The sequence below is a fragment of the Hyperoodon ampullatus genome, assembly GCF_949752795.1.
Source record: "Hyperoodon ampullatus genome assembly, chromosome: 17".
Lineage (NCBI taxonomy): Eukaryota > Metazoa > Chordata > Mammalia > Artiodactyla > Ziphiidae > Hyperoodon > Hyperoodon ampullatus.
The window spans coordinates 17318383-17429208 of record NC_136930.1 but is presented as its reverse complement, the minus strand read 5'-3'; the positions used below and the strand labels follow the sequence as shown (position 1 = coordinate 17429208).

The 110826-nt window shown below is 37.6% G+C and overlaps 2 protein-coding genes across 5 annotated transcripts; both read left to right on the top strand.

Moving 5' to 3' along the window:
* Window positions 1-5695: 5695 nt before the first annotated feature.
* ELOC (elongin C) lies at window positions 5696-22676 on the top strand. Of its 4 annotated transcripts, XM_079722812.1 has the most exons (5): window positions 5819-5887; window positions 12000-12017; window positions 15216-15269; window positions 17190-17333; window positions 22442-22676. In XM_079722812.1, the coding sequence occupies exons 3-5, from the start codon at window positions 15266-15268 to the stop codon at window positions 22630-22632; spliced, it is 339 nt and encodes a 112-aa protein (XP_079578938.1). In that variant the 5' UTR covers window positions 5819-5887; window positions 12000-12017; window positions 15216-15265; the 3' UTR covers window positions 22633-22676. The 4 variants fall into 4 exon arrangements, with proteins under 4 accessions (XP_079578940.1, XP_079578939.1, XP_079578941.1 ...); XM_079722814.1 differs by lacking the exons at window positions 5819-5887; window positions 12000-12017 and adding an exon at window positions 5696-5713; XM_079722813.1 differs by lacking the exon at window positions 12000-12017 and having other exon boundaries at window positions 5785-5887.
* A 17555-nt stretch (window positions 22677-40231) lies between these two features.
* On the top strand, window positions 40232-109477 carry UBE2W (ubiquitin conjugating enzyme E2 W; the record flags this gene model as incomplete). Its single annotated transcript, XM_079722134.1, is given in 7 exon segments — window positions 40232-40300; window positions 40302-40334; window positions 79142-79233; window positions 87655-87757; window positions 97308-97463; window positions 100704-100779; window positions 109365-109477. Coding segments are annotated over 7 exon segments (642 nt in total).
* Window positions 109478-110826: the final 1349 nt, after the last annotated feature.

The window sequence follows — 110826 nt, the reverse complement described above, 5'->3', positions numbered from 1 at the left end:
GTTTGAACAAAAATGAATAGTAATTTAATCCAACCAATAGGTTGGTAGAAAATGAGTGGAACTCGTTCATATAATGTTGATACTTGTCAAATTTGTCTTCGGAAATCACTCTCATCCGTTTACACAATCGTTCATTATTTGTTAAAGAGATCTTGAGCGCCTCGCTAACTGCCAGGACTAAGTTGGAAGCAGAGGATACAAAGACACTGAATAAAATTGGAAATCCACAATGCTTACATAGTGAGGGAAACACCTAAAAATAAGCTAAAATATAATGCTGAAATATAATTGAAATATACCAATTTACAAAATGCTGCAGAGGCCCCAGAGACAGAATGGTTAATTTGGCCTCTGAATGTCCAATTCAGGTTCAGCTGAGTATTGAAGGATGAGCATCCAACTAGTAAAGGACGCTTTTGTTTGCTGTTTCGGAACCATGTTTTTCACTCAATATGGTACTGGCAGGCTTCCCGGGTGGCGCAGTGGTTGAGAGTCTGCCTACTAGTGTAGGGGACACAAGTTCGAGCCCTGGTCCAGGAAGATTCTACATGCCGCCAAGCAACTAAGCCCGTGCGCCACAACTACTGAGCCTGTGCTCCAGAGCCCGCAAGCCACAACTACTGAGCCCGCGTGCCACAACTACTGAAGCCTGCGTGCCTAGAGCCCGTGCTCTGCAACAAGAGGAGCCACCACAGTGAGAACCCCGTGCACCGCAACCAATAGTAGTTGCTCACAGCAACTAGAGAAAGCCCACACAAAGCAATGAAGAACCAGTGCAGCCAAAAATAAAATAAATTTGTAAAATAAAATAAAATAAATATATATATATATGTTATTGGCATAGGAGAGGAACAAACTAATAGTCGAAAATAGTATCACCTTCGCAACTCCAAATCCTATCTACTTTTTTCTGGGTATCCAGAAGGATAAAATTATACTATTTCTTTATGGATAATTTCACTTTCTTTCTTTCTTTTGTTTGCTTATTGAAGTATAGTTGATTTACAATGTTGTGCTAATTTCTGCACATTATATATTATAGCAAAGTGACTCAGTTACACATATATGTATACACGTTCTTTTGTCATATCCTTTTCCATTATGGTTTATCCCAGGAGATTGGATATAGTTCCCTGTGCTATACAGTAGGACCTTGTTGTTTATCCATTCTAAGTGTAATAGTTTGCATCTCCCAACCCCAAACTCCCAGTCCATCCCTCCCCCTCCCTCTGCCCCTTGGCAACCACACCTGTTCTCTGTGAGTCTGTTTCTGTTTTGTAGATAGATAAAAATTTGCCATATTTTACATTGCACATGTAAGTGGTATCATATGTCTTTTTCTGACTCATTCGCTTAGTATGATAATCTCTAGTTGCATCCATGTTGCCGCAAATGGCATTATTTCGTTCTTTTTTATGGCTGAGTAATATTTCACTATATATATATATATATATATATATACACACACACACACACACACACATATATACACACACACACACATATATATATAGATACCACATCTTCTTTTTTTTTTTTTTTCTTTTTTTTTCTTTTTTTTTCTTTTTTTTTTTTTTTTTTTCACATCTTCTTTATCCATTCATCTGTCGATGGACATTTAGATTGTTTCCATGTCTTTGCTATTGTAACTTCCCTTTTTTAAAGTTATCTTCCACTTACCTTTCAAAAACTCTTGTTTTAGTGTAATTCATATTACAAACAATATCAATTAGCCATTATTGTACTGATATGTATGTAAATTTTTCTGTTCATACAGTGTTTTTCTTTAATAGCTTTAAAAAGATAAACTGAGGCATGCTAAAATTTTTGAGTTTATTAGAGCAAAAATTTATTCAAATCGGACAGTACCAAATCTGGAAGTGGTCAGGAGCACTCCACTGACAGGAGCTAGGGGCAAGGTTTTTATGGAGAAGATGCACATGCAAAGCAAGGAAATTATTTGATTGGTTACAGCTTATGCCACACTGTGAGGCATGTAGGATCTTAGTTCCGTGACCAGGGATCTAACCCATGCCCCCTGCAGTGGAAGCGTGGAGTATTAACCACTAGACCGCCAGGGAAGTCCCTGCTTATAGCTTATGCTGTTGCATTATTTGAGAAAATCTAGTTGGCTGTTTGTGATTGGTTGAAATACCTTGAGGTATTTATAAGAATTGAATCTGGCTTAGCTTTTGGGTTGCTCACTAAACTACCAAGGCATCAGAGCCATCTCAGTCTAACGGCCTCTTTGTATGATTACTTCAACAATACATTGAGGGACTTCCCTGGTGGTGCAGTGGTTAAGAATCTGCCTGTCAATGCAGGGGACACGGGTTTCGAGCCCAGGTCCGGGAAGATCCCACATGCCGCGGAGTAACTGAGCCCGTGCGCCACAACTACTGAGCCTGTGCTCTAGAGCCCGCGAGCTACAACTACTGAGCCCGCACGTCTACAGCCCCTACTCCACAACAAGAGAAGCCACCACAGTGAGAAGCCCGCGCACCGCAACGAACAGTAGCCCCCGATCTCAGTAACTAGAGAAAGCCCGCACAGCAACAAAGACCCAATGCAGTCAAAAATTAATTAAATAATTAATTTAAAAAATTATATATATATATATATATATATCGAGAGAACCTGAATTTTTATCTTCTGTTAAGCTTAGTTTCTTCCTACAGAAACTGTAAGCAAATGGAAATAATAATATTTGGTCTACTCAAGGTTTCTAAGTAGCTAAAATGAGATGATATTCTGAAAATTCTGTGCTATAGAATTATATGAAATTGTCAGTCATGGTTAACAAGATTTCCCAATTCTTGGGCTTCCCTGGTGGCACAGTGGTTGAGAATCTGCCTGCTAATGCAGGGGACACGGGTTCGAGCCCTGGTCTGGGAGGATCCCACATGCCGCAGAGCAACTAGTGAGCCACAACTACTGAGCCTGCGCGTCTGGAGCCTATGCTCCACCACAAGAGAGGCTGCGATAGTGAGAGGCCCACGCACCGTGATGAAGAGTGGCCCCCACTCGCCACAACTAGAGAAAGCCCTCGCACAGAAACGAAGACCCAACACAGCAAAAATAAATTAATTAATTAATTAACTCCTACCCCAACATCTTAAAAAAAAAAAGATTTCCCAATTCTAGTAGTTTAGAGACAATTTTTGAATATATACTACTTGAGTGGGATTTTAGAATGATACTAAGGCTGTTTACAAAATAATCTTTGATTCCCCATTCATGTCATCTGAGAGGGTCCCTTTAAAGATGGAGGGTGATGGAAAAATTGAAAATGGCTATCACTTGTAGAATGTATGACCACCATTACTGTATGTATTTTTTGTTTGTGTTTTGGCTGTCTGTCCTCCCCATCCACCAGCCCCCTTCCCCTCCTTTAACATGAGCTAAAGGGCAGAATGGTGTGATGGAAAAAAGAAAAGAAAAATTGTGGTAAAGCTAGTATTTTCATAAGGACCCTAAATGCTTCTTTATACATTACTAGTTTCGAAAATAAACTACGAGAATCTTTGGGGAAAAGAATTTGTCAACAGATTATCAAGATCTTTTAAAATGTTCATATTCTAAAGAAATAGAAACATGGTCAAAGATTTCTGCAGATACTGAACACGGTATTACATGAGGTGATTTAAAAATGGAAATATGGTCAATGTCCAACATTTAAGGAAATACTTAAGTGAGTCATGGTACATTTAGACAATGTAAGTATATACTGACATTAAAAATGATGCTTGTTGAGATTTTGGTTACAGAAGTGTGGGTTATTGAGGTTTGTTAAGTTGGAAAATAAATAGTGTAAAGAACCCTAAAGTTAGCCCTAAATCTGGCATTAGCTGGCCTCAGGATCCTCACCTGGAAAATTCTATCATTCTCTAGGCAACTAACAGAGCGACCCTTATAGAAAGTGATAATGCAATGAGGAAAAGGGAAAGTATTGGAGAAAACAACACTTCTGAAGTAGAGGAGGAAAAGTCTAATGGAAAATGGGCCCACATCCTCCTCTTCCCACCCCATTGCCTCTCCTCCCCACCAAATTCTACTCTGAGCTATTATAACCAAAAAACTTTAATAATTTTTGCAAAGGCTTTGAAAAATTAACCCAGGACGATCTGTCCGGTATTGCTTTTGCAACACCTTTTATCTGCCAAATGAACTAAAAAAGTCTTGCAGGCAAAAGTCACTAATTAGGTCAACAAACTTTGGATCGCCTGTATCTGTTTTCCTTTTGCGGACATCGTTACACAACAGTCGGAGTTGAGCAACTTGCAATGGTGAGAGTCTTGGCCCTACATTCCTTTCATGCCACAGTCCGGTAAACAGAGGGTGAACTTTATTTAGCTGTTTCACCCTTCCTGGAAGGGTGCCTAAATTTCACCAAGGGAAAGCGATAAAGACGGCTCTGATTTACGATAGTTCGACTTACAATTTCTTGACTATACGATGGTGCCAAAGCTATACGCCTTCGGTAGAAACCATACACAATTTGAAATTTTAATCTTTTCCTGGGCTACCAATATGCAGTATGAAACTCTCTCCCCGGTGTTGAAGCTCCTAATCAGCCACCCAAACAGGAGGATAAACAACCAATACACTTATACAACCATTGTGTTTTTCACTTTCAGTACAAGTAATCAATAAATTACGTAAGATAATCAACACTTTAGTATAAAATAAGCTTTCTATTGGACGATTTCTGCCCAACTGCAGGATAATGTAAGCATTCTGAGCACATTCTAAGATAAGCTAGGCTAAGTTATGTTAGGTCTATTAAATGCATTTTCGACTTACGACATTTTCAAATTCCACTGGGCTTATCAGGACATAACCCCATCTTACGTGGAGGTAAGATTTGTAAAAATGATAGGTGGATGGGGGGTGGGGGGAAGCGCGCGCGGGAGAGACCAGGAAAAGAGGGGAGAGACCAGGAGAGAGGGGAGAGGAAGGAGAGGCAAAGGGGGCGTGGAGTGACAAAGATGGTGTCAGAACTGAGTACTGGTGGCAGGGCTTTCGGTGAGTGATTTCAGAACCCAGAAGCTGAGCAACCCTGTGGCTGGGAGGGGGCAGGAGGTGGGGGAAAGGCCTCAGAGTGGGTGTGGGGGGCGTGGTTAGTTTTCAGTAAACACTGAAAGGTACCGGGAAGAGAGGAAATGAGGCCAGCGATTTCGCGAGCTGTTGGGATGCTCTTCAACAAGCTCTGCAACTTTTCACAAAAGACAAGCTGCTTCATAAAGAGCACGATCTTGTTAGCATAGCAACCGCACTCCCACTATCCAATCTTTCCTCTGCAGATAGTCTCCGACCTCTACGCGTACCCCCAAACGAGCGGCAGGAACAACCTCCAAAATTCCAAGGTTCTTAACATTCAGCGTGAGAAACTACAAGTCCCAGGTTGCAGTGCTGCCTCAACCAAACACGACAGTACCCGTCAGAGAAACTACAAATCCCAGGATGCAATGCTGCCTCGGACCCCACCCATCACCCCAGCCCCCCAGCACCTCTTTGAGGATGCTGTCCCCGCGGAAATCAGATCAGGATCGGCGCTGCATGCTGGGAGTCAAAAGACCCAGAATAGGATTGGTTGAGACTTTCCAGGGACGACCATCCTCTTAGGCTTGGCCTGTGGGAGAAGGGAGGGAGCGCTGCGCACTTCCTGTAGACGCCGGCGGGCGACGGACTCAGCGAGTCCCCGCCTCACTAGGTACTAATCTCCCGCGCGTAGAAAGCGTCGGTGACCCAGCGGAAGTGATTCCTCCAACTGCCCCGGAACCCACGGCGGCAGGCAGCTGGGGGTGGGGGGGCGGCCCTGGTGTAGGGGCTGTGGCGGTGCGCGTGGACCCGGTGCGGGTGGCTGCGGTTGCTGCGGGGCTGACGAGTGAGTCTCGGGCTGGGGTGGGAACGGAGCTCCGGGCCAGCGTGGGGGACGGGGGAGGCTCCTAGTGGGGGCGCGCTCGCCATCCCACTTCCCACCCCTTCCCATTTGGGCGGGGAAGGAACGGAAGCTCTTAACCTTCCCTGGCCTCTTCGGCTCCTGGTTTGGGGGAGGGGAGAGGAGGGCGGCGGGACCTTTTCTGGCGCCGCTCGGTGGGCTTGGAAAAGGGTGGAAGGAGGGGCGGCGGCCGGCGAGACTGGGCCTCCTCGGGGTTAAACGCGGGCAGGGTGGAGTTAGGAGCATGGCAGCCCTGTCTCTTTCCCTTTTTGCTTTCCCCGGGTGCACTCAGATTCGTTCTTTTCTTGGGGTCAGTCCTTAGTCATAGAAGAGGGCCTTCGCTCTTTCCAGTTGCGGGACCCCGAGAAGTTTACCAACTTGTTGGGTGATCTCTGCCCGACTTGGTGTTTTGGGGCTGCCGTGCATCTGCCTCCCAGTCTCATCTGAAAGGAGGTATCTAGTGTCGAGTACAGTGGCCATTAAGTTTCTCTTATGGAACCTCTTTAATACAGCTATGGAGTTCGAGTTATTAGTGCGAGCATTCCTACTCTGCATCGCCTTCAGTGTGGAAAACAACCGCAATCCTTTAGCGTTTTAAAACCTCATTTTCAAACTGCCCGATTTGCTTTCTGATCCCCAACTAGTTTCCTTTTTTGTTTAGTGGACTAAAATGATACGTCTCGGATCTCGTTTACATTATAATTGTGGTATAATTCATGATGTTGAAATATCACGGTTCACACGTGGATTCATTCATTTTGGAGAAACAGTGGCAAGGAGACAACTATGGTCCTTGTCATCGTGGGTATTAAGTGCTTATTGCCAGTGATGATTTTGGCTTCATACTTAATTTTTAAATGGCTGTCCTTTTTTTTCTTAAGTGTGAGATTTATCTAATAACTACCATTCCAAAAAATATATATGTATATAAATTTATTTCAAATGGAAGATACTAGTTTCATTACATTATGGTAATTCTGTAATATAGTCAGTAGTTTGTAGTCAGAAGTTATAGTCAGTTCTATATATCAAGTCCCAAAGTAATATTTATATCTTATAAATTGCTTGTTTGGGTTTTTCGGGTAGATTTTTTTCAGTACTAGAAAATAATCTGGAATATCTTTGTATTTACACTGGTATGTGTTAATGCATTTCAGCTAACCTGTCCTAAATGTTTACTGTTCCGTTATTAAATAAGATCAGAAAAAGCTCACCCAGTGATGCTCAAAATTTCAAGCCTTGGTGATTAAGAAAACAGTAGTGCCGTTCACTCAACTCTTTATTGAGCATCTTTTATATGCTAAGCACTACATGAGGCCTGCCCTCACCGAGCTTGAGGAAAGAGGCTATACATTAAGTAAGCAAATACAGTTTCAGGTGGTGATAAATGTGAAGAGGCTATAGCTAGATGAGAGTTAGATTAAGTTAGAGTGACTAGGGTGTGGTGTCTGATTTTGAAAGGGAAGTGATCAAGGAAAACCTACTTCTCTGAGTAGTTAATGCTTTGCCTGGAGACTAAAATAATAAAGATCTGAAGGAAGAGTTTTTCAGAGAACAGTAACTGTAAATGCATAGACCTTAAGGGAGGAATGAACTTGACCTATTAAATACTAGGAAGGCCAATGTGGTTGGACGCTAATGAAGGAAGAGTGATGGGAGATGAGATCATAGTGGTTAGCAAGGAGTAAATAAGATGGAACTTTACAGTCCTTGTTCTGTACGTAATGAGAAGCCATTAGAGGATTTTGTGCAGGGGAGTGATACCTGGCTTATGCTTTTGATGACTGATGGCTGAGTGGCAAACTGACAGAGTGGGAGGGAAGTGGAAAAACCAGCTCCTAAGGAGGCTGGTAGTAGTTCAGTTGCCATGTGGTAGCTTGAACTAGAGATGTAGGGTTGGAAGTTAGTGAGAAGTGGTCTGATTTGGAATGTAATTTGAAGGTGGAGCCAAATGGTTCTTACCTTCGCCCCAGAACGAAAAAATATTTGAAGGAGTCACCTGTTTTGCCCGAGCATCTGGGTGAACAGTAGCACCATTTACTGGAATGAGGAAGACTGGGGCAGGTGCACTGGTTTCTGAGGAATAAAGCAGGAGTTCTGTATAGAGTGTACTGAGGTGGATGACTTTATACAGCTCAGAATGTGTGCAGTAGGCAAGTAAGATATCCACTGCTGTTGCTCGGGGGAGAAGTCAGGCTAGGGAGGTAATCTTGGAGTCGTATTTTACATGTGATATTTAAAACTATGGACCAGGGGACATCAAGTAAAGAGTATTAATGGAGAAGAGGGCAGATGGCTGGGAGCGCTCGGGTCAGAGGAGGAGCAAACAGTGACAGAAGCAGAAAGGCCAGGTGGGTGTGGCATCCATAATACTAAGGGAAGAAAATGTTTCAGAAAAGAGGGCAGAGTCAACTGTAAAACCCTAAGAGTAAGATGATGATGAAAAATTGACCCAGGGGAGACTTCCCTGGCGGTCCAGTGGTTAAGACTCCGCGCTTCCAATGCAGGGGCCCCGGGTTCGATCCCTGGCCCAGAGCTAGATCCCACATGCATGCTGCAACTAAGACCCCCGTGCAGCCAAATAAATAAATAAATATTTTTAAAATGAATAAATAAAATAATAAAAAAAATTGACCCAGTGACCAAGTAGTTGAAATTTGACAAGAGCACTTTGAATGGACTAGAGGTCTAAAAAGTCTGATCAGTATGGGTTACAGAGAAGTGTATGGTAGTGATGATGTTACAGCTTTTTTTTTTTTTTTTTTTCTGGTACGCGGGCCTCTCGCTGTTGTGGCCCCTCCCGTTGTGGAGCACAGGCTCCGGACGCGCAGGCTCAGCGGCCATGGCTCACGGGCCTCGCCGCTCCGCGGCATGTGGGATCCTCCCGGACCGGGGCACGAACCCATGTCCCCTGCATCGGCAGGCAGACTCTCAACCACTGCGCCACCAGGGAAGCCCCAGCATTTTGATATGTTGAATTTGGCAGGACAAAGTCCTTGGATCACTGTGCTTAGGTGGAAAGGTTGGCCTTGCATAGGAAGGATGATTTTTACTCAACTTTTGAAACAGGAAGTATATGGTATATAGATACAGGTAGGATGAAGGTGGAAAGATAAGGCAGTTGAAGTGATTTGTTTCTGTTTTGTTGGTGAAATAAGTGAAGTTGTCAGGGTAGGGAGGAGAGGTAGTTGGAGGTTTAGGAAATGCCGTGAATTTTCTCAGAGTAGGAAAGCCAGTTGACTAGGTAGGAGGATCAGTACGACACCAAGTATCTGTTTAAAGTGTGTGGCCATAAATTTAAAATTGAGACCAGTCACAATGGTTGTGACTTTTCTTCAGCCAATTCAGTCTTTGGTTGAGGCCTGAGCTCGGTGGAGAATCCGGTTTGGCCAGGGTTGGGATTGGGGTGGATAGCTACATCAGAGGAGAGGGCAGGGAGTTAAGGGTGTAAGGGCTGCGAGGCACGCATGGTGCCAGTCTTCATGAACTCTTCACAGTGGGATGAAGCAAGGTCAGGGTTGGGTTCATATTTGTTTACTTTCAGCCCATCATTTAAAGGTTCTTTTTAATTATTTTATAGTGTGTAGAATCTATAATTAGGTACACACTGTATAGTGAAGTACTTGTTCATACTTTTTAGACCAAAACAAAGGAGTTTGGAGATCATTGTCTAAGAGGGAGATTAGGTAGGTTACAGGGTAAGGCAGACAAGACAGCCTCAGTGGGAACACACAACACTCTAGGGCTCTTGAGTTGTGTGCTGTGTGGGAGTGACTCTTGCTTAATAAAGATGGGAAATTGGGAGTTATGGGCAGTTTGTTGTAGAGGGAGGGTGAATTTCACATGGGTTCAATCATGAAATGGTAGAGCTGGAAGGGACTTTAGTCACAGTTGAGTCCAATTTCCTCATTTGGGAGATGAAGAAACAGAAGTCTTATCATTTAACCTATCTGGGTCTCAACATAGAAATGCGCAGAGTAGAAATTCAAATATGGACTTCTAACGACACTGAGTTACTTTGCCAAAAGTATTAAAACTGCCTACACAAGAGTTAAGTACTACAGGAGCATTGTTATAAGTTGAATAAGCCAGAATGAGAATTTTATCTCATCCTGAGATACATAAATTCAGCGACACTCTAAACACATTCTAGGCAAGATATTCTGATGTCTTGTTACAAACGGGAATTCTGTAACTTCTGTCAATTTGTATTAATGGCCGAAGCCGCTCTTCTTGCCTCTTCAAATAGGCCTAAACATTAGATAATTTTTGGTTAATGTAATTTACTTTGTTTTCCAAATTAATCATATTCTTACATATTGTTAAGAACAAATCATCAGGCTGACTGACCATTGTTTCCTTCATGAGTGGCTTAGTTCCACATACTTGTTTCTTTTTAAAAATCAGTTTTAAATCATAGTTTTCTAGTTATTTGTACTTTCAAACACGTATTTTTATGATTTTTTTTAAATTGAAGTATAATTGACCCACAGCACTACGTTAGTTCCAGGTGCACAGCATAGTGATTCTATATTTCTATACATTACAAAATGATCACCACAGTAAGTCTAGTGCCATCTGTCACTGTACAAAGATATTACAGTATTATTGACTATATTCCCCATGCTGTAGATTTCATCCCCATGACTCATGACCCGTAACTGGCAGTTTTTACCTCTTAATCTCCCTTGCCTACTTCACTCATTCCCCCACCCCCTCCCCCGTGGCAGTCACTGGTTGGTTCTCCTGTATCTGTGAGTCTGTGGTTCTATTTTGTTGTGTTTGTTCATTCATTTTGGTTTTTAGATTCCACATATAACTGAAATCATGCAGTTTTTGTCTTTCACTGTCTGACTTATTTCACTTAGTATAATACCCATGTTGTCACAAATCGCAAGATTTCATTCTTTTTTATGGCTGAGTAATATTCCATTATATGAGTAATCTTGTAGTGTGTATGTGTGTGTGTATCATGTCTTTATCCATTCATCTATCGATGGGCACTTAGGTTGCTTCCATATCTTGACTATTGTAAATAATGCTACAGTGAATGTAGGGGTGTATGTATCTTTTTGAATTAGTGTTCTTATTGTCTTTAGAAAAGATACACAGAAGTGGAATGCTGGATCTATGGTAGTGCTTCCATGCTGTTTTCCATAGTGGCTGCACCAACTTAACAGTCCCACCAGCACTGCGTGAGGGTTCCCTTTTCTCCACATCCTTGCCAAAAATGATGATACCCATTCTGACAGGTCTGAGGTGGCATCTCGTTGTGGTTTCAGTTTGCATTTCCCTGGTGATTAATGATGTTGAGTATCTTTTCATGTATTTGTTGGCTGTCTGTGTGTTGTGTGTCTTCTTTGGGAAAATGTCTATTTAGGTCCTCTGCTCATTTTCTAATTGGGGTTGTTTGGGGTTTTTCTGATGTTGAGTTGTATGAGTTCTTTATGTATTTCGGGTATTAACCCCTTATCAGACAGATTGTTTGCAAACATCTTCTCCCATTCAGTAGGTGGCATTTTAATTATGTTGATGGTTTTGTTTGCTGCGCAAAAGTTTTTTACTTAGTTTGATGTAGTCCCATTTGTTCATCTTTGCTTTTGTTTCCCTTGCCTGAGGAAGCATATCCCAAGAAATACTGCTAAGACCAATGTCAGAGAACGCACTATGTTTTCTTCTAGGAGTTTTACGATTTCAAGTCTTACATTTAAGTATGTGAGTTTATTTTTGTATATAGTATGAGACAGTAGTTCAGTTTGATTCTTTTGCAGTAGCTGTCCAGTTTTCCCAACACCATTTATTGAAGAGGCTGTCTTTTTCCCACTGAATGTTCTTGGCTCTTTTGTCATAGACGAATTGATCATATAAGTGTGGGCTTATTTTTGGGCTCTCTGTTCTGTTCCATTGATCTATGTGACTGTTTTTTACATACTGTCTTGATTACTGTAGCTTGTAGTAGTGATTTGAAATCAGGGAGCATGGTGCCTTCAGCTCTGTTCTTCTTTCTCAAAATTGTTTTGGCTATTCAGGGTTATTTTTATATTTTTTTTCCCAGCAGAAAACATGAGGCTAATAGGTGAGAAACCCCTTATTTTACTTAAATGACATCAAACTGTACCTATCATTCTAATCTGCTTTTTAAAAAATTAAGTTTATCTTGGTATTTCCATGTTATTATATACATAGGTTTAACTTATTCCTTTTCACTGCCCGATAATATTTCAAATATTTCAAAAATATACTATTTTTGTTTAGTATCACCCATTTCCCCTTCCCTCCAAAACTTGGTTCTTAGCAAGTTTTAATGTTTTAGTTTTCTTATTACCATTGGGATCAAACATTTTTATACAGGTCTATGAGCTATTTGTATTTTTTCTTCTGCTATTTTTCTAGAGTTCAGTGGGGTTTTTTTAATCTGTTAAAAATTAATTAATTTTAAAACCAGATTTTAAAACAACCAAATTAAATTAATTTGGTTCTTTAATCTGTAGTGTGTTTTTGTGAGTGATGTCAGTTAGACATCTAACCTTATTTTTTCCAGGTAAATAACCAATGTAAAAAAGCAAAAAGATACAAGGAATAGATTTGCAGCTGTTGCTCTCATCTACTTAGCTAATCCAAGCAAGTCAGCTGAAAAACTATTAGAACTAATAAGAGAGTTTGTGAAGATCATGGAATACAAGCTCAACTTACTGAAGGTTTTCTTTAAAACACCAGCAATAACCTTTCAGAAAGTATAGTCGAGAAAACAGATCCCATTCATAATGGGAACTGTAAAGTACCTAAAAGTAGACCTAACAAGAAATGTGAAATAATAAAATGTGGACTTGCCCAACTCTTTAGCACAAACATGTTTATCACACTATTGTAATTAAAACAGTGGGGATATTGGTCAGGTATAAACAGATTGATGGAACAGAATACAGTCTAGAAATCCATGTAGTAATATAGTATATGATAAGGGTAACATTTCAAATCAGAAAAGGAATGGGCCATTTAAAGATCTTTTCGGTGTTCAAAGATACTAGGATAAAAACTGATTTCAGTGTAGACCCTAGGCTCACCTAGAATTTCTAAGTATTTGTTAGATAATAAAAATCTAAAAAATAAAAAACTATAAAAAAGTAATGTTTATATATAACACTCTAAAAGCACAATGACATCAAGACTTTGTTCATGTCTTCTGCCTGGAACTATTCTCAACCCACTGTTCAACCACTTCCTCTTACCTACCTAATTCATATATACCTAATTCAGTTATAGAGTACATGTTCAGACGTTCACACTGAGATTCTGTAGCCCCAGACTTAGATTTGTGTAGGTTATTTGTGGGTTAAGTCCAAATTTAATCATATTTCAAATATTTTTAACTTCCACGTAGGAATCAATGTTTACTCTTAATTGTTAGTGTTGATTTACTCTTTCTTTGTTAGTGATGGGGAGCTCCCTCCCCCACCCAACCTTAACCCTTGTATAAATGATGGAATTGATTTACTATATTAAGAAGTCTGTAGAAAAACTGTTGCTACCCAAAGGGCTTCTAAGGTGCGACTTTTCATGGTTGCTTAGCTACTGCTAGTTAAGTAAACAATCTGGATGTTTTGCTCTGGAGATTTTCCAGAGAAAAGTTGGCACTTGAAATTCTTCTTCTTTTACCTTTTCTAGCATTTTTTCCTTTTTTTGTGTTTTAGAAGGAGTACAAAGCAGTATGAACAGAAGAAAATAATAATGACTGATAAATTTTTTAATTGCTTACTACTATGACCAAAAAATGACAGACTACTGTTTTTAAATTTTAGATAACTATCTAAGGATTTATATCAGCACCTCTCAGCAGTAGTGGGAAAGAAGTTTTAACAGGAGCCAGAATTTATTACCATGGCGGTATGGAATAATGGAAGGGAGCGTGGGCTCTAAAGCAAACCTACCCAGGTTTAAATTCTCATGTTGCCACTTAAGCTGTAGAAGCCTTGAGCAGGTGGCAGCCTCCTCGTGTTTTCTCATCTCTAAAATGGGAATGATAATTCCCCTGTGGAAGTGTTGTTTTAAAATAAGACAATGTATGCAAGGCATTTAATGCCATGTTTACACTCATTAGGCCCTCATATGGTTGGTAAAAACGTTACATTGCCCCTGCTGCCTTTCTCTCACATTAGACATGGTACTTTAAATACCTCCCTCCATGCTTGGGGAGTGTTCTAGACTAACATTTAATTTCCCCCCCCACCCCGACTCTGTCAACACCTAGAGCAAATCATTCAGCCTCTCTATACATCAATGATGTTTTTTAAGGTGAGGGATTACATAGGTTTATTGGTCAGGAATTACTTAGAGAACAGGATAATTAGGATACACTGTTTTCCTGATAATGACATAAAAAATAATATTCGGATAAAAAAATCCTCCTTTGAAGAAATGCTGTTAAAATACAAATTACTGAAAACATGAGCTCTTTTCCTTTGGTAGTCATTTCTTTCACGAAATTTAAGAGTTCTCAAAAATTAAATTTTTTTTAACACTTCATTGTTAAATCTCAGAACTTTGGTAGCCTCTGTGCGGAAGAGATGGAACAGTAAAATGTATTATAGACGTGCACACTTACATAAGAAGAGGGCAAGCCTTACCTTTTTTATTCACATGAAAGCTACTTCACGTCCTTGGATTTATCATGTTGTCATTCATTTAGCAGATACTTGCTTTAATGTTTACCAGTATCTAGCAGATACAGTATACAAAGATGATTTAAGGCCAAGGGTGTCTCCTTCAAGTTCAGTTCAGCTCTTAAGGAACAACATATGTTTTTTGTTTTTGGTTTTTTTTGCGGTACGCAGGCCTCTCACTGCTGTGGCCTCTCTCGTCCCGGAGCACAGGCTCTGGACGCGCAGGCCCAGTGGCCATGGCTCACGGGCCCAGCCGCTCCGCGGCACACGGGATCCCCCCAGACTGGGGCACGAACCCGCGCCCCCTGCATTGGCAGGCGGACCCCCAACCACTGTGCCACCAGGGAAGCCCAACATACGTATTTTTAAACTGTTGTCCAAATAGTTACCTTAAAAAGGCGGGGGGGGAAAATCTGTATTTAGACTTTACTGTCCTGGGGGTGATCATCTTCTCTCAGATGTTCAGAAACTTGATACTGTTCTGTATTGTGGTGGCTGGGAAACTTACATAGCAGAGAGAGTCCTTACACTTGTAACACCAAGGACGTATTAAAAAATGACGGGAAAACATGTTATTCTGGCATTAATCTCAATACAGCATTGTTATATTTCAGGAAACTACTAAAGTTCCTGTGGACTCAAAGTAGAATTTCATAAGAACATAATGGGTAAGTTATATAAAAGTCATTTTGTAGTTCAATTAGTTGAAGCGTTCTTCTCAAAATAGGCCTTTGAAGTCAATGAATGCAAGTAAGAAAGTAGAGGAGACTGAAATTAGTTGTTTAAATCAGCAGCTTATGTTTATTATATATTTCTGAAAAGCAGATCAGTAACATTATTATGCCAAATTTAATTTGTGATTGCTAGTTATTGTACCTTAGGAAATTAGAAACTCTCCCAACAGACATAGAAAGTGGTTTCTCTTGCCAAAAAAAAAAAAAATACTGGAAGTATAAATTTAAATAATTGATAATTTTTATTTTTGTTCTTAGAGGTTGGCAAAAACTGCTAAAAATCTGTACTCTTGAATAGTCTATAATTAGAAGTTACATGCATCTTTATGAGTCCCCCAGCTTTTTATTATGAAAAATTGCAAGAATAATACACTATAGCCTTCACTAGTTAATGTTTTGTCATATTTGCTTTTCCTGCGTGTATACCTATGTATGTGTTTATATACCCACATATACACACAAAAACACACAGAAGCTTTTTTTTCTGTTCTGTTTATTTAGTTGTACATGTAATACTCCACACCTAAATGCTTAAGCATGCATCTCCTAATTCAGTCCATATTCAGGATTTCAGTTTTTTCAATAGTGTTCTTTACAGTGGGTTTATTATTTTTAAATCCAGGGTCCAATCAAGGATTACTTGTTGCATTAATTTCTCTCTTTTGTCTTCTTTAAACAGTTCCCTACTTTTGGGATTGGGTGAGGAGTGAGGTCTTTCATGACTCATTTAAATTTAGATTTGTCTGAGTATTTCGTCCTGCTTAGATTCAGGTTAAACATATTTGGCAGCGGTAGTACATAAGTGATTTTGATATTTATGAATCTCAGTTTTAGGGATTTCTAAATTAATAACAAATGAATGAGTAAATGGATGTTTGTAACTGAACAGTACTTCAGCTTCATCCTCTGCACTTCTCGCCGCTAAGTCTTCCTAAGTTTTTAGAATAAGCCTTAAGGTATTTTCTTTCAGATATTGGTACTATAAAAATTAAAATTCTCTCAGCACAAAATTGTAAAGTTATACGTGTGAGAAAAGATCTTAAAGGGTTGTATAAAAATATGTACTCCCTCAGAAAGTTACGCTGAGCCAACTCCTGTGGCCGAAGCCAGCATGGTGGCATTGAAGATAGCTGGTAGCCACCCCACCTCTACTCTGAATTTTTAAAATTGATTATTTGTCTGTAGTCATTATTTCAGTATTCATGCAATAATTTAAACTGGGCAGTAAAATGTTTTGATCATTTTTTTATGGATCAAGAGTAAAATGCTGAGTAAAGAAGGCCCTAAATTTTAGAATACGGGGCTTGTCAGAAGTTGCGCTCACATGGCATATGAACATTTATTCATAAACACACTATGCATCTTACTTTAAAAATGAGTATTTCAGGTCATAGAATTAAAGTTTTACTATTTGAACATTTTCTTTTAGTCTTCAAATTTGAATGGGCTGCTGTGTTCACAAATTGTTACTACTTCCATGAAAAATACTGGTAAATTTTCATCTAAAGTAAACATCCTTGGGAGTTCCCTGGTGGTCCAGTGGTTAGGACTTGGCGCTTTCTCTGCCGTGGCCCATTTTCAATCCCTGGTCGGGGAACTAACATCCCAGAAGCCATGTGGCCAAAAATTCAAAATAAAAATAAAGTAAACATCCTTGAATGTAAAGTTTATTCTGATATTGGAAAATATTTAGAGAATAATAAAATAAGGAGTTAAAAACTTTAAAATCTTGGTGGCTGTTACTCTCCAGAAATGCTTCTGCTCTGAGTTATTCAGATACTAACCTTGGTAAACCTGTTTATTTTTAATAACTTTTGTGATTCAAAAATTATTTTACTCCATACTTTACTTTAGATGGAGAAGAGAAAACCTATGGTGGCTGTGAGGGCCCTGACGCCATGTATGTCAAATTGATATCTTCGGATGGTCATGAATTTATTGTAAAAAGAGAACATGCGCTAACATCAGGAACAATAAAAGCCATGTTGAGTGGCCCAGGTAGGTACATTTCTTTATTTCCTCTTAATATATCCTCACTTTTTTAATGTTTGATGAATGTGTTTTTAAGTTGAATTAAATGACTCATAACATTAAAAGAAAGACAGTAACTGTTCTAACATTAATTACTGCATGGTTATGTTGCATTGGGAAAAAAGTGGCTTCTGCTATTTCCTGTTTTCAGTTATTTACCATAGTTTCAATAAAACCTAATTGATTATTTTGTAATAGGAAGGATCATTTCCCTATGTTTCCACGGTCAGTTCACTACAGAAGGACTCTGGTGATTTGTGCTCCTGGTTACATGTAAAGTTTACCTATAGAAGTTATTGCTTCCCACATATCTACTGTTCCCATTTTACCTCAAGAAAATTTTTCTTAAGGGTTGGAATTTCTGGAGCATGGGGTAATTCTGTGTTTAACTCTTGGAGGAAATGCTGAACTGTCTGCACACTGGCTGAACCATTTTACGTTCCTGCCAGCCATGTATGAGGGTTCCAGTTTCTCCACATCCTCTCTGACATTTTTTATTTTCCTTTTTTCTGGTTCTAGCCATCCTAGTGGGTGTGAAGTGGTATCTCATTGTAATTCTGATTAGCAATTCCCTAATGACTGATGAAATTGAATATATCTTCATGTGCTTGCTGGTCATTTGTATATTTTCTTTTGACGAATATCTATTCAATTTTGTTGCCCATTTTTTAATTGACTTGTCTTTTTGTTGTTGCGTTTAAGAGTTCTTTATAAATTCTGGACACTTTATAAGTTCTTTATAAATTCTGAACTTTATAAAGAGTTCTTTATAAATTCTTTATACCTTATGAGATAAATGATTTGCAAATATTTTCTTCATTCTGTAGGCTGTTTTTTCTTGGTAGTATCTTTTGATTCACAGAAGTTTTTTATTTTGATGAAGTCCAATTTATTTTCCCTTTTGTTGTTTCTGATTTTTGGAGTCCTGTCTAAAAATCCATTGCCAAATTCAATGTTATGAAGACTTACCTTATGTTTTCTTACAAGAGTTGTGTTTTAAGCACTTACATTTAGGTTCTTGATTTTAAGTTAATTTTTGCATATAGTGTGAATCAGCTTCATTCTTTTGCATGTGGACATCCCATTACTATTTGTCAGAGAGACCATACTGAATGGTCTTGGCATACCTGTTGATAATCAGTTGACCATAGATATGTACGTTTATTTTTGGGCTCTGGATTCTTTTCCATTGATCTATGTATCTGTCATTATACCAGTATCACACTATTTTGATTTCTGTAGCTTTGTAGTAAGTTTTGAAATTGGGAAGTGTGAGGCCCCCAACTTTGTTTTTCTTTTTCAAAATTGTTTTGGCTATTTTGGATCCTTTGCAATCCCTTTTCTATATTTTTTACTATGGAGATTTTAGAACATACACAGACTTGGAGAGAATAGCATAACACACCTTCCTGTACCCTAGCTTCAACTGGCTTCAATAGTTGTCAACATTTTGCCAGTTTTGTTTTGTCTATTATCCTAACTTTTTTTTTTTTTTTTTTTTGCGGTACGTGGACCTCTCACTGTCGTGGCCTCTCCTGTTGCGGAGCACAGGCTCCGGATGTGCAGGCCCAGCGGCCATGGCTCACGGGCCCAGCCACTCCGTGGCATGTGGAATCCTCCCAGACCGGGGCACGAACCTGTGTCCCCTGCATCGGCAGGTGGACTCTCAACCACTGCGCCACCAGGGAAGCCCAATCCTAACTTTTTTTAAGAGTATTTCAAGCAAATTTCTGACATTAGGTTATTTCACTTGCAAAATCTATGATAGTCCCCCTGCAACCTCCCCCCTGCTTTTTTTTTCAGACTATCAGTTTTACTAGAAACAAAGTTATTTGTATAATGTCCACATCCAGGTTATACTAAATCATGTTTCATCTTGTAAATTCATAATTAGAATTCTAGAGCCTTGAACAGAATCCAGTTTATCTTTCTAGCAAGAGTACTTTATAGGTGGAACTCTTGTAGTCCTATTGTATCACGTGTTTTAGCAATGTCAAGACTGATTAGTGGGTTCCAGAGTTATCAAGCTGATTTGTCCATGAGCAATTCCCCAGTCAGACTTTCATATAATATTTAGTTTTAGCATTCACTGTGATTATTGCTGAGATTTACTTCATTTGGAATTATAAAACAGAGATTTTCTAATTCTGTAATTTCTTCTGCATTTATTAGTTAGAACTCTCCTATAAAGAAGAACTATTTGGTTACCCTGAAATATAGTCTGTATGGGAAAGAAAAGATAAATGCTTGATTTTTTTTTCCCCTTTACATGTAATTTTTCAGAGTAAAGAATTGGTTCTCCAGCATCCTCCAACAGTAAAGAGTGTTTGTTTTGTTTGGTTTTTTTTTTTTGCATATATAGTTTTTATTGGATATTTTTCAGTCAGGTGCAGTCATTCTTACTGATGCTCAAATGGCTCCGTTTTTATGCCAGAAGGAGCACATCAGGTTGCCTCCTGCGTCCTTTTGACGCAGCTTTATTAGTCTTGAATAGCTATACTACTTTCTGTAATAAAGTTTCTCAGGTTCATTTTGTACATTATTCCTCAATCCTAAAAACAGCCATTCGTTAAAGAGCCCTGGGGTTTGGGGAGGTGGGTTTTTTTCGGTTTGTTTTTTAGTAGAAAATGGTACTTAGATACCCCACTGTGGGTGCTAGCAGTACTCATTGCTCCTGGGTTGAAGTGCTTTTAGACTTTCCTACTGGACAGAACTAAGATGTACTTTAGGGGAAAAATCCCGATGCCAACAAAATTTTAACTAAAAATTGAGATGAAAGGATTTTTAAAAAGCCTGATCTCCTTTAATTTAAAAACAAGACTTTTATCTTTGAAGCTTCAAACTTTCAGCACCAAACTAATGTTTGCATGAAAAGGAATGAAGTACTGATGCATGCTACAAGGTGGATGCACCTTCAAAACATTATGCTAAGTGAAAGAAGCCAGACACACATTGTTGTATAATTCCATTTGTATGCAATATCCAGAATAGATAAATCCATAGAGACAGAAAGTAGAGGGGAGTTCCCTGGTGGTCTAGTGATTAAGGATTCGGTGCTTTCACCGCTGTGGCCTGGGTTCCATTCCTGGTCAGGGAACTGAGATCCTGCGAGCTGCGCAGTGTGGCAAAAAAAAACCCAAAAACATAGAGAAAGAAAGTAGATTGGTGTTTTCCAGAGGCTGCGGTGTGGGTTTTATTTGGGGTGGCGAAAATGTTTTGGAACCAGATGGATGGGATGGTTGCTCAGCATTGTGAATGTACACTGAATTATACATCTTAAGTTGGTGACTTTTATATGAATTTTTTATTATTATTATTAATTTTTATTGGAGCACAGTTGCTTCACAATGTTGTGTTAGTTTCCTGCTGTACAGCAAAAGTCAGTCAGTCATACGTATACATATATCCACTCTTTTTTAGTTTCCTTCCCATTTAGGTCACCACAGATCATTGAGTAGAGTTCCCTGTGCTCTACAGTAGGTTCTCATTAGTTACCTATTTTATACATAGTAGTATATATATGTCAGTCCCAATCTCCCAATTCATTCCACCCCCTCTTTCCCACCCAGTAACCATAAGTTTGTTTTCTACATCCGTGACTCTACTTGTTTTGTAAATAAGTTCATTTGTACCGTTTTTTTTTTTTGGATTCCACATATAAGTGGTATCATCTGATATTTGTCTTTATGTGTCTGACCTCACTCAGTATGACAGTGTCTCGGTCCATCCATGTTGCTGCAAATGGCATTATTTTGTTCTTTTCTTTTGGCTGAGTAGTAGTCCAATGTATATATGTACCACATCTTCTTTATCCATTCATCTGTCAGTGGACATTTAGGTTGCTTCCATGTCTTGGCTGTTGTAAGTAGTGCTGCTGTGAACATAGGGTGCATGTATCTTTTCGAATTAGAGTTTTCGACTTTTCTGGATATACGTCCAGGAGTGGGACTGCTAGATCATATGGTAACTCTATTTTAAGCTTTTTAAGGAACCTCCATACTGTTCTCCATAATGGCTGTACCAATTTCCATTCCCACCTGTTATACGAATTTCACCTAAAGAAAACACTAATGTTTGTCTAGTGTCAAAGGCTTAATAAATGTCTATTGGTAATATTTCGTACATACATTTAAGAAAGAGAGTTCTCGTTATTGGCAAACAAAAATTTACCTCATTGCTGTGAATTATCTGCTGAATCCTTCTTTCCTTTCTCCACATCCCATCCTACCCCCAACCAATAGACAATTACTAGAAAATTTTAAAAATACTACATTCTCAGAAAGTACATTTTTCTGCCTTTTATATTCAGTGCACAGTGCTAGTGCTAGACTGCCAAGAAAATATTTTATCCCAGTAGTAAAGAAATCATATAGGTAAAGAAATTCTGAGAGATCACTAAAAACAGTTTATGAACTGTTATTAAACAAAGGGAGGAAGTAGCTTATGAGAGCTCATTAACATGACCATATTTTTTAAAACTAAAGGGGAAAACAATGGATTTACTTTCTTGAAAAGATTCTTTAAGGGTAGTGTTTTCACTTATCATTTATATTTACATGACAACATAGCACAGAGCTCCTGCTGGTCTATAAATACTTAATTCCCTAGACTGAATCTTTTTAATAAAGCTTTTTTTTATGTTTCTACTCAGAAATCTACATATTTCATTTGATGCTAGTTGGGTTTATCCTTTTTGCATTATATTAGTTTTGCTAGGGCTGCCATAACAAAGTACCATTGACTGGATGATTTAAACAAATTTACTTACTCACAATTCTGGAGGGTGGAAATTAGAGATCAAGGTGTTGGCAGAGTTGGTTTCTTCTGAGGTCTCTCTCCTTGCCTTGTAGATGACTGTCTTCTTCCTGTGTCTTCACATTGTTGTCTTACCTCTGTGTGTCTGCAGCCTCATCTCCTATTCTGATAGGGATGCCAGTCATATTGGATTAGGGCCTTAATTACCTATCTCCAAACATAGTCACATTCAAGTATTGGGGGTTAGGACTTAAACATATGAATTTTGGAGGAACACAGGTCAGCCCATATATCACGAACAAATTCCTTTTCTTTTCCAGGTCAATTTGCTGAGAACGAAACTAATGAAGTCAATTTTAGAGAGATCCCTTCACATGTGCTATCAAAAGTATGCATGTATTTTACCTACAAGGTTCGCTACACTAACAGCTCCACGGAGATTCCTGAATTTCCAATTGCACCTGAAATTGCACTGGAACTGCTGATGGCTGCAAACTTCCTAGATTGTTAAATAAAATAAATTATAATAAACTGTTAACTTTTTTCAGTATTTAATACCTGTAGTTCAGTTAGTAATTTTTTCATATATAGCATGTTGCCTGTGTGCAATTGAACTTTAAAGTTCGTTGCAAAGCAGATTATCTTCTGTTCTTTTGCATAGCAATCAGAGTTGAAATTTGTTTGCTACATCAACAAATTAAGGACATTTTCACAAATTGAGAAATAAAGAAATATGCCAATTCGTAGGTCGTTTTGCCTTATCCTTTGGATGTGATTTTTAAAATTAGAGCAGTGGTGATATAGTAAATGCTGAAATTTAAGCATAAATTCAACACGTTCTACAGGTAAATTATGGGGCTACATATTTTTATGTTTTTAGTGTTTTTTAAAAACCTATTCTGATCTTATAGCTGTCATTAGCATTACTAGAGTTATGCAATTGCATATAATTGCATTATAAACATGTTTATAACTTAGCCAAAATATTGATTTTTATAACTGTCAAAGACATGGGAGTTGAAATTTCTTATGTGTCTTTTGATAAACTGCAGTATTGTTTAAGTGTATCTTGTCTTTTTGTTTATTGCTACAATTTAAGAACTTTATTTAAAATCAGTTTTGGAAGATTACTAGGTACAGCTTTTGGAGCAGAGACTTTTTGAACTGTAGCCACATGGTCAACAAGTAAACTACATGACTTCAGTTTCATGTGCATTGTGCATTTTGGCCAATCCATTGACTATAAAGTTTCCTTTGCAATATTCATTCTTACATAGTCCCTTGTTGTGATTACACTTCTCATTATTTAAATATGTTTTAAAAGACTCACTATGAAGTTTTTCATCTAGATCCTAAGAGCAAGACTTCTCTGACAATTCCAGTCTTCCTCCATTCAACTGAAATGTTATAAAATAAGAAAAATGTGGAGAGATGCAGTGCAAATCTAATAATGCACTTTGATATAGTATATTAATTATCTTCTATTAATTAAAGTATGTCCCACTAGATATGATATCCATAATCTGGGTCTTCTACTGAACTCAAACTTATAGAAGAGGTCATTCAGCTTTTACACTAAGACAAAAAAAATATGAAGAACTATAATAGAGTGTCTCTGCTTAGTCATGAAAAAAGAAGCACTAGAGTTGGGTTTATTATTGTCTCTTAGTAAAACAAAGCTGTTATTATAGGGTCTATAAATTTAAGTCTTCAGCTTACTTCTTTAAGACTGGTTCAATATGGACCAGTTTTTCTGGAACCTGCAAAAACCATAAACAACCAAGATCAATAGAAGTAATTTTTCCTCTTAGAAGACCTAACATTGTTATTGAAAGCAATTAAATATAAATGTTAGTTGCATATATTTTAGTAACATCTTAAGACATACTGTTACATATTTTAGTATAGAATTATCAAGTACTAGAATTATATTCTGCTACTTGGTGACAATGACAATTATAAACCTAAGTGGTGATCTTAAAGGTCAAGGTGATAGCTAGAATACAGTTTAACTTTGACCCATTTTAGTAGGTTACTTTATATGTTAGGTCCAGAAGTTACCTTAAGTTCAAAATATTGAAATAGAACTGAAAGATTAGGAAAAACTGTATAGCTTGCGGCAAATGATACTTGCATGTTAATAAAGGCTATTGACTGAAAGGTTTGATGAACACTTGGTGTTTGATCTTTTTAGCCTTAATTTTCTCTTTTTTGAGGATGTATGAAACTATTGGCTTCAGGACATCTTGCCATATGATTGAATAGCAGGAATTTTTATTTGGTTCAGTTTAAGAGATGATTTTATATAGTATTGAGACCTTAATAGTTTTCTGACACTTGGTGATTAGTTTACTTTTTGAATTATGTGCAAATCTACCCAATACTTTTTCTGCACAGAAAATAGTACCACAAAATCCTTTGTTTTATTCAGTTAATATTTCATTTTTGTATTGTCTAGATTATTTTATGCTTTTTAGACTGCTTATCTTTCATGCAATTATTATTGGTAGATAAGTCTCCTTTTGAAGAGCTGTTAATATTGAGGAATACAATTTACTATAAGTAAATTCAGCTCATGTTAAAAGAGAAATACATTTAGAGACATCTTGCTATATATGGAGCTGTCATCTTAGCTGTGGGTCGTTTTGCTAAATTTATCAATTATTCTTTCAAAATGGTGCAGGTATTCTGAGAAATTATATAAAGTTGCTGTTAAAGATTGAAGAGTGTTTAAAGCTAGTAATTCCTATCTGTGTAGAGGAAAATTCATACAAATTAACAAAGCTTGGTGGCATTTAGACTTAGCAGTACTAAGTTGAGCTTCTGTTTAGTTATTTCTAAGTTTGGTAAAACACATAAGATCTGGAAATCAATAGATGTGGTTGATTTTATATAGTGTTTTATTTGCAATATATAAATCTCATTTAATTCCAGGCTAGTCATATTTGTGCTAAGTCTTTATATTCCTATTAGGCTATAATAAGAAACTCTTAAATATTATATCTTACACCTAATGGTTTGTTGGTTTAAACAAATATTTATTAGTCTAGAAGTATTTTGGTATATCACAGCACCAAACTAAGTTAAAAAGTATAAAATCTTGTGCTAATAAGCCAAGTTATCTTGAACAGGTGACTCGTTCTTCATTCCACTTCTAGGAAATTAAGGAGACTACACATCAATAGGGTGATATTTACCACATTTTTAAATGAACGAACAAGATTGTGTTTGTGGATATTGCTTAAATCTAAGATTGTAACATTACAGATGATCAGATTAGAAGAACTATAAATGAGAAAAAAATGCCTTTCTTGCTGCATCTTTTAAGTAACAGTCCATAAATTTCAGCTTTTGCTACTTTTGATTAAGCATTCAATATTACACAGCAGTACTAAATACATTAACTAGATTAATTTAGATACTTGTTGTTTTCTGTTGCCTGCTATATAAAGAAAATTCAATTTTAGTGATGGTCATCATTAACTTTATGATACAAAGGGAAATTTGTGTGCAGTTTTCATATCAGTATATGCAATGCCAGGTCAACCCAAAGCTCAGTTTTCATTTATGCTCTAACATAGTAATTTATCCTGAATTAGGTACATATGTATTTTATTTATTTACTCCATATTTCTTTACCTGAAAACACAAGACTTTTTTTTTAATGCCCTATAGAATATTCAGTTTCCTTTCTCCACATTCCCTTAGTTGCCCGCCAGCCCCCCTCCCCATACACACACACTGTATGTTTTTTAAACTGGGAAAATTTTAATGTTGCTTTGAGATAGAACTCATAGTCTTAACCACCATATTGTTCTATAAGTTTTGTGTTTATGTTATTATTCTAATATAGGACACAGGTGCATCAGTATTAGGTTTGTTTCCCCCTCTTTATAGTACTAGATGCTTAGCATCATTTTTAATACAAAAATGTTATATTTGGGCCTCCCTGGTGGCGCAGTGGTTGAGAGTCCGCCTGCCGATGCAGGGGATACGGGTTCGTGTCCCGGTCTGGGAGGATCCCATATGCCGCGGAGCGGCTGGGCCCGTGAGCCATGGCCGCTGAGCCTGCGCATCCGGAGCCTGTGCTCCGCAACGGGAGAGGCCACAACAGTGAGAGGCCCGCGTACCGCAAAAAAAAAAAAAAAAAAAAAAAAAAATGTTATATTTATTTAGGTATATATCTATATGCTAACACCCTTATCTGTGATAGCATCTATTGCTTCATTATTTAGAGAAGCATGTATAAGATGACAGCTTACAAGAAAAATTCAAATTTCATGTCTTTTTATTCAACCAGAATTGTCTAAAATTTTTTAATTTGAGCCACCTTTTACATCATGAAGTAAAGCTTGTGATTAATTCTGCCTATGCATACCAACTGGCCCAGATAAACTTAGGATTTTTTAAATACATCAGTAGAATTTTAACTATAGGCATATTAAATTTTGATGCAAGCTTATCAAATATATTTTCCTTTTGAATCAGTATAGTGTTATTTCTGCTCTAGAAAACTTCAAGGATCTGTGCGTCCATCTCAAGTGTAATTTTGAATTGTAAAGTACATTTTCTTCAGACCATCAAAGTTTTTGTTTTTCCGTAATTTCACTCAGCTGTTTTTGAAAATGCATGTTTCCTTAGTTTCTTACAGCCACCATTTGAATCAGCCAATATGTTCCTTTTTGATATTTGTTTTTTGTTTTAATGAGGATCCAAGTCAAAAAGTTACGGTAATCCAAGGTCACAAGCTAATTTATGGTGAGATTCTAGATCCAGGTCATAGTTAAAGTTAGAACAAACACGGTGCTTAGATTCTAGAAACACCCTATGAATGGTACATCTAGGAAAGATGTTTGTTAAGAGTACTGAAATAAATAATATACAGAATATTGAAATGGTGGAATTGGGATAGGGAGTTAATGCATGAGATGGGCTTATAAAGTAATAAATGCCTTTTAAAGTATATAACATTTCTATCCAAATGAACATCATCCTTAGTAGGGCTATTGTTGCTCAAAAATGTTTCTGGAACTGACTTCAGAGCTTATAATAAATGTTCTTTTGAATAGCCTCAGTGGTGGGAGATGCTTTTCTTTAAATGTTTTGCAACAGTCAGTGTTTTTGATCCAGACCTACTGAATAAAGATGAGTGGCCAGGCCAGGTCAGGAAGAAGATATATAATTAAAGGAATTAGAGTAGCTTTCTCATGTAGCCAGTAACCATGCCAGGAGCATGACTTGTCACAAAACCAAATTTAAGAAAGCTGCATCAGAGTTGTGATTCAAATGGGTTTTATAAAATTGCTACCTTACAGTGTAAAACATCATCTGTGTTACTTTGTTCAGAGTAGACAAGGTTTAAGCCTTGTACCTCCAGCAGTTTGGTTTCTCTGCAACATCATATTAACAGACAGTTTGGGGAACTCTCTGGCAGTCCAGTGGTTAGGGCTCGGCACTTTCACTGCCGGGCCCAAGTTCAATCCGTGGACGTGGAACTGGGATCTCGCAAGCCGGGCCGCACGTTCCCCGCCCTGCCCCGCCCCCAAAAAAGACAGTTTTTCTGTTACTGGGAAGAATATGATCTACCTGATTAAGTACGATTCCATCCTTAAATACTGAAGGAACTCTCCAATGAAAACTTATATTCCTAAAGAGCTGAGTCTATGAAGTTACTTTGGTGGAATGGCAATAGTAAAGTCATAAAAAGCCAAGAGCTAATGACACCACAATTTAAGTTATGTGATTGTTCTTAAATGCAACTATGTTTTTCTTTTCCTAATGGCAATTTTCGCCTTATCTTCTAAAAACTAGATTGTAAGAAAACAGGAATAAAGAAGGGAATTATTTCATATTTTGAGGGGGTGTTGATCTCATTCTCTCTCCCAGTCCCTAGCAGGGTGCTTTAAACATGGTATGTGGTATGTGTTCAATAAATGTTGAATCAAGCTCATTGGTGTGGAAAGGTAGTACCTCAATCATTCTACTGGATCCTTAAGTTTTATGTCTTAACTAATGTTGAAATAAAAGATTTGTCTGAACCTAACTGCAGATGTCTGCACATCATCCAGTCTGCCATTTGCAGGGAAGAATACTGAATGCGAAGGCAGGAAAGGTGGGTTCAAGATTGTTGTTGCTGAACTAGATTCTTGGTGTTCTCCCATGAAAAATAATAGCAGTCTCTGAACAAACATTTCTCCAAAGAACATATACAAATGACCAACAATACCTGAAAATTTGCCCAAGTTATGAGGCATTAGGGAAGTGCTAATCAAAACCACAATGTGATATTTCACACCCCCTAGGATAGCTATAATAAAAAAGATGGACATTAACATATTGACCAGGATGTGTAAAAATTACAACTCAACCTTGCAGGTGGAGATGTAAAATGGTGCAGCTACTGTAGAAAATAGTTTGGTGGTTCTTCAAAACGTCAAACCATGTGACCCATCATGGTATAGAGCTAGGTATATACTCAGAAGTACCCGTTGGAAGTTTTTAAACGTCAAAATAGCCACAGAGAAGAAAGTTATGATTGAAGACTACTCTTTAAAGAAAGGATAGAGTAACATTTTATGAGGTGCAGCTATCCATCCTAAGCAAATTCATAGCCTTTATTATATATGACAGAATGAGAAAACAAACTAAGCATTAAATTCAAAATGTTTGAAACAAATGCCAACAAAATCAGGATGAAAGAATTAACAAAAATAGCAAAAACAATTAGAAAATATGAATTAGTAAATTAGAAGGACATTTATAAATAGAAGAGCTGGTTCAGAACAGTAGAAAAACATGGGACGTATCAAGAGAAAAATGAGGAAGCAAAAATATATGGATGAGATAGAAAATAATACTCAACATTTGTTATGAGAAAGTTAATACCCCAAAACAGAGAAAAGTTCTTAAATTATAAGAGATTATTATTTATACCAAATTTTTAAATTGCGATTGAGTGATTTTCTAGGAAAATAGAAATTATGAAAATTAAACCAAGACAAAATCTGAATACATCAATAACCATGAAAGGAAAGTGAAGTAGTTGTCAAGATATTTCTCCCAAAGAAATGTAAGACTAGATTATTCTAGTATTTTTTAAAAATCTTCACGGAGCATGATTCACAAAGATAGCAAATTTCTAAATTCCTGTTACAAAGCTAGTATAATTCTGATATCAAATTCTGAGATAACAGACTTAAAAAAAAATCCTATAGGCCTATATCACAGGTATATAGAGACAACAATCCTAAATAAAATACTAGCAAATCAAATCCAGACTAGTCAAAGTATACTACACCATAATTAAATTGAGGTTTATTCTAAGAAAACAAGGATGGTTGAAGGTAAAATTTATTGATGTAAATTTACTGAAAGAAAAATGTAGGATCATTTCAATAGAGGTTTAAAAATAATTTGGCAAAATATCATTTCCACTCCTAATTTTAAACTAATACACTACGAATAGAATGTTTCATTTATTATTTTAAAGCAACATTAAGCTAAAGTTATCATACTTAACAAAAAACATTTATCAGAGGTGCTGTCATTGAAAATGAGGACCACTTAACAAGTGTGGGTGAGGATGTGGAGAAAAGAGAACCCTCATGCACTGTCAATGGGAATGTAAAATGATGCAGCCACTATGGAAAACAGTATGGAGGTTCTTCAAAAATTAAAAATACAACTACTGTATGATCCAGCAATTCCACTTCTGGGTATTTATCCAAAAACAAACCCAAAAACACTAACTCGAAAAGATATATGCACCACCCCCCTGTTCATTGCAGCATTATTTACAATAGCCAAGATCTGAAAACAACCTATGTCCACCAAAGAATGAATGGATAAAGAAATTGTGGTATATAAATACAATGGAATATTATTCAGCCTTTAAAAAGAAGAAAATCCTGCCATATGCAACAATATGGATTGACCTTGAGAGCATTAAGCTAACTTACATAAGTCAAAGAAAGACAAATACCATACAATCTCACTTACATGTGAAAACAAAAACCCAAGCTCACAGATACAGTAAGCAGATTGGTGGTTGCTAGAGGTGGGGGGTGAGGGGTGAGCAAAATGGGTGAAGAGGGTCAAAAGATACAAACTTCCAATTATAAAATAAGTCATGGGGATGTATGTACAGCATGGTGACTGTAGTTAGTAATATATTACACATTTGAAAGTTGCTAAGAGAGTTAATCTTAAAACTTCTCATCAGAAGGAAAAAAATTTTTCTGTGTATAGTGACAGATGTTAACTAGACTTATTGTGGTGATCATATTGCAATATATACAAATATCAAATCATTCTGTTTTACACCTGAAAATAATATGTTACATGTTAACTATACCTCAAAATAATAAAAAAAAAACATGAGAATACTTGCTATCAATACACTACTTAGCATTTCTTGGAAATATCCAGACGTTGCTGTAAATTTTTTTATGTAGGTATAAATACTGAAAAAGAAGAGACAAAAATATCTGCAGGCAATATAGAATCTCACAGGAAAATCCCCAAAGTCTCAAATGAAAAATTCTGAAATCTAAAAGAGAGAAGTAGAAAATGTAGTGGACATTTCTAGAATCTTTTCTTTTCTTTTCTTTTGGCTGCACAGCATAGAAATCCCCATCCTGGGTTTGGGAAATACCCATTATCTAAATCCAGGTGAAGGGGGCATCCCCACACCCTGCTACAGAAATCAAAAAAGAGACTTCTTGGGGACTTCCCTGGTGGCACAGTGGCTAAGACTCTGTGCTCGCAATGCAGGGAGCCCAGGTTCGATCCCTGGTCAGGGAACTAGATACCACATGCATGCCACAACTAAGAGTTTGCATGCCACAACTAAGGAGCTCATGTGCCACAACTAAGGAGCCCACCTGCTGCAACTAAGACCCAGCACAACCAAATAAATAATAAATTTTAAAAAAAGATAGAGACTTCTTCCCTGCCTCCTGACTGCCAGGGCACAGGAATATGACCAAGGAACCCTCCACATCCTTCCAATAATTGCCTTCTCTTTTCTACCTAGGCTTTCTGTTGGGAATTATAACTCCTACAGAAATTGATATTGAGGGTAGGTTACAGGCAACAAACCCTCCAGAAAATGGAGGAATCTAATTGTGATTACCTTGCCCAGGTAGGGCCAAAAGTGGTGGCAATTCCACAATATTCATAAATGGGAATCTGAAATCAAAGAGCTCAGGAAGGTTAAATAGCTATTCAAGTTATTTCTTGCCTGTTGAGGACAGGGCTTTGGATGGTTTCAGTGCACCTATGAAAGAATAAGATGGAAGACATCAAGAGTGAATGGTGTGAAACACAAAAGACCCCCGAATAGCCAAAGCAATATTGAGAAAGAAAAACAGAGCTGGAGGAATCAGGCTCCCTGACTTCGGACTATACTACAGAGCTACAGTAATCAAAACAGTATGGTACTGGCACAAAAACTGAAATATAGATCAATAGAATAGGATAGGAAGCCCAGAGATAAACCCACACACATATGGTCACCTAATCTATGACAAAAGGAGGCAAGAATATACAATGGAGAAAAGCTATACAATATACAATGGAAAAATAAGTGGTGCTGGGAAAACTGGACAGCTACATGTAAAAGAATGAAATTAGAACACTCCCTAACACCATACACAAAAATAAACTCAAAATGGGTTAAAGACCTAAATGTAAGGCCGGACACTATAAAACTCTTAGAGGAAAATATAGGCAAAATACTCCTTGACATAAATTGCAGCAAGATCTTTTTTGATCCACTTCCTAGAGTAATGAAAATAAAAACAAAAATAAACAAATGGGACCTAATTAAACTTAAAAGCTTTTGCACAGCAAAGGAAGCCATAAACAAAATGAAAAAACCCTCAGAATGGGAGAAAATATTTGCAAACAAAGCAACTGACAAGGGATTAATCTCCAAAATATACAAACAGCACATGCAGCTCAATATCAAAAAAACAAATAACCCAATCAAAAAATGGGCAGAAGACCTAAATAGACATTTTTCCAAAGAAGACATACAAATGGCCAAGAAGCACATGAAAAGCTGCTCAACATCACTAATTATTAGAGAAATGCAAATCAAAACTACAAGAGCTATCACCTCACACTGGTCAGAATGGCATCATCACAAAATCTACAAACCAATAAATGCTCGAGGGGGTGGCGAGGAAGGGAGCCCTCTTGCACTGTTGGTGGAAATGTAAATTGATACAGCCACTATGGAGAACAGTATGGAGGTTCCTTAAAAAACTAAAAATAGAACTACCATGTGACTCAGCAATCCCACTACTGGGCACATATCCAGAGAAAACCAGAATTCAAAAAGGTACATGCACCCAAATGTTCATTGCAGCACTATTCACAATAGCCAGTACATGGAAGCCACCTAAATATCCATCAACAGAGGAATGGATAAAAAAGATGTGGTACATATATACAATGGAATATTACTCAGCCATAAAAAGGAATAAAATTGGGTCATTTGTAGAGATGCGGATGGACCTAGAGACTGTCATACAGAGTGAATAAGTCAGAAAGAGAAAAACAAATATCGTATGTTAACGCATATATGTGGAATCTGAAAAAATTGGTATAGACAATCTTATTTACAAGGGAGAAATAGAGACACAGACATAGAGAACAAACGTATGGATACCAAGGGGAAGAGTGGGGGTGGGATGAATTGGGAGCTTGGGATTGAGATATATACACTATTGATAGTATGTATAAAGTAGATAACTAATGAGAACCTACCATATAGCACAGGGAGCTCTACTCAGTGCTCTGTGGTGACCTAAATGGGAAGGAAATCCCAAAACGAGGGGATATATATACATGTATAGCTGATTAACTTTGCTGTACAGTAGAAACTAACACAACATTGTAAAGCAACTGTACTCCAATAAAAATTTAAAAAAAAAGATGTATGCACCCCAATGTTCATTGCAGCACTATTAACAATAGCCAGGACATGGAAGCAACCTAAAAGTCCATCAGCAGAGGAATGGATAAAGAGGATGTGGTATATAAATACAATGGAATATTACTCAGCCACAAAAAGAACAAAATAAAGCCATTTGCAGCAACATGGATAGACCTAGAGATTGTCATACTGAGTGAAGTAAGTCAGACACAGAAAGACAAATACCATGTGATATCGCTTATATGCAGAATCTTAAAAAAAAGGGGTACAAATGAACTTATTTGCAAAACAGAAGTAGAGACACGGATGTAGAAAACAAATTTACGGTTACTGGGGATAAGGGGGAGAGGGATAAATTGAGAGACTGGGACTGACATATACACATGACTATATATAAAATAGATAACTAATAAGCTGTTGTATAGCACAGGGAACTCTACTCAATACTCTGTAATGGCCTATATGGGAAAAGAATCTAAAAAAAAAGAGTGGATATATGTATATAACTGATTCATTTTGCTGTACACCTGAAACTAACACAACATTGTAAATCAACTACACTCCAATAAAAATTAAAAAATAATTTTTAAAAATCTAATGGAAATAATTTCAGGAAAAATTAAAAACTCATCAGTTGATATTTTGTTCTGAACAAAAGCAAAATGCACCAAACTCAGTTTCTGATTTTATCTTACCACTAGCCTGTACTCCAATTATCAGTTACAATAACTAAACCCTGTTTTCAATTTTAAAAAATGAAAAAGAATTATAGCCTGAGAAGTGGAATGGTTGCTTTTCTTTTTTATTTTTTTGGCCACGCATGCGGCTTGCAGGATCTTAGTTCTCTGACCAGGGATCAAACCTGTGCCCCCTGCAGTGGAAGCATGGAATCCTAAACACTGGACCGCCAGGGAATTCCCTGGAGTGGTTGCTTTTAATGGTACTGGATGCTTAAAGAAAGAGGACAACCTCAAATCTCACAAATTTCAAGGCACAGTAGACTCCTAGGAAATTTCTAGTATTCTGTTATTTAACCACAGATAGCTTTCTGATCATTGTAAAACCAAACTTGAAGATTGATCCAATAAGCCAAATTAAAATGTCAGTTCAGTTAGTGTCTGGTGGTTATATGTCTACCATGTAAAATTTAAGATATTGATTGAGAAAAGGGTGGTAACCTAAAAAATTGAACAGGGATCATTTTGAACCCCTCATGACCCTCCTCAACCATTAAATCAACCTGCCACCATCTTTTGGTAAGAAGCAGGGACTCCCTTATACCTGGAGATACCTTCTGGGGAGAGGTAATTCTCACCTCACATGCTGTTGTTTCAGAGTAAGAATACAAATGGATCCCTGGGGACTCCCAGGATTCAGCATCAAAGTTAATGGAAGATTACTGCCAACTCCATAAAGACAAGATCACCAGGAGTTTAGATCCCTCAGGAAAAAAAGTTCAAGTCACGCTACTGGGTAAAAAACTCCAGCCAGGACGTTTACTGGCTGAAGGCAAAGGAAACAGTAATGGAAGAGGAAAATCATAAAAACCTGCTTCAACCTTACTACCCGTTGTAGAAATGACAATTACAACCTTTCCTTTATATTCTTCCCTGCTATGCCCTGTGTATATTTATATGTGTTAACTACTTTCCTTTTTTGTTTTTCCCACCACTATTTTATTTAGGTCTTTTGGAGTTTTAACTTTATAATTAGTCCTTGAGGGGATCACAAGAGAACTAGACAAGAAACTGATATTATTTAGAGAACTCAGATTTTTTTTTAATTCAGTAATTGGCAAGACAGTTGCTCCCCTTCAAGAAAAGAAGGGCTAGTGCTTATTTTTCCCAGTTTTACTGAGATATAACTAAGATGCAGCACAGTATAGGCTTATTTATCCATTCCACTGTTGATGGACATTTAGGTTGTCTCCAGTTTTGAGCTGTTACAAAAAATACTGCTATGAACTTTTTTGTACATGGTTTGTCACTAGTGCAATCTTATCTCCCTTTTTCTCATCTCCTCCAAGCCTTTGATGTCTTTTTTTTAAATATAAATTTATTTATTTATTTATTGTCTGTGTTGGATCTTCGTTGCTGCGCACTGGCTTTCCCTAGCTGTGGTGAGCGGGGGCTACTCTTCGTTGCGGTGCACGGGCTTCTCATTGCAGTGGCTTCTCTTTGTTGCGGAGTGCGGGCTCTAGGCGCGTGGGCTTCAGTAGTTGTGGCACGAGGGCTCAGTAGTTGCGACTCGCAGGCTTAATTGCTCCGCAGCATGTGGGATCTTCCTGGACCAGGGATCGAACCCGTGTCCCCTGCGCTGGCAGGCAGATTCTTAACTACTGTACCACCAGGGAAGTCCAAGCCTTTGATGCCTCTTTATCTTCACTTACCAGTTCGCTCCACAGTTCACTGCAACAAAAAGTAATCTGATGAAGAGCATTGACGTACTCCACATTGCCAATTCAGTTTTTGTTTGTGTGTGTTTGTTTTACAAATCTTGAATGAATTTACATTATTGATTACTTCCTCCCTCCTCAAGACTCTTTTGACTTCTAGGCCACATTTCTCTTAAATGTTGGTGTTTCCTTTAGCCACTGACCTCAGCATTATGTTTTTTTCTCCCCTAAACTCTCTCTTGGAGTGATCTCTTTATTTTCATGGTTTCAAATGTAATCATTTAACTGAATGAGCTGGACTCCATGTGGTGCTGTCTTATTTACAAACCAGATATGTATATAAATCAATTGTTTGTGACATGTAAAGTAAGTCATGCAGAATAGGTCACATATACAAACCATCTGTTATTTTGTTAATTTTCATTGTCTCTTCTTAGGAGATCCACATGAAATGACTAGTTTAGATTCAAAATTATAAAAATAATACTTTTGTTTTGTAGATATGCTTTTTTAAAAGTATCACTCTAAATCATGAATTTGGAGTTTTCGATACTTTTTTTTTTCTCTGCGCCCCTGCAGCGTGTGGAATCTTAGTTCCTTGACCAGGGATTGAACCTGGGCCCAAAGCAGTGAAAGCACGGAGTCCTAACCACTGAACCGCCAGGGAATTCCCCTGATACTTTATTTTTTTTAAAGGCTATTTATTCTTTTTTTTTTTTAAGCCCATACTTCATTCAGATTTCTTTTGCTTTTTTTTTTTTTAATTTTATTTATTTATTTATGGCTGTGTTGGGTCTTCATTTCTGTGCGAGGGCTTTCTCTAGTTGCGGCAAGTGGGGGCCACTCCTCATCACGGTGCGCGGGCCTCTTATTATCGCGGCCTCTCTTGTTGCGGAGCACAGGCTCCAGACGCGCAGGCTCAGTAATTGTGGCTCACGGGGCTAGCTGCTCTGCGGCGTGTGGGATCTTCCCAGACCAGGGCTCGAACCCATGTCCCCTGCTTTGGCAGGCAGATTCTCAACCACTGCACCACCAGGGAAGCCCTCCCCTGATACTTTTTGAAATCCCATTTACAGCTCAGTTGGATTATGTTAGCATTTTTAAATTGTTAACTAAAGCACCCCAGTATTTCTACAAAAATTACAATGAAATCAAGTTCCTTATTATACTTATAAAAGTGATTTTTAAAAACTCAAAATAGTACATCATGTCCATTGCATTTTATCTTAGACTTTTAAACATAGTTTTTTTTGTTTTGTTTTGTTTTTTGCGGTACGCAGGCCTCTCACTGTTGTGGCCTCTCCCGTTGCGGAGCACAGGCTCCGGGTGCGCAGGCTCAGAGGCCATGGCTCACGGGCCCAGCCGCTCCGCGGCATGTGGGATTTTCCCTGACTGGGGCACGAACCCGTGTCCCTTGCATCGGCAGGTGGACTCTCAACCACTGCACCACCAGGGAAGCCCTAAACATAGTATTTTAAACACATCATTTCAAATTTTGATTCCCTCTGATAGGTGCGTGGAATTTGACATCTGGAAGAAAACTTGAAGATTTTATAGTCTGATTTACTCATTTTATTGATAAGGAAATAAACCCAGAGACATTAAGAGCCTTGACCAAGCTTGCTAATGACAGAGCTGGAATAAGAATACAAACCTTGGATTCCTGGCCTGTTGCCTTTTCCAATCCAATAACCAAGCTGCTCGTTGCTAAACTGCCTCTGTTTCTCTGATGAGATCAGCCAGTGGGAGACTAAGAATAACCACTCTGGGGAGACACAGACTCAAGTAAGGACTCGTCAGCTCTGCCTCTTCATCCTCCAACAAGCATATTCTCATAGGACTGCTCCTAACTCACCGGTCTAGTGAATCACTAGAACTCAAGCATTCATAAATCACATGACACTATCAATATTGCAGGATCTGCCCACTGATCCCTTTATGGGTCCTTTAAGAAATTAGACTATTTGGTTTCCCATATTTCTTCTCCTTTTCTGCCAGAAAGTCCAGCTGCTTTTAGTCCCCTGTGTCACAGGCTCTGCCTTTTCCTTGGCAGGGAAGACCTCAGGCACATACACAGCTTGTGTACGTCCTGGTTTTTTTCTTCCAGGGAGATGGAGGTGGGGGTAGTTTGTGAGGTGAAGGAGAATCACTTCCTTGAACCTGATGGTCATTTCTAATTGCTATGGAAATTAAAAAATGAACATGATTATCAAATCTAACAAAGACAGCTATTATTCCTTAATATTATCTAATACCTATTTTCTGCTTAAATTTCTCCAGTTGTCTCCAAGATACCCTTTTTAAAAAAATTTTTTTTAAGAGAGAAATTTTTATTTTTTATTTTTTGGCTGTGTTGGATCTTTGTTGCTGCTCACGGGCTTTCTCTAGTTGTGGCGAGCGGGGGCTACTCTTGTTGCAGGGCATAGGCTCTAGGCTTGTGGGCTTCAGTAGTTGTGGCTCACGGGCTCTAGGGTGCAGGCTCCGTAGTTGTGGAGCATAGGCTTAGTTGCTCCGCGGCACGTGGGATCTTCCCGGACCAGGGCTCGAACCTGTGTCCCCTGCACTGGCAGGCAGATTCTTAACCACTGCGCCACCAGGGAAGCCCTCGTATAGAGTTTATGAGAGCTCCACTTCCTCTCCTACTTTTGAAATTGTCAGGCATTTTGTCTTTTGCCTATCTGATAGGAAGCTCCACTCTGTAAAGAAATGAGATGTGTAAAAAACAAACAAAACAAAACAAAAACTGAAGAAATGAGATGTGAGCCTAGTCCTCAAACACTGTATAATCAATTGTTTTAGATATAAACATTTCATGCTTCCTGGAGATAATTATATGCTCCCACCCCATCTGAAAGTCACTGTTTTAGCTCCTGAGTACATCAGGATCTTTTATATATCAATGAAAGAATGAAGAAGATAGTGAGGTAATTATGTACTATTTACTATCTCCTGGAAAGATATGACTGGTACTGACTTTTCCCTCCGATGAAGATCCTCTTTAACACATATAAAATCCAATGGACCAGATGTTGATTTTACTGTGAGGAGTATTAGGATTCCTGTAACCCTTTTCTTCCTTATTAGTATTTGTCATGGCAGGTTGTTGATTCTGATGATGTCATAATGCTTTGTTTGTGGGGTCATCTAAAGACACATACCTTAGGAAGAATTGGCTTTTAAACAAAGTGAACCTTAGATGGTAAAACGATCAATTTTCTGAGATCATAGGGATAAAGATCTCCAGAAGAAAATATATCTGGAAAAGCTTTCCTCTTTCATGATATGAGTTTTACTCAGTTGAAATGTAGGCAACACAACTGGGCTGACACCTGATATGTTTCTGGATCATCCTTGGTTGCCAAAAGCCTCCAAACATTCCTCAAGGACGCAGTCATTTTGCACAACAGAGGGAAAACCTGCCCCTTTCTGGCAATCGGGTGGAAGTCTAAGAGGAAAAAAAGTATACCAATATAAATTCCTCTCTAGCGATGAAGAATAGGGTGTTTAATATTATACCATAGAATAAGTAGGGTACTTTAAGGATCTTTTTTCCTTTTTTGAACACATTTTACCTTAGAGAATTTCACAGAGAACATAATGATCTAAAGAGTGGGAAGGATGATATCTTACATTGCTCTTATATTTAAATCTTACATAAATTTCTTAAAAGAACTCCAAGTTAATAAAATGACAGATTTTTAAGACTTCAGTCTGGTAAACGAAAAGCCTTCTACTCAATGTTATCAGCTACCTACATTAAAAAAAAAAAAAAAAACAGAACAGGAAGTGCAAACATTTGGCTTCCATTTTCCTTTTATAAACCAATAACATCTTCAGTTCTAGAACAGCTTTTAAATATGTGGCTTCTGATAAATGTTGGCAGAACTGGTGCACTCCCAGAATAAATTCTGAGTACTCAGCTCTCCTTACTCATATACATCCCTAGGTGGAACAACCACAAAACTGCCCACTACAAAACAGGCTGAAGAGAAATCTGGATGTGACAGAAGGTATAAGTGTATATTATAGCGTGACACTGAAATTAAAAACAATTTCATGTCTAGGGTCAAATCTCTAACCAAATGTCAGTGCCGTAACACTATAACTATTACTGATACACGTGAAGTTTCAAACTGAGGGGCTAGGGTAACGGGGCAGAAATCGCACACAAACAAAAGAAAAACTTCCAAATGTTCTCTTCCCCTTCAGGCAAGTTTCAGTTCTATAAATCTACCCTTGCCTTTAAAATATCCAAGTGCTGTTCTGCCCTCAATTCTCATCCCGTTGTGCAAGGAAATCTGTCTCTCTTCCCCAAATTAGGAATATGAGAAGACTTCCAGGTCCGTAAAGACCAGAAAGCAGCCCTGCGGCAAGTTTTATCTTGCCCCAAAGCTGTGAAAGTGGGCATGGTAGTGTGGAAAAAGCATCCGAAAAGAAAAAATCTGTAAACCATACACCTGTGGTTGGAAAAACAAAACAAAACAGAAAAAAAGCCCCAAAACCCACGGATCTGGATATCATCAGGATCTCGGGGTATAGACAGAAAAAAAAGAACAATCGTGGCTCGGGTCAAAACCCGAGGAGCATTTCCTAAGCGATCGGGGTAGCGAGTGGGGATCTTAGTGGAGGCTGGGGAACTGGATGTGACCGAACGTACGGACATCGCCATTCACCGCGGCCGGGTCCGCGCCTCCCCCGCCGGGCGCCTGGTACGCTAGCCAATCCCCTCGCGCACTCTCCTTCCCATTGGAGGCCCCGCCCCCCACGCCCGGGATGCTGGGCCTCCGCGGCGTGACGCAAGCACGGCAGCTCCGCCCCCTGCGTCTGTGGCCTCACCGGTCTTGGGGGGGATGGTTCTATCATGGCGTCAATGCAGGTAAGAGGAGTTTGCAGCATCTGGGCGGGCTCCGGAGCCGCAGGGAGGATACGAGCGTTTCGTCCGGAGGGTTGTCTGGGACTCTGGGGCACCTGGGCCGGCTCCGGAGTGGCTCCGGTGGCCGGCCCTTCCCCAGCGTCCGGGCGTTGGGAGGGGTGAGAGGCGGCGAGAAGAAGGGGGTTTCTCGGTCGGTCGAAGCGGACACCAGCCGGCCGGGAAGTTGGGGGATAAAGAAGGCTAAGGGGAGGAAAGGGTGAAGTTTGATGTTCGCTCAGCGGCAGTGGTCTCGGAATCATCTCCAGCTCACACGGACGGTTCCCGCTGGCCTGACCCCCGCCCCAGGGATGTCTTTTCCTCCGCGGTCCCCGGCTGGGCGGAAACAGCTGCTGTCGCCGTTGTCGCTGGGGCAGGGGCGGCCCTGAGAGGGGCTGAGTGTGGGGAGCTGAAAAGGCGTTCCCGGAGAAGGCGGCTGGCTGCAGAGGCGTTCGCGGCCTCTGTTCAGGCCTCCCACGCCCGGCCTCCCTGGCCTGCTCGGCCCCTCCACTCCCCTTTTGACTCTTAGTCCTTTGCCCCAGGGGTACCTTCCTCTCTCAGCCTCCGCACTCTCAACGAACATACGTCCAGCAGCCCATTTTCTCCCTCTCCCCGAAGCTGCCGTTAGCCCATCAAAGTCCTTTGCCGCCTAATATGCAGTCTCCCCGAGAGACAAGTCACCAGCTCCCCATACCTCCCGGGATAGATAGCTCGCCCTCAAATCTTTTTATTTCGTACGGTGCCCCACCCTTGCGGTCGCGGTTAGGCTACAGCCTTTTACCCCTTTTCCCCAGACCTTTAGTGGAACCTTAGTTTGGTAGGAGGTGTTTTGTTAACCCGTGTTGTATTTACCTGACTTGGCAATGCGTGGTTTTCTGGTTTTCCAACTTAATAGGCTCCTTTTTACCAAATCCAGGGAGTTTGATTTTTTTTCAGGCAAAGATGGCATCCACAGTTGCAGTTTTGTAGAGATTAACTCTGCATTATCTATAGCTTGCATTTAATTTACAGATGAAGACTAACTCTGTCAAAACATAGGAAGAGAAGGCAGAACTCCTGTTTGGAGTGTCATCTGAGCGCTTTTTAGAGTTTTAACAACATCTTAAAGAGACCACGTTTTTCTTGGAAGGATTTTATGCTTTTGTTTCTAGAAGAATAAGCACGTTTCCCTGCCCCTTTTTTCCTCTTTTTAGGAGAGAAAAGTGCTTTTCTTTCATCTCTTCTGTTTTCTGTATCTTCTTCCTCTTCTGTGCACGTATTTGCTTCACATTTACTTCTGTGCTTTTGTGTTGTCTGTCCCCTTTCAGCCTCTCCATTCAAGACTCTTTTTACCTTTGCTTCTCCCTCTGGACTTTTCTGCAGAATAGAAAAAGAAAATTGTATATAACATTCCTAGTTGAAGAGATGTCATGAAGTAGTCCAGAGAAAAAACAAGAACAATTTCAGGAAACATTATACTTTACCCTAATCTCCCGAGAGACGTTAGAGAAGTTTCATCATTTGAGGCCAAAAAAGGAACTGTAGAACACTAGTTGAACAGTAGATCGGCTATATGACCAATTTAAGATTATTTGTATTAAAAGATTAAAATCCACTATACTTGTGATTATATTTGGCAGGAGGATTATAGGGATAACTAATTTGCTGATTAGATTTAGACTTTTAGTGTCTGGAGAAGACAGATTTCAGTTTTTAAGAGAAAAAAACTTGAGTCGGTACAAAACAATGTTGACAGTCTTGAATTTTACATGGCGACTTAAGCAGTGGAAACAATACTTGGCAGTGCAATACTGCCTTTTTCTGCATCCCAAGTACTACCTCTGACTGTCTTTTCACCCTTTATTCCCTTATGTCTTCTGATTAGAGGAATGGAAAACTGATGTTTCCTATTTTAATTAAAACTAAATTCTTCCTTTTATTTGTATTTTAAAAATACCTGATACAGATTTTCTGGTAGTATCTTTTTTATTAAAAATTTTTTTTATCGAAGCATAGTTGATATACAATAGTTTATGTTTCAGACGTACAATATAGTGATTCACAATTTTTAAAGATTATACTCCATTTATAGTTATTAGGAAATATTGGCTATATTCCCTGTGCTGTACAATATATCCTTGTAGCTTATTTATTTTATACATAGTAGTTTGCACGTGTTAACCCTGTCTCCCTATCTTGCTCCTCTCCCTTTCCCTCTCCAGTGTTAACCACTAGTTCTTTATATCTGTGAGTCTGTTTCTTTTTTGTTATATTCACTAGTTTTACTTTTTAGATTCCACATGTAAGTGATACTGTACAATATTTCTTTCTCTGACTGATTTTATTTCACTGAGCATAATACTCTCCAAGTCCATCTGTGTTGTTGCAAATGACAAAGTTTCATTCTTTTTTACGGCTGAGTAATATTTCATTGTTTGTGTGTGTGTGCATGTGTGCACGCCAACATCTTATTTATATGTTCATCTGTTGATGGATACTTAGATTGCTTCCATATCTTAACAACTGTAAATAGTGCTGCTATGAACATTGGAGTGCATGTATCTTTTACATTAGTGTTTTTGTTTTCTTCTGATATATACCCAGGAGTGGAATTGCTGGATCAAATAGTAGTTCTAATTTCTGTTTTTTGAGGACCCTCAATACTATTTTTCATAGTGGCTGCACCAATGTACATTCCCACCAACAGTGTACAAGGGTTCCCTTTTCTTCACATCCTTTTTTGGTAGTGTCTTGAAAAATATTTTAATATAGATAAACTGAGCTTTTTGAAACACAACACTTTCTGTGTGGTTATTCTGTGTCTTAGAACAACATTTTTTCCTGACCATCTTAATGGCAAAATTTAACTCCTCAAAACAAATAAATTATACATAAAACTACAGCTAAATTATGAAATTTGTTGATTCACTCATCAGTTATTTTTTTGAGGGCCCACTATGTGTCTGGTATTCATCTAGGTGCTGGGGATACAGCAGTGAACAAAAGCAGGCAAGATTTCTGCCTTTGTGAATGTAATAGTCTGGTTAGGGACAATGGATAAGAACAAATATTTAAGTTAATCGCTATTATATTAGAAGGTGATAGTGCTATGGAGAAAAATTGCGGAAGGAGGTTGGGAAATATTCTTTGGATTTTAGTTTGAGTGCTTAGGAAAAAACAAGCTATACATGAATGCTGCTCTAACCATGTCTCTACCTAAAAAAGTTTTCAGTAGATTTCTTTATCTTAACCGGCACCAGGATATTATTGCTGATGAGGAGGTTACTTAAGCTGTAAGAGGAACTGTATTTTAAAAACATGCATATTATACAAGTGTAACATAAGATTTGATTACTTACATTGATAAAAATAAATGAATAAAATAAATTAGCCTTTAGGATCATCAGGATATCAAGTAAAGGTAGGCTTTGAATTTCTTCTTTGGAGAGTATGTTGTTGTTTTGTCTTTTTTTAAAAATTTTATTGAAGTATAGTTTATTTACAGTGTGTTAATTTCAGGTGTACAGCACAGTGATTCAGTTATACATTTATATATATATCTGTTCTTCTTCAGATTCTTTTCGGGAAGTATGTATTTTAAAGTTGATGTTGTAACTACTGCAGTATACTCTATCAGTGCCTCTCAACCTTTTTTTAGGCTGTGGCACACACAGAAAATACTTTTTGAATTGCGCACCAGGGTGGGTGAGATTGTTGGAGGCTAGAAGCACCTGGCCAAGCAGCTCAGAGTGAAACACTGGGGATGAGGATCAGTATTCTGGTACAACTGTAATGCTGGGGAAACTCTGCTCTGTAGTTTTGCTAGAGTTGTTCTTCAATATACAGTTCAGGATTGTGGTTTTCAGATTTATATGAGCCCTTTGAGATGTTCTTTCCCATTTTTTTCTTTTTCTTTTTTCTTCCTAGAACAAAGTCACAAATCACCAAGTAAGATATGATTAGATTATGTTTTAAGAAACCATTCTTTGAGAATGGTGGGTTCACGGTGATACTTAAAATTGGCAGGAGTTAGAGTAAAGAAATAGATTTACTTTTAATTTTGATGATTCTAGAATTCTTAAAATATTATGTGGAAAAGTTGTCGATAACAAATTTTTAGATTTAGCATTTTTGGGACTTAGATAATTTGGTACAAACTTTCTATCCCCAAACTACAAAATCATTATTAAAGTGAATTTTTATGTGATTCAAAACATTTCTTAAAAGTGTAGCAATATTAGGGTATTCTGTTTTCAGCTAAACCATAAAATAGTATTTTTTGTGTTATGTTTCTTTTTTCATTTTGTACCTAATCTTTTTTTTCCCTGTTGGCTCATTTCATATTATAAAATAATTAATATTGCCTCCTGGATATATTTTCTGATTTTAGAATTTAGCTGTTTCATTCACCCTTTATGTTGGAAGTTTTTGAGTATACCTGGTATACTTTTCTAACTTAACCATCTAGATTTACTGATTGTAGGTAATGAACTACTTTTACCTTATGTCTTAAGATCTTAGAAAGTCAGTGTATAGTAGTTGATATTTGTCAATTCCAGAAATAGTGATATAATTGAAAGAAATGGTCAGTTGAATTACTCTTGCAGATTTTCTGAGTTTTCTTCCTCTCTCTTAATTGGGTCTTAGACTATTGACTGTTGACTTGACTAGATGGAAGGAGATTGAGATTTAGTAACAGGAGATGGATTATGAATGTGTGTTTTTTCTTAGATGAGTTAGAAATAATAAATTATTTTGGATTATTCACAACTCTGCATTGCTGTTTACTCAAATAATTGGCTGTAGTGATTGAGAGAGGTAGAGTATGGGCTCTTGCTGACATTATTATTGTAGTCACGTTACCTTGACAATTAGATTTCATATGACTATTGACATCATTATGAAGGGTTACAGCATAATTAAAAGTTAGAAAACTGACTGTCATCATGGATCCTGAGGCTTACTGAGCACTGGAGACTTGGGGTGTATAGCTAGAATTACAGTATCTGAGAAGGTTGGCTAGGTACTCTGTCTAGGAATGAGGCTGACAGAGAGCTGTTGGAGCAAGTGCTGAAGGAAAAGGGGAACAGCATAGAGTAGAATTGACGGTGTTCTGTGTGAATGAGAAACATAAGTAGATAGTAGATTACATTGTGAACAAAAGCATAAAGTTGGGGTCATCATCTTAATTCTCAAAGCAATCATTGTGGTATTTTTCTTTTTGCTACTTTACAAGATGCCTTCTATTTTTGTCCTAAAGTGTTGGTTTGGGTCTTTCATTTAACTTTTTAGGTCTCTTCCACTCCTCTGGGCCATAGATTCCATTAGAATAGGAAAAAAAAATCCTTTCTCACTGTTCCTTAAATGTGCACAGTGACTACAGTAAGTGCTTGTCGGTCACTTGACATAGCAAATTCTGCATTAATTTAGTTCTATTTTAGAGAAATCCAAAAAATTTCACAATTTGTTTGGAAGCACAAATGATCCCAAATAGCCAAAACAATCTTGAGAAAGAAAAACAGAGTTGGAGGAATCAGGCTCCCTGACTTCAGACTATACTACAAAGCTACAGTAATCAAGACAGTATGGTACTGGCACAGAAATAGAAATGTAGATCAGTGGAACAGGATAGAAAGCCCAGAGATAAACCCATGCACATACGGTCACCTTATGTTTGATAAAGGAGGCAAGAATATACAATGGAGAAAAGACAGCCTCTTCAATAAGTGGTGCTGGGAAAACTGCACAGCTACATGTAAAAGAATGAAATTAGAACACTGCCTAACACTGTATACAAAAATAAACTCAAAATGGATTAAAGACCTAAATGTAAGGCCAGACACTATAAAACTCTTAGAGGAAAACATAGGCAGAACACTCTAAGACATAAATCACAGCAAGATCCTTTTTGACCCACCTCCTAGAGAAATCTAGTAAGCAATTTTCTTACAGTAAGGTTGAATACCTATAAAGGAACAACAAAATTCATATTTATAATTACATGTGTATTCCCCCCAAAGTTTGCTTATTTTCTTGATTTATGTGTTTGCCATAACTTTGTTTTTCAAAGTATTTTCATTTTCTTCCTCTCTGGATTCTTATTCCAACCTTGCAAAATGGGAAGTCAGATAATCCCATTTTATTCTATTAGATAGAAAGAGTGACTTTTGATAAGTAATCACTTATTTGGGAAGTGACTTACCCAAAATTTCATAGCAACTGAGTAGTGAAGCTGAATTGGAAACCAAGCTCTAAAATCTACTGATGCTGTTAAGTTGGAGGTAATGAACATATTAACAAGTTTGGTATTGTTGAGAAATCATTTGGATAATTATTTAAATCTTCAGTCAAGAATTTAGCATTTACTAAAATATTTTATAGCTTCTATAGTTAAGAAAATGAGAAGAAAATGTTCCTTATACTTTAAAATATAAAGTCACTTTATCAAAATTTTTACAAAGGTTCTTTATGCATATACTTGTGTACTGAGTAAAATTATAATGGCAAATCTTTACTGTTCAAAGATAATCTTTATTATTAAGGAGAATTTTTAAAGGGGTGATCTGGCATTTTTCTGAAAATATACTTCTGCATAGTATTTATCTAAATTGAGCATTTGTTAGATGAATTTTATTGCATCTTTATATCATTGTTTGCTTCATTATTTTACCTACATGATACTTGTTCATGTTTGTCAGGTGTTTTAAGAATGTCTTCATTTGATAGCCTTTATTTGGGAATGCAGTTTTTGGAGTACCAGCAAATGGTGCATGCCTTTGAGTTACTTTATTCTGAGAAAAACGGTAGTTTCATTCAGTTGCTTTTGTAAAACTTTATTAGAAAAATGTGCTCAGGATCTGGAATCAAAAGACTTGGATTCAGGTTCTGTTTCACTACATAACAGTTGTGTTGCACAAGCATCAGTGTAGTGAAGTGGTTAAGACAAAAGTAGATTAACAGAGAGGTAAACATTTGTAAAACCCCTTTCTTGATTTCCCTTCCCAAACTTGTTCTTTCTGTAGTATTCCCCATGTGGTACATGGCAACTTCGTTCTTCCAGTTGTTCAGTCAGAAACCTTGGTTTCATCCCACTCCGTAGTCAAACCATCAGCAGATTCTATCCAGCTCTACCTTCAGAATAAATCCAGAATCCAGTTGTCCGCTCTTCTGCGTCATTACCTGATGTAAATCATCATCATCACCTGTCATCTGTATTATATCAACAGCTTCCTAACTGGTTTCTCTGCTTCTGCCCTTGTTCCCTTCCAGTCTTTTCTCAACTCATCAGATTCTTTCAAAACAAAAGCCAAATGTCACTTCACTCACATCCTTACTGTGGCTTCCCTATTTTACTCAGAATATAATCCAAAATCCCTGTTAATGACCACTGCCCCACCCATCTCACTTCTCTACAGCCTTACGGGCCTCCCTGCTATCCTTTGCCCCTGTTGTTTCCTCTGCTTGCAGTGCTCTTTTCCACATAGCTGATGGCTCACTTCCTTTTTTTTAAATCTCAGATCTTTGTTCAAATGCAGTTTTCTCAGAGAAGCCTTCCTTGATCACCCAGTACAAAACAGTCCTTCCGGGCTTCCCTGGTGGCGCAGTGGTTGGGAGTCCGCCTGCCAATGCGGGGGACACGGGTTCGTGCCCCTGTCCGGGAAGATCCTACGTGCCGCGGAGTGGCTGGGCCCGTGAGCCATGGCCGCTGAGCCCGCGCGTCCGGAGCCTGTGCTCCGCAACGGAAGAGGCCACAGCAGTGAGAGGCCCGCGTACCGCAAAAACAACAGCAACAACAACAACAGAAAAACAGTCCTTCCACTGTGGCACTTGCAGTGCCCCTTTCCCTGCTAAATTTCATCTTCATATCCCTGACATATTGTTAATTAATATACTATTTCTCCTGGTCATACCCCAGTGCCTGGCATGTAGTAGGGCCTCAGTAAATGACAATGGAATAAGCACAGCTTTTGGATTCAGTTAAACTTGGTTTGAATTCTGGCTTTACCATTTAATATCTGTGTAACCTTTTTTTTACCCATCCTATGGGGTAAAATTACAAATTCATGTTATAGATCTTTGGAATTGTTTGTGAGTTACATCTTGTAATTCTATAGGCCTCTTATTTTAAACTACCTCTATCAAGTACTCACTTTAAAAAAATTTTGATTCCTGGTCCTGTGTTGGCTACCAATGGAAAAAAACAAATTTCCTTTATATGAAGCCTCTCCTTGTATTTACACACCACAGGAAGGAGAGAGGAAGTATGATTTCTAATTAGCATGTATTCTTTGCCAATCTTCTTCAGAATTTGAGAGTTAGCCAAGTAAAATTTTGAGCCTCTTACTTCAGTTTTTCATGGCATGTTCAGTTTTTTTTTTTTGGCCCCGCCACATGGCATGCTGGATCTTAGTTCCCTGACCAGGGGTCGAACCCATGCCCCCTGCAGTGGAAGCGCAGAGTCCCAACCACTGGACTGCCAAGGAAGTCCCAATTTTTTTCTTTTTTAATTGAAATATAACTCACATATCATAAAACATAACCTTTTTTTAAAAGTATAAAATTCAGTGGTTTTCAAAATACATTCACAGCCATTGTCACTAAAAGAATATACTCACAAAGTCACCCCCAAAAGAAACCCCTTACCCATTAGCAGTCAGTCTGTTCCCAGTGTATCATGTTATCCTGTCCCCCAAGTCCCCACCTCCACCCTTGGAAATCTCTAATTTGTTTTCTATCTTTATAGATTTGTCTATTTGGGGCATTTCATATAAATGGAATCATACAATATGTGGCCTTTGGGACTGGCTTCTTTCACCCAGCATAATGTTTTTGAGGTTCGTCCATATTGTAGCTTGTATCAGTACTTCATTCATTTTTAGGCTGAGTAATAGTCCATTTTATGGTTATACATACCACAGTTTGTTTATCCGTCAATTAATTGACATTTGGTTTGTTTCCTGTTCCCATCTGTTAATTGACTGTTTGTATTATTTCTGCTTTTTTTTTTTTTTTTTTTTGCGGTACGCGGGCCTCTCACTGTTGTGGCCTCTCCCGTTGCGGAGCACAGGCTCCGGACGCGCAGGCTCAGCGGCCATGGCTCACGGGCCCAGCCGCTCTGCAGCATTTGGGATCTTCCTGGACCGGGGCATGAACCCGTGTCCCCTGCATGGGCAGGCGGACTCTCAACCACTGCACCACCAGGAAAGCCGTGCTTTTTTTTTTTGAATAATGCTGCACTGGGTATTTATGAACATGTTTTTGTATGGACATGTTTTATTTGTCTTAGGTATATACCTAGGAGTGGAATTGCTGAGTCATTTGGTAACTCTTATGTTTAATTTTTTAAGAAACTGCCAGATTTTTCCATGGCAGCTACACTATTTTACATTCCCACAAGCAGTGTGCAGAGGTTCCAGTTTCTACATATTCTGGCTAATATTTGTTGTCTATTTAAAAAATTATAGCTATCTTAGTGGGCGTGAAGTGGTATCTCATTGTGGTTTTGATTTGCATTTCCCTAATGACTAATGTTGGACATCTTTTCTTGTGCTTATTGATACATTTCTTGGAGAAATGTCTATTTAAATCCTTTGCCATTTAAAAAGATAAGGTATCTTTTTATTGTTGAGTTGTAAGAGTTCTTTATATATTCTGAATTTATCGGACATGAGATTTGCAAATATTCTCCTATGTGAGCTGCGTTTGCACATTCTTCATGGTATCCTTTAAAGCACAAATATTTTTAATTATGATGACGTCCAGTTTATTCTTTTGTCATTTGTACTTTTGTTTTCATATCTAAGAAATCATTACTTAATTCAAGGTCATGAAGACATACTTTATTATACCTCTCTTCTTCTGAGAGTGTTATAGTTTTAGCTCTTACATTTATGTCTGATTTATTTTGAGTTAACTTTTGTATATGGTCTGAGGTATTTTTAGCTTTTATAGCATTAATATGGCAGGTTGTTTTCTTTTTGAAGTTGTATAGGTCCAAGATGAGAGTCCATCAGGTTTGATAATATCCTGCTGGATTCAAATTCTTTCTCTTGGTGAGTGGAGCTGTTAGCTCTTTTTCAGATAAGAATTTATATTACAGCCCTACTACTAAAAAATGTGATTATAATCCTGATAAACTATTACTGAGAATATTTATGTATTCATATATTGGCTTTTATTATAATTGAAATAGACACACGAACTTTGGTTTTTAGACTTGCAAAAAGCATTGAGCCATTGGGCATTTTAGAAGTCATCTAGTCCAACCATCATACCTTTAAATCATTGCTGCATTTTGTGATTAGAGCTAGTTGATAAAATGATTACTTTTGTACTGCATGAAAGGAAGCTATATTGAGCAAATTGATATATAGTTTTTTTAGTATATAGATTTGATATGAGAAAAATTGTTACATTTCCTTAAATAGGAAAACCAATTTAAGGATTTTAGTGGAGAAAATTATGTAGCTGGGCATATTGGTGCCATCTTTGCTCTTTATGTTGCTGGAAACCTCGAATTCCTATCTTTATAACAATTAGTTTGAGCTACTTGATTTGATATTTCTACAGTCTGTCCACATTATTCATGAATTCTGTATTTGTGAGTCCACCTACTTGTAAAGTTTATTTGTAACCCTAAAATCGATTCTCATGGTGGTTTTGTGGTGATTTGCACACATGTGCAGAGTGGGAAGATTTGAGTTGCTGACGTGCATGTTGCAGCTCAGGTAAAACAGGGCAACTTTGCAGCTGTCATACAGTAAACGAGTGTCCTTTCTTGGATCTGTTTAGTGCCACTTTCTTTCACATTTTTGTGCTTTTAGTGATTTCACTGTTTAAAGTGGCCCCCAAGCACAGTACTGGAGTACCATTCAGTGTTCCTAGTTGCAAGAAGACTGATGTGTCGTGTGTAGAAAATATGTGTGTTAGATAACCTTCATTCAGGCATGTACTGTTGCCCTTGGGTTCAGTGTTACTGAATAAACAATATATATTAAGAACTCTAAACAGGAACACACACAAATTAAGGTTATTACTGATTGGATGAATGTGAGTGGAGGATCACAGAAACCTAACCCTGTATTTCCCCTAGGAACAGTGTTTCACTGTTTGCTAATTAAGTATTTGTCGTGACTTTACAGAACATAACTACTGTGAATAATGAGAATTGACTATATTTTGATTTAAATTTCAGTCCACCTTTGATTTGAAATGTACTGAAGCCAGGTTAAAACTGGCAAAATGTAATGTTACTACATTCAGGTTCCTTGTTTGCCTTTTTCCATTTTCTACTGTAGGTAAGTACTGTCCCCCAGTTTTTTTCTTGAGTTACCCACACAATCCAAGTTAGTGGTTTTCCATGTTGGCATTATATTGAAGACACCTGGTGAGCTTTAAAAACAACAACTATCCCCAAAGATTGATTAATTGGTCTGGCATGCATCTTGGGTATTGGAATTTTTCTCAGCTCCTTGCTAAGTCTGGTCTGCAACCAAAGCTGAGAACTCAGCTACAATGGGAGAATTTAGCTGTGCAAATTATGTAAATTGGATAAGATATAATAAATCTCCAGATTTAGGGTTCAGGAGATGGTAGACATTTCAAAGTTGATACTTCTGGAGAGATCTTTTTTTTTTTTTTTTTTTTTTTTTTTTGCGGTACGCGGGCCTCTCACTGTTGTTGCCTCTCCCGTTGCGGAGCACAGGCTCCAGACGTGCAGGCTCAGCGGCCATGGCTCACAGGCCCAGCCGCTCCGCGGCATATGGGATCTTCCCGGACCGGGGCACGAACCCGTGTCCCCTGCATCGGCAGGCGGACTCCCAACCACTGCGCCACCAGGGAAGCCCTGGAGAGATCTTTTTAAGAACCAAGTTTGAGACTATGAAAATGTTTGTTTCTGGCTGTTTACATGATCACAGTTCTATCAAAGAACATCCATTTTCTGTACATATCAGAGCAAATGTTGACTGCCTTTTCAATTTTTGTGAAATCTCTTGTTTGGTGGCCATTTTATACAAAGAAACAACGTATCTGCCCTGAGAGTTCTTTGTGGAGGAGGATTAGTAAACAAAGTACATTACTATGCTGCTGCTGGGTGGTCCTCTAGGCTTAGTTATGAGCTTATTGATTCTTCTGTGCCAGTTGTCTACCTAGACAAACTTACAAATTTTATATCAGAAATCTTTGGAGTTGAATATGAATAATTACAGTCTTAAGGGTTTTTTTGTTTTAGTTTGGTTTGGTTGTTTTTGATTGTTTTAAATAATCTTAGGAGTCCTATATTAAAATGTGAATAGCCCTTGGAATGTTAGTCTTGTTTTTAGTCTTTTGGCCGTTATTGTTGTTACCCCATGCAGCTCCCATTTTAGGCCTATGCTGAGAGCTTTTTGTCAGTCTGTTAAAATCACTGAGAATCAGGCTGTTTATGATTCTGGGTCCTGGGTCTATCTTTCCTGTCTTTAGGCTGAACTGGACATTACTGCAAATTTGTAGATTCTGTCAGTAGCCTTTCCCTGTTATGAATACTTAATCTTTTTACTCACTTTTTAATAGTGAGCTTCCACTTTGAATTCTGGGTATTTTCACAGTTCTCAGTCTTGTCTTTTCATTGTTTCTGAGATTTTTAAAAAACTTATCTAGCTAACTTACCTAATTAGTCCCTCTACTCTTTGTCTGTCTTCTTGTTTATTTTTTAAAAATTTTTGGCTGTGTTGGGTCTTAGTTGCTGCGCACAGGCTTTCTCTAGTTGCCGTGAGCGGGGTCTACTCTTCGTTGGGGTGTGCGGGCTTCTCACGGTGGTGGCTTCTCTTGTTGTGGAGCATGGGCTCCAGGTGCTCGGGCTTTAGTGGTTGTGGCATGAAGTCTCAGTAGGTGTGGCACGCAGGCTCTAGAGCGCAGGCTCAGTAGTTGTGGCACACGGGCTTAGTTGCTCCACGGCATGTGGGATCTTCCCGGTCCAGGGGTCGAACCCTTGTCCCCTGCATTGGCAGGCGGACTCCCAACCACTGCACCACCAGGGAAGTCCCTGTACTTCTTGAATTCAGATTTTATTCGAAATCCCCATTAGTTCTTTAAATCTTTATATCTGGCATCATGAATCCACCAAACTTAGCCTCAGTCTCATAGCTGTACACACTTTTTCTTACCTTGTGTACCCTCACAGCACCTTTTACCTCTTTCATAGGATTTTTCACTTCTGCCTTGTAGTTACTATAAAGGTACTTTATTAGATCTTTAAGTTACTAAGGGCAGTGTGCTACTAGTAGTAAGCACTCAAGTGTTTTCTGAGTAAATAAATAGAACAGCAACTCAAGTAAATACTTTTTTTCAAAATAGGTCAGAAGTGATATGAAAACATTGCTTTTTTGCCCCATCTCTGATTCCTTTGATGTCTGTCTTTTGCTTCAGCTTCTGCCCTGGCCCGATTAAAGAAATCTAAAGAATTGAATGGAATAGGAAAAAGTATATAGTATTTTAAAATTAATGTTCATTTCCTGTTAATTATATACATCTCTTTCAACTAGATTAATATTTGATTTGTAATTCTTTCACTTTGGATGTAATGCTTCAATGGAAGTCTTCTTTTTTTTTTTTTTTTTTTTTTCCTTATGGTAGGTTTTTTCCTTAAGCTTTGAGTCCACAGTGCTTATTTTGACAGCAAATAATTTTAGGTCTTGCTTCATTAAGAATAAAATTATGTGATTGCTCTCTCCCTAAGTCCAAATATGTTGTGTCTCAGGATACTTCTCATTCCTGAAGTTGTATTCCTTTTCTAAATGTTTTACTCGTAGGGTGTGTCTGGGTGTGGATCTGTTTGTGCATGTGGGAGGAGGAGGTATGAGGTTTTATTGGGTGGAGGGGTTTTGGTATAGGGAGTTTGTGATTGGTTCTTTCAGATGTAGCAGAGGACAGGACATCTGTTGATGGTCTGTGAAGTGTAGACTGGGCTTACTGATAAGCGTTATTACCCATAAACATGGTATTGACTTAAAGAAAGCCATAAAACATAAGAGTTACGAGTTTAAATTTTATTCAGGGTCTCACTGAGGACTATAGCCCAGGACATGGCCACTCAGTTAGCTCTGAGGAAACTGCTCGAAAGAGGCAGGCGAGAAACCAGTTTATATATGATTTTTGGCTGGGAAATACATGCAGTCAAGCATACAGCTTGGTAAAAGATTACTGCTTGTCACCAAGAACAGATATCTCAAGTGAATGATTTTAGTGCTTTTCTGCGTGTGGGAAGATACAAGCATCTGGGATCATTGAAATTCTTCCTGAGATATGCATCTAACTATTTAAGGGCCTGTTTATCCAAAGAGTTCCTTATCCTGTTTTTCACTCTGAATTCCTCTCAGGTTGTACTGTTGGTGGGCAACTGCAGTGGGTTACTACTTAACTCTTGTAGAATTGGGTGGTGAGCAACAAACACTCTTTGTTCTTTATCTGTGGTAGTGACAGTTTTTTCAAAGTGACAGAGCTTTACTTCAGATTTTTTCAATTTAAATTATAATGGAAGAAATAGGTCAATTTGGAATACTTCTACCAAAAAGCATAAAAAACAACCCCTACAAGGATATAGACGTCTGGCTTAATCCTTGCAGGCCTCTGGTTTTCAGAAGTTTGATGACAGTGATTGAAGTACCAGAGGAGACTAAGACAAGTTAATGGTGATGGCTTGGAAAGGATTATCTATGATCCTGAATAGCAAAAGTGGTGTGAATAGGTGTTACTTCTTCCTTTTTTTCTCAGCACCTATTCTAAAATTGACTGTTGTATCGGGTTGTGACTGAAACCGGATTTTTCTATTTAAGATACATTGAATTTTTTTTTTTTTTCTGGCTTGTGGGATTGAACCCGGACCACCACAGTGAAAGCCTGGATCCTAACCACTAGGACACCAGGGAACTCCCCCATTAACGTTTTTTATTATCTTATTTTTGATCCTCATAAACTGATAAAAATTAAGACTAAATTTTTAAATATTCAGCAGCCCTTGTTTTTGTAATTGAAAAAAACAATGGAAAGGTAAATTGATAATTTCTTAAACTGACGACATAGGATGCCAAAATTGATTTTATAAGTTAATCATTTATACTTTCATATTTCTTCATTCTTTATTAGAATGAAACGTGGTATAAATAGATTTTATGTTCTCTTTATTGTTTTAATAAACTGAGTTTTGCGTTACTGTCCGAAAAAAACGAGTTGTTGGTTTTTAAAAAAAATTAAATCGTAATGGCCTTGTATTTCCAGAGATTTTACATATTAATCTTAAAGAAGTTGTTGACTTCTGAGTTTGCATAGAGTGAAAGAAACATACTAAAGATATTCTTTCTGAGAATCTCAGAATCATACTGTTGCTATTTTTGACAACTGAGGCCCAAGTATGTGTAAATTTGTAAGCAAAAATTGTTTTAAAGAAGACTTAGAGATTTGAATTTAATCTTTATTTAAAATAGTGGTGTTTATACTGTGTAGCTTTTTTTTAAAAAAATAAAATTTATTTATTTTTGGCTGCATTGGGTCTTCATTGCTGCGTGCGGGCTTTCTCAAGTTGCGGTGAGCGCGGGCTACTCTTTGTTGCGGTGCGCGGGCTTCTCACTGCGGTGGTTTCTCTTGTTGCAGAGCACAGGCTGTAGGTGCGTGGGCTTTAGTAGTTGTGGCTCAGGGGTTCTAGAGCGCAGGCTCAGTAGTTGTGGTGCACAGGTTTAGTTGCTCCGCGGCATGTGGGATCTTCCCGGACCAGGGCTCGAACCCATGTCCCCTGCATTGGCAGGCAGATTCTTAACCACTGCGCCACCAGGGAAGCCCCTGTGTAGCTTTTTAATAACACATTGTTATTGTCTTTTATAAAACACAAATTGAAACTTCTAAAGAAAATCAGTTTTATTTTGGTCACTTATATACGTATGAGATATTCTGCTGTCTACCTTAAACACCAGTTCTTAAGCATATTGCTGTATTCCTTATGTTAAAAAATCTTCCTGTCAACATTAAATGTGATTCTTTTTTCTTACTTTCTAAAGTTAATGAGTCTAACTAATATTATAAAAGTTTCCACCTACATTATCAAGAGAAAATATTGGTGGAGGAAATCCCTAAAATCACAGCATAGCATAACCGAGCATACACATACTGAGGAAGAACAAATGGCTATATACATTGAATGTAACAAAAAAAGTTGCCCAAGCTGTCTTTTTATTAGATGGATATTTGGGTTTTGTGAGGTAACTAACCTGGAATGTTAAGGTTAGTAGTTCATTTTATAAATTATTTTATTTATTTATTTATTTTTGGCTACGTTGGGTCTTCGTTACTGCACACGGGCTTTCTCTAGTTGTGGCGAGCGGGGGCTACTCTTCGTTGTGGTGCACAGGCTTCTCATTGCGGTGGCTTCTCTTGTTGCGGAGCACGGGCTCTGGGTGCATGGGCTTCTGTAGTTGTGGCACATGGGCTCAGTAGTTGTGGCTCCTGGGCTCTAGAGTGCAGGCTCAGTAGTTGTGGCGCACGCACAGGCTTAGCTGCTCCACGGCATGTGGGATCTTCCAGGACCAGGGCTCGAACCCATGTCCCCTGCATTGGCAGGTGGATTCTTAACCACTGTGCCACCAGGAAGCCCTAGGAGTTCATTTTAAGATTTTATTCCTGCTGATAGAAATTCTCTTTGTAAATAATGCCTAGAAATGCATGGGGTTATAATATTTTGTGTATATTTAAGTGAGTAAGGGGAACAAGGGGGAGGAAAGTATTTTATACTGACTAGCTTTTCCCCAAAACTATTTTAAATTAAAACTGGAAATTTGGGCTTTCCTGGTGGTGCAGTGGTTAAGAATCTGCCTGCCGATGCAGGGGACATGGGTTCATGCCCCGGTCCGGGAAGATCCCATATGCCGCGGAGCGGCTGGGCCCGTGAGCCATGGCTGCTGAGCATGTGCGTCCGGAGCCTGTGCTCCGCAACGGGAGAGCCAACGACAGTGAGAGGCCCGCATACCGGAAAAAAAAAAAAAAAACTGGAAATTTATTTGCCTTAGATAAGATACAAGGTAATGATAACATGAGTTATGGAACATACTTGGTTTTATAGTGGTAATTTGTTCACTTGGTTAACAAAAAAAGTTTGTGCTAAAAACAGCTTTATAGTTTTTTGGAACATTTTTAAACCATTATAGTTATGTAGGGATATGAATATATATAAATAACACTACTCACATTAGATGAGGTTATTATAATATCACACAAGATTTATGAGATAATATTGAGAAGTGCTTAGAACCATAATGAGAATATGTATATCACTTGTAAAACTACAGAAAAGTAATTATAGGTATATATGACTGAATTAGGCTGACAGTATGTGGAGGAAGCTTTAACTTGTGAAAATTAAGTAGAACCTGGGTTCTGGAATTTTTAAACTAAAAGAACTCTAGAGAGGGACTTCCCTGGTGGCGCAGTGGTTAAGAATCTGCCTGCCAATGCAGGGGACACGGGTTCAAGCCCTGGTCCAGGAAGGTCCCACATGCCGTGGAGCAACTAAGCCTGCGAGCCACAACTACTGAGCCTGTGTGCCACAACTACTGAGGCCCGCGTGCCTAGAGCCTGTGCTCTGCAACAAGAGAAGCCACCGCAATGAGAAGCCCATGCACTGCAAGGACGAGTAGCCCCCACTCGCCGCATCTAGAGAAAAGCCCGCGCACAGCAACAAAGACCCAACACAGCCGAAAATAAATAAATAAATTTATTTTAAAAAAAATAAAAAAAAAACAACTTTAGATAATTTAAGTTAATCTTTTTTTTTTTTCTAATGAAAAAATGGGCCCAGAAGTTAGGTAACTTGTGTAGGTTTATGATACTTAAGGTGTACCTGCAATTCAAGAAGTGGCCTCCCTAATTTAAAGTATTTGTAATTTGTACTTTTCAGATAAATCTACCTGACAGAGTAAAAATGTTCTCAAATTATTTATAGTATCAATTTTATTTATCCAAGATGAGTTCCATTGCAAAACCAGGTTTTATGTTCACTGAAAAATGTTGAACGTAGAATAGTAAAATTTGCAGTACGAATGCAGTACATCTTTAAGAATACATATTTGTTAGAAGAGTATTCTAACAGTAACCAGATGTGTGTTCCTTTGAGACTAAATCTAGAGGAAGGATAAATGTATGCAACTAAGATCCATCTATTTTTACAGCTTAAGAAGAACCTTATAAAATCTTTTGAAGTCACAAAACTTTAAAGATAAAAGTTGTGGAAGCTGCCTTTTGGTATAGAGTGTTGAGCATCAGTACTTGTTCTAACAGTATGTCATGATCTAATTAGCTGTATTCCTGTTTCCACTTTTTTACCATTGTAAGCTGCATGTGTGCTGCTCCCTCTCCCCCCACACCCAGCTTTGTGTTATTCTTCAGAGTAAGTTTTCAAGAATGCTGTTACTAAGTCATAGAATTGGTATTTTCTAGCTCTCGAAATACTTGATAGTGAATTGAAAGTTGTGAAGGAGCACACCAAAAATACCAGAAAACTTTGCTCTGGGGGTGCCTACAGAAAGAGAGCCTTGCGAGTAAAATGTGAGAAGTATCGCAGAAATAGGAAGAGAGCCAAGTTTGGTATAATAGAATCAAAGGGGGAAAGCTCTTCACATGGGAGATTGTTAAGTGATAAGTCCGTGTAATTAGACCTCCAGTAGGTTTAATAAGCAAGTGGCTTGAACTCTGAGATAGCTTGCAGGGATTGAAGTTTAAGTGAATGTATTAGAGGGGAAGTAGAGGCAGTGGGTGTTGACTGAATTCATGGAGTGGGACAGTGAAAGGAAAGGAAGGAATGGACTGAGAAGATAAATGATGACTGTTTTAAAGCTAGGAGAGACCCAAATGATGACTGAGGGGAAGGGGTTATGGACTGGGAAAGAGTGAAGTTATTAGAAACCAGATTGATTAACCCTGAGAACAATATCCTGGATGAGTTGATAAGGCATGAGGTCCAGAGAGAGAGGTGGAAGGGTTTCAAGAATGGGAGAGAATTTTCTTTCTCTGGGAGTTAAGTGAAGGACCAGAGATTGACTTTAGGGGTGGTGTGATTTTTATTTATTTTTCTTTTAGTTATTGACTAAAAATAGGGAAACAAGTTGGCAGTTTGCACATTTTGCATATTTAGCATTTTTACTTAGAAGGAAGCTTTTCATTAATGAATTTTGGAGAATATTGGTGACACAGTTTATAGATTTGAGCTGAAAGAAAAGCTGAAGTTTATTATTTAAAATATTACCCCAGGGAATTCCTTGGCGGTCCAGTGGTTAGGACTCTCTGCTTTCACTGCCAAGGGCCCAGGTTAAAAAAAAAAAAAAAAATTCCTCCAAACAAATGAAGTTGATACATATTTTCATGAGCTTCAAAATATTTTTTTAAATTTCAAAATATTGTTAAATTTGCTGACCCATCTCATTCTAACAATCTGAGGTAGATATTTAATTATGTAGAAATTAAGCTACAGATTATTATTTATCCAAAGTCACACATAGTATACACTCCTGGAAAGCAGGTGTTGAGTTTGCCAATTGAATATATCCTTTATAGCACTTGTATTCTTTCTTTTTTGGGGGGCTGCACCACGTGGCTTGCAGGGTCTTAGTTCCCCCACCAGGGATTGAACCTGGGCCCCTGACAGTGGAAGCGTGGAGTCCTAACCATTGGATTGCTTGGGAATTCCCATGCACTTATATTTCTAAGGCTTGAATTTTACTTACATTTTAAAAAAATAAGTGACAGATCCTATTATCCTAAATCCTAATTCTTGTCTCTTGTGATAGATCTGCAGTTTGATTTGTAGGTCAAACCAAACTTTGCACTCAGCATATTTAGTTAAGGCTTGATGTGTGCCAAACCCTGGCTATAATCTACATTTTCCACTGCATAGCATGTTTTATGCTTTATGACATTATATTTGTTTCAGCAACTTTATTAATACTTATCAAAGCCTCTGAATGTAGCCCAGTGTAACCAAATCTGGAAGGTATAATAAAAAATTTGTAATTGTACCTTTACAAGGAAAAAACCCACCGCATTTAAATATTCTTCCAGTGTCAGAAAAGGTTAGCTAAAATGAGACCTCAACTCTTATCAGGCTTAGTGCTAATTACTGCTTTTTACCTATAGCATGAAATGTAGTGATCACAAGGGCAGAAAGGTAGACTCAGAACTGTATTTTATTTCATTCAGAGTCAAGGTTTCTGGGTAACTTAAATAATTTTTTTGGAGCATTAATTTCCAAAACACTGGACAGATAACTTCTGAACTAGCTTGAGAAATTCGGGTTTGATATTATATTTGGAGTGTTAATTTCCAAAACACTGGACAGATAACTTCTGAACTAGCTTAAGAAATTCGGGTTTGATATTTTATTTGGAGCATTAGTTTCCAAAACACTGGACAGATAACTTCTGAACTAGCTTGAGAAATTTGGCTTTGATATTGTTTTTGGAATGTTAATTTCCAAAACACTGGACAGATAACTTCTGAACTAGCTTGAGAAATTCGGGTTGTGAACTCATTGCCTCCTGGAGCTGAGGTAGTTTGAAAAGTACGCATGATGGATCCATTAGGTTCATGGTAGAGAGCATACCCAGCCTAGAGTTTTAAAAGGCCAGGGTACTTCCCTGGTGGCGCAGCAGATAAGACTCCGTGCTCCCAGTGCAGGGGGCCCCGGGTTCGATCCCGGTCAGGGAACTAGATCCCACACGCACGCCGCAACTAAGGAGCCTGCCTGCCGCAGCTAAGACCCGGCGCAACCAAATAAATAAACAAATAAACATAAAATAGAAGGCCAGGCTTCAGCTCTGGTTGATTCAGTTATTTTTGTCTATCTGAATATTCACGAGAAGCTTGAATGCACAGGTCCAAATCTCAGCTGCCTCCAACGCCACATAGACAGAGACTGGCTGCCTCTACCTGTTCCTCCCCCTGTATTTGTTTCAGATTAATAGTACCACCATTACCCAAGCTAACACCCTGGAGTCATTCTCATTTTTTTCTTTCTTACTCCCCCCATCATTTACCACTAAATCCAGTCTTTTGTATCTCGATTGTTCACTAGTAATGTCTCACCTCTTTATTTTTCTAAGTAGTTTTCAGTATGGCTTCCTGGCCTTCATTCTGTCTTAACTCCTCCAGTACATCTGCCACACTGTTGTCAGTTATCATTCGTTTAATTAAATGTTCATTGTTGAAATGTTAGAAAACTACAGATTGGTAAAAAGAAAAATCACTACCCTGGGAAGATCAGTGGGTGATGAGATTAAGGGGTTATTTTAATTTTTAAATATTTTGGTTTCTATCTTTTCCTTATAAACATGGCATTTAACATTGAAAAAACAATTCCCTTGTAAAGTCCGTCCCTAATCCTAAACATCTCCTCACAGGTATTTCACATATCAGTTATCACTCCCCTTTTCTCTTTGTTTTGATTCGTCTCATGAATATTTACTTACGCTAAAGTTTCCTCTCCGTCCTTTCACAACCAAGCTTTTTCTAAGTGGCCTAAAAAAAAAAAAGGGTATGATGCATAAAAAAGGATTTAAAAATCATAAGTGACTATTTTAAGGAATATTAATAAAATAATAAAGAATATTAATATTCATCTAGCTTAAGAGATAAAAGTTACTGTTACTTTTGAAGCCCCCTCTATGTACCTCTTCTAATTGTACCTCATTCCTTCCCAGAGTAAATTGCTCTCCTGGATTTTGTTTATCATCCCCTATTTTTCTTTACTTTTTTCTGACTTCTTTTGTTTAACCTTTTAAGATTAATCCGTCTTGCTGGATGTAACAGTACATTTTTTACACGAAGTACTATTCCATGTTACAAAGTCTTTTTTTTTTCTTTTTTCTTTTTTTTTTTGCGGTACGCGGGCCTCTCACTGTTGTGGCCTCTCCCTGTTGCGGAGCACAGGCTCCGGACACGCAGGCTCAGCGGCCATGGCTCACTGGCCTAGCCGCTCTGCAGCATGTGGGATCTTCCTGGACTGGGGCACGAACTCATGTCCCCTGCATTGGCAGGCAGACTCTCAACCACTGTGCCACCAGGGAAGCCCAGGAGTTCTTTTGTATGACTAAATTCTTTTCCCAGTTTAAGATTTGATTTTTCACTTTCAGTGTCTTGATGAACCGCAAAGAGAATTTATCAGTCTCTTTCCTTTTTGGTTTGTACTTTCTCTGTTTTAAGAAATCCTTTTCTACTGTGAGCTCATGAAATTTTTCTAAAATTTTGTCCTAAACTGTTGTCTTCTAAAAGTCTTGCAGTTTAGTCTTTCACATTTAAATCTTTAATCCCTTATGGGTTGAGTTAGGGATCCAATTTCTTTCTTTTTTTTTTTTCTTTTAATGAATACACAATTTGTCTTAGCCCCATTTACTAAGAAGCTTTCCTATTTGGTCAACAGTCAGGTTTCCAAATATGTGTGGATCTGCATCATCTGGGCTATCTCTTCTGTCCCATTTGGCCTGTATGTGTCCATATTTGAGTTTATGATGAAATCTTGATGCCTACCAGGGCTAATCCTGCTGCCTTTCAAATCTAGATGTCTTTTTTAAAAAAAATCCAGAAATTAGCAAAAATGTAAGAGAAATTAGCAAAAATGTAAGATAAAGCTACTTCAAAAAAATGAATAATTGAAAGGAGTTTTATATTTCACTTAACTTTGCCTTTCCTGATCAGAATATGTTTACATATGTTTGTATATCATATGTTTACCTTTATTTTTAAGAGCTTATGCTTCTCATTTTTTATTGAAGTATAATTGACCTACAACACTATGTTAGCACAACATTTAATATTTCTATACACTACAAAATGATAATGGTAAGTCTAATTATCATTTGTCACCATACAGTTATTACAGTATTGACTATATTCCCAATGTTGTACATTTCATTGCTCTGACTCATTTATTTTGTAACTGGAAGTTGGTACCTCTTAATCTCCTTCACCTATTTCTCGTTCCCCCACCCACCTCCTGTCTGGCAGCCACCTATTTGTTCTCTATATCTATGAATCTGTTTCTGTTTCTTTTTGCTTGTTCATTTGTTTTGCTTTTTAAATTCCACATATAAGTGAAGTCATATAGTATTTGTCTTCCTCTGTCTGACTTGTTTCACTTAACGTAATGCCCTCGAAGTCCATCCATATTGTCACAGATGGCAAGATTTCATTCTTTTTTATGCCTGAGTAATATTCTGTTGTGTATGTATACCACATCTTTATCTGTTCACCTTTCGATGGACACATAGGTTGCTTCCATGTCTTGGCTGTTGTAAATAATGCTGCAATGAACATAAGGATACATATATCTTTTCAAATTACTCTTTTTGTTTTCTTCAGGAAAATACCCATAAATGGAGTTGCTGGATCGTATGATAGTTCTATTTTCAGTTTTTTGAGGAATCACCATGCCGTTTTCCATAGTGGCTGCACCAGTTTACATTCCCACCAACACTGCATGAGGGTTCCCTTTTCTTCAAACCCTCCCCAACATTTGTTATTTGTTGTCTTTTTGATAATAGCCATTCTGACAGGTGTGAGGTGATATCTCATTGTGATTTTGATTTGCATTTCTCTGATGATTAGTGATGTTGATAATCTTTTAATGTGTCTGTTGGACATCTGTATGTCTTTTTTGGAAAAATGTCTGTTCAGGTCCTCTACCCATTTTTAATTAATTAATTAATTAATTAATTAAGTTTTTGGCTGTGTTGGGTCTTTGTTGCTGCGTGCAGGCTTTCCCTAGTTGTGGCGAGCAGGAGCTACTCTTGTTGTGGTGTGCGGGCTTCTCATTGCGGTGGCTTCTCTTGTGGAGCACAGGCTGTAGAGCGCAGGCTCATTAGTTGTGGCACATGGGCTTAGTTGCTCCACGGCATGTGGGATCTTCCTAGACCAGGGCTTGAACCTGTGTCCCCTGCATTGGCAGGTGGATTCTTAACCACTGTGCCACCAGGGAAGTCCCCCTCTGCCCATTTTTAAATCACGCTGTTTGTTTTTTTGATGTTGAGTTGTATGAGTTCTTTGTATATTTTGGATATTAATCCCTTATCAGATAACATTGTTTGCAAATATCTTCTCCCATTCAGTAGGCAGCCTTTTTGCTTTGTTGTTAGTTTCCTTTGCTGTGCAAAAGCTTCGTATTTAGTTTGATGTAGACCCATTTATTATTTATTTTTTTTGCTTTTGTTTCCCTTGACTGCAGTAGCATCCCCCAAAATATTACTAAGACTGTTGTCAAAGAGTGTGCTCGTTAAGTTTTATTCTACAAGTTTTTTGGCTTTAGGTCTTACATTTAAGTCTTTAATCCATTTATAATTTATTTTTGTGCCTGAAATGAGAGAGTAGTCCATTTTGATTCTTTTGCATGTAGCTGTCCAATATTCCCAACACTGTTTATTGAAGAGATTGTCTTTTCCCCATTGTATATTCTTACATCCTTCCTTGCAGATTAATTGACCATGTAAGTGTGAGTTTCTTTCTGGGCTCTTTTCTGTTCTATTGACTTATGTGTCTTTTTTTGTGTCAGTACCATACTGTTTTGATTCCTGTATCCTAGTAGTATAAGTTGAAATCAGCAAGTGTGTTGCCTCCAGCTTTGTTTTTCTTTCTCAAGTTTGTTTTGGCTATTTGGAGTTTTGTGTTTCCATACAGATTTTAGATTTGTTCTAGTTCTGTGAAAGATACATTGGTATTTTGATAGGGGTTGCATTGAATCTGTAGATTTCTTTGGGGAGTATGGTCATTTTAGAAATAGTAATTCTTCCAATCCATGAGAATGGTGTATTTTTACATTTGTTTGTGTCGTCTTCACTTTCTTTCATCAATATAGTTTTCAGAGTAAAGGTCTTTAACCTCCTCGGTTAGATTTCTTTCTAGGTATTTAATTTTTGATACAGTTGTAAATGGGAATGTTTTCTTAATTTTACTTTCTGATAGTTTCTTGTTCATGTATAGAAACACAACAGATTTCTGTATATTACTTTTGTATCCTTCAACTTTACTAAATTCATTTACTAATTTGAATAGTTTTTTTGGTGGCCTCTATAGGGTTTTCTGTGTTTAGTATCATGTCATCTCTAAACAGTAATGGTTTTATTTCTTCCTTTCCAATTTGGATTTCTTTTGTTTCTTTTTTTTATCTGATTGCTGTGATAATGCCAGTCTTCATGTATAATACATTTTGTATTGGAAATAGTTATTTTCATAAAACAGTGTCTGTTAATAAATGATGAATTTATTTTTATTTTTAAATAAATTAACAAAATTTAAAATTTCACAGTTGTAATTTCTATTGCAGTAAATAGCAATATATCTATATTTTCCCCCTATATATAAGCAAAAGCTTTTTGGGTTACTCAAAAATTTATAAGTGTAAAAGGCTCCTGAGACCAAAAAGTTTAAGACCTATTGTTCTAAAGTAAACATTTAAAATTCTTAATATATACTTTGTTAAGTACACTTTTAGCTATATTCCACACCTTTTGATAGGTAATATTTTTGTGATAATTCCTTTTTTTTTTTTTGCTGTGCTGTGGGTCTTGTGGGATCTTAGTTCCTCCACCAGGGATTGAACCTGGGCCCTTGCCAGTGAGAGCATGGAGTTCTAACCACTGGACCGCCAGAGAATTCCCATGATAATTCACTTCTGAATATGTTCTAGTTTCCTTCTTCTTTGATCATTGAGTTGTTCGAAGGTGTGTTTTAAAATTTCCAAATGTATGTGGGTTTTTTCCAGTTCTTTTTTGCTGTTGATTTCTAATTTACTGCATTGTGGTCAGAGGATGTGATTTGTATCACAGTTCTTTGAAATTTGTTGAGGTAGACTCTATGGCTTCACACCAGTTTTTATAAATGCTTTGTAAGTGCTTGAAAAGATTTTTTTCTCTAGTTAGTGGCAGTGTTTTTAAAATGCCCTATTGATCAGTGAGCAGGTAGGAAAATAGTTAAATACTCTAGATACTTTTAGGCAGAGAGAGATTTCATACAGGTAATAGGTTACATGGGTATGGTTAGGACTAGAGCAGCAAAAAGGGTAGAGAGGGTTTGAGAGGAAGAGGGAGGTTGTCTAAGGATCTGGGAGTTGTTACTACCTATGGCTGGAACGAAAGAGCCTGCACTTGCTAAGCTGCTGGAGCACTGGTACAAGTTACTGCTAATTGGTAGAACCATGTACACTCCTGCAACTCAGCAAGAACCCAGGAGCTCAACTTTTGCTGAGTTTTCTGGAATCTGCAGCTGCCAGCTCTTGACTTTAATAGGAGACACCTTCTGTTGGAGGTGTTTCAGAACCAGGAATAAAATGGGAGGGGGAATGGCATTTTTCTTCTACTTTTTTTCCCCCCAGTACCTTCTATTGGCAGAATGGAAGAAGACAGGGGAGTCTGACTGAAATAGTTTACAGGCTTTTTTGTCTACTTGATCTATCCATTACTTTGAGAGATCGTAATAAAATTTCCTACTATGAAAGTAGATTTGTTAATTTTCCTTTGCTTGTCTATTTTCAAAGCTAAGTTGGGTATATACAAGTTTTTTTTATCATTTAAATTTTATTTTATTTTTTTACATAGCAGGTTCTTATTAGTTATCTATTTTATACATATTAGTGGGGTGTATACAAGTTCTATGCTTTTGATGAACTGAACCTTTTACCATTATATAGTTTGTTTTTTTAAAATCTCTGTTAGTATTTTTGGTCTTAAAGTCGGTTTTACTTGATATTAGTGTAACTTTGTCAACTTTCTTTGGCCTGGTATCTTTTCTTTCCTTTGATTTTGAACCTTTCGGTGCCCTTATCTTTTAAAAATCACATAAACTGTATATTGTCACCATCCATTTATCTTTTAACTAAAGAACTTTCATTTTTTTACTGACTGATATAATGGAATTTCTTTCATTTTGTATGATTTTCATTTGTCCTTTTTTTGTATCTGTGTCTTAGTATTGATTTCTTTTTCCTTTTTCTCATTTTGCTTTTTCCACCTCTCCACGTTTGGAACTTACACACTCCTATTCTTTTATAGGTTACCCTAGCTATTTTTGCATTTATTTTGCTGTTACCATTCTAGTTTTTATTTCATACTTTTTGTTATGAAAATTTCAATCATGAGGAAAAGTAGAAAAAAGATAGTACAACATCTCTAGTCTTTATGTAGATTCAGCAATTAACATTTTCTGTATTTAGTTTTTTTCATTTGTTTTTTTGTTTAATAAACATTTTTTGTTTTTGTTAAGTCTTATTAAGAAATAACGCACATACCATGATCATTCAAAGTATCCAGGCTAATGGCTTTTATTATTCAGAGTTGGGCAACTGTCACCACAGTTGATTTTAGGACAGTTTAATAAACGTTTTTACTAAAGTATGTGTAATATACAGAAAAGTACGCAAATCTAAATATAAAGTTCACAAAGTGAATGCATCCTTATAACCACCACATGAAATAGAATACTACTCATACCCCAGGAGCCTCTCTTATGCCCACTCCTAATGACTGCTTCCTTTTCTCAAAGGTAACCACTGTCTTGACTTCTAATGCCATAGGTTACTTTTGCCTGTTTGTGAGCTTTATGTAAATGAAATTATATGATATGGGTTTTTTTTTAATGTTTTGGTTTTTGTTTGATTTCATTTGCTCAGCATTAAGTTTATGGGATCCATGTTCTGTGTAGAAAAAATTCATTTTTATTGCAGTGTATGAATATATCACAGATTATCTACTCAATTTACTGTTGATAGGCATTTGAGTTAGTTCTGGTTTGGGCCTGTCATGAATAATGCTCCTATAAATATTCTTGTACGTGTGTTTTGTCGAACATATGTATGTTGGGTATATACCTTAGAATGAAATTGGTGGGTCAGAGCATATGTTTATATTCAGGTTTACAAAGAAGCACCAAATGGTTTGCCAATTTACACTTCATCCAACCGTGTATGAGAGTTCCATTTCTTGAACATATATACTTGTCAACTTGGTCTTGTCAGTTTTTAATGTTAGCCATTTTGGTAGATATATGTCACTATTGTAATATGGCTTTAATTTGCATTTTTCTGTTCCCCACTGAGGTTGACCCCTTTTTCCTATATTTATTGGTCATTAAGATGCTTTCTGTCAATCATGTGTTGTAGTTTCTCACCAATTTTTCTGTTCAGTTGTCTTTTTTTTAAATTAATTTGCAAGAATTATGATAGCTAATTTAACATACATAGTTATCAAAATCTAAAGTTTTATCAGTATGTTTGCACTCTTTTCAAAAAATAAAATGACCTTGGAAGGGTTTAACTCCCATCACCTGCCTACTAATTTATATGTTGATTGCCCTGATCTTACACATTAGGCATTTCTGGCTAATATACTTTATTGCAAATCCAAAATCTAAAAAAAGGCTTAGACTTACAGACATAGAGAACAAATCAGTGGTTACCAGTGGGGAGAGGAAAGGGGGCAGGGGTGAGATAAGAGGCACAAACTATTACGTATAAAAAAATCTACAAAGTTATATTTTACAACATAGGGAATATAGCCAATATTTTATAATAACTATAAATGGAGTATAACTTTTAAAATTGTGAATCACTATATTGTGCACCTGTAACTTATATAATATTTTACATCAACTATACTTCAATTTAAAAAAAGAAAGAGGACTTCCCTGGTGGTCCTGTGTCTTCTTGCATCTTTCACTTGTCATTTAGGATTATTTTCCAGAAGGAAATTAAGATTTATTGTTTAGCTGCTTACTGTTGGTGGTAAACTCTGTTTTATCTGAAAATACCTTCTTTTCACCTGTGTTCTTGAAACTGTATCTAGTTTTGCTAGGTGTAGGAGTTAAAATTGTCAATTTTTTTCACTTAGATAGAAGATAAAATTCCACTTGTTTTCTAAATCCTAGTATTATCTGACTTCAATTACTGCTCTTAAAATGATAGCCATCATTCTACTTTTATGTATCTTTGTACGTAATCTTTTATCTCTAGTTTTAGGATTAGCTCTTTTTCAGTTGGTGTTCTGTACTTTCACAGTGATGTGTGTGAGTTTGGGATTCTTTTTATTTATGCTGTTTGGAATTCATTCTGGACTTGGACTTGAGGATTGATGTCTTGAACAATTCTGGGGAATTCTCATTCATTATCTCTTTAAATGTTGCCTCCTATTCTCTTGTATTCTCTTTGTCTCATGTTTTCACCTCTGTTTCTCTGTTACATCCTGGAAAAATTCTTCAGACATCTTCCTAGGTGTTAATTCTCTCTTCACCTGTGTTTAACCTATCCACTGAGTTTAAAAAGTTTTTTTTTTTTAATTTAGATACATTTCACATGCCATAGAATTCATCCACTTAAAGTGTCCAGTCAGATTTTTTTTTTTTAGTATATTTACCCAGTTGTGCAACTGTCCCCATTATCTAATAGAAAATTTTCATCATCCCCAGAAGAAAACCTTGTACCCATAAACATTCACTCTCCATCTTCTTCCCATCTGCTGGCAGACACCAGTCTAATTTTTATGTCTATAGATTTGCTTCTTCTGGGCATTTCATATAAATGGTATCAACCTATATGTGGTCTTCTGTGACTGACGACTTTTACTTACCATAATGTTTCTGAGGTTCCTCCATGTTGCAGCATGTATCAGTACTTCATTCTTTTTTTTATGGCCAAATAACATTCCACTGTATGAATGCAACAGATTTTGTTTATTTACCTGTTCATCAGTTAATAGACATTTGGGTAGCTTCTATTTTTTTCTGTTATGATTAATGCTGTTTTGAACATTTGTGTTCATGTTTTTATGTGGATATGTTTTCTTCATCCATTGAGCCTTTAAATCTAATTATACAAGAAATATACTTCTACATTCTTATTGTAGAAGAGTCATAATATAAAAGTATATAGTGTAAACAGGGGTGTCCTGTTTCTCCTCCATTTATGGTGCTAGGAGGGAACTACTGTAAAATAGTTGGATGTGCTTCCTTCTCTCCCATATGCGTTTATATGACGTTTGTATAAATCTCTTGCTTTTGTTTTAATATAAAGGAATTATATGTATTTTTGAGGCTTTTTTTTTTTCCGTTTCAGTATGTTTTGGGATTCTTCTGTTGTTGTTAGTACACAGAGATCCACATCATTCTTAATGGTTGTGTAGCCTTATTTCCATATGCCATAATTTGTATAATTATTGATAGACACATATATTGTTTCTGGATTTTGTATACAGTGAAGCAGTCAACATCCTTATTAATTTTTTAAAAAAGCATTTACTGAGGAAAAACATTATTTGTCAGGCACAGTTTTGAATGCTAGGATTACAAAGATAAGTAGACCATAATCTCTGCCTTAGGTTGCTCACAGTTATATAAATGTTACAAGAACATTAAGTAAATTAATTGGGGATCTGGTGCTTTTCCAGCTAGGAAGATAGATTTTTATTGCATCAGGTATTTTATGCTATTGTCTTCTGAATAACTTCTCATTTGGTTCTTACTACTTTTTAAAGTATTTTTCTAGATTCTGAAAAGACAAATTGTTGCCTCAGTGGATAGAAGTTGTATTCCCCAGGATTTTTTTTTTTTTTTTTTTTTTTTTGCTTCTGTGAGTTGCCTGGGGCATTTCTTCCTTGACCACTTGATTAAATTCTTGCCTAAGGTTCTCAGCAGGAATTCAGACTCAGACCCATGTGGGTGTCTGCTTGAGATTTTGACATTTCATGGGAGACGTTTTTTTCTTCCTATACCCATTGCTAAGTTCTGAGCAGGTAAATTTCATTGTTATCTCTTTCTGTGCCATTTATCTTATTCACTATTACACTGAGGGGTCATAGTTCTATGCAGGTCTTCCGAGAGATTCCTCACTTTTTGGTCTTGCCCCACTTGGGTTTGGTACCCGCCTTGGGTTTGGTAGAAAACCCCAAAGTGAAATCCAACCCTGATCCTTTGAATATTTCAAAGTTCGTGTGTTCACTTTATTTTTGTTTTCTGTGGAATTATTCAGAATATCTACATTGTGCTGGAAATCAAATTTTGTTTAGTCTTTAAATGCATTCTTCCTTTAGCTTTCAGTATACCACGGTCCTGGTTTTTCTCCCCTTTGATCACTCTCTTTTTGAACACTGCTGTACCCTGAAAGCATGTAGAGATTATTTACATATTTGTCTCTCTTTTTAGACTGTGGGCTCTTTAGAAACAGGACTCATTTAGTCTTGTCATTTTTTTGCATCCCAGTCTGATTTTTGAAAATGTTAGATTATTTTTAAATTTTTTATTCTTTTGGCCATGCTGAGCAGCTTGTGGGATCTTAGTTCCCCGACCACTGATCGAGGTCACTGCCAGGCCCCCGGCAGTGAAAGTGCAGGTCACTGCCAGGCCCCCAGCAGTGAAAGTGCCAAATCCTAACCACTGGGCCACCGGGGAATTCCCCAAAATGTTAGCTTAAAATAAGAATGAACGCCTTGATTTGTTGAAGGCTTTCCATTTCCTAAAAGGGGGAAGAGTTTCAATAAATAAATGTTAGGATTAAGGGCTATAGAAGTATACTTAGGAAAAAAGTATTTTTTTCTTAATTTGCATGAATCAAATTCTACCTTATTTTAAAATAAGGTAAAATCATTTCGGTGCCATGTCATCTCACCCTGAAAGAAGAAAAATGTTGTAATTGTTTAATATTGTTGGGGGGAAAGTAGTAATTTATTAGTGAAATGATATTAATGTGTATGGTATTCTTATTATTTTTTCCATCACATCCTCCTATAGTTAACCTTCCACCTTTAGTTGATTGTTAGATGAAATTACAGAAAACATGTTGGACATTTTATGTACAGTTGCATTAGCAATCATTGTTGTATAGCTCTACATTTTTAATGTTTTCCCCACTCTTGTTTATATTTCTTCCTACCCTAAATAAGGATTTCTACCCTTTAGAATAGTTTCTCAAAGTGTCAGTTTTAAATAAAATTTTACAAGATGTGAGGCCTAACTCTCCAACTCCTTAACTTGCTCCATTTTTCATCACATTTTAATATACCATACACTTATTTGTTTTTGTTATTATTTATTAACTCTCTTCCCTCACTAGAGTTTAAGCTTTACAGGGCCAGGAATCTTGTCAGTTGTCCATTGATGTACTGCCATTATTAGTATCTAAGAGGGATATATTCTCTCCTGGTTTTGATTCATAACCATAAGAGTATCATTTAAATATTTTGTGGCTTGGTTTCAACATATATTAGTGTGGGATGATACTTACACAAATACATTAGTTTAGAAGCTGAACTGTTTTATATATGAATGAGCTTTTTAGGATGCTATTTAAAATGCTTAGTCTAGGGGCTTCCCTGGTGGCGTAGTGGTTAAGAATCCGCCTGCCAATGCAGGGGACATGGGTTCGAGCCCTGGTCCGGGAAGATCCCACATGCCGTGGAGCAACTAAGCCCGTGTGCCACAACTACTGAAGCCCATGCTCCTAGAGCCTGTGCTCTGCAACAAGAGAAGCCACCGCGATGAGAAGCCTGCACCCCACAACAAAGAAGCCTGCGCCCCGCTCGCTGCAACTAGAGAAAGCCCGCATGCAGCAGCGAAGACCCAATGTAGCCAAAAATTAAAATGAATAAATAAATTTATAAAAAAGACTTAGTATATTTTTCCTTTTTTTTTAATTAAGAGCATTTCATTGAGCGTGGTATTCTTCATTAAACACTAATGTTCTCTGTCATACAGCTGTAGTAGTACTTTTTTTTACAGTCATACTCATCATCCTCAGCTGTCTGAAAAAGCAGAAACTTTAACTAATACATAAGCATGAGCATTGATGAAAATGATCAGAAGCCGAAGGGGTAAAGATGGCATCACTGGGATGAAACACCATGTTTTAGCACTGTGCTACACATAGTGTGGTCTGTGGACCTGTTACTGGGCTGTGCTTTTCATTTTATGAGGACTTGGAAAAATTGTACCTAATTTCTCCGGTTAATTTCAGTGAGGAAGTATAGTATGGTTTAAGAGCAAATGAAGCAATAAGTGTTAGCCAATGTTAAATGCCAGCACTGAAGATTGGTTAGGATTTGTTACACAAAATAATGTGATATATTCACCAAAATAAGTAAACCCTTTTGCTTGGTAATGTATGGTGGGGTTAGGGAGGGGGAAACAGCAAATAAAAGAGAAAGAAAAGAGGAGAAAGAAAGAGAATGTCAGTGACTAGAGGTTAGATATTATGACAAGTTATTGATAGTCAAAGAGCAGATGACAGTTAAAAAAAGTGAAAACTGGGGCTATCAAGCTATCAGAACTATATACTGAAGGATCATGTGGGCTTGTAGACCTCACTGTTGTCTGAGGATGTCACAATAGAGTAATCATTATTTTTAAAAAAAACTTTTTGACATCTTTATTGGAGTATAATTGCAAGTAATCATTATTAACAGACTAAATTATGTTCAATACACATAATGTCAAGGATCTGTATTAGAGTTCAGAGTTTTACCATGTTCATTTAAAATTTTTTTGATATTTAAAAGTGTTAGTCTTCATTTTATCTCATTTCCTGATCATGCCAACATATTCAAACTTGGTTTAACATTATGGGTCTATGTTGGGACAGGCATTGATATTATCAGTTGGAAATGGAACAGGACTGATTAGAACATAGTGATTACGTTTTTTTGTTTTTTTGTTTTCTTTTTTGGCTGTCCCACACGGCATGTGGGATCTTAGTCCCCTGACCAGGGATCAGACCTGTGCTCCCTGCAGTGGAAGTGCAGAGTGCTAACCACTGGACCGCCAGGGAATTCCCATAGTGTTTACAGTTTTTAAAGTGATCCTTAAATTGCTTTTACTCTTTTGTATAAAAACTGTATCTTGGGCTTCCCTGGTGGCGCAGTGGTTGAGAGTCTGCCTGCCGATGCAGGGGACGCGGGTTCGTGCCCCGGCCCGGGAAGATCCCACATGCCACGGAGCGGCTAGGCCCGTGAGCCATGGCCACTGAGCCTGCCCGTCCAGAGCCTGTGCTCCACAACGGGAGAGGCCACAACAGTGAGAGGCCCGTGTACCGCAAAAAAAACAAACTGTGTCTTGAGCTTTCCGAGGACTTTAAATCTCATAAGGCTAAGAGTAATAATATATGTGTCTGTTTTATTCTGTTGGCCTTTTTATGTCCCCACACTTGACCTGTGCTGTGAATTAGCTACTCTAGTGATTCTTGGAGAAGTGGTAGTGGAGAAGAGGAAGCGTTAAGCTCCTGGGCAGCCTTTTCATGTTACATAAATACTCTCCTCGACCCCTATAGTAAGCGCCAGTCATAGGGAAGAGTAAATCTCAAGAATAATCCCTCACGTGTACTGAAGTGGGAAAAAGCCTTAAGAACTGAACTTGTGTCACTCTTAAGTGCAGGGTCACACATCCTAGGATGTTACAGTAGTCTTAGAGATTCTCAACCATCGTATGATGACATACAGGAATGACATTCAGTTTTGTGTTGTTTCCCAACATCTTGTGGTTGATAATAGTTAACTGCAAAATTTGTCAGTGGTTTTTTTACCCCCAAAAGTAGTAAATTTCAGTGGATTCATATCACTTAGATTCATTTGCATTCATGAGGAAGGAGAGAAAGGGAGGTGCTGGCTGGACTATAGAGCCACTGAAAAGCCAAGCCAGTTCTGAAAGTGTTAAATCTTTTTTTTTTTCATGGTATTTAGATATATCAGGATCTCTTTTACTGTGTATATAAACCCACTTGGATCTCTTAGAAGAGCTCAAATTCCTATGAGTTTTCCAGACTTGGGCCAATGCAAGGTGAGGGCTAGATAGAATTTTCAGGTTTACTCTAGATTTGGGATGCTTTAAAACATTTAGATTCTGGGCCTGGCCTTTTTGCCTTGGAAGAAAGATGTACTGCTGTACACAATCTGGGAGTAAAGTGCATATTTATTGATTGAGATCATGTATCGCCGGGTACGTGTTAAATATTGAGAGAAGAATCATTTTAGGCATATTAAATTTACTCAGAAAATTAATTTTTATTTTTCAGGTGGTTCTAGTACTTAAAGAGTTAGGAAAATCAAACTTTTTTTTTTAAAGTGGGTTGTCTACCCACTTTCTTTTTTTAATAGTTATTTATTTGGTTGCATCAGGTCTTAGTTGCGACAGGCAGACTCCTTAGTTGCAGCTCGCCAGCTCCTTAGTTGTGGCATGCGAACTCTTAGTTGTGGCATGCATCTGGGATCTAGTTCCCTGACCAGGGATCGAACCTGGGCCCCCTGCATTGGGAGTGTGGAGTCTTAACCACTGTGCCACCAGGGAAGTCCCCAGGAAGATCAAACTTTTATTAAATAACATATATCATATTTTTTTAATGCACAGTTTTCCCCCTACTTTAACATATCTGAAATCAATATATGTCTAATCAGTGGTGTGTAATTGTTTAATTGGTAGCAGTTTTCCTTTCCTAGTATTACATAAAATAATAGTGTGTCTTATGATTGATTGTCTTAGATTCAAAGAACCATGGTACGTTTGTAATATATGTAATTAATTTTCCCATACCTCTCCGATTTAGGGACAGACAGGGTGGTATTTGGCTGTGAACCTTTGGAACTGTTAATTTTTCAGCCCCCTTAGCTCCCAGTAGTTTGTAAGTAGTTCTGCTTCTTTACTTAGTTACCTTCTGCAGTTATTTTCCAGTTATCTCCAGTTATCTCAATTCTAGGCTCTCATTTTCACCACTGTCTAGGAAAGCAGCCAATGTTGCCCTGATGGTCTAATAATCTGGTGGTATCACTGCTTTTGCTAGTGTTCTAATGCACGTGTTTCTCATCTACTTTTGCTAACACTTTGTCTTCAAAGTTAGGAGGTGAATGCTTCCTCATGTGATGATAGCTTTCTGTTGATAGATGCTACATGGTATGATCTCTAAACACATGGTATCTCTAAACAGTTACGCTAGTTTTTCACATTCTCAAGTGAGTATGAATTTTCCTTTATTTTTACATTGAACTCTTTAAGTCCTCCTTTTTTAGCTTCTGTGTTCCTATTCAGGGTTCTTAGAACCAGTTTCTTAGAAGAGTCAGAGGGCCCTTGAGGGACCTGTTTGCTTACTTAAAGACACTTCCTGCCCTCTTTAATGATTATTGTTCCAGGAAGGATCCCTAAGAGTGAATTCCCTGTTTCCATGAGCCTGCCAGACACACTGTTTGACGTTCTACTCTTTATTTTTTTCCCCCCCTGGTAAGTTTTATTAGTACACTGGTAACTCATTAGTTTTATTAGTGTGCTTAGTAAATACTCATTGACCCCCCCAGACGTTCGTCCTGCCCTGTCTCTTTATTGCAGAGGATGTGGCTGTGCAAGGTAGTTTATTGCCTGAGAGCAGAGACAGTAAGGGACTGGCATGAATTGTCTTTTTAATGTAGTGACTCCACCCCTCAATTAAAAACCATGCTCCAGTGAATGTCTTGGATTCTGACCTGTGATACTGAAATTGAAATGATGAAGTGGATGATAGCCCCTTCTAATGGGGAGAGGTTCTGTATTAATCATCTTTCGCTGTGTGACACAGTACCCCCAAATTTAGTGATTTGAAAGAACAAGCATTTATAATCCCATGTAATTCGAAGGGTCTTGAAGCAGAGAGTTGGATTCTGGCTTGAGTTTGCAGGCAGTATACTGGCCCCAGCTGCGGTCATCTGAAATCTTGGCTGGAATTGGAGATTCCAGATTGGAGATTCTTCCAAATCATCCATGGTTATTGGCAGGCGGCCCTAACCTTACCGCGTAGGCCTCTGAATTGGACTGTTCACAATATGGCAAGTGATTCTGGAGAGAATGACCCAGATGTAAATCATAATCTTTCAGAACCTCATCTTGGGAGTGATACACCATCATTTCTGCTGTATTCTGTCGGTTACACAGACCAACTCTGGTACAGTGTGGGAGGGAACTACACTAGGATGTGAATACCAGGAGGCAGTTACTTGGAGATTCTCTTGGAGTTTGGCTATGCCACAGGCCCCTCTCTTTGTGGACCTATAAGAAGTAGTGTCAGGGTGGGGAAACTTTTCTTTTTCCACACTGCTCTTCACCGTTATCTTCAGGAGACCTAGGAATACTTACACCAACATGATTCTTCTTAACCTGCCTTTATATCCTGTTTCAGTTGGTAGCTATGCAAATCGACCTTGTTTTATATCTTAATTCAGTAACAAGGGCTGTCTTCCTTGTCTTAGTAAAGTTTTCAAGATCTGGAGGATTTCCACAACAGTGTTTCCCAAAATGTAGTCATTGAAAGGTGCCCTACACTGAGAGGATTCCAGTACTTTTGGAAGCCTGTATGTTATCTTCCTCCCCTTAGAGAATCATTGTGCAAGTTCGTATATCAGAAGTCTCTGAGAATTCCTGCTTTAAAAAAAAATCCTCTTTTTTTTGTTGTTGTTGAGCCCAGTGTCTCTGAAAATTTACTTGATCACAGAACCCACGTTTGTTGACAGAAGTAGAATAAATTAAAAACCCTCTTCTAACATAAGACACTTACCACAAATATAATCCTCCTTTATTCAAAACAAATTGTTTATGCAGCTTTATTTCTCTATTTTGGATAATTAAAATTTTTCTAAACTAATTTTCAACTTGTAATTTTGCATTTTAGAAGGCAGCTGAGGTCAGAAATTGCAATTAGTTGATATCTTATTTTCCATGTTACTAGCAGTTATGATATTGCACCATCTGAGGAAAAGTTTTTGCTTTTGGCAATTTAAAGAGCCATTGATTCTCAGCAAAGAAGGGAGGAGTTTTCTATTCTGTAGTGTTGTTAGATGGTGGTAAGCTTATTTAAAGGCGTTATGAATTGAAAAGATCTAGAAACATTGCTGTATTGATAGTAATATTTCACTGTCTAGAGAAATCAGAAACTAGCTTTTAAGAAGAGAGTTGTTTGGAGTTCTGAACAGAAATCCATGCTTGTGTGCTTTAATCCAAGAAAAGATGTTCATTAAGAATCTTTATAATGTTACATGCACTTCTAATAACATTGGTTATTTTGCTTTTAAACCTGTAAATTATGGGCTGCTGTGGTTTCTGTTTTGCTTTATTGTATACTGAAAAATAATGTCCACTGATGATAACAAGGGAAGAATTGAACACTAAAAGCTGTACAAACAAGAATGCAAATACATAGCCATTTTGGGGCATCTAGTATATGAAAAAATAACTATGTATCTCAGGCCCTGGTATGTTATATTCTGGTGTTTAAAGATTAAATTATATGTGAATGATCCTATTTTAAGAAAATAAACAGGGGCTGTAAATTGTAAATTAAGATTATTTTAAACTTTTTCAAAAGACTTTTTAGCTTAATATAGTTCTTCTGGAAAGCCTGTCTGTCGGAAATGATGCATTCTTTAAGGATTATGGAGAACTGTGGTTTTTATAATTGAAAAGCAGTAAAGGAAACCCTGCTAAAACTTTTAAGCATTTATAACCTTATAACTTTAATGGAGTAGTTTTGAAGTGTTATAGGTAGCTGGCTGCTCTTCATAACCACTTTACAGCATCTATGTTTACAAATATATTTAGAAATATTTTGACAATAGATTGTGAATTATAGGACAGGCAATTAAAAATTTGAGAATTAGGCATGTAAAATATATAGAAGATGTAAGGGGCTTGTAAAGGAAAAGGCATGAGCATTTGGACGAAGTTTAATCAAGGATTTCATACTGTGTGAATACAAGTATATTATGTTGTAAGGAAAAAAAGTACAAGTTATTATTGATATTCTTTTCTAGAAACGACTACAGAAAGAACTGTTGGCTTTGCAAAATGACCCACCTCCCGGAATGACTTTAAATGAAAAGAGTGTTCAAAATTCAATTACACAGTAAGTGTTTAAGTTTTAAAGTACTTGTTTGTTTTTCTTTTGTTATCAATGTAATGTATGAATATATACTCATTTTAAAAATACAGAATTATTTTCTTATTTCATCCCATTCTCTTCCACCAAGAGGTAAGTACAGTAAACAGATCTTATTCTGTGCATTTATATATACAATTTGGTTTTATAAAAGTTTCTTGCTAATGAGGCAGCGTTTAAAAACTTTGGTCTGACTTCGTTATGAAATGTTCTTCACCTGTAATAGAGCAGTTTGGTATGAGGTTATTTATCAGGCTTTTCAAAAACATTTAAGGCTCTGAAGAGAATGACAGTCAAGAGGTATCTCTACCCCTGTCCCCTGAACATACTACGTAGTTGCTTTCTTTACAGAAGGGTAGCTGAATGAATGTCAGACTCTTAGCATCTCATTTAATAATAAGAAGCTTTTCCATGAGGATGAAGAAGTGAAGGGTAGAGGAGGACATAGAAGTATTCTCGAATTTAGCTCCTGCCGTGGGAGTGGAGCAGAAGTCTCTTCCCAGGTATGTGCCAAGCAGAGTAGAGGTATGGGTCCCCTCTGTTAAAAATGAGCATTTGAATTAGTTTAAAGTGTTTTCAAGAGTATCATCCTAAGATTTCACAACCCAGTGTGGTCTATCCTTACCACTCCTTTGATTTCACAATTCTGTTAGACAAGGGTAAATGTTCTAAAATGGGAAATTTTTAAGCAGTTGACTCTCTCCTTAAAAAAAAAAACTCCAAAACTGTAAAAGGGGTAGAAGCCAACAAGAAAAAGTTTACTATAGACCAACTTGTAGGACAAATTGAACAATTCAAATATTTAGTGATATTCTGGGTCCAAAGAGCAAAAGTGACCAAAGCTCACACAACAGGGACATATTTATTTTCAGAAGAAACAATTTTGGTTACCTTTGACTTTGACATTTGAGTCAGTACTTAAGACAGGAGCCAAGCTTTAAGAACAGGCATATGAAGAAAGGGCATGTTGATGTTTGAATGGATATACTGATGTTTGAAAATGTCGTATGGGTGACTTCCCTGGTGGTCCAGTGGTTAGAATTCCATGCTTCCACTGCAGGGGGCGTGGGTTCGATCCCTGGTCTGGGAACTAAGATCCCCCATGCTGTACAGCACAAGCCAAAAAAAAGAAAATGTAGTGTGTATTACTACATACTATAGATACCGTAGAGTATCTAGCTCTGTAACGATCTCTTTAAAACGTTGCTGGGTTCTCAGTTGACTGAGCAGTTTTGGATTCACTGCCAAACGAGTGGAAGGTACAGAGATTTCCCATGGACCGTCTGCTCCCACACATGCCATAGCCTCTGATTTATCACCATCCCCCACCAGAGTGGCACATTTGTTAGAACTGATGATCCTACACTGACATGTCATAATCACTCAAAGTCTGTAGTTTACACTACAATTCACTCTTGATGCATTCTGTGGATTTGGACAAATGCATAGCGACATGTGTCGTCATTATGGTGTCATACAGCACTTTCACTGCCCTAAACATCCTCCGTGCTTCATCTGTTCATCCTCCCCTCCCACCAACCCCTGGCAACCACTGGGCTTTTCACTGTCTCCATAGTTTTCCCTTTTCCGGAGTGTCATATAGTTAGAATCACACAGTGTGTAACCTTTTCATATTGGCTTCTTTCACTTAGTAATATTCATTTAAGTTTCTTCCATGTCTTTTCATGGCTCTCAATTGACTTTTCATTTATCTCAAACAGAATTTAAAATGGAGCAGACATTTAGAGTATAAAGCATTTGTTCTATATGATTAAACAAGTGACTGTTTTTTGTTCTGTTATCATTAAACAGGTGGATTATACTCCATTTTCATCTTTTTCCTCTTTACCTTTGTTAACCTGCCTCAGAATATCCTATAAGAGCTAGCCCTATAGTTTTCAAGGAAGTAGGTACCAATCGTTTCCACTTTCAACCTTTATTTTTTGGGGGGTGGGGAGGAACTACACAACACAATGAGTTATAAAAAGTTAAAGGACCATTTTACGATTTTAAGATTGAAATATTTGTATAGATATTTCTACCACAAATTATAACTACTGGGATTTCCCTGGTGGTGCCGTGGTTAAGTATCCGCCTGCCAATGCAGGGGACACGGGTTCGAGCCCTGGTCCAGGAAGATCCCACATGCCGAGGAGCAAGTAAACCCGTGCGCCACAACTACTGAAACCACGTGCCGCAACTACTGAAGCCCGAGTGCCTAGAGCCTGTGCTCCACAACAAAGAGTAGCCCCTGCTCGCACAGCAATGAAGACCCAATGCAGCCGAAAGTGTAACTACCAAAATAAACAGCATCTTTGCTACAGAGTAAACTTGTCACTTAGAGATGTTTGTCAGGCAAGAATTTTTCTTTTAAAATAATTTACTGTAAATGAACCACAAAAGTTTTATTATCTTTGGACCATCTTCCAGGATATGAAAATAGTCTTATAAAAATTAGATCTTGGGAATTCCCTGGCCGTCTAGTGTTTAGGACTCCCCTTCCACTGAAGCATTATCTCCAAAGTGGAAGAATTACAAACCAAATTTTTTTTTAATAAGTTTATTTATTTATTTATTTATTTTTGGCTGTGTTGGGTCTCTGTTGCTGCACGCGGGCTTTCTCTAGTTGCGGCGAGTGGGGGCTACTCTTCGTTGTGGTGCGCGGGCTTCTCATTGCAGTGGCCTTTCTTTGTTGCGGAGCACGGGCTCCAGGCATGCGGGCTTCAGTAGTTGTGGCTCGCGGCCTCAGTAGTTGTGACGCACGAGGCTTAGTTGCTCCGTGGCATGTGGGATCTTCCTGGACCAGGGCTTGAACCCGTGTCTCCTGCATTAGCAGGCGGATTCTTAACCACTGCACCACCAGGAAAATCCAAACCAAATATTAATATAGTTGAAAGAGACGCATATAGTTAACAGGAAATAAATGCTGATTTTAAAATACTATTGTATGTATACTTTTTCTATTCAGTTCTTTAGTTTCTTTAATCAGGCCACGGCAGAAGCTGAAGCAAAAGATAGACATCAGAGCAATCAGAGATAGGGCAAAAAAGCAATGTTTTGATGTAACTACTGACCTATATTGAAAAAATTAATTATTACTTGGGAAATTCCCTGACAGTCCAGTGGTTAGGACTCGGCACTCTCACCACCACATCCCAGGTTCAGTCCCTGCTCTGGGAACTAAACTCCTGCAAGCTGTGCAGTGTGGCCAAAATAAAGAAAAAAAAAATGTTGTTTAAGTGGGATTATATGGGATGGGGTATATGGGTAAACGAAGATGATGAAAGCACGTTAAGCTTTGTGGAAGACAGTTTGGTAGCATGTAGACCTTAAAAAATATGCGTATCGGGGCTTCCTGGGTGGCGCAGTGGTTGAGAGTCTGCCTGCTGATGCAGGGGACGCGGGTTCGTGCCCCAGTCCGGGAAGATCCCGTATGCTGCGGAGCGGCTGGGCCCGTGGGCCATGGTCGCTGAGCCTGCGCATCCGGAGCCTGTGCTCCGCAACAGGAGAGGCCACAACAGTGAGAGGCCCGCGTACCGCAAAATATATATATATATATATATATATATATATATATATATGCGTATCATATCCTTTGACCTAATAAATCAACTATACGCTGTCCTAAGGAAGGAACAGAGATACAGAAAGATTGACTTAGAACTAATTAAGTAGGGAAATGGTTTCTCAATGTAGTAAAGTAAAATGGCACCCCTTGAGTTACAGTCCATAGACATCATATCATGTAAGGCAGAAATTTTGTGTAGTCATAATTGCCTTTGAACATCCCTTGAGAGAGGCTGTATTGCTATATATCCTGTATTAATATATCCACAAAGCTAGTTTTTCCTTCAGAGTGGCATAGATGGCTGTTTCTTTCATTAGGAGCCATGAATGTGTGAAAAATACCTGTTTTAAACATTAGAATCACAGAACAATGGGTATTCACAGGAGGTTAAGAAGTGAGACTTCTCCCATCATCCTTACTCTGGGGCGTGTGTGCTTGTGACTGGAATCGTGAACATTGATGATTTGAATGTAATGTAATTTAAGTGTGCACCTAATGCAACTCTTCTGGACTTGGAGTCCATTGATATAGAAACTGCAAAATGACTAGAATGAAATGTACCCTAAAAACTTTAACAGTGATTATCTTTGGGTGATTTTTGTTTTATTTATGCTTATGTAAATTTTCTATAGTGAACATATGTTACTTTTTAAATTAGCAAAACGTTGTTTTAAATTATCCTGCACAATGTTGAGAAGTATGCCTTCTTTGACCTATCTCACCCATATATTGCAAGGTGTCTCTTAGCTGTTATTTAAGAGCTATGCTTGGATAGGTCACATGTCAATTTATGGTACATTACGTGTCCTAAGAATTGCCTTATAAACAGAACGAAAGGGCACCAGGAAGTCCTGTGATTTTTTTCTTGGACTATCCCAGCATAGTAGGTGGGGGTTGGGGATGGGGCTAAAAAGGGATGTTCATGGCTAGGAAGGACCTAGTTTGGTGGTGTTTTTTTTTGGTTGGTGGTGATGGTGGGTTTTTTTGTTGTTGTTGGTTTGTTTTTTGGCTGCACCATGTGGCATGCGGGATCTTACTTACCTGAGCAGGGATCGAACCTGTGCCCCCTGCAGTGGAAGCATGGAGTCTTAACCACTGGACCACCAGGGAAGTCCCTGTTTGTTTGTTTTAAATTTAACTTTAGTTGATTTACAATGTTGTGTTAGTTTCAGGTATACAACTTCAGATTCTTTTCCATTATAAGTTATAAGATACTGAATATAGGTCCCTGTGCTATTATACACAGTAAATCCTTGTTGTTTACCTATTGTATATATAGTCGTGTGTATCTGTTAATCCCAGACTCCTAATTCATCCCTTCCCCTCCCCTTCCCCTTCCCCCTTTGGTAACCATAAGTTTGTTTCTTATGTCTGGGAGTCTGTTTCTGTTTTGTAAGTAAGTTGATTTGTATTATTATTATTATTTTTTTTTTTTGCGGTACGCGGGCCTCTCACTGTTGTGGCCTCTCCCATTGCGGAGCACGGGCTCCAGATGCGCAGGCCCAGTGGCCATGGCTCACGGGCCCAGCTGCTCCGCGGCATGTGGGATCTTCCCGGACCGGGGCACGAACCTGTGTCCCCTGCATCGGCAGGCAGGCTCTCAACCACTGCACCACCAGGGAAGCCCTGTATTATTTTTTTAGATTCCACGTATAAGAAGTATCATATAATATTTGTCTTTCTCTGTCTGACTTGCTTCACTTACTATGATAATTTTTAGGTCCATCCATGTTGCTGCAAATGGCAATATTTCATTCTTCTTTGTAGCTGAATAATATTCCATTGTATATATGTGCATCTTTTTGTTTTTGGTTATATATATATATATATATTTTGAAGTATAATAGATTTACAATTTTGTACCTATCTCTGCTGTACAGCAAAGTGACTCAGTTATACACATGTATACATTCTTTTTTTTATATTCTTTTCCATTATGGTTTATCACAAGATATTGAATGTAGTTCCCTGTGCTATACATTAGGACCTTGTTGTTTATCCATTCTAAATGTAATAGTTTGCATCTCCCAACCCCAAATTCCCAGTCCATCCCTCTCTCTCCCCCTTCCCCCTTGGCAACCACAAGTCTGTTCTCTATGAGTCTGTTTCTGTTTTGTAGATAGGTTCATTTGTGCCATAGTTTAGATTCCACATGTAAGTGATACCATATGGTATTTGTCTTTCTCTTTCTGACTTACTTCACTTAGTGTGATAATCTCTAGTTGCATCCATGTTGCTGCAAATGGCCTTATTTCGTTGTTTTTTATGGCTCAGTAGTATTCCATTGTGTATATCTACCACATCTTTATCCATTCATCTGTCAGTAGACATTTAGGTTGTTTCCATGTTTGGCTGTTGTGAACAGTGCTATGAACATATATAGTTCATATATATGAACTATAGTTTGAATTACAGTTTTGTCTGGGTATATGCCCAGGAGTGAGATTTCTGGATCATATGATAATTCTATTTTTAGTTTTTTAAGGAACCTCCATACTGTTTTTCTTAGTGGCTGTACCAATTTACATTCCCACCAACAGTGTAGGAGAGTTCCCTTTTTTCCACACCCTCTCCAGCATTTATTATTTGTAGACTTTTTGATGATGGCCATTCTGACTTGTGTGAAGTGATACCTCATTGTAATTTTGATTTGCATTCCTCTAATAATTGGCGATTCGGTGCATCTTTTCATGTGCCTGTTGGCCATCTGTATGTCTTCTTTGGAGAAATGTCTGTTTAGGTCTTCTGCTTTTTTTTTTTTTTTTTTTTTTTTTTGCGGTCGCGGGCCTCTCACTGTTGTGGCCTCTCCCATTGCGGAGCACAGGCTCCGGACGCGCAGGCTCAGCGGCCATGGCTCACGGGCCCAGCCGCTCCGCGGCATGTGGGATCTTCCCAGACCGGGGCACGAACCCATGTCCCCTGCATCGGCAGGCGGACTCTCAACCACTGCGCCACCAGGGAAGCCCCTGCTTATTTTTTGATTGGGTTGTTTGTTTTGTTGATATTTAGTTGTATAAGCTGTTTGTATATTTTGGAAATTAAGCCCTCATCCATCTCATTGTTTGCAAATATTTTCTTCCAGTTTGTAGGTTGTCTTTTCATTTTGTTGATGGTTTCCTGTGCTGTGCAAAAGCTTGTAAGTTTGATTAGGAGGAAGGACCTAGTTTTAAAGAGAATAGGTTTTTTGTTTTTGTTTTTTTAATGCAGCTTTTGCATTATATTTTATTTACTGTGTACTGGTTCTGATGTCAGGAATGTACTAGGTTTTTTGCATATGTAACGTGATGTATCTTTCCAACAACACTTCGAGGTGACTTTTTTTTTTAGCTTTAGCAGTTAATTTTTTAAAATACCTATTTTACAATTGAAGTACTTAAAACAGGAGAGATAAAACAGCTTACTCAGGGCCCCACAGCTATTTAAGGGACAGATCTGTCTAATTTTACTGTAAAATATTGCCTCTTGGGTCTGTGGTCGCATCTTTTATTACCATATAAGGTATTTAGCATGCATTGTGAAAATGAATAGCCATGTTCTTAAGGGTTTATATGTGTTCCAGCCTGATTGCTTTCAGAGAGTAAGCACATTTATTATTTTACATATTCCTAAGTCCATAATATGTGAGGTGCTCAACAGAACCCCAACAGTATATCCTCAATCTTCCTTTTGTTTCCCTGTATTTAAAATAATAAGTTTTTATACCTGAAAAGTATAAGATTAAAGGAATTGACCAGATATACAATAATTATAAGTGTCATGGATATAGTTAGGAACTCATTTTGCTTCTAAATTCTGCCCCGTCATCTTTGTCATAATAATCTCTATTCCTCTACCCGGACTTTTTTTTTTTTTTTTTAAAGAACAAGAGATAGGGCTTCCTTGGGGCGCAGTGGTTGAGAGTCCACCTGCCGATGCAGGGGACACGGGTTCGTGCCCCGGTCCGGGAAGATCCCACATGCCGCGGAGTGGCTGGGCCCGTGAGCCGTGGCCGCTGAGCCTGCACGTCCGGAGCCTGTGCTCTGCAACGGGAGAGGCCACAACAGTGAGAGGCCCGCGTACCGCAAAAAAAAAAAAAAAAAAAAGAACAAGAGATAGTTCTTGTTATAAGAATATAATTATAAACAGATTTATATTCATGATTGTCATGTATGAAAACAAAGTAAGCTTACATAGATGCCATAGAAATCTATTTGGGGTTTTATTAAACAATTGAAACATAATGAGAGACAAAGGAAGGGCCTTCTGGAGCCTTAACTAGCTATCAGAGTAAGTGTACTGATGTCAAGTTAGCTTCCTTTTTCCTGTTTAGCCTTCTCTAGAATGCTGATGAGAAAATTGGTCTGATAGCTACAGTTCTCTGTAGTCATTGCTGATACTGATTTCTCTCATAGCTTCTAAAATAATTGATATCAGAAAGGCAATTGATTAGTTTGATGTTATCTATAAAATCTTTTCCATAATTGTAAAGATAGTCTGAAAAAATAGGGTAGCATAAATTGAGTAGGAAGAGTGCAGGCTCTGGTGTCAGCACACCTAAGTTGGGTTTTATTTTGTTTTTTTTCCAGACCTGGGTTAAAATCTGGCTCTGTGCTTTGTTAGCTGTCTCACCTTGATCTAGCTATTTAACTGGAGTGTCAGAGAAGGAAATAGGGCCAGGGGTATTAATACCTACTCCTGTAATTGTTGGGAGGATGAAGTGTGTTATACACGAATGACTCTTGTCCCAGTGCCTGGCATAGAGGAATACTCGGTGTTCTCTTTTCTCCTTCTCACCCCAATCCTTTATAACTGAAGTTTAATATATTTTTTTTCTATTCTAGGTGGATTGTAGATATGGAAGGTGCACCAGGTACCTTATATGAAGGGGAAAAATTTCAACTTCTATTTAAGTTTAGTAGTCGATATCCTTTTGACTCTCCTCAGGTAACTGTTTGCTTTTTAAATTTTTATTGTATTTTTGGATTATAGCAAAATGCTAAATTAGCGATTTTTGACTAAGTAAAAACTTATAAAAGAAACTCATTATAATTATGTGAATAGATTTGTTCCTTTATCTTATTTATAATACAATCAAGATCATATGAACATTTTACCTTATTGAGATTAGGGCTTTGCTGCTTTTGTACTTCTGAAAACTTAAGACTTTCTTATCCATTCATGTTAAGCAGAAAAAAGAGATGGAAATCTAACACAGGCCCATGGGTTGTGGGAGAACTTAGCATTTGGAATAACTAGAGGCACGTCTTCCTAGATAAGATGATGATAGAATGACATCGTTAAGAGGCAAGTGCTTTTTGGGAAGAAGCACTTCTTTGATTTCACATTGGCATGCTGTCTTTTGCGCCTTTTAGTATTGCAAGGGCAGAATATATTATTACAAGATGTTAAATATCTAGACATCAGCCCCAAATCTGTTCATTATAATTTGAGGCAGAGTCAGTTTAGTTAATGTCTTAAAACTTGGACAAGGGATAATGGTGGTAGAGAAAAACTTTTGAGAGCTGCTTAACTGTGGTGAGTGATTAATTGTCGGAGGTTAGAGAAAAGGAGACTCCAGGATGAATTCCAGATTTCTGGCTTGAAAAGATGGGTAATGAATTACTAGTAGCAAAATGATAAGACAGTGCCCAACTCTGTGTAGCATTGCTAGGTAATGAGGTGTTGTGGATAGTGAAATTTCCCAAATAACTTGAAATTCAACATGTGAGGTGCTAAAATATGCTATTTTTGAGGAAAATCATATTTCATTGCTACTTTAAATAGAATATACCAAACAGCTTAATCAATTCTCTTAGCCGTGTAAGAGTATAGATGGAAGTCAATTATTGTATTGTGCTATAGATAAAGAGATGATTGTTTTAAGGCATAGAATTAAATGGAAACGGACTCCTTGAGTTCTAAAGTTTCCATGTGAGCAGAAAATTAAGAGGTTGGGGGCTCCTTTTTATCTTTTTCATAAAAATAAGGCAAAGACGTATGTATTGTCATGACCTCTAGGCTTCTATAATAACCATGTGTAGACTGCAATCAAAAACCAAAGCATGGGCTTCCCTGGTGGCACAGTGGTTGAGAGTCTGCCTGCCGATGCAGGGGACACGGGTTCGTGCCCCGGTCCGGGAAGATCCCACATGCCGCGGAGCGGCTGGGCCCATGAGCCATGACCGCTGAGCCCGTGCGTCCGGAGCCTGTGCTCCGCAACGGGAGAGGCCACAACAGTGAGAGGCCCGCGTAACGCAAAAAAAAAAAAAAAAAAAAAAAAAAACAAAGCAAATGTATTCCTTCTTTTCAGAAAATGATCTTCATTTTCTGTTGTTGGCTTTCGGCTTATCAGCATCATCTTACTGTTATTGCTTGAAGGCAGTGAGGTATCCACTTGTCACCTTCAACCTAAGTTCGTTGAAGGTATGTGAAGGAAGAAGAATAGGACTCACCAGCTCAGAAACTTTGCCTAGAGGACTATTGGAGAAGGCTTACTCTGGGAACTCACAAATTTTTCATCAGAGGGAAATAATATTTCTGTAAACATGAAACCAAGTGAAAAGTGTTCTCTAAACTCTCAGTTTCTAATTCTAAATCAAATATCAAGCTTAACCATCAGTTGAATTTCATCTTTAATATTTCTGTAAGAACCATTGTAATAAATTCTATCATCTTATCTCATATTCCTTTTATCCTCCTTCCCTGGTTTTACTCCTGCTCGCTGGTCTGATTTTGGTGTCCTCCGGGTTCTTTTTTTTTTGACATTATTATTATTATTATTTTTTAAAATAATTAATTAATTATTTTTTGCCACGTCGGGTCTTAGTTGTGGCATGTGGGCTCTTCGTTGCAGCATGTGGCCTTCTCTCTAGTTGTGACGAATGTGGACTCAGTAGTTGCGGCACGTGGGCTTGGTTGCCCCACGGCATGTGGGATCTTAGTTCCCAACCAGGGATCGAACCCTGTGTCCGCTGCATTGGAAGGTGGATTCTTAACCACCAGACCACCAGGGAAGTCCCGTCCTCCAGGTTCTTTATTCAGCGCTCCCTTTTTCTTCTCACTTTTTAAAGTCTTTAACCATCTTAAGCCACTAACTCCCAGATCTCCAACTCTGTGTACAATCTTTTTCTGAGGTTTAATTTCACACCCCTGTTGGACATCTCTACTTGAACATCTCCAGATGTCCAAATTTAACACAGCTAAACTGTTTTTTCTAATAACAAAATAAAATAAAAAAAGAATTTTTTCTTGGGTTTCTGTCCACCTATCTTCTCATGTTAAATTTATTTCCTTTCCCTCACTCTTAAATGCAGTTTTTCAGATCCTTTCACAGACTTAAGGCAGTCCACCACTTTTCTTACCTTATCGTCAGTGCTGTGTGGTCCAAGTGTTCAGCTTTTATCTGGACTATCACAAAGTAGCCTCTAGTTGTTTCCACTCCTAGCCGTCCTTTCACAGCGCTGTTAGATTTATTTGAAGGTGCAGTTACCTCATTGGTTTTTGCACATACATCCACCACCACCATCCCCACCCTTCTTGGTAAATCCTGTGATGGTTCTTATTTCCTGTGGAGTCAGATCAAGCTTAGCAGTCCAGTCCCTTTATGGTTGAGTCTGAACTGAAGCATTTTAGCCACACATTACCTCCATGCCTTCTACTGTGTAGTAATATTTGCATCATACTTTATTAATGTAACCATTAAGTAATGTTATCTCTGAAAGTGAAAGATTACATGTAGAATGATGTGGAAACCCTAGGGTCGTTGTTCCCAATCTTTTGGAATATGAGGGATTCCCTTTTAACATCAGTTAATTTATATTTTTATATATATATATATGTAATATTCTGATATCCATGATTGAGAAAATAACAGACCACTCTGAGTCCAGTAATACTTTTAAATTATTTTAAGATTCTATTAATCACATCATTGTATGATTATAAAATAATTATAACATGCCCAGTAATCAAAGCTTGATGTACATATAGATTTCAAGATTTTTCTGATAACTAAAACTTTCCAAAGGTCCATTGCATTGCTCTGGATAAGGGCAGTAAAATTCCCCATTCACCAAAGATTTTATTTGTTCAGATGTGGAAGCATTGGCTCTTGTTAGGTAATTAGTCTTTCATTTTCCTATGCAATAAGCAGTACTAAATTTACCACTACTTACAAGAGTAGAATTTGAGGACATATCCGTAGAATAAACATCTCATCGTGAAATTATTCCTTTTGTGTCAGTGAGATCTTTGTCTGTAAATGAGATCTGTAAGACTATACATAAAATTGTAGGCTGTGTTATTGTCTTCTACTAGTTATAATTAGTTTCACATGTATCTCACTTTACAGTGAAAAGGCTACCTATGTAAAACATGGTGTTTGGCCCAATCATTTGCTTTAAAAGAAACAATAACAGCAACAGAAAACTTTCTCAGTTAAAATGGGAGCAGAGATGAAGCACCTTTTCATCACTGTTTTCTAGTAATGTGCACTTACCAGCAGCCATAGAGAAAATGAAATTCTTCCTATATAGTGCATTCTGTTTCCTTATGCTAGTAGGATACAGGTAAATGGTTGGTTAATTTAACATGTATTGAGCATGAACTGTGTACTTTAGAGATGGCTGAGAGCACAGAAATTAAAAAGGAATTGGGCCTGACTTAAAAAAGCGGATCATCTGTTTAGTATTTGGAGAGATAGACATTTATTCATTCATTCTGTAAGTACTTACTGAGCATGTATCATAAGACAAAGACTTTACTAGGTGCTGGCAATTCTGTGGTGAACAAAGTGGCCCTCCAAAAACCCTCCTTACGTGGAGTTTGCATTCTTGTAGAAAGAGAAGGACAGTAAACAAAAAGCAAAATATATATAGTATGGAAGGTGGTGAAAAAAAGCAGAAAAGAGTCAGGGTGTTGCAGCATTGGGTAGAGTGATCAGGAAAGATTTCATGAGAAGGTGACATTGGGGCAGAGATCTGAAAGAGGTGAGTGCATAAGCCACATCAAAGGGTGAGAGAAAGGGCAGGTGAAGACAAAATGCAATGGTCCTGAATCTGGAGCATGCCAAGTGGGTCCCTGGAGTGTTGTATAATCAAGAAGAGAAGAGTAGGGCCTAGGTCAGAGAGAGAATTTGGGCTGGAAGGTCCATCAGAGATTGGATAGGACATTTATAGCCCATCGTAAGAATTTTGACTTTTACTCTGAATGAGGTAGGAAGCCCTTGAAGATGCCGAGCAGAGGAACGACATGCTCCTGCTTAAAATTAAAAGGAGAAACTTGGCTGTTATGTGGCACATTGACTTCTGGAGGCACAAGGGTACCCCTATTGCAGTGATCCAGGTGAGAGGTGATGGTGATTTGTACCAGAAGGGTAGCAGTGGAGGTTGTGGAAGGTGGCAGTATTTTGGACTTATGTTAAAGATGCTAAAAATATACTTGCCTTGATCATAAAGCTTTAGAAACATTGGGGCAAAAGAGTAATCGCTTTCCCCTCACTCCTATTCCCCCTCCTATTCATGCCCCTTTAACACGAACCCTTTTGTTGTGTTGCTTCAAATTCCCTCATTGCAGAGATCCAGAACTTATATTCATAGTGTCCTCATCCTTTTGCTCGTGGTCTGATTCTCCCTGCTTTGGGAAAGCTATCAATATTCATGCTGCTGATACATATTAGATGACTGAAAGGGGAGAATTGAATTGAAAACTATGCTAAAATTCTTATCCCCAGTCACTTTTGTCAAATATTTATCATTCATTTATGCTAGACTACCTGTGTCATATATATTATTCATAATTAGATATTTGATTTAGTTTATTAAACTCTCTGCTTGTATGTTCAGTTTTTATAGTTGCCCTTTAAATATTGTCATCTACTGACAACTTTAATCAGAGAAAACATCCCCTCATATTGTCCCTGTAGAAACCTTGGTATCTATATTGAAGATTGGCTTTATAATTATAGCCTGTTTTGTATTGCTCATTCTGTGTGTATTGTATTTTCACCTCGCTTGATGTACCGTATTAGGTGTCTGACTTTCTAATCACTCGCAGAGCACTAGTCTGAACACATGCCTTCATTGTGGTAAGATCTCAATACTGTGAGGTCATACAGTATTGAGCCTGAAGTCTTTGGAAGTCCTCAGGGATGATTACCATGAATTTCACGTTAGAAACAGTTAGCTAATATCCATCCTTTATGTTGTCACTGTTGGTGGCTTTCAGTTTAGATTTTTTAGTACCCAAAGGTTACCCAGAGGTTGGCTTGCTTAAAATTTTAGGTTGGATGTGGGATATGCGGACTTACCTCCAAAATTACATGGATCCTGAGCATGGTTCTCTCTCACATCTCACCTGCTCTTGAATTTGAGCCACACTGATGGGGGATATTTGGAAATTTACAGACATATGAGGACTTCTTCGCATGCAGACTCAGAACTTCAGATGTGGTTCACATGCGTTAGATTTAACATCCTTTTCTAACATTGTGACTTTTTTTCCATTTAATAGCTTGTTATTAAAAATCTGTAATTCCATTTTACTCAGTATAGTTTATGCAGTGGGGAATGTGTGCAGTCTCTGGTCGCTGTTCAATCTATGTGACTACTTTGAATCTGAATAAATTGTTTAAAAAATGAATTAGCAAAATTCTTTATTCCCTTTTGTTTCAAATTCATTGTATTCAGTTATATTGTCATATCTGTTTTAGATAGTTTATCAGCTATTTGCGATTCCCCCCCAGAAAGGTTTTTGAACTCTGGAAACAGCTTAAAGTCTTTTTAAGTTTTCAGAGCCTACTTGGCTGTATTAAAAAACCTGAAATGTGCATTCCCTTCTCTGGCTTGTACTGCATATTAAATAAACGAGGATAGTTAAGAGTGCCGTCTTGGGACTCCCCTGGTGGCGCAGTGGTTAAGAATCTGCCTGCCAATGCAGGGGACATGGGTTCGATCCCCAATCCAGGAAGAACCCACATGCTGTGGAGCAGCTGTGCCCGTGCACCACAACTACTGAGCCTGTGCTCTAGAGCCCACGAGACACAGCTGCTGAGCCCGTGTGCCACAGCTACTGAGCCTGTGCTCTAGAGCCCACGAGACACAGCTACTGAGCCTGTGTGCCACAACTACTGAGCCTGTGCTCTAGAGCCCACGAGACACAGCTACTGAGCCCGTGTGCCACAACTACTGAGCCTGTGCTCTAGAGCCTACGAGACACAGCTACTGAGCCCGTGTGCCACAACTACTGAGCCTGTGCTCTAGAGCCCACGAGACACAGCTACTGAGCCCGTGTGCCACAACTACTGAAGCCCGTGCACCTAGAGCCCGTGCTCCGCAACAAGAGAAGCCACCGCAGTGAGAAGCCCACACACCGCAACAAAGAATACCCCTGGCTTGCTGCAACTAGAGAAAGCCTGTGTGCAGCAACAAAGACCCAACACAGCCAAAAATAAATAAATAAATAATAATAAATAAATAATAAATAATAACTAAATTATTTTTAAAAAAGAGTGTAGTCTTGAAGAAATTCAGCGCTGGTTACTCTTCTGTCACATGCAGAGAACCAGAATAACAAAGTTTGCATCAAACTGTCTGTGCAGACTACTTACCAGCCTTTTACATGGATAAACTGTTGAAAAAAATTTTTTCTTATATTTCAGGAATTCATCTGAATTCCTGGATGGAATTCAGGAAATCCTGGATGGAGGCTGTCCATGTTTAGACAAACTTCTAAAATTCTCTATCTGCCAGGTTGGGTTCTAGGGGTTACCTGTACCATGTATAACAAGTTAGTTCCCCTGTTTTTGTTTGCTAGAAGTTTTAGGCTGGTTGCATTTGCCCTGAATGCAGCAGGTTTAAAAGCCCCTGCTTTTTTTTAAGCATTATTAAGATCTAATTTATTTTAAGCATTATTAAGATCTAATTTATTTTTATTTCAGTCCCCTCAAACTTCAAAACTGTTTCTTTCTCCTTGATTTCCGGCTCTCTTCTCTGCTTATAGAATGTCTGCTGCTTGTGCCGTAGTTGTCTTCCACTGCTCCCCATCCCCTTTCTTTCTCTTCTCTCCTCCTTTACTTTTGGTTCGTGCATACTTCTTGGCTCTCAGACCGAGTGATTTAGTTTATAATCATTTCTCTCCAAAAAGAATACTGCTTTCCTTCTGCTTTGTGAATTGGCTAGTCAAAGCATCTCGTGATAACCTTTTGGTTGGCTGTCTGTATTTTCTTTGATGGTTGTTGATTGCTTCATTTGTGCCAAAGGAAATAACTTGGCAGTTCTTACTTTTTTGGTACCAGAGCACTGTTCTACATGACTTGTTTTCAAAAAAACCTTACTGGAAAAGAAATAGCCTTTAAAAATAATTGTGGCCAGGGAGTAAGCTCTCGTGGGCACTGCTGTGTTCTTCATGAAAATATCCTTTTAGTCAAATGGCATTTTGTGGCAAAATGAACACCCCAAAGCAGATGCAAATTGTGTGAGATTTGTAAACTCCCACTCTAGACATCCACAGCGCATTGTGGGAATATCAAATGCATATAATATAATAAACTGTAGTTCACATTTATAAAAAAATTAATTAAAAAATAATTGTGGATGGACTCATGGAGCTGCAAGAGCCTTAAGCAGTCATTTCCCTTTGCAGAGCAGCACTTTTTGAGCAAAAAGTGATGAAAAAGGCACTAATTCTGATAGATAAAATTGAGATAAATGGTGCTTCAAACACAGCTGTGCCCAAGTCTTTCAGTGGGTCTTCTGCAATTGGGTAGGACAAGTCACTTGATATCTCTTGTTTTAAGACTTTACTTTTAATTTTCAGCTTTACTTTAGCTCTTTTTTCGTGGGAATGGAGGGTGGATCACCAGAATTTAAAGAAAAAAAAAAAAAAAAGAAAGAAACACAAGTGTATGAAGTCATTCCTTTGAGAAAAAATTCCTCTTCCTGTCTTATATTAGCTTCAGCCAAGGAAATGAGGCCCATATGTTAGCAGTATATTTGAAATATTGGAGAACTCCTACTTATATGAAAGAGTGTTTTGTTAAATGTAAATATTTGTAAAATTGTAATAAAACCAGATATGTAGGTAGAAATTTAAAAATAAAAGCAAAACCTAGCTTATGGTAATTTCCCATAGCATATCACATATTAAAATATGGCATACCTTATTCTGGCCACCCTTATTTCACTGGCTGTCTTCTGCTCTATAAAGGAAAAAAAGAGGGCTTATTCCTAGAGCAATATATTTCATCAGTTTGTCATCACTTAAGGTAGGGTTTCTCCTTACTAAGATTCCGCTATATCTGAGTGTGAGGTAATTTGCAGGGCTGAGATATACTTACTGTAAGCCTAGTTTGGGAACTATTGGCTTATATTTGATGAGTTTTATAAAAATGCCATCATACCTAGTGAATCAGAATCTGGGAAAGTGGGGCTCTTGAATTTGTATTTTTAGCCAGCTCTCCAGGTGATTTTTTTTTTTTTAAGGGCCGGATCAGGAAATAGGAATTACTCCTAAGCAACAATAAAAATTATATATTATACTGCAGTATAAAATTCACTTAAAAGATTGACAGATTAATTTTTAATTTTTATATCAAAGTAAATAATTTATTATGAACTAACATATCTAAGCATTCTTAAATATGAGACTTCTCCTTTGACCTACTTTGGGCTATGCTTACAGATTCCTCAGGATGTACGAATTTACTCTCCTGCCTATTCAGATGCTTAGGTAGATATGTTTAAGAAACAGTATTATTGAGACATTGAATTATTAGGGCAAAGGAAGGAAATAATAGATTGATTACCTTTCACAACAGTGCTGAGGCAACATGGAGAAAGGGGAAAACGTAGAAGAACTGAGTAAAAGAAAAGATAGAGACAAAACAGCAAGTAATTGGGAGACTCATTCAACCTTTGTTTTTTCATCTAAGCACATAGATGTTTGCTGATTAGTAAGTGGTAGTTTGTGCCCATCATAATGGAAGTGTGAGTTTAGATGAGGTGGAAGATGTAGCAGTCATTTCTTTTTGCATATAGCACCTTGGGTAATAACATTGTTATAGGTGGAAGTGGTGTTCCTACCGCCTGTAATTCATATTGTCCTAACTAAAGTTGAATACTTTCGTTTGAAATTTTAGTGTATTTGATTTCTATATGCAGAGAACAATGAATAATTTGAAAAACCATTCTTGTAAATATAGTTGTCTTTCACTAGTCTAAAAATACATGGTAATTTAGAAAATTTTAAAAGGAATGTGTGAAACATAGCTGAAATATAAAATAGGTAATCTGGAGTTTTTTCCTACTGCATGGTCATTCATAATAGTGAAACCAGTACTTATTGAATTGATAAGAATAAAGCAGTTGTTTATCTTGTTCCTGGCATTGATTTTATTTGTTTTTAATTTGGTTTTTAAAATATTAACTTACCTGGAGAACATTTTATTTTTTGGTAATACAGAATATTTGAGTGTTAATGGAATTTTGTTCTTTCTTAGGTCATGTTTACTGGTGAAAATATTCCTGTTCATCCTCATGTTTATAGCAATGGTCATATCTGTTTATCCATTCTAACAGAAGACTGGTCCCCAGCGCTGTCAGTCCAATCAGTTTGTCTTAGCATTATTAGCATGCTTTCCAGCTGCAAAGAAAAGGTAGGACTTTTCAGAATTATTCCAGGTATAGTTCTTCTTTTAGTTTGGGTAGAGAAGCTATTTTAATATATAATTCCTTTGAAGAAAGGACTTAATGCCTTCTATTACGAAGTTATAGGGAACGTTTTAGTAGTAGATTGGAAAATAATTTGATAATAGAAGTCAGACATTGTTTCATATTTCTTAAACAGGAAATTCCTGCAGATGTTCTTAAACAATCTGAATTTTATTTCTGTAAGCATGCACAGGGCAAAAGTGTACAAGAAATTATTGTTTCTAGATTTCACAGTGGAAAGACCCAGGAATAAGCATTATGGCTCCCTTCTCCCCTCTGCTGGCGTCCACCCTATCAGCCTCTTTTAGGGGATTTCCCAGGAACCAGACCTCTCCTATCATAAAGCCTAGGTTGAAGGAGGAGGACTAGATTACCGGTAGAATTTTCAGGACTTTTCCTCTTATTCTCCTTTACTAATCTACAGATTCTGTGTCTGATGGAGAAAGGGGGGGAAAGCCCAGAAAGAAAACCCTTGTGAGTTAAATTTAGAACACCCTTTAAAGTATCTAAATCCTCTCTGTGTTTCTGGCCCTCTTGTCATTCCTGCTTGAGGGTTAGTGTCTTGTCATCCCTGCTGGAGAGGTTTTAAAGCATCTCTTGTCCATGGGGGTTTCCTTTTGTATTCTCTTCAAAGGAAAAAACGAATTTACCTTAGAGATTAGGGAGCTGTGGGGTTATTCATTTATTTTAGCAGGTTTTTTTTCTTCTCCAAATTCAACTGTCATTTTTATTAAATTAATATTTAGAAAACACTTAGATAGTATTTCATTTTTAAATGGTAGGTTATCTAGATATTGAAACACTCTAAGCCACTTGTGTGCAAAGTGAGTTTCTTGGAATGTTAGTTCCATAAGAGGTTTCTTGGTGTTAGGTTTAAAAAAAATTTTTTTTGTTCAAATAAGAATGGGAAATAATGGGTTAAATTGTATATGTATTTTTAAACTGTAGCATAAGAGCCCTTAATATGCAGTGTTATGTACAAGAGGAAGAATGAAACTTCTGGCAGTTAAACTGTGATACACCATTGGTTGAAAGACATGTATCCCCATTTAGGAATATTAAGAAAAAAATGTACATCTTAGAATAGATGAAATAGGGTACATATTATCTAATGTTAGTATCACCTTTTAACTTGAGTTTCCTCCCTGTTAGCTTTTCTGAGCTGCATTTTAGGCTACACTTGAGCTTTTGTTAACCCCAAGGGCTTGGAAACAAGTTTCATTCATTTATTGCTTCCATGTTTTCTCCTCTCCCCATCTCCACCTCCACCTCCACCGCACATACAGGCTCTGAACCTTCAGGTGTGGCACAGAGCAGCTTCCAGTCACAGGGGCTTCTCTTAATGTTAGTGTCTATAGAAAGATGAGGCAGTAATTCTAGGGTTTAATAAGAGGAGTTAAGATTAACACGAGTGGTGTCTGCGCATAGCCCTTACATGTGCCTTTTGATTACCAGCTTTGTGTACATTTAAAGGTAATGATCTCCTGTTAAGAGCTAGAAAATGATTATGTTCTCTAACTCCTTCGTCCTTTCTAACCCTCACCTTTCCCCTCACATACTAGTTGTCTGCTGTTAGTGTTTCTTGTGTAGTTGGTATAAGACTAATCATTCCATTTAAATTATTGATAAACTATATTATATAATATAAACTGTAAATTATAATTTATTCAACCAAAACGATAATCTAGAAGTCAGAATTCTGGCAGCGTTAGTTTTGTGGAAAATGATAAAATTCAGACATTATTAGGTACCTGCTATGTGCCATTGTTACTGTGCTAAGTACTAGATTACTAAGAAGAAGAGGAAACGTGTTTTGGCACTGAGGGGAATCTAGCACCAAATAGGCTTTAAAAAGTCTTTTAAATATTCACCGAAAGCTGTTCTATTAAAACAGGTGAATTTTATTCTGTGGTGGACATGGTCCCGTGAGTTTCACTTTCCGTTGTATTCAGAGAGTAGTCAGCTCCCTGAATACAAATTTTAATTTAACTGTAGGCATTTTTTAGTCATAACTCTTTGATTCCAGTTTCTTTTTTCACAAAAAGAAACTTGCTTTTTGAAGATTGGGTTCTGATAAGTAGATGAGTTTATTGTTTGTTACAGTAGTAGCAGTTTATTCCACATGAACACAGGTTATGACTTTATAGGACAAACAATAGCAGATCATCTATTCTTTAAAGTAGACATATAATTTCATGATAATAATTTTTCAGGAATTTTCTCTAACTGTATAAACAGGGTAATCTTGGTATAGTCGTTTTAGTGTCTTATGCTCTCTTCTTCCTTTCTGTTAAATTACTGTTATTATTATCTCATAAGAGTTAGATCATAGTTACATATATGAATTTTAGAAGTGCCAAGTGGACTGTCGGTTTTCCTTCCTGCTACCTAGGTAGTCCTGTTCACCATTGCTATTTGGTTGGACCTATCATATTATCTACTAACCTGCCCTCAGTGGCTTTAATACAAATTTGACATGTTTCCAAATCTTCGTAGAGGCACATATTTCTTGTGTCTGATCAACATCCAACAGTTTTCAAGAAAATTCTTTCATAACCTGTCTTCAGTGTTGTTAGTTGTAGTTACAGCTATTTCTGATGTAACTCCTTGCAGAGCTGCCGTATGCTTCTAATATTGTTCTAGTCAGGGCGTACGCATTGCAGAAATGCTAATGTGTCTTTTCCCCCCTTTGCCTCTTACATACATTTTGGAAACCGAATCCTTTGGTCTCTCCTTGATGATATTTGTTTACAGGAAAACAGTAATCCCTTGTGGAGGATTATAAGTTGCTAGGGTGTCTCAGACAAACCTAGTTAGGTAGAGTTTTGTTTTGATTAACTCACAAAAGTAATTATTAAATTATTTCTAGGGAGATAAGATAAATGAAACCAAAATTCTTTACAACCTAATGCTGCCACTTTAGGTTGATAGTCATTGTCTAGTAATCCCATTGGAACCTAACCCAAACCACATACGCACACCTGTTGTTGTTTTTTTTTTAACAATTTCAGTGTCAAGAGGTTACATTGCCTGGAATATATTATTTTTTCAGTTATGACATCTGCATTTATATTGTTTCTTATGCATTCTGTAATATTTTTGCTAGAGCTTTCATTAAAACTATCTCCCCCTTATGTTTTCCTGTTTTACAACTTCTTATCTATTTAAATTCTTTTTGGTTTCAGAGACGACCACCAGATAATTCTTTTTATGTTCGAACATGTAACAAGAATCCAAAGAAAACAAAATGGTGGTATCATGGTAAGCAGTTTTATTTTAGAATGATAACTTCTCAGTATTTTGGTTTGAAAGATTATATATATGCTTGCTTGGGAAAAAGAGAGAATATATAATTGATGTTGTACTTTTGTAATATGGAGATGAATCTTTAAAATAGTTTAAGATATTTTATGGATAAGTTAGACTAGATTTTTAATGGGGCACATAAAATCATGACCATCATACAAGTAAAATCTAAAATCGCTTTAACATTCTGCTCTACCATTGTACTGCAGAACAGAAGTCCTTAATAATACTAGGTCAAATTAGAACTAGCCTGTTGGGAAACCTGTTACTTGATATAGAAGTTATGACGCCTCGTGTACTCATTTAGTTATGGTACTGTTGTTAGGGCGGAGGATCGCATTGTTAGAGATGGCCCGTTAACGTAAAGAAAGCTCTTCCTATTCTAATAGTTATTCCTGAAAAAATTTGAGGTTCTACTGATTGTAGCTTTATGAATACATTATGTTTAATAATTTAATTTCTATTGTTTCTGTTGGGTAATGGTAGCTTAATAATTGAAGGCTGCTAGCATCTTTTCTAAGCTGACTACTGCTTCCTCAAAGAGGTATTTGAAATTAGGAACAGAAAGTTTACATTCACAAGAAACCATAAAATAATTTATAAAAATTATTTTTAAAGTATTATAAAAATGTATATTCTTTACAAATTATTGGTTTAATGTAATTCAGTAGAATGATAGAGTGGGTGCTTTTAAGGTTTGGAAGAAAGATGAGAAGAGCAGTATGAATTTTGAATTAAAGGATAATGAAGGAGGATATGTCTACCAAACACCAAAAGATAATAATGCAAGAATAGACGTTGAAATAGAATTACTCTTTTTGGGCTTCCCTGGTGGCGCAGTGGTTAAGAATCCACCTGCCAATGCAGGGGACATGGGTTTGAGCCCTGGTCCGGGAAGATCCCACATGCCGTGGAGCAGTGAAGCCCGTGTGCCACAACTACTGAGCCTGCGCTCTAGAGCCCGCGAGCCACAACTACTGAGCCCACGTGCCACAACTACTGAAGCTCGCACGCCTAGAACCCGTGTTCCGCAACAAGAGAAGCCACCTCAGTGAGAAGCCCAGGCACCGCAACGAAGAGTAGCCCCCTCTCGCCGCAACTAGAGAAAGCCCACGTGCGGCAACGAAGACCCAACGCAGCCAAAACTAAATAAATAAAATAAATAAATTAAAAGAAAAAAAGCACAGAAAAACCTCAAATCACAGTCGATATAAAGTTAAAAAAATAAAATTTTGAAAGACATAGCTTGATTAAAAATAAAGACCATTTATAATAGTTGCTTAGGAATAATTACAAGCCTGGGCAAAAAAGTTCAACACAGTAAAATAATGAAAAATTTAATATTTTGAAACTTACTGAATTGGCACAGTTTTATAAAATGAATGCAGTGTTGGAGGAGGAGAATAAAGGGTAGAATAAAACAGTGTTTTCAGGGGACATCCCCATGGTCCAGTGGTTAAGGTTCCATGCTTCTACTGCAGGGGGCACGGGTTCGATCTCTGGTCAGGGAACTAAGATCCCTGCATGCCCCATGGCAAAAGTCAAAACAAAAGACAAAAAACTGTTTTCATATTTGCTGGTGGTATAGCAAGTTAGTGTAATCCTTTAAGGAAACAGCAGTTCAGCAGTATTTAGCAGTTCAGCGATATTTAACAAGCTTGAAGTTCAAGACTGAACCTTTTGTCTCAGTTGCTAAACTTCTGAGAATCCATCCTTGGAAAATCATCTTTAATACAAAAAATGTTTGATGCATGCAATGTTCCATGGAGCATTATTTATGATAGGCACTCTGTTCCTTATCCTCTGTTGTTTCCACGTGTGCTATTTGCCTGGAAGGACTCCTTCCACTCTTCTTGGGAACTCTTTCACCAAAGCCTTGTTGATTACTCCCTCCTTTAAGGAATCTGATCAACTTTATTACTGTACCAGAATGCTGGTTTTGTTTTACTTTTTAAGATATCCCCAATAATTCTGATATAGCTGGTCACTTGATTGATAACTACTGTTTCAGGGATTCTTAAATATAAAAGGACAGGTTTCCCATGGGAATTCTTTCTGCATACTGAAGGTCCACTAAAACTAAACAAGATCCTACTTGAATTAATTGGCCATTTCCTTCCGTTTACATTTCTGCCTTCTCATTCTTGCATTTCGTCTTGCCTTTTAGGACTAAATACTAAGCTGTCTCTTCCCTCTGTGCCTTTACAAAGAACCTTTTCAAAAAGAAAAAACATTCCTTGAGTGTCACAGCACCCTTTACCTTTGCATAATAAGTTCTTAAATTCATCAGAAATTAAGATGAGTCAATCAAGAATGTTGACAAATACAACTAAATCAAACATTTTTTAAAATGTCAAAGTTGCCAAGATAGTAGTCATTCTATTTCAGACCCAACCTCACTAATAATAGAAAAATCCCCCAATTGTTTTTTCCACAGTGTTTTCAAACCACTTTTAAGTCTTTTTGTTAAACTTGAGAAGAAATTGTCTTAGAGTGATGGAATTTTTTAAATATGTATACTTTGAAAGTACAGTTCTCTTTGCCACTCTATCCCACCCCATCGTTAGACAGTATATTCCCATTTTTCCCTTCCTTATTCCCTGGTAGGGAAGATAATCATCTCTTAAGCCCTCTAATGCTGCCTTGTATAGTCAAAAAGACTTATCAGAAGGCCTTTACTTAAGAATACTTCCAGAATTTCTTATTGCTTGCTTTTTAAAAAAAATATTTATTTAGTTATTTATTTTTATTTTTGGCTGTGTCGGGTCTTAGTTTCGGCGTTCGGGATCTTCATTGCAGCACGTGGGCTTCTCTCCATTTGTGGTGTGTGGGCTTAGTTGCCCCACGGTATGTGGGATCTTAGTTCCCCGACCAGGGATCGAACCTGCGTCCCCTGCATTGGAAGGTGGATTTTTAACCACTGGACCACCAGGGAAGTCCCTTATTGCCTGCTTTTGAATAAGAAAACTTGCATAGTAAAACTGGAAATATAAAAATTCTTTAAAATAAAATATACTTCATAGTAGAAGTTATTTTTCATAGTTAATGGCTTTTATCTATTACTTGTGAAAGCCATACTTTTATAACTAAAGTAGAAAAGTCTTTTAACAGTTTAAAGGTGGATCATCTCCCAAGTTAGCCAAGAAGTACTAAGAAAAGAGGCTTTTCAAACTAAATTAACCTCTTACATAATGTAAAATAGTACAGGGTTTGTATAGGAATTCATTTTCCCAGTAAACAGATTAAAAGTATCCCCCTCAATACAAAGTAGCCATTTTAAAAAGGCACCTGATTGTAATTCAACTGAATCATGACTATCCTTTTCTAGTTTCCTGTCCCAGGTACAGATAAATTTTTTTTCGTTTACAAATAATCCTGTTTAAAACCTCCTCAGTTCATTGCCTTACAGTGACCATTCTCATCTCACTGTGTTTTTTGCTCCTGCTTGAATCCTATATGCCTGAATCATTCCTCTCCTGCATTCTCCCTTAAATGGACGGTTTTGCTCCATGAGTAAGTGTCATACGAAATCAAAGAAAGGTAGTGTTCGTTATGCTTTGAGATGATAGGGCACCCGCTCTGTCATACAGGTGGTTGGGTACAGGGACTCTTCCTTGAACTCTCCCTTTACCTTTACAAGGCTAAAGCATTTCAGCTGTGTAGTGTATATTGTCTTCTCCTTTATACATTTCACAATAACAGTTATAAACAGTATGAAAAATAGCCCACCTTGGTATTATAGTTGAATTTGGAAAATCTTATCAAAAAAGGTAATCATACTCATTTAAGCAGAACCACATTAGCTTTGTTTTGGAACTTTTGAAGTTTCAGCTTACGTTTTTCTGCTTAGCTGCTTTAGTTCCAGAAGATCTTCATTGATTATGTTCTCCTTATAACTAATGCCAGTTACCAAGAAATACGGACTCTAGTTATTTTCTTACCATCCTCTAAATTCTGAAAGGATTACAAGATCAGAGTAGTGTCCTGATGTGACCTGCAATGCTAAACAAAAAGATCAGAGACTGAACAAAGACTTGCTTGGAGTTGGAAGAACTCACTGAAACACTTAACGTTTCAGTTTCTAGAAACCAAGCAGAATTGTAGGCCTCATGTCAAGCTCCACAGCCCCTCTGTGTGGTGCTGACCAAAATACTTGGGTCGGCATGGGTCAGAGTATCTGTCAGGTGTAATCAAAGAGGCAAGAGAGGTTTTGGTTCAGGTACTGAGTGACATCTGTGTACCTCAGAGGGGGCTTCCAGGATGTAGGCTGGAGGCATTAATGAAGAACAACAAATCTGAAATTGAGTTGATCTCCTGGTTTTAGAAGAGAAGGACTCAGCTGACACACCAAAATTGAGCTGCCAGATACCACTGTTGGATTCTTGATAAAAAGCCTCTGTGAGCATAAATTTGTGATCTTTCACATTATTAGTATACCTTGAAAATTAGGCCAGTCACGCTACCCCACTGTTACTGTCTTTGTACACATCACACCTTATATTGCATTTCTTTTGAGATTCTTCTCTAGAACGCAATAACCTGTTAAAGTGTAAAAAGTCATTGGTATGTGAATACATGTTCCTTGTTGTTAATTACGTGAAGTTGACTATCAACCTGTTGTCCAGAGCTCTCTTATAGTTTTTGTTCACTAGGAATTAAGGTCATTCCTGCACTGGAATGCAGATATTCTGTGTTGCTGATTAAGGTGGGGGTCCATATGCTTTGAAAATTAGTTGAGCTGAGAATAGGGTTAAAAAAGTAAAGAGGCCTAACAAAAATAGGTATTTGAATAAGAGCTCATCTCAGCATACAAAAGGCTGAAGAATTCACCTATGATTCAGGTATAGAATCTTCCTTAGAAAACAGATCTGTACCCAGTTCAGTGCACAAATTAATGATTGAGCCTCAGAGTTCTGTATCGTAAAACAGACATAATTGTTCTTTAAAAAGATGAAAAGTATCTTTTTATGAGATCCTAAGACTACTTCAGTGAGATAGCCAACTAGAGTCCATTCATGATACCCATCAGTTTCCTGGGGTCAATATTAAACGTATATGACTTAGTTTCATAAATGGTTGCTTTTCACAGATGGGAGTACAGATCTGTGGTTCCTGAAGCAGCTTCCTTAAGGTGATAGATACTTGAACAGTATAGTTTAAGACGGCTGCTGAGTATGGGCTGCAGAAAACCAGGCTTATGAGAACTAACTTGGCATAATGTTTCAGTACTATGTCCAATAGGCTGATGAGATGGTAATTTGGGGAGGAGTCGAGCAATGTTTCTTATAAAACTGTAGACGAGGGCCTCCCTGGTGGCGCAGTGGTTGAGAGTCCGCCTGCCGATGCAGGGGACACGGGTTCGTGCCCCGGTCTGGGAGGATCCCACATGCCGCGGAGCGGCTGGGCCCGTGAGCCATGGCCGCTGAGCCTGCGCGTCCGGAGCCTGTGCTCCGCAGCGGGAGAGGCCACAACAGTGAGAGGCCCGCGTACCGCAAAAAAAAAAAAAAAAGAAAAGAAAAAACTGTAGACTACATTCTGGTTCCATCCAGCTGGAACATTTCCTTGTAGGATAATGAGGAGATAGGAACACAAAATTGTCTCAGACTAGTATTAACCAACTCCTTTTCTCCCTGCCTAATAACTATCCATAGGTTTACCTGTGTTCGTTTTGAACCTTTTTATTTGTACTACCTTTTAGGGTTACAAAACCACTTTCTAAATTCCTGAGTCCAAACTTTCACTCTAGTTTAAGTCTTTGGCCTTTATTTCCTACGGGATAACAACTCTATTGTCTACTGTGTAGTCTTTCTTGAACCAGTTTATCAAAGGAAAACTTTTAATTCCCAAACTGTTGAGACACAAGCTTAACTGTAAAGATTTCTTTTTGTGTTTCTTGGAGGTAGCATCCCACTTCATATCTACTGACCTCTTACTATGTTCCTTTTCTTCTAGTCTTCTCTCCCTGGGAATATCCAGGGAGATGGTTTCCAATATAATGTGATGGTTTTTATACTTTGGGGAAAATTGAATGACCACCTTCTAATATAGTTCTCTCATTCACATTTCCCAGAAGGCCAGTGAAGTTAGCCATGGTAGGTGTCACCTCTTTGGAACTGGTATTTTATGTATTATATTTGAGGGTATAATTTTAGTAGGTTCTTCTGTAGTTCCAGAAAAAATTTAAGTGGTTTATTACGAGACTTTTTTTTTCAGGCCATAATTTTGCCACAAATACTTTAGCCAAGAGTTTAAACATATTGTGTTCTTTCACCACCTTTTATAGACCTGTATTTGTCTTGATCCAAGATAGGTTTACTCTACCAACTTTTTTTTTTTTTTTTGGAAGCCAGTCCTAGTATCCAATAATCCTTTTCATATAGCTAGGAAACTGTGTTCCTTTTGTTAACTGTGTTTTGCTTCTTAGTGATTCCCTTCTTATTTAGGGAAAAGGTAGACATGGGTTTGGCTCATAACCTGTCTTCATACTGAACTTTTACTCATAGATTCCTTATTACATATAGCCATCATGGATATGTAATGTTGTAGTCCCTTTGGGTCCAGCTATCAGAAATAATTGAAATCCATCTTCAGAACTTATTTAATAAGCTTATTTCTCCAAAGATAGAGGATTCAAAGCAAGAGGTATCGTGTTAGTCCTAAACATCTTTTAACATCTGACCCAAGATGGGGATGGGGATTGGGATTGGGAGAATGGCTTCTCATAGATCTCCTAATCATTCTGGTGGCACGTAGCACATTCATACAACAGCCTGCTATACTGAAAAACTTTCAGAGTTAACAATCTGTTAAAGATACATTTATGGTTCCACCTATCAAAGATGATATGCCTTTGGAGATAAAAGCTATCTAGTTAACTAGATAACTTTATGTTTAATTTGGATTTTATCTGTCACTTTTCTTATTGTAAACATTGTTATGTGGTACGATACTAAACTTCATCCCCAGTAGTTTGACATACTATACTAGGTAGAGTTTAGTGCCATCTTTTAGCTTAGAGATTTAAATGTTTTAGTATTAATTTCAAGAGACCCTAGTGTTATAAAATACTCTGTTGGAGAAGTAATGTTTTAAGGAAGCTCCTCATTATTCTTAAGCTTATTCTGATCCATGACAAATATATCCTCTTTATTCGAAGATCCAGTCATTTAAGAAACAGGTGCTTAATGTGACAGTTAGAGGCTGTAAACTATCTACTTGTTCTCTTCTTAAAGATGTTCTTATTTATTTATTTAAAGGATTCTAATGATTTAGAGACAGTTTATTTTTAAAATTTAGTCTGTTTCACCCTTTAGGTTACCCTTAACGTATAGGATCGTAGAATGTTTCACTAATTTGCCCAGCATAGAAGTCAGATTTACTGCTTTTTAGCTCTCATTGAGTCTTTATGAATGAGAATTTTATTAGCAGTATATCAATCCTAACATGGGATGGTTTGTGTAAAATATTTTGGCCAGTTGTTTAGAATTTTCTCCTTGAGAGCTTTCACAACTTTTGGGTAGTTGCCACTAGTCTTACTTCTTTCTAGAGATTCTTTCTGAAGAATAACCAGTCCTCAAAATCCTTCAAATAGGTTTTGTGAAGTAAATTTTGTAAAATAAGTCATCAACTCCCCAGAATTTATATGTGTTACATAAATGTGTTGAGCCTTTCAGAAGGTGTTACTATACCTGTGGGATTGTGTTTTTTAAAATGACCTCCTTTGCATGTATATGTATACTTGCTGAAAAATTTATTTTCTGAAGAGAAATTAATAACATGTACTACTGATTGATTTAGAGATTGTAGCTCATATGTGCAGTTACTTCTTTCAGTGACATAACTTGTATTATTCTGTGTTAAATAGCATGACAGTGTTGGTCAGAAGTTTACTTCCTGTCTCATTACAGTTTTAAATTGTTGCCTGTAAAAGAATTCTCTTATGATTGGTAAATCATGAATATGTGCTAACATATATCAATTTATTATTTGAAATAGAACATACAGATAATAATATCATTTTAAGATTTGTGTAAACTACCATTTCCCTGAAAGAATACAGCTTGATTTGCTTGTCACTATATACTCGAACACAAAATGGACTTTTTTATTTGCAGGGATTGGGGGAGACAAGTCAGAAATGTAAACCATGTTCTTCTTGCTACTTGAAATTATTTCTGTATTAGACTAACTTGCAGATTTTACTTATGCATGCTTGACTATTTTAATTATCTTTTTTCTCCTTTTCTTAAAGATGATACTTGTTGATGCCACTGTTATCATCCTCCTAGCAGAAGATAGTCCTACTGAGAAAATGAGCACTTTGATCATTCAGTCTTTGAACTTTAACCTTTGACTGGAAGTGACCTATAGGCAATGAAGACTACTTCCTTTTACTGCATTTTTACTCGTGTGCATTCTGGGCGCATGTTGATCGCTGGTTCAGTCCAGGCAACTGACATGCTTTTATTAGTCATACAGTATTAATGCAGGTGTCAGGAAATGTCAAATATAATTCCATTTTTTATTTTTATTTTTTTAAGCTTTTGGAAAAGTTCCAGGTCCTCATGTATTGTGCAATAACAATGACTTCCTTGGCGGTTTTGGGACGTTCATTGCCGGCAATGGACGTTGTAACAGGAAAAATTTTCATTAACTCCTGCCACCCAATGATTAATGCATGATAGGGCCTATGAAATGAACTTATCAGTTAGAGTGGGATTATAAATAAAGTGAGGGATCCAACATTACTTTGAAAGTCACCCCAACTGCTTATATTTGGATTCTATGCACTGTGAACCTAAGGTTAACAGCATGAATTAACATGCGTCTTTAAAGGACTGTAATGAAAGATCATTGCGTATTTATTGAATTGTTTATATCTGCTGTCAAATTGTTTTGACATGGATAGTTTTCAAGTGACATTGGCAGAGAGGTACAATATGTTATCCCTATGGTGAAAATGAATTCATTTGTTGTATATAGTTCCTCAGTCTCTGAAGTAAAGGTGTGAGTAATATAGGGTATGAATGGTTTAATCAGGGCTTTATTTTGGAAGTAAGAAAAATGGCAGTGACGAGTAAACTGCTGCAGTCCATGAGTTGGGCTTGTCGTTTGTACGTTAACGATTTTCCCCAGCAGATGACAGCCTGCTACTTCCCGCTAGCCGTCAGCATGAGCCCTGCTGCCTCGACACTATTTCATTTATTTGTGTTTGGAAAATCCATAAACATTTTTGTTTGCAGTTTTGTTTCTTTTGTTATGTTAAGTCAAGTTTGAATGTTACAGTACTTTAATTGAAAAACTTTTGTCAAGTTTTTTCTTGTAAATTTTCTTTACTTGTAAGTATCATCTTGTCCTTCAATCCTGTACCCTAAAATAAGAAATACATTTTTGACAGAGGCTTAATGTTTTAACAAAAGAGTGTGGACATTTTTATTTTAAAATTTAGGCAGAAATACACTATAGAATGATATGTTTGCTTATTTGTCTCACACAACCATACAGTTTTGTTCTGGAGGGATTTGTTTTGTTTTGCTCTGTTTTGTTGTTATTTAAGACTTTGCTTACAGCTAGATAACATTTTCTGTAGAAAAAAAAATTGTTTGAAAGGTCCAACTCTCAGTACCATGTAAGTTAATGATACTGCAACTAGGTTCTCTTTTTAAAAAGCAATTAATGTATTTTATAAATTACCTTTTCACATATGCAAAATCTGTTTCTACTACAATGTTATTTTTACTAATGCCTATTGTTGCACTCTTTTTGACATATCCTGCAGTGAATATAATGAATCAATTTGGGCTTAAAAATGAAAGCCAGTTGGCTAAAAGGTTTGAAATATGTACCCCAGCAAAACCATCCAATCAATAATTGGCAAAGAATATTTTAAAAATTGTTTTTAATCTCTGTATAGATGACATTTTGTAGCTTTGTACATGTTGTTAATTAAGGGCATATAATTTTACACTCTAAAAGTATAATTGTTGAACTCAGGGGTGGGTA

Coding starts and splice junctions, on each gene's coding strand:
- ELOC (XM_079722814.1), top strand. Junction 17,334..22,441: donor AGCCATGTTGAGTGGCCCAG/GTAGGTACATTT, acceptor TTTCTTTTCCAG/GTCAATTTGCTGAGAACGAA.